This window comes from Cheilinus undulatus, linkage group 21, assembly GCF_018320785.1.
Source record: "Cheilinus undulatus linkage group 21, ASM1832078v1, whole genome shotgun sequence".
Lineage (NCBI taxonomy): Eukaryota > Metazoa > Chordata > Actinopteri > Labriformes > Labridae > Cheilinus > Cheilinus undulatus.
The window spans coordinates 10,536,349-10,653,028 of NC_054885.1; the positions used below are offsets into that span (position 1 = coordinate 10,536,349).

At 39.3% G+C, this 116,680-nt stretch overlaps 3 protein-coding genes across 3 annotated transcripts; all 3 read left to right on the forward strand.

Moving 5' to 3' along the window:
- Positions 1-27,090: 27,090 nt before the first annotated feature.
- On the forward strand, positions 27,091-39,658 carry arl6ip1 (ADP-ribosylation factor-like 6 interacting protein 1). The gene is made up of 6 exons (XM_041777955.1): positions 27,091-27,247; positions 29,149-29,282; positions 29,880-29,999; positions 33,707-33,824; positions 34,256-34,340; positions 38,673-39,658. The coding sequence occupies exons 1-6, from the start codon at positions 27,212-27,214 to the stop codon at positions 38,789-38,791; spliced, it is 612 nt and encodes a 203-aa protein (XP_041633889.1). The 5' UTR covers positions 27,091-27,211; the 3' UTR covers positions 38,792-39,658.
- Positions 39,659-56,084: 16,426 nt separating this feature from the next.
- LOC121504006 (transmembrane protease serine 9-like) lies at positions 56,085-84,138 on the forward strand. The gene is made up of 25 exons (XM_041778630.1): positions 56,085-56,141; positions 58,186-58,206; positions 61,266-61,428; positions 61,717-61,985; positions 62,131-62,279; positions 62,364-62,613; positions 62,937-62,957; positions 65,562-65,733; positions 66,196-66,464; positions 66,990-67,138; positions 67,223-67,475; positions 67,841-67,861; positions 69,184-69,355; positions 69,595-69,863; positions 70,325-70,473; positions 70,558-70,810; positions 71,349-71,369; positions 74,108-74,279; positions 74,681-74,949; positions 76,428-76,576; positions 76,660-76,930; positions 79,102-79,273; positions 80,998-81,251; positions 81,391-81,488; positions 82,958-84,138. Exons 1-25 carry the CDS (start codon positions 56,087-56,089, stop codon positions 83,297-83,299), a joined length of 4,383 nt encoding a protein of 1,460 aa, XP_041634564.1. The 5' UTR covers positions 56,085-56,086; the 3' UTR covers positions 83,300-84,138.
- A 3,429-nt stretch (positions 84,139-87,567) lies between these two features.
- On the forward strand, positions 87,568-109,443 carry LOC121529561 (transmembrane protease serine 9-like). The gene is made up of 20 exons (XM_041817499.1): positions 87,568-87,623; positions 89,831-89,851; positions 91,278-91,449; positions 92,893-93,161; positions 94,528-94,676; positions 94,761-95,013; positions 95,973-95,993; positions 97,899-98,070; positions 98,512-98,780; positions 99,540-99,688; positions 99,773-100,025; positions 100,746-100,766; positions 101,384-101,555; positions 101,997-102,265; positions 102,884-103,032; positions 103,116-103,386; positions 105,947-106,118; positions 106,893-107,146; positions 107,288-107,385; positions 109,099-109,443. The coding sequence occupies exons 1-20, from the start codon at positions 87,569-87,571 to the stop codon at positions 109,441-109,443; spliced, it is 3,534 nt and encodes a 1,177-aa protein (XP_041673433.1). The 5' UTR covers position 87,568.
- Positions 109,444-116,680: the final 7,237 nt, after the last annotated feature.

The following is a 116,680-nucleotide window of genomic DNA, read 5'->3' on the forward strand; positions in this document are numbered from 1 at the left end:
AAATAACAAAGCAGCATAATCCTTGGACTGACAGTTTTATTAACTGACACAAAGTTCGCCCTGATTTCATGCTGAATTAGAGATGGGGGAAACTGAAAGCCAAATCACCCCTGAAAGTCAAATGAAAAACAACATTTGGATGACTTTGTTGTAGTGAAGAGCAATCTGCTGGTGTAATTGCTTGAAGAAAGGAGCTAAGTGTTACATAAGATAGCCCTGACTGCTGTTTCCCTGGCTGTGACCACATGCTTTTGAACCACACAGCCAGAGAATCTCCTGGGAATGTCTTCGTCACAACAAACATGACAGCAGCAGCATGTACAGTCGGAGATTGAGCCAGCAGTAAGACACATGTACCGCAGAAATCCTCTGTTCCAGCTAACAACAAACAGTGGTTATGAAAGTGACATTTTTATATCTGCCTGCAGTGATCCGAACACGCTCACTGTCACAGCAATATGTGGCTCCAGGTTATCAAACATGGCAGGTAAACAAAATACTGCTGTACAGCCAAGAGATAATTGAGAAATGTTACCATAGAGGTGCTTCTTTCAGCAAAAAAGCGAGACCTCACAGTGCTCAGAAAAAACTATTCAAAGTGAAATTATGTTTTAGTGCTGCAGCCTGGGGGAGTAAGGGAATTAAATTCTGCACGTATCTAGTGCTCAAATAAGGCAGATCATGTAATGAATTTTTATCGCCGCACAGGCAATGAGTAGTGAATAGATAGAAGATAGGAGCAGTTTAAATTTAATGGGTGCTTTCTAAATGCGTAATAGCAGTGGGAAAGGTGAAAGGGGGGCGAGTCCAGCTCAACTGATCAGAGGCTGAAGAGATCATGAAAGGATCTCAGCCATCAAATAACAGCAGTTTGGCCCGGTCAAGTGATGAAACTTTGTACAAAATTAAATCATAACTTAACGCCCCAAATATGACCTTAAAATATTCACTTAACAAGAAATTGCCATCTTAAAAAATGGCAACATTGGGAAAGAGAGTTTAAGCAAATGCCAAGGTGCCAAAAACTACAGCCCCTTGGAGGCCACTGCAACAAAATGTATCTGAATTCTGCATCCAGGGGGACGCTCAATCAAAATAATAATAAAAATAATGTGGAGTGGGGCGCAGGTGGCCAATTGGTTAAGGCGCGCCCCATGTACGCGGACGGTCCGGGTTTGAATCTGGCCTGAGGCCCTTTACCACATGTCTATCCCCCACTCTCATCCCTGTTTCTGACTCTATCCACTATCCTCCTCTATCAAATAAAGGCACAAAAATGCTCAAAATAAACCTTAAAAAATAAATAAATAAATAAATAAATAAATAATGTGGAGTGAGGCCAATCAACTTCTTCCATACTGAAATCATCAAATCATGTCTTTATATAGTCCTAACTTTGTGCACTGGGTACGTTCATATTAGAATAGACTGTCTTAGTAATAGGTTTGTTTCCTTTAGTTGTCGGTGCAAGATGTTTCTAGATCTGGGGGGACCGTTAAACCAGCTGCACCACTAACGTTATGTTAGCAGACGGATTTTTTTCTTTCCCTCATCAAACTCATCAAATACACAACCCAACAACTCCATTTTGGAGTTGTTGGGTTGTTGGGTCCAAATCTCGTGGACAAGTTGTGCCCTGTACATTCACAACGCTATGAAACAATCATGAAACATTACAAGACGGAGATGTTTTAAAGTTAAATGCAAAGCCGGAACTACACTCCAGACATGGCTGCTGCACTGTGTCACTCCGCCCAGTGGTTTTCTCTTGAAATAGTTTCGAGTATTTGCTTCATGAGTCATAATGTTACATAATTATACATTATTATTTCATAGCGGAACATGTTTCCATTCCTCCAAAGTCCAGTGTCGTGTGTTTTACACCACTTTGTGTGATGCTTGGCATTGAACTTGGTGAGGTGAGGCTTGCATGCAGCTGCAATAATGACCTCAAAAGCAAGGATGAATATGAGGCCCAATGAAGTGGAATTTTGATTCATGTGCTCCAAACTCTAACCATTTTATCCTTGGGTCAGGGTAAACATTGGTGAAAAGTTTGATGAAAATCAGCTAAAATGTTCTTGAGATATTCTTTTTACAAGAGTGGCAAATGATGATGGATGAAACCCCCAAAAAATAATGCTTATGGCCACTATCCCTGGCAAAGAAGCCATTTTATTCTTAGTAAGGTTGAACATTTGGGATTAAAAATCCATCAAGTCCCTCTAAAGATGTTGTGTTCACAAGAATTGCCTGCAAAGCAAGGGGGTGAACATGAGGCCTAATGACCTTGACCTCTGACCTATTATCTTAAAATCTAATCAATTCATCTTTAAGTGAGATTTATACAAAACCATCAAAGCCTTCTTGGGGTATTCTGTTCACAAGCCAGGGTTGCAAACAAGCCCTAAGACCCTGACATTTGACTTTTGCTCACCAAAATCTGATTAGTTCATTCTTTAGTGAGGACAAATAACTTTTTCAAGGTTAGGAGAAAATCCCCAACACTGTTTGTTTTAATGTCCTATTCACAGGCAAGGGGTGTAAACAGGGCAAAAGACATGACCTTTGCTTTACCTTAAATAACTTGATCCCTTAGTAAGGCTGAACATTTTTGCAAAGTTTGAAGAAAATCAGTCAAAGTGTCCATGAGATATTTTGTTTACAAGAATGGCCAGAGAAGGAAGGGGTGAACATGAGGCCCAATGATCCCAACCCTTGCCCTATTATCTCAAAAATGTAATCAGTTACCCTCAGGCAAGAGGGAATATTTGTACAAAGTGCGAGGAAAATCTAACAAAGCATTCTTAAGGTATTCTGTTCACAAGTTAAGGAGTACATGAGCCCAAAGGCCTTGACCCTTGACTGACAAAATCAAATAAGTTCATCACTGAGTCTTTAAAGATATTTGTGCAACGTTTGAAGAAAATCCCTAAAAGAATTCTTGACCTTGAACCAAAATGCCATTACTGTATCCTTAAGTCAGAGTGGACTTTTGTGCAAAATTTGAAGGAAATACCTTCAAGTATAGATATCTAGTTCACAAGAATGGCCTGGAAAGCAAGGAATGAACATGAGGCCCATGACCTATAACATCCAAAATCTTATCACTCCATCCTTTTGTCATTGCCATAATATGTGCACGCTTTGAAGACAATTCCTCCAAACACTTCTGTGATATCAATTTAAAAGCAAGTGATAAAAATAAGGCCCAGTTGCCTCTAAACCCTACTCTGTTCATCCTTAAGTCTTGGCGTACAAATGTGCAAGGTTTGAACAAAATCCCTCAAAGAGTTGTGATGCCACATTCACAAGTAAGGTAAGAACATCAGGCCCTGTGACCTTGATCCATGACCTATGACTTCTGGAATGCACTGATGTTATCAATGAGTAAGGACTAATATTTTTACAACGTTTGATGGAAATCCATCAATGCATTCATGAGATATTCTGTCCAAAAGAACAGCCTGGAATGCAAGAGAGGAGTAAGAGCCCAACGACTTTGGCCTATAAAAATAATAATAATAATGATATCTTTATTTGTATAGCACCTTTAAAACAGAGGTTTACAAAGTGCTTTCATAACAGGCAGAATCACAAACAAGACAAAGCATCATAACACAAGCAAAAAAACACAACAAGAAAGTGAAAATCCCAACAACAGAACAACCCATGAAAAATTCAGCCAGCATTGTAACCCCAACATCATAATAACCCAGGGCGGGCATTGTAAAAACAAGAAAGATATTAGAAAACCCCAGTAACCAAAAACCTGGACTGAAAATAAAAAGTAAACAAAACCCCAGACCTAGACGAATCCAGGCAACACAGTTACCCAACTGAATAAAAGGAACTTTGACCTATGACCTCCAAACTCTAATCTATTCATCCTTTGGTTGGGGTGAATATTTGTGCAAAGTTTTATTCAAATCCATCAAAGTTTTTTTGATATATTGTGTTCAAAAGGATGGCCTAGAAAGCAAGGGATGAACATCCTTTGGTTAGGGTGAATGTTGGTGCAAAAAGTGATGAAAATCGGAGTGTTCTTAAGATATTACGTTCAAAAGAAAGACCTGGACTGACAGATGCAACCTGGAGAGTTCTCTTAGCCACGTGTCTTCAGTTAGCCCCCCCATTAACAGAATCCTATTGTCTAAGAAACTCATTAATTAGCCATCCAATGAATTAGCCTAAGGCCCAGACTGTAAAGCTTTGATAGCGTGCCCTACACCAGCCCCTCCCTCAACTCCTACTCAACCTTTAGTTCAAATATAGTTACTTCTGGCATCATGGAAGCCAACCTGGCAAATGCCTGAGTGTTCAATCAAAAGCTTAAAAAGGCTTTCCAAAAACCAGTGGGTGCTATTGGGGTGGTTCCCTCAGTTATTTACCCTGTCTGTGATTTTAACGCTAATTACGTCGTCCTCTAATTAGTGTGATATACCAAACCCTTTCCTTGGCTCAGGTTCAAGGCCTGAGAATCTTCAGTCACACGCTTCCCTCCTGAATAATGCCGTCTCAGCCTGGAACCTTTGATCCGACGTGTTTGATCCGGACATGCTGACTCCTTGATTGCAGATGACTCAGTGATTTATGTGATCACATAGACGCTAACGGTGGATCAAAGCGCCATCAACTAATGACACTGTATGATGTCAATAGTCCTTTTATAAGACATGGTACACTATACGAACCAGCCTGTACTTATTATAGAGACCCTGGAGCTTCATGTAAAACACAATTATCATTTTAATGGCATGTTGTCAAACTTTACAGGGGCAGTGAAAAAACTCAATCAGCTCTACAAAAGCACGGACATTTTTAAGGTCATCCTCTCATCATCCACTCACTCCCAGTGTCTCCTTCTTTCTCTCCTGCATGTTAAATAATGCAACATATCTGTTTTCCCCTCATAAGGGTATCAGGGCAGTCTTTCCTCAGTCTTGGTGTTAAGACAATATCAATCATGTTTAATATTCTCACAGGTCTGTCGTCTAGTCTTATGCAAGTTGTGTTTTCAAGGACGTTTTCCACAACCAATGGGAGCGCCCTCCATCAGCACCAAACAGGAAGCTGCACTAGTTTTAACCAACATGGCCTTTCAGGGAAAGAGTGCATAGTTCTCATGGATGGTGGAAAGGCAGGAGAAACTGTTGAACCTCTACAACGTTACATCCAATTTGTCCCACAAGAGAGTGGAGAAGGAAAGGAAGCGGACATAAATTGCTGCAGTTTTCTCAACAAATCACCACATGCACAAAGCCAGCTGTGGCTTCTGTTTCTGCTCCATTGTTCTCTGCCCAAAAGTTGTAAATTTCCACCAGGTGCATGATGAGAAATCCTCCCAAAAGGAATCTAATTCTAGTCTTGCAATTAGTGACCCTGTAAGATCCTCAGTCTTTGCACAATCTTAGTCTGTGCCAGGATAAATTGCCTCTGCATTCCTCTTCATCCCTGCTAAAATTTTCCGTTTCCACCCCATGTAAATGATTTAAAAACATCAGATTATGAGAGATGTTAACACGTGCAGTCTCCAACTCGTTCTCTGCCTCACTCAGCCATTTTTATTTTCGTGCAACAAGGGTATTTGCTAGCACAAATTATGTAAAAAAGATCAGAGTAAAGGGTTGATGTGGTGAGTGAGCACAGCCTAGGGTACCATCCAGGTGGGTATAAGGTTACCACGAGCCCTTAGTTGTGCCATGGATGATCCAAGGGCCTGAAAACCACCAGCTTGCTAAGCGGCATCCTTGTATGTCGACAGGTGTCGAGCCTGAATCTGAGGTCCTGAGCACTGTGGAAAAGATTATCACTGAGGATATCTCTGTACTTTGCTCTATTTAGCTTTCCTTTAACCCAAACAGTCCCCCGGTCCCTGCTTTTGGAAAACACCCCCACAGCATGATGCTGCCACCACCATGCCTCACTGTTGTGACGGTATTGAGCAGGTGATAAGCAGTGCCTGGTTGACTCCAGACATTCAAAATTAAGGCCAAACAGTTCAATCTTGGTTCCACCGGAGCAGAGAATCTTGTTTCTCACAGTCCTTAAAGGGCTTTCTGCAAACTCCAAGCGGGCTTTCATGTGTTTTGCGTGGAGAGGCTTCTGTCAAGTCAATCTGCCATGAGTCCAGATTGATCGAGGGCTGCAGTGATGGTTGCCCTGGAAGTTTGTCCCATCTCCACACAGGATCTCTGGAGCTCCATCAGAGTGACCACCGTGTTCTTGGTCGCCTCTCTTACTAAGTCTCTTCTTCCCTGATTGCTCCGTTTGGCCAAGCCACCAGATCTTGGAAGAGACCTGGTTGTGCCAAACTTCTTCTTTTTGAGATTCATGGAGGCCGCTGTCTTCTTGGGAACCTTCAGTACAGCAGACATGTTTTTGTAGCCATGCCCAGATGTGTGCATTGTAATAATCCTGTCTCCGAGCTCTGCAGGTAGTTCCTTTGACCTCATGGCTTGGTTTTTGCTCTGATATGCATTGTCAACAGTAAGGACTTCTATAGAGAGGCATGTGCCTTTCCAAATCATGGCCGATCTATTCAGTTTAGCACAGGTGGACTCCAATCAAGTCGTAAAAACATCTTAGCAATGATCAAGAGAAATTAATGACAACAGGTGATACAGTCTCTTACTGAATCAAGAGTGAGATTCCCTAGATCAGGGGTGACCCCGGGGGCCAAATCTCTCATCTTGGTACAATTATACCCGGCCTGGAAGATCATATCACATTTTAAGTATAACTGGCTTACCAGCACTCCAGTACAAAAATATAAATTAAACCTTGATGATTAAAAATATCATTAAGTCATCAAATTTAGAGTCAAGAGTAAAAATAATTAGATAAAATTAATTTGTTTTCAAATTTAATTTTCAATTTTGCATCTTTCAATTCCAACTTAAACTTATGATTTAGAAGTTTTATTTCATATTTTGGCCTTTATCTCATACTGTGACCTTTTAAGACATGATATTGATTTCTTTCCTTCATATTTTGGCCTTTGAACTCACTATTTTTTATTTCTTGTCATATTTTACATTTGAAATTTACAATTATTATTCTACCCTCATATTTTCACCTTTTAAACTCATGATTCTCAATTTTATCTCATATTTAGCCTTTAAAGTTGTGACTTTAAACTTTACCTCACATTTTGCCTTTAAAAAACTCATGATTTTTTTTTAATCATATATCTGACCTTTAAAACTCGTGATTTTGAATTTTCCTCATATTTTGACGTTTAAACTTACAACTTATCAACTAATTATTTCATATTCTCATATTCAATCCTTTAAATTCACAGTTGTGAATTTTGTCTCATATTTTGTGCTTTTAGATTCATGATTTTGATTTCCGTCTCCTATGTCTGCCTTATATATTATTTTTTCTATTATATTTTTCTTATAATTTTGTGTTTTGACCTTTTGAACCAATAAGTTTGCCTTTTTACTTCCAATTTGGGCCTTTTAACTTATCATTTTGACTTTTTTAAATCCAAAAATCCTTTATCATCAAAGCTAAGTTGTCTTTTATGCTGCGTTCGATTGTCTGACTTCCAAGGTAAATGCGTTTCATTGCATAAGCTCGGAAAACATGGCCGGCCACAGTAAGCTGATGTTTGTTTGATGTTTTTCAAGTATCAAAAATTACTGTTGGGGAAATATATTAACTACTTGAGGGAGAGAGGGAAAGAGAAACGTACGTATGACTTGGACGCACCAGCGAGGGGAATCCTGCATGCATCACTGAACTTAAACGGGCATCAAAGTGAGCTGTGCAGAGGCCTGTACTGTAGTTACACAAACGCACAGACGACACATAAAAGTAAAATTTGAGGAGAAAATGACTCCCACGGTGTGAGACGCCATATTGCTACGTCATTCCAACCAACTCGGGCTGCTTGGATCCTACCTGAATTCCCGAGTCCCGAGCTCATGAGCCGTTCTATTGCACTTTTCCAGTTCAGAGGTCAGATTTTTCTGAGTTTCGAGTACAATCGAATGCAGCATTACTTCCCATAATTCATCACTGGTGAAAAAGAGGTTGACAGTTTATGGTTAAATGTTGACTCTGGTCAGCCCTCAGGTTAGATCTGTCCAGATTCTGGCCCCCACTAGGATTGAGTTTGACATCCCTGCACTAGATGCTTTTTTTCTTATATTGATCCTTAATTACATTTCCCAGAACCTCCCAGACTTTGTACACGCATCAAGTCTTGTAAGATAATATGATTCTCTGTGGATCCTGCAAACAAATCTGGCAGTATAGCTCCACAGTGTCATTCTTTTCCTGCTATTGCATTTCACTGTCCAGAAGGGACATCTGTTATCTACCGTCCATTTAAATTAGTGAGAATACTAAGATTTAAATGCATGATATTAAATCCTCTCCTATTGTCATGCCAGTCATGCTGCCTCGTTATGTGGCTCTGTTGCAACATTTGCAAAGTTATGACTAAAATAAATAGCAAATTAAGAAAAGTAGTTTAAAAGTAATTTAAAAATACACCGGAAAAAAATAGTAAGTACAACAGATTGCACTAGACTAAATGAACTTTTCAAAGTGAGCTTGCTCATGAATAAAACATGAGGCAGTGGTAACTAAAATCTTAAGAGAGAACGTTTACAGTACCTGGCCTCTCCTCTCAGCCTTCTAAAATATTTAAAACATTATCACATTTGCAAGCCAGAAGTCATAAAACACTTCTTGTCTTTGTGCATAATAGATGAGAGCAGCCATTTCTGCTTCCAACATAATACTTCTACTGTTATACAACTGTTCAGACGGCACACCGGGAATAAGACAAACAACAACAGATGCAAAACTCTGCAGGGTGCCTTGTTTGATCACATGACATGGGTCCAAGTATACACACAAGAGCGTTTTCCCGACATATGGTGGCTGCGACATACACACACATTAAAACGGTGTCTAATGTAAGGAGAGGAGGCCAGGTGGATTAGAGCAGGAAGAACGAAAGTACTGTGCAGGATCTCGCTCTTGTTCACTGATTGTGACATCATAAAAGTCTAAAAATATCCGAGCCTTCAGGTGTTTTAGTGAAGGAAAACAGGACAACTGGAAAGACAGGAGACACGACAAAAAATGTGCATTGCCAAAAAACTTCTTGTGGTATTTACAAGGTCACCCTGCTCATTTCTGTGCAATAAGAGAACTTAAAAGGCCAGTGAAATCAGTGATAGCATCATCAAACTGCATGTGATCTGCATATAAATCCCCCTTAATATAATAATATAGATGTCACACTTCCAGGCAACAGGTTCCTGCAATAGACATCAATTTGAGATTTTTTCTGTTTTAAGAGTTGAAGATATTTTCAATCATATTAGGTTTATTCCTCGTCCTGAGAAAGGCATCGTCACTCACTGGAAATCAAATAAACCCACAAGCATGTCATTCATCAAAGAAGCCGCCTGGAGTTTGGACTTCTGTCGAGTTTCTCCCAGCAGGAAACTGTCCAAAAATATTCATCTGCAGATTTCATAACAGAGCAGTCATCATCATGCCTGTGTTTTCTATGTGCTCCCTGAATCATAATACCTTGTGATGATGTTTTCTTTTCCTGCTGCTTTCTGAGTCAACACTCAAAATATGGCATCCTTTTTTGTTTTGCTGCTAAGACAATGCTGAGGATTGTTGTTTAATATAGGGGTGCTTTCAGTAATATGGTAACTTGACACGCCACGTTACATATTCATGGGATATGTCTCACATTCATCTGATAAACCTCCCATACAAATCATTTGGAAAGGGACGGTAGTTTTAAAACATTCTATGGAGGTGACTGGGCAAACATTTCCTCCATCACATTCATTATAAACCAATCAGAGTGACAAGACAAAATTAGATCATAGGCATGTGCAGCTCTGCTGGGTATTGTGGGCTCAGCAGGCGGGTACTGTTTTGGTTTACAGACATTGGAGCTTGTTGGTGGATCAAACTCATCAGAAATGCAAAAACATCATCTCCACCAAGAAAAGCTTCCAGTGTGGTTATTTGCTCCTCTATCAACAAAGAAATGTAGTCCAGATCCAATTTTATTTCAAACCGTTGCTAAAGCTAAATCTGAGATGATAGCTAACAGTCACTGCTACCGGTTTGCAGTAGAACCAAACTCCGCCAGTAACTACCCCGTATTCATGACAAAGCAAGTTGGGATAAGAGTGGAGACACCATGTAAATCTTCCCATGCTGTTCTCTGGACTTTTGTTGCTCTTGTTGGCCAAGTTTGGATAAATCTAAAAGCTCATCGCTTTACCAGCAGCCATATACCGACCAACAGTCCAGCCAGACCCCTTAAATTATGCTGATTGGTTCAGTCCGTTTTCAGACAGGCACAAAAGTTTCAGACTGGAGTTTAACAAGATGGAGTTGCCTAATGACAGACATGGAAACTGAGAGAGAATTTACTTTTCAAGGTTAGTGTTAGATACCTTTTTGCTATGGAGTTTGAAAAAAGGCTGACTTTTCATGACTTTGGAGAGGTATGAGGTTCCAATAATCATCAGAATCACCATGATTGAATGGATGGATGCATGGATGGATGCATGGATGGATGAATGCATGGAAGGTTATTTGGTGTGTAAGTAAGCAAGGCAAGTCTTAAAGCACAGCACACTTAGCTTGGCATCACAGGATGCTGATTTTTATCAAATTTTCTAAATTTTTGTATACATGCAGCTAAATATTTGGAAAGACACCAAATGAAACAATACAACAAAACCATACAGTAACGGTTTAGTAAATGCAACACCAACATATTTAAATAATCAAAAGTAGTCCCATGAACAAGCATGCATTTTAGTCTTTTGAGATAATACGCAGAGAATTTTATGCACAGATGGAATAAAAGCTCTCAGTATGAAGCCTTAGCACAGCCACGTTTCCATCCCACTGCTTTTTAGCAGTTTACTTTTTTCCCAGTAAGGCCATTTCCATAACCAGTAGATTTTCACTTAAAAAAAAACTTCCTTTTACACTTGAAATTCATTGCATTGTCTATTGTGTCAGTACTAAAGTACTAATGATGCTCAGAACAAAAGACTTACAGTGTATTTCAGCACGAGTAGGATGTGGTGATGCCAAAGCAAGTGGCACAAATTGGCTCTCACACATTACCGCTTTCATCCTCGCAGGACTGTGTGTCTTCACGCAACAAGTCTGTAATAGGCTTAACAGATCTCAGCTGAAAAGATCCTTGGTCCAGAGCCTAAGCCAGTCTTGGAGGCAATTACAACCACAATGCCTTCACAGCACCCAACAGGCGGACAGACAGAGAGGAGACGAGCCTTCATCGCTGTCACACATTTCCAGTGGCTCTCTGTGGCTGTCTGGCTGCAGTGTCAGAGGAGATTGTTCATTTCAATATCCAAACACGGAATAGCGAGTGCGGCTAACGCAGCGGCCCATAGTTATTTTGGCCCTGACAGGTGACGACTGTCCCTCAGGCTTGTACAATAGGCAGAGCTGTCAAACTCCATATCTCATCTCTGCCGCCTGTCGAAGCTATTTTAACAAAATGCCTGATGGGAAAGTCTAAAACGTTTTCTACATGAATCCAGCACAAACCTGTCCCTGTAGTTTGTTAAAAACTGTCATACAGACAGCAGGTAAAAGTTGTGGGATTCAGTACATCCCTGAGGAACATATTCACACACATTCAGTTTTCCTTAGGTGAATTTATGGCCACAGCAGTGAGTTTTCATAAAGAATACAGTATTTCCTGGATCTGAACAGATACCAGGCAGATTGTCAAGTTAAGGTTACAAACTTAGCTGCCTTCCCATGTTTGAGATCTTTGTGCTAAGCTAAGGTAACACAAAAATTAGTTATATCCTTACAAAAATGGGTATAACAATAGCCATCTTTTACTTTGCATTTGCTATTTGTAAGGATGCTATCTTTGAAGGATGCTTGTGGGAAAATAATGAGCATGTCCCAACTCGCATACTTCTGTACTACACACTAAATATTTTGAATGCATAAGTTTTTACTGTTAACTTGCTAGCATGCTAGCTAACATTAGCATCCACTAGCTAGCTAATGTGTTAGAAACAGCAGCGCATTTCAACCAGGAAAAAGGTATTTAAGGCAAAATAACTAAATTTTCTGCAAATTAGTATTACTAACATAGGATACAAGTTACCTGATCAAATTTAGATTATAATCGCTGTTTCTAACTCTCGGTTGGAAAAGAAATAGTAGAAAACAGGAAGCTTACACTGTTGTCACTTCCTGTTAGTGCAAAACGGCAGTTCGTGATTTGGGACAATAAGCCCAACGTGACTAAGTGCTCTGTACTGCATTTAAGAGTACTGTAATACAGAATACTAACACAAGTATGCAGTTTGGACTCTAAATGTTAGTAAAGCAAGCCAGCAGTGCCCAAATTTAGCTAAGGCCAGGCTAACTGTAAAATGTCTGTGTCCTTATTTTAAACGACAGGATTATCTATAATTACTTATTGGCCGATAATATTTCCCTGCATTGACAGAAATGGGTCAACTTTAAAGAAGGGATATTATACTTTCCGATTTTAAAACATAAATATAAAGTCATAACGTTGGGTGTCCATACTCCATGTATGCAAATTTTCAAACCGCAAGATAAAGGTATGTGGCAGTTATCTTGGAATTAGAGCGTAAAATGATGTAAACGATTCGCTGGGAATCCCTCCGAGATCTTCTTAAGACGAGATTTCGATGGAGCCAACTGATGAGGTCATTGCAATGGGATCTCCTGACTGGTTCGTCCATGCTGCCGGCAAAGCAGAACAGACCGCCCCCACAAGGCCTTTTAGCCATTTAGTAACACAGTAATTAAACACTTGCCAAACAGATACGTCCTTCTCTATCCTTCACTGCTGCTGGTTTTCTTCCCCCTCGCTCTCCAAACTATCAGGGTCAGACTCCGGGTCTAACACATACGGACGTATATCAAAATTCGCCATATTTTACTCAATCAGACTGGTTCATTCAAAGTTTACAAGTACTAGCAGAGCAATATCCACCTTGGAGGGGGCGGGCACAAAACCGTGAGTCCTGCCGCCGGCTAGCCTCTGGAAAATTGGCCAATCGGAGGAAAGCAGGTCCAAGGAGGGGTGGGGGTGTTAAAGAGACAGCAGCGAAAACGAAGCATTTCAGACGGAGGTTAAAATAAGGGGTTTTTCAGGCCCCAGTGTGAGAAACATGAGGAGTTTTCTGAGCTGTAAACCATGTGAAGCTACAACGTGGGTATCAGAGAGATGGTGTAAAGCTTTGAGAAAAGGCATAATACCCCCACTTTAAGGTCATGGTTCAGCTAAGCTAAGCAAGCCAGTAAATTGTTGCAGGCCTACCCTTACATTATCTGATAGATATGACTGTATCTGTATCTAATAATTTATTTTTAACCATAGTTATTTGTTAATAATTTATCTTTGAAGTATGCAAAGAGCTAACAAGGAAAATTGCTCCACGAGAAGCTGACACAGGAAGTGGCTTTGAAAGTCGCTAGTAGGTGGATTTGTCCTCTTTTGTTAGAGTTAGGCTGCTGTGTCTGTGTGTTTCAGGTGTTTGGCTAAGCTAACTGGTAAAATACTATAGGCTATCCTTATATTTATAAGCAGGGAAAAACAATGCTTTCCTCGTTAGCTTCAGCATTAAGAAGGGAGTTTTTGCTCATGCTAGTAGTTGGATTATATCTTATTTTGGCTGAGCTAGGCTAGCTCTTTCCTCATGTTGAAGAGTGCTGTACTAAGCTAGCCGGTAAAATGATACTTTTCTTTTATCTGAGCCTGTAGTCTTGTTATTTACCTTTTAATACAGTCATTTGGTACCGAACTGTCTTCGAAAAATCATAGTTGGTGCCCCCTTTTGGACGACTTTGTTAGCTATGTCCATGCAATTTAGGTCTTTGTGCTAAGCTAACAACAGAAAGGCTGTATCCTTATCTGAACAGACATTAACTCTGTCAGTTTGCCAAAGGGTTGCTTTAACTCGTGATTCAAACTGCAACAAATCTGGCCAAACCTTAATCTTCACTCAGCCAAACCAGGTGTAAAATTGTACATTTCCAGCCATGTTTCTTTTCTACATCACTGACCCCACAGCATGTTTGCAACAGAATCCTTCAGATACCTTCATAACTCGCTCCACACATATTTACAGCTGCAATGTGTGCCAGCTTGGACCATTCCCCCCCCATGGCTTTAATGTTCTGTAATCTGATTCAAAATGATAATGAACCTACTGTCTCCGGAGAATAGAGATGTCCTTTTATGGTGCTAACAGTTTATTTTAATTTAAACAGCGCAGTGAAGCAGGTAGTTCAAACAAGGCGAGAAGACTAGGAGGCTACAAACACACTGAGTGGTGATGTGCCAGCTTGCATCTAGGGATCACTTATGGGCCTGGCTTTCAGTAACTACCTCATAATGTGAGAGATTCAAAAGAGAGAGGAGGACACTGGTGCCAGGAAACATTTTCCACACAACAGTTTGGCCACGTTTCATGTGCTCTTGTTCTCTGCTTTACTGCATCTGCAAAGGGCTGGGAAACAACAAGAAAGAGGCTCACACCGGACTTATTCTCATAGCATTCATGGATGTGTGCTGTAAAGGAAAGTATTTTTAAGAATTAGAAACTCATAGAAAACATTGGAAAAATATCCTTCAAAACTGTGGGGGAAAAACTGAAAGTTATAGCTAAAAAATTAACTTTTGGGTGGGTATATTCTAGAAAAGACCTCCGATATTTTGTTTTCTTTTTTAATTAAAGCAAACAGGGCATACATCGCAGTAAAAATAAGTCAGTATTTACCTCATATTCATACCTCTTCTATTATCTCCCCTCTAAACTCATATACTTCCTCTCAACCCATTTTGGTTTACCTTTAAAAAACTGGAAACCCTACTTATCGTTAATAAAGCTTTTTTTAGGGAATTTATCATTTCTAAACACAACTATACAATACAAACTAATTTACACTGATGCATTTCTAAAGAATCAGTTATTACAAAACTCCCCTTTATAAAGCCAATCACCTGATTTATATGTTATTCATAAATATGATTATATAGGCTTTATTGAAACATTAGTAAAGCATTAGTGACAGGATGTGATTAGGGTTAAGCCAGCTCGACACACATCCAAACAATCACCCTAATTCTATGTGAAAAACCGACACTGACGGAGGCCTGAAAAAACACGACAATTTACGCAGCTCTGTTCCCAGCATAACTTGCAGCAGTGTTTTCCTGAGAGAATAGCTGTTTTGTACGTCTTGGCTGCCAAAAAGCAGCTCTGTTTGAGGGCACAGAAGAAGAAATTTAGCACTATCTTTCATTTGAACTGGAGGTGGAAGGCTTGGCCGCTAGTGAAATATCACTTCTCTTACTGTTTTTCACTCACCCAGGAGGAGCAGCTCTGGAAACTGGTATTTGGCCCAAAAGTTGCTGGTGGGAAATGTGATTGCTGCAGCTGGTGTGGGCTAAAGGCAGCAATTGTGGTGCTTCATCTGATGACGTGACGTGATGTGAGGTAACGTGAGGTGACGTGATGCAACTTAACGTGGCGTGGCGTGACGTGACGTGATGTAATGACATGCATGATGTGAAGTGGCGTGGCGTGGCGTGGCGTGACGTGATGTAATGACATGCATGATGTGAAGTGGCGTGGCATGGCGTGGCGTGACATGACGTGATGTAACATGACATGATGTGAAGTGACATGCATGACTTGACATGATTTGACGTGATGTGACATGGACATGCATGAATGACATGGCGTGGCATAGCGTGGCGTGATGTGGCGTGACATGCATGACTTGACGTGATGTGACGTGACGTGATGTGATGTTGTCTTTGTAGAAATCCCCTCCTGCCCCTCATCTGGAGATCTTATAGTGAATCAAAATCCTTTGTATTTAACAGCTGATCAGCAATAAAGTGGAGGAAAACATAGCCTTTTAGAAATCTATCCTTCCATCTTTTTCCACTTACCGGAGGCCAGGTAGTGGTGGTCTCCTTCTGGAGGATCAAGAGGTGTTCCCAGACCACCAGGATATATAATTCCTCCAGTGTATTCTAGGTCTTCCCCCAGCTAGGCATGCCTGGAAGACCTCCAAAGGGAGGTGCCCAGGATAAGCTCAAACTAACTGAACTTGCTCCTGTCAATGTGAAGAAGCAGCATGTTCTCTCTGGATGCCCTATCTCTAAAGCCAATCTCATCCTTTCAGTGATTACCCAGAGTTCATCACCATAGGTGAGCACTGGGAGTTAGATCGTCCATTAGACTGAAAACTTTTCTTTTTGACACAACTCTGTCTTCATGACAAGGGACAAGCACAACTCCCGCAGTGCTGCTGATGCTGCAGCAATCCTCCTGTCAATCTCAGGCTCCCTTTCACCTTCACTTGTGAACAAAACCCTGAGATAATTGAAGTCCTTCAGTTGAGACAGTTTTGTACTACTGATGAATGTATTTGTTTTGTAAGGACCCCCTTGAAAATGAGATGATGCATCTCAAGGGGCTATCCTTGAAATAAACAAACAAACAAACAAACAAACAAACTCACTCCCCACCCAGAAATCCACCATTCAACGCTTCCAAATCGTTCTGTAATCCTACATCCAAGTCAACGTTGATTTTTGGCCCATTTTAACCTAACATTTGCTGAAGTACATGGAGCAAAGGGAGTGCACAATGAAACCTGTTGTTGCCAATATAATTTTTTTTTACCAAGTTTCTTTTTCAACCCATCTTCAAAATGCCGAATTATCCCTTCACTTCTATTTTAAGGTGTTCTTCCCGATCTGTTGCTCTTATGTATAATTTATTATCATCTCTGTGTCACTGCGATTTATTTATGCTGCCCATGGGGGATTGATAGAGTCGTATGAATTGAGCATCTATAACTGACATGACAAAGTCTGCATTTGACAAGCTGGGAATATAAATGGGTTGGCACATGACATCTCAATGATAAATGCCAGCCTGTAAGACATTATTTAACATTTTGTACATGATGGTTGAAACTCTCCTGACTCCTGAATCCTGTTAGATTGTCCAACACACAGATCAATTGGTAAATCTGTTGATTTTGTCCAAATCAGCCATGGATAAAATGTGTTCAGACAGTAACATTTAAAGAGAGCAGGCCAATACTGACCTGCACGGTTCAGTGCCCGTTTAGAGCGAGAGGAAATGGAAATGTCAACCAAAGAAAACACCAGAGAAATCAAAGCATGTCTGATGTTCTTAAAGCGATGAAAACAACACATGACTAAGCCGAGCCCTGACAGTTCACTGTAAATGAGGGCAGTGCTCAGAAATTGGCCTAAATTGAAGCTAGATTGATGCTCTCTCTTGACGCAGAGAAAATCAATGATAGTAGATATGAGGGATTGTATGTAGCATCTGAGATAAACAGATATGACTGTCTATTTGTTTGTGGACATATTAATTTTCAGCCAAGCCCATATGAGATTAGTTAAATAGACAGGTCCACAACTCAGTGGCATTGAAGGTTTACTGGTGTTCATAGTAGGCATGATTCAAGCAGCACAAAACACTGTGGCACAAAGTTTCTTCCCCAGCGTGTCGGGCCTCCTTAAAATTATTTAGTGCACACTAATCCACAGCTCTCATTTTTAATTAGCGGGAAGGTCAGGGTTGTCAGAAGGAAGCAAATGAAACACAAGCTTTGGTTTTAATGAGGATCTCCACTGCAGTGTGAGGCACGACAACCTTACGTTTGAGAAGATTTTCTCACCGTGATAAGACCAAGTCAGGGAAAAAGGCCACTCACATGCAGGATTATAAAGGATAACTCCAAACACAAAGTTTGGCTCTGATCCTTTGTATTTTAGGTGCTATTATCCTTCAACCTCAGCATCTGAGAAATAGTCCCTGTGGCCAGTTCTTTCAAGTTTATTCAAAGGAGTTTGCTGACAAGGTGAAGTGATGCATGAGTCATTATTTTTGAAAAGTACAACCTCACTGGCTTTGCCATTTATGAGATGTAAATACAAAAGAAGGAACACACCCAAAATCAGCCCCACATGGAGTATCCCCATGCCTACCTTTCTGAAAGAATGATTCATCTAGTACATATTCACAGTAAAGGAGTTTTTATATCTGTTTGAGTCACTGGTAAACTTAAGGGAGGGGGCAAATGAAATGAAAAAAACCTGGGTAGAAGTGCCCTCTTGAGTGTTTTACTATGTGTAAAATTTAGTGAAGTGCCCCCCAGGGTGCCCTTCTTGTGTAAAATGTAAAACAAAGTGCCCTCCAGGATGTCCTTCCATTTGGCATTACATGATTAACTTTCCTCCAGGGTGGCCTCCCAGGGGACAATACATGAAAAAGGGGCACCTTCAAATGCTTACTGTATCTTCTGACCTTCTAGGTGCACCCTAAGGTAAAAGGCCCATCGTGGTAACCCTCGAGCGGAAAACATGATAAAGGGTCCTCCATGGTGGCCTGCCAATTGACATACTGCCCCCCGTGGTGCCCTTCAAGTGGTCTAAGGTGACAGACTGCCTTCAGGGTGGTGGGAAAACATTAAAAGGGCCCTCCATGGTGACCTTTCCAGTGTACAGAACATGACAAAGTGCCCCCTAGGGTGGCCTTTAAGTGGACAAAACATGATAAAGTGGCCTCCTGGGTGGCCTTCCAATTGGCAAAACATGACCACCCTCCAGGGCAAACCTCCAGTGGACAAAATGTGATAAAATATAGTAAAGTACCCCCTAGGGTGCCCCTCAGCATGGCAAAATGTCCTCCAGGGTGGCCTTCCAGTGGAAAAACATGGCAAAATAGCCCCATTGGGCAGTAGTGCATGACAAAGTGCCTTCAGGGTGACTTTCAAATGGAAAAAACATGATAAACCGGCTCTAGTCCCGGCCAGTGCACAAACTGTGATACAATGTGCCCTTAAGGTTGATCTGCCAGTGAGCAATAACTGCATGATAGAGTGACCTTTCATGTAACCTTCCAACAGACAAAACGTAACAAAGTGCCCTAAAGGTGACCTTCCAGTTGGCAAACATGGCAAAGTGCCACAAGAATGACAATCTAGTTGACAAACTGTGGTACAAAGTGCCCTCCAGGTTGACCTGCTAATGAGCAATAATTGCATGATAGACTGTCCTTCCATGTGGCCTTCCAATGGACAAAACATCACCAATTGCCCTAAAGGTGACCTTCCTGTGGACAAACATGACAAAGTGCCCCCAGGATTTTACATTCGTGTCGACAAACTGTGGCACAAAGAGCCCACAAAGGTTGGCCTTCCAAAGAGCAATTATCACATGATTGGTTGCCCTTCCTGGTGACCTTCCAACGAACAAAATGTGACAAAGTGCCTTCCAGGGTGCCCTTCACATAGGCAAATTGTGAAAATTACCCTTAGGGAGAGCCTTTAAAGCATATAATATGATAAAGGGTGTCCTTCACATGGTCAAAATGTGAGAAAATGCCCTCCAGGGTGATATTCCATTGGGCAGTATTTGCATGATAAAGTGCCCTGCTTAGTGACCTTCCAGTGGACCAAATGTAATACAGTGCCCTCAAATTAACATGCCTGTAGACAAATTGGATAAAGTTCCCTTTGCCCTCCAATAGCCATGACATGATAAACCAGCCCTAGACTGCTCTTCCAGTGGACAAACATGACAAAGTGCCCTAATGATGACATTACGGTGGGAAAACTATGGTGCTAAGTGCCCTCCATGTTGGCCTACCAATGGGCAATAACTGCATGATAGAGTGCCCTTCCATGTGGCCTTCCAATGGACAAAACTTCACAAAGTGCCATAACGGTGACCTTCCAGTGGACAAACATGACAAAGTGCCCCCAGGATTAATTTCCATTTCATTTGGGATCTTCCATTGGACAAAACGTAATAGAGTGCCTTTAAATTAACATGCCAGTGGACAAATTGATGATGACCTTTCAATGGCCAGGTCGGGATAAATAGTCCCTAGGTAGCCCTTCCAGTAGTGGACAGTAATTTTAATGAGGTGCCCTTCCTGATGACATTCAGATGGACACAACAAGACAAAGTGCCCTGAGAATGACCTTCCAAGGGTCAAAACATGATAGCGGGCCCCCTAGTGGACAAACATTACTATTACTTGACTTGTTATCCTTAGACAATAAACAGAAGCTCGTGTCATATTGTCTGCACATGCAGTCAGAGATACAACACTAGACCCAACCAATTGATTCATACAAGCAGCAAAGGTCAACGTTAATCAATCCTCTCCTCATTAGAGCATTGATACATAAATGGTAGGAGGGGTGAAGATGTTGCTTGCTTGTTGCTTTAGAGATTTTTCTACAACATCTTGTAGTTGTGATCTCTTCAAGGCTCTGATTAACAGAATAGTAAGGGAACTAAGACGTCTGAATGCTGCTCATGCCAGAGGAGAAATTAATATCTCTTTTCCTGTGAGATTTCATGATGAATGGATGTTCTAATGGGAGTGTAAGTCATGATTCGAGATGGAAGTAATTTAGTTTCATTGAGATAAACTCATCACAAGTTTAGTGTTTTAACTTAGAGGAAATGTAATCCACATCACACAACAAAATGAGAAAAATGGAAATGGAAATCTAAACATAATTAACCTTGATAAAAGGGGCCTTTATAAGTAACAACATAGACTTCAGACTATTGATATTTCCTAATGATCCTTTATGTCTATTACTGCTACAGTTTTTTGACTGTTTTTTAAATTACTCTAATATTTCAGTTTGACATCTAAACCCTTGGTCTGTGAAGGTCACCCACTACTCTTATTGGGTTAGTTTGGAAGGTCAGAGAAATAAGCAAAACAATTATAATGGGTACTTTTTGAAGCATGTCAATTCACTAATCAGTTTACTATTATAGTAAATGCATTCTTCCTTAAAGCCTGTGTTGGTCTGTAAAATAATGTATCCATTAAACAAGTCCAAACCCAGTTTGGATTAGCTGTCTAATCTGGGATTCGATTATCTATAGACCTGTTTTAGAGATGGTTACATTAATAGTGGCACACTTCAGCTTTGTTAGCTTTAGCTAAAGCTAACATGCCTACACTAGCTACATAACTAAGCCAATGTAGCAAAGTTAGCTTTAGCAAAGTGAGTTTGAGCAAACATAGCTAAAGCTAATGTAGCTACTTAGATAACATATTCATGTAGCTTACATAGCTGCTTTGTGAGCTAAGCTTTAGCTATGTACCTCTGTTATCTATAGCTTAGCTTGCGTAATCAACGTGAGCCTCAGTAAATGTCACTAAAGCTAACTTAGCGGTAGAAAATGTAAATACATAGCTGCTTTGTGAGCTTAGTTTTAGCTACATTAGCTACATAGTTATGCTAGCTACATAACTCCATTACCAATAGCTAAATTAGCTTAAGCAACATGAGATTAAGCAAACATAGCTAAAGCTTACTTAGCTATAGATAATGAAAATACATAGCTGCTTTGTTAGCTTAGTTTTAGCTACATTAGCTACATACTTATGCTAGCTACATAACTCCATTACCAATAGTTAAATTAGCTTTAGCAACATGAGATAAAGCAAACACAGCTAAATCTTACTTAGCTATAGATAATGAAAATACATAGCTGCTTTATGAGTTTAGTTTAAGTTATATCAGCTACATAGTTATGTTAGCTACATAATTCCATTACCAAAAGCTAAATTAGCTTTAGCAACATGAGATTTAGCAAATGTAGCTAAAGTTTACTTAGCTATAGGTAATGTAAATACATAGCTGCTTTGTTAGCTTAGTTTTAGCTATGTTATCTAAAGCTTGGCAAGCTTAAGTAACGTGAGCTTAAGCAATCGTTGCTTAAGCTAACTTAGCTATAGATTATGTTAATGTGTTGCTGCTTTGTGAGCTTAGCTTTAACTTGGTGAGCTACATAGCTCCTTTAGCTTTAGCAACATGAGCTTTAGCAAACATAGTTAATGCTAATGCAAGCTACTTTGATCAAATTTCTACGTAACTTACATAGCTGCTTTGTGAGCTTCGCTTTTGCTAGGTTAGCAAGGTTAGCTATGTAGCTCAGGTACTTCAATCTTAGGTAGCTTTAGCAACATGAGCTTTAGCAAACATACCTAAAGCTAATTTGGCTAAAGATAATGTTAACAAATATTTGCTTCATGAGCTTAGTATTAGCTTCGTTAGCTTACAGAATTGTGAATGCTGACCTGCAAAAAACACCAGAGGCTGCTGGTGCTAGCATCCATTACATGAGCCACACTCTGTATTTTTCTGATTTCCTGAATTCCGGGCTGAAGTCAATCCAAAATCAAGGGCAGTTTTAGTCATTTGGAAGCCTCAGGCAAAGACCAATATAAGGCCCTTCTTCATTTAGCTTAGAGCAGTCATGACTAGTGACATGTTAAAGATACACTTCTTATCACTGAAAGTAATCCTAGATATGTACCACATATTTAATGCATAATCTATACTATAGCTCAAAGCCCCATTTAACTTGAGACCAGGCATTTGCCTACCTTTCCCTAGCTTTTCCTAAACCGCCTATGCCCACAACGCACTACTTTTTGGTTAACTTCACTTGTTAAGTGTCAAAGCCTACTGCAGAGCAAAATTTTGTGCACTTGGAAGCAAATTTTTCATGGTTAGAGATATTTGGAATGACATGAAGGAAAGGAGCCACAGGCTGGATTTGACTAAGGACATCTAGACAAGAGCCTCTGTTGGGGCCTACAGACATAACAGGTAGGCTTCTTGGTCTGCAGTAGAGTTCATTAGAGCTTTCGTGTCACCCCAAGCCAAACAAACTACCCAGCAAAGTGCCCCTGAGTATGTTTGAAAAGGACCAAACAACACAAATATGCTGTGTCAGAAGCAAATCCTGCCTTTTGGAGATGGCTGGGATATTAAATAAGAGACTTACAACTCTGACATGTCAGCAAAATATCACCACCTTGTTCAATCAACACCTCAGAAAAGTCGGCTAAAGTGGCATTGTATTGTGTCAGGACAAACAGCTTTATGGCACAAGTTTGCAAACCAAGAAAGAAAATCACACAGAAAATGCAATTAATTTTTAGCTGGAAGCATCTGATAAGTTTATGGAAATTAAAGTTTTATGTAAATCAGTTGTCTGCCTGGCCTCGTGCCAGATCACAAGGGGGCTACACTATATTGCATTCAAATGAGCTGGCTCCACAAACTCAGCAGATATGCCTAACAAGCCCCCAAAACAAAATAACCTAAAATCTAGAGTGTGCTGCATATTTGGAAAGCAATTTTAAATTATCTGCTGTAAATGCTGTAAGAATAATAAACAAACCAGTCTCCGCAGTTCTAGCCACAGCTGTTCAACTGCTGGTTCGGAAGACTCAGTGCACTGCTTTTCCCGGGTGGTGCAAGATCAGATTTAATGTTTTAGAATACTTCTTTGCTCAAACAATCCTCCTTTTGGTTTTTCTGCAGCCTGGACTGAATCTGTTGGTTCCAACATGTATGTTAGTGCAGTATGCTGCAGAGCTCAAAGCTGCTCAAGTAACGGAGTACACTGACATCTTGTGGATGATTAAAGTAAATGCAAGACACAGACAGATATTTTGACTGTGTTTCTTCTGTTGTCATGTGTTTGAGGCGTTTCCATTCAAATTTAGTGGTCCAACACAGCAATTTTGCAGTTTTTACACGGGTACTAAAACTACAATCAGTTACATATAGTCTGTTTAACATGTCTTGCATTTGTCACTCTCAAAGTTGCAATAAGTCATACAAAAATAGGGACAGTGCTTCTGCAAACATGCACAGAAAACTGATATTTTACATGTTTTTTCTTCATGAAACATTGAAGTGCACAAAGGATAAGTGGGGAAATGCAGTAATGAAAGCATAACAGAAAAATGATTACATTTTTAAAATGCAAAAACACAGGGGGTTCAAGGACATGGAGGTCAGACCAAACTGATTTATTCATTACACCAAATAAAGAGTAAACAAACAGTTTCATAACTATTATGTTGGAGGTTATGAAGGGATAAAGAGGCAAACCGTAAATCATTATTTTGGTCAACTGTAAGATCGAACAGTAAAAGGTTGCTGAGTTGTGTTAACTTCAATATCCAAACAGTTATGTCAGTTTTATTTTTCTGAGTTAATACAACGCATTTCTAATTTTAACTAGTAAACTGTACTCTTTCACTTTAAGTATCATTTGTTTTTGTACTCAAATTATTTGACAGTCATCCTTTTCCCAGAATACCTTTAGACACGGTTGCACCATGAATGAAGTTCCCCACTCAGTTAGAAGTCCAGCATTTGAGAAGCAACTTCAGTACAGCTTACTGAACTCCATGGAAGAGCTCTTCAACCTTTAGTCAGTGTTTCTTATGATCACTTGAATGGCATAAAAGTTCAAAACTGAGATGTGTGTAGGACATAAGAAAGCATGTGGTGGACGAGAAACATGTACCACTAAGAAAAGTTGTAATAAGTTGCTTTAGAATTATTTAATTTCCACAGCCTAGTTAAACGTCAAACAGTTAGGTTAAACTAACATCAAGGTAAAAGTAAATTTGAGATAATCTAAACTTCAAATGAACAAACAAATACTATTTTTTCAGTGAGTTTTGCTGAAACTTTTAGGTATTCCGTTTTTTGTAATATTTTGGGTGTAAATTCTTACAATGAAACAGTACCAGTAAGTCACAGGAATCTTTGAATTGATTGATTCTCCATGGATCTGATCATATAAAATTTTTAGTGTAAACTTCATGAGATAATCTGACAGACATCCTGATCAAATAGCATTGGAACGTTCAGATAGGATAGTGATATTCAATATTTTAGACTGAGCAATTTGTGTTGAGTGACAGGAAACTTTCAGTGGAGTCTAAATGTTGATAGCACTCAGCCTGCAAATTGTGCATGATTTTTCTGTGTACCAGGGAGAATCAACTGGCAGCCCAGGGACCACATCAGAAGCCCCAAATCTTCCCACCCGGCCCCCGGAACATTATCAAATTCAAAACATGCAGAGGAAACATTCTGTTTCTAATACTCCCTACAGCTATTAAAACAACTCCAAAACAACTGAGACTGAAACAACTTAATCAGGAAATTTTCAGAAATTCACCTGTTAGCCTTTATTAGCAAATATATTGCATGTTAAACACGTATTTATCAATCCATTCTTTCTTGATAAAATTTGTCATTTTCACTGGAAACAGGCGTTTTGAGAGATCAATTTTCCTATTTGGGTTTTTTCATTTACCGGCACGCAGCATATTATCATCAAACCCAGCGACAGACAACATGACAGCCACAGAAATATTCAACTAAAAAACCTCAATTGCCCCCTTGTGGATGGCTGTGATATAGGGACTGATCTCAATGTTAAAGCCTGAAAATTACATGCATTTGAAAGAAAAAATAAACATTTAAATACAAATATTTAAACTAGACCATTCAAAAAATTTCTTTAGTGTATTTGAGAGTGTCGGATTAGGACAAAACTGGAGAAAGCGAAAAAAGGAGCACCCTCCAAACAGTAAACTCCTTAAGGTGCACGACAAAAAGACTTTTTTGATAAAGAGGCGTCAGCACTCAAAAAATGTCTTTTAGGTCTTTTTATTAAGGCAATATATAAATAAAATGACCTAAAGGGACCATTTTTGAGTGCTGATGCCTCCTTTTCTTTTAGGAAAAAAATGGCCCTTGTACAAATGTTGTTGATGACCCTTGCTGTATACCTTTTTTGTTTCAGAAAATGAAAGGGAAATCCTGTTAAAATGAATTGCTATTGTAATTGTATTGCACTACTATTGGCTATTTCAATGCTGTAGCAGTATTGGTAGTTTCAATGCTGTGCTACTATTGGCTGTTTCAAAGCTGTGCTCATTCTGGCTTCTCCCTGAAGTTGTTGTTTTTTAATTGTTTACACTTGTAATATTCAACTTTTCGACACAGTGATACGGGAAAGAGTAAAATCAGAATTGTGCTGTGTGGTAGGAAACCAGAAGAGAGTTTGTAATTGAACCTTTCCGTATAAAATATTCATCCATACAAGGGAGAAGTATGCTGAAAAACACTGCTCCTTCTGGCTGTGTCACAGCTGCACTCCCATTGGCTGTGTGTAGTTGTGCTCCCATAAGCTTCATGAAAGCTGTGTTCCTATTAGCTGGTTCAAAGCTACGCTCTGATTGGCTGATTCAAGCTTTCTCCTAATTGCACTGAAATCTCAGAAGGGAGTATTAGCCCACTTTGAGTTTTAGACCTTGTACACTTTGGGTGAGAGTTGGTCCTGCTACCTTTGCACCACACTGCCCTATTTATGTAAATTACTCCTCACGTGCGTTTATAGATTCATCAGCTCATCACCTAAACTTTAATGATGATGATCTTAGTGCACTATATTCCATATAAATTGTAGGCTTTACAATATTGGTTGAAATCAAAAATAAAGTTGATCTCTGTATCTATTTATTTTTTGCAATCAAAATGGACAAGAAATGTAATCAAATTAGCAAGATGGGTTCCTTGGCATGGCGAAGTTTTGAAACCCCGGGTATTGCCTGAGTCATAGCAGTTCAGGTCAATTCAGAGCTTTATTGTCCCCACAGGGGGGTAGCATAGGCCTATCTAAAACAGAGAAGAAAAGTGAATCGGTCAGATTAAAACAAACATATCCCTACTTAAATTAATTTGAAGAAAAAATGATTAATCAAAATCATGAAAAGTGTGTGCCCTTCACAAAATGACCCCCTAATCCATTCTTTGAGGCTTTGCTCAGTCACACCTGTCTCCAATCACATCAAATCAGTCATCATGGCCTACAAATCATCCTATATATATATTTTCCTCAAGTATCCCGTGTAACAAAGTATCCCGTGTAACAAATCTTTGGCATGAGGTTTATCATATTTCACATTTAATTCTTTAGTCTTCGTATTGTTTAGTTTAATGGGAAAGTAGCGCAAAATAACTAAATAGAGCTAAATTGGTCCCACCCGCGTATCTGGTGGGAAAAACAGCATTTCCCAGAATGCCCTTGGTCAATATTCGACGCAAAATTTCGAATAAAGACGTCCTGTCAGAATTCAACGGTTAGTGACGCCGAGGCCAGCATAGGAGGCGTGTGTGCAGCTGCTCTGCAGGTCGTTTCCCTACACAAATACTTCCTAATTAACAAAAGAGACCTAACCGACGGGGTTAAGCAACGATGGCCGACTGTGACAACAAAAGCGCGAATTTACTAGTGAGTATTAACTGTTTCTCTCCAATAAATTGAAATTATTCTTTCCGTCGTGGGTGTGTTTGTTACTGTAGCATTAGCATAAGCTGTTGTTGATTATCTTCAGGCTGGCAGATGCCTGCGCTTGGACAGATATTTAACTAGCATGTACTTTGAACTGTCAGGTAATGAGTTGGCTTTAATCGCTTATCCGTCTGTTCTGCAAACTGCAGTCTCTAAACTGCGGAGGCAACCGAAGCTAGCATTAGCTAGCTGGTTAGCTAGTCAGCTAGCTGATATAAGACGCCTTTGGCTGCAACACAAAAGTATCTCTTTGTAACCTTGCCAGTGGGCGCTAATGCTAACTTTTAACCCATCTTACCTAAGTTAACTCCATGAAACGGAGCTTTGTTTTGTTCGACGTTGCGTTATTAAATTTGGCAACAGCAATGCTCATATGCCTGTTCTAGCATGAAGACGTAATGCACAGTCATATTGATAGCGAAAGGCACCGTTATCGTTGTATTGCTTATGGCTAATGGCGTACACACCCAATACTTAAAACTTGGCTTGAATTTAGAGGATGCATTGCTTTGTCATGAACAGAGACGACTCAGTTATATGGGACCGGTAAACAACGTGTACAGGTGAAATTTTAAAAAGGTTGTGGATTTTATCAAGATAATGTGATTATGCTGCACTTTAGTTATGTTGAAAAAGGGGTGAAATATTTTAGTGCGTTATTATTGATGTTTGAAGCGGATATATCTCTGAAATACCTCAACATTCACACCAAAGGTTACTGTCATCTTTGGAGATACCAAGGCCCATTGCCAAATGGGGTAGTCAAGAAAGCACAATTATTAATTTTGATATAATAGTAGAAAAAATATATATATTTACTTGTCTTGGTTCCAAAACAACAAAAAAGAAGTCTCAGGTGTCTATATTTTCAATATTATTAAATGTATAGTTGCAGGTTTCCTCAAATGCAAGAAATCCTGGCACATTGTTACAACTGGTCCAATTTAAACATTATGTAGAGTTAAATCGCATTTTTTGATGATTCATTCCCTCCAAACTATTGCTGTTAACTGATTTTTAAAAATTAAGTTAATCACACACATATCCTGTAAGTAATTATACATTTAGAATACTGACAACTTGTATTTTGGTTTCAGATAAAATAAGTACAAATATGGTAAACTGTAGTTGTAAATTTTAACATCTCAGCTCAGTTTTAATGCTTTGTAAATTACAATCTTGATTTGGTAAGCAATAATATCCATAAACTGTCAACTTAATCAGCAGACAAACACATCAGTTATTGCATTAGTTGGCTTAGTTTCTGTCGTTTTGTTGACTAATCCAGGTTGTCTGCACTCTGCCAGTGTTGCTTGACGGCAATGGCTTGATCATCTGCTGATGTTAGCTTATTTACTAACACAGCTTTATCTAAACTTGCATTTAAATTGAAATTTGCTGTCAAGCAGACCAGGGTCGGTCTCCTCACTCACCACTTTCACCTCTTCACCCCCAGCCATGTAAACATCTGCAGTGGAGGACTGCAGGAGGAAGTTGTGGTCAAACTTGGTCATATGATTAATTTGCGTAGATTTTTTTTTTTTAGCACATTGTGGTTTCCTGATTAATCAGGAGCCGTATCAAGGTTACATTAACAGCCATACTCTGAACACATCAGTCTTATGAAATGTCATTTTTTTAAAAAGCTTCAGCACTTTTAAACTCCATTGTCCATGAAATAACAGAATCTATTGTTTGAAGACATTTGATCTCTCAGCATTTGACATTCTGACAATCTTGCTCCCTAAGTGTGCTTGTATAATAAATCAAAGTAGTGAAAAACTTACTAATCACATCTCTAATGGTGGCTGTTAATTGACTGTATACAATGTTGTGTTCAGGCGCAGGAAACAGCCCAGCTGGAGGAGCAGCTGCAGGGCTGGGGTGAAGTGATCCTGGCTGGAGATCGCGTCCTGCGCTGGGAGAAGCCTTGGTTCCCTGGAGCCCTGATTGGTGCAACCACCGTGCTCTTCATGTAAATATAGCTGACTGAGCGTCATCTCAGGCTCGCACACAGCTGGACACATAGTTGGCATAGCACGCATTTCCTTCCTTCCAGCATGGAGACATATTTGTTACAAGATAGTAATATCTGCACTCACAAAGCTTCATCACATTTGTTCAAAATGTAATTCACACATAAATAAAGCAGTCAGAAAAAGTGTTTCAGCAGCTTAAAGTCTTGCATGTCTGTGGCACTAAGCCTGAATAAGGACTGTTGTCGATTATACAAGATTAGGTTTTTCAAATGGGCTCAGACTGCAACAATATTTCAATGACCTGAGCTAACACGCATCACAATGCTTGCCTCTTAGATTTACAAACGTTTACTCTCCCTCTTCATCTTGAGTTGCATGCAGTCTTTGTTCTGTGCCTTCTTTTGTCTTTGTGAAAGTTCACAAAATTACAGCTTTACTGTGCATGCAGGGCTCTGACAATCACAGCAGCAGAAAGTGAACATGCCTCCTTAATCAGTGCATGCACTGTATAACATGCTTCTAGTCACTCTACGAGCACTTGAGACAAATATGGATTATATCCCAATCTGACTGGCCATGTCTTCCTCCCCCAGGTTGATTTACTACTTGGATCCTTCAGTGCTGACCGGGCTGTCCTGCACAGTCATGCTGCTCTGCCTGGCTGACTACCTTGTGCCCACCCTGGCACCCAGAGTCTTTGGCTCCAATAAGTGGTGAGCAATGAGGACTGAAGCCACATTGAAAGGGAAATAAACTGGTTTCACAGAAGACAGCAAAAACATGTGAACTTGTTCAATTTGAAATCATGCTACAGGACTGTTAAGCTAGTGTGCAAACATAGTATATGTGCATATGTGTATATAATTGTGCGTTAGGGCTGGCCGTGCACTTGACGATTTTAAAATCTTGAACGACTGTAGAAACCCGGCACACCACAGACATAAGGATGGTTTCAATTTAATATTTTTTGAACTAGTACATCTCTAATGCTGACACTAGATGACTTAGACAGACTGAGACTGTCTGTAGTAACAATTCCATAGTGAAGATGTCACACACAAGATTTTACAGGAACTTGTGTGATTAAATGTGACTTAAAGAAAAAACAAACCTGGAGGACAAATGATATCCTTGGCTTTCTGTCCTGGAAAGCTTCACAGTTGCAGGGAAAAAAATTAAATGACTGTATAATTGTGTTGTTTGCTTGTCGTAAACATACGTAATGTGGTTGGTTGGAGAGTTGCTCAGTTCTTGGACTGATATGAACCATTTTAGTGACTCTAGGGAAATTAAGTTCCCCCCTCAATTGTGGCTGCTTCCTTTTGCTTTATCTAATACGACTGTTTGAGCTTTTGTTATCTAAGACCTGTCCAGCATATCCTACCACTCCATAGAGCCTTGACATTTACCGAACAGCCACCTGACAGCTCTGTGTGTGAGTGATGGTGATAATCTGACACCAAGGGCAGAATAGAGCAACTTGTTGGGTCTGCAAAGCAAGCAGCAGCAGCTAGAGTTTAGGTTTTCACACTTTGCATTCAGTGGTGTGAGAAGGTCAGAGCCCCCAGCCTTGAAATGAATGAACTGTGGTTATGTTTACTGATGCACATGCCTGAACCTGCAAGGCAGCTTTTTCTGCTTTGTATAGGGCAGGAAAGTCTAATTGGGCTTTTTTATATTCAGCGTAGCCACAGCTGCTGCTCACTCACTGAGCCTGCAGCAGAGTCGGACACAGCAGGGTTGTGTCTATGAGCTCTGGTTAAATGTGAGCTATCAAAGTCCAGTCACGGTCTCTATTTGGCTCTCTGACAAGGACAGAAATAGGAAAGATTGCTAAGCAGAAAGTGAAGGCCACTTTCCCCCAGCTGCTCTCTTCCAGTCAAGTTTTTTTGCCCCTGCTAGTCTGGTATCCCTATGGTCTTTTTGTGCTGTTACGCAAACTGACACTCTTTGGTTGACAAGCGGGCATGAAGAAGTTACAAAGTGCCACTTGAAAACGGTTCATTGTTTCATTTAACAGCAAAAAAATAATTTTTCATGAGCACACGTTGGCCTCTTAAAGTTGCCTGTTTATCAGATCAGGAGCCAAACACACAAAATAAGTTTACAAAAATAAAAGCTTTGAAGAGCCACACCAAAATAAGGCAGTTTGAGACCAATTTTCTCATACACCTCAGTTGGCCCGAATGTGGCCTAAGCACTGTGAGCATGCTCCAATGTTTAGGGAAGGGAAGTTTCCCTGCATAAATGCTTTGCATAGTATATAATTAGCCTCATAGCATAATTGGCCAAGTCATATTTTAAGGTTTTCAGGAGGGACAAAAAAAATTCATATTTTGGTAGACACATAGGGTTTTTAGGCAAATATCACAATTTGACCAAAAATGACTTGGGCAGTTATGCTATGAGGCTATAGCATGATATAAGTTGCACTGTCATATGCCTTTGGATGTCCCCATAAAAAGTGGTATAAATTTTTCTTAGTTAAGGTCTTAAAGTCTCTAATTTGATTTTTATGAGTGTAGGAGCCCTGATGCCCTCCTTGCGATTTTCCATGTAGTGCATGTTTTGTTCAAGGAAAGTTTGAAATGTCAGTTCTGCACACCTGAAAATTATTTTGAAGCATTTTCCAAAGAAACGGCTCATTTTCAACAGAAGCATTGAATGGGAGTACTTTTGTTGACAAATGTATGTATTACAGTTTAAAACCTGGCCCTGTTTATTGGGGATTTTTGACCAAATGAGATGTTAAACAGTTAACAATGGAATTCTTTAGACTAATTATGGAGACAATAAGCGTTTTATGATTACTGCCTGTTTACATAAGCTGTTTGTACACAGAGATTCCACAATAAAGGCAAAAGGGAATGCCCGTCTCTGTTCCGCAACGAGCAATTCACACCAAGGTGTAACAGAGCCGTGCATGCCCAAGCTTACATACACACACCCCAGCATCCTGTAATCAGATGGCAGCTGCTGCCGGAGTTGCTGCTTTCAATGAAACTCAAAACTCTGGATTCCTCTGTTCAAAACTTTGTATTTTCTAAATGAAATATGGGGAAAATAACATGAACATTCATTTTGATCAATTAGATCCAATAGACTTTTTTTCCTCCATGTTTTTGAGTTGGAGGTCTGACTTTAAGCAGTGTCACAGTGCACGTATTTATGTCAGAGGTCAGAAACTTCAGAGTACCGAGCTCTCTTGAACACATCGTGCAACTTTTCAGACGCTGCTGTGAACAGAGATGTGTCAGCTCTCTAACCTCGCAGTCTCTCCAGTTAATCCACATTATTCTCCGATGAAATCCCACATGATTAACCTGGTCTTTAAATCTCCTGTTTATGGAGACGACAGCGCATACTTGCTGTTGCGGAACCCCATGACATCCTTTCACACTCGTTGCGGAAAAGTCTGTTACGGCTCTGAGATCGACCCCCCCCCATTGAGGAATGGTATCTTTCATACAGAACGGCATTGTGGAACGAAGGTGTAACAGACACGGAAAAGAGAGGCAGTGTGAAAGTAGCTATAGAAACACCTCTTCAAGTCAGCTCTTCACTAGTTCCTCTGTTGGCATCCTTGAGTTAGTAATTCACCTCCAAGGAGGTCAATTTGTTTTAATAGGCTGATTCTATTCTAGCCTAATGTCAACATAATGACAGCCACTGTGGAGAATGATGTCATAATGATGTGTCTGCAAAAGACCTATAGCAAGTATACGAGGAGAGTAGCTTGATTAAATCACCTAATTGTGCTGTAACTTTAGCTCAGCTGTGTATGTAAACTCAATGACTTCGTTATATGCTTTACAGGTGTCATTGAGATAACTTTTAACATTAATTACAGTATTTCTAAGGCCCAGCTGTGCATACTTGAAGGCATATTTGGTCAAAATTAATTGGAATTTCTTGACCCTCCAACCATGAAAGTATTTGCTGAGACTTTTAATCTCAGCAGCCAAATCAACTACTTAGAAGTATGCCCCCTAAGAGGGCTTTTTGCTACTGAAAGACTCAGAGTGGAAATCTTAGTGTCTCACTTTACTGAAATGATCCTACAAAAACCAAAGCTTTTTGTTAAATAGAAAGATGCTTGGATATAAAGCATAAAAGCCAGCAGAGCCCATCAGAAAACTGTAATTTTCTTTGTGTGATTGGGTTTTATTTGTATTGTGCTGGATCCACTGTACCATGAAGAAAAACGAAGGACCTCCAAAAGTGTATCTGAGTGTTTGACTTGTTTTCAATTTTCTACCAAGTGTAGTACTTTTTCCTCAAGATGCCTATCTTGATCTGACAAATGGCAGGCAGCGTTCAGCTTCCTCTTGATAAGTGGTTTGTTTTAACTGCAAAAGCCCCACTAGCGGAATTTTTTTTTTTTTTTTTTTTTTTTTAATTTTTAACTTCTCATGTTCAGGACCACCGAGCAGCAGCAGCGTTTCCATGAGATTTGCAGCAACCTGGTGAAGACCCAGCGCCGCACCGTTGGCTGGTGGAAGCGTCTCTGCGCCCTCAAGGAGGAGAAGCCCAAAATGGTAAAAGAAAGCAAAAACTTGATCCAGTCGGCTTTAACTTTGGAGCTAAACCTTGGTGCAGTGCTGTAAAAGGAGCCCTCCGGCCTGTTTATTACAATGGGGAGCTTTCTATGAGCTCCAGATATAAATATCCTCAGCTGATATGGCTTTGCTGCTCCACTTAGCATGCCTTAAACTGGGTTACATGCTGCGATAACCTGGTTTTTAACAGCAGGCATTAACACTTAGAGACACTGAAACATCACGCTCTTGAAGTCAAAGACGGCTTTGTTGGTGACTTCAAAGTGATGGTGTATGTTCTGCTGATAAAAATAAACTGAGTTATGTTGAAGTACATCATAGGGAATGCATTTTGTGGTGTCAATTAATGATGGTCAGTGTGTCTGAGTAGCAGTGGGTTGAATGTAATATGACCTCCATCCTCTTTACAGTACTTTGCCTCAGTGATCAGCAGCCTGCTGGCTGTGGCCTGGATCGGACAGCAGGTGCACAACTTGTTCCTCACCTACTTGATCGGTGAGTACATTACAACTGTAGTTTCAGTATTTCAATATCTAAATCATCAGTTTTCAAAAAGCCTGTTTTTCAAATTTTCTTCAATAACGTATGGGTTTTTTTGTTTGTTTTTACAATTCTAAAAATGTAAGTGCTTTAAATCTACAATTAACTGGCCTTACTGTGTTTGTAAAGAGAAGGTGTTGTTGCTTTTACTGTAATGGATACAATCTAAATTGCTGCTTGGAGATGTAGTAATTCATCTCAATACAGTCTGTTAAGTTAAAACATCTGTTAAAACGTAAATCATTGTTTGGTCAACTCGTCTCAGTTTAAGAGAACTCTCAAAATAGTCCAAATTGAGCACTATTTTTGTAAGAAATAATGTGACAGATGTTAGCAGTGCTGGAACTGCTGTTAACATCCACCTGCTTGCTCTGAATGTCACTCAGTGCTTCAGTTATGGGAGCATAACCTGACCCAGCCTTTGTACAACTTTATCACTTTTCTGGATCAAAATAGTGCTAAACTGTGCTGGTTCAATGAGAGCAAGAGCCACAGATTACAACATGTGATGGTGTCTCAAGAATGTAAGATGGCACAAGTTGGGAAAATTTGGTTTTGTTAAAGAATTCATTGCCTAAGATGCATGTAGTAACTCTGACTTAAATATATTTTTCAATTTGGGTTTCAAATATACTTATTTCAGGTCTTTTTATTGAAACTATTTTGTAAGATATCAGTGTCATTTTAACAAAGAAACTTCATTTTTTTGGTAATACATTGAATTAAAATGCATTTTTAAATAAAGAAATTAAGGAAAGTGGTATTCTTGATCAGAAAACTTCAATCTGTAAATTCATAATTTCACTTCAGTCTCATGTCTTTATCAAAGTTAAACAATCTTGATAAAATGTCATTGCCATCCTAGCATCATGATGTCTATCATAGTGAGTCAAATGCAACATTGACACGCCCTGTGCTGCCATTTCAAGATGTCATCTAGTCTTCAGGAGATGTGATGGCTTGATTTGAGTAGATTTCCTGGTCTAGTTTTGCAGTAGTGACTAGCATATTTGTGCATATCTAATGAAAATCTGAGAAAAACGAGCAGAACTCAAAGCTTCCCTCACAACATGCTGCTTGAGTTTTGAACTCATGTTCCAAGAAGAGACACTCCCAGTGTAATAATTTAGTATGAGCTATCAAATCCCTCTAATATGCAGACTTGTTTGATCAGGATCCTGCTCTTCAGCTTCATCACTTAGTCTTTGTTTGTGAGTTTGGCTGCTGTAGTGAACTACAGATCTTCATGTATTCACACTTCACACTTCAAAAACAGGAAGTGATTTTCTGTGTCAGGAGTTACAGCTTGTCGTGTGGTTTTACTTCTCTGATTCTTAAAGACAACTCTGTCAGAGGCAGCAGTTTAGTTTGTATGTTGTCACTATGTTTTGTTTTGTTTTTTTCCATTCGATTACGTTAGCCCTGCCCATCAGTACCATCAGCTTTCCAGCACTCTGACTCAGAAGTGCAGCAGTAAAGTGGATCAATACTTGAATCACTGAGGCAGATGAAATTAACCCTTATTCTCTTCATTATCAACGAGGAGGTTTAGTAGTCCTTCACTCAGAGTTGTGATCATGAGGAAGTAAGAGTCTAGGAAACCATGACGGTGTTTCTCAGCAGTCTTGAATGTTTAAGTGAGCAGATGCAAACGGTGGTGTCAGCCTTAAAGCTGCTCAGAGGAGCCCCAGGCAGAGTGACAGTTGGTGATTCAGCAGGTTTTCTTGCTGTGTGTGTATGTGAGCCAATCATCAGTTATACAAGCTCAGAGATGTCAAGTATCCAGAAGACCGTAAAGTAGAGATGACTTCAGAGGGCGCATGACTCTGACACAACAGTGTTCTTTATGATAATGACAGATGACGTTTCATTTGTTGTTTCATGTTTTAAAAGCTTAACACCATGATCCTGATAATGCTTCTTGTGTTAGAGTATGCTGTCTGGTCAAAATCCATCCTGCACGTACACAGGTAGGCTGATTGTGAACAGGAATGAGGCCCTGTGAGGTCAAATGAACCAGTCCCTGTGTGGTTTGTTTGAAGAGCTTTCTGAATGTCATACTTCATAAATCCCTGTCTTTAAATGCTTGTTCATCAGGCAGAGGGAAAGCTTTAGAGATGGAAATGTTGACTGCTCTACTCCCTTCCTGATCACTGCTGGAATGTGAAACATCCTATATGATAAGAAATCAGGCAGCTCTGTTAATGATGTAACTTTTTCCACTTCCAGAGCTGTAGTTCTTTCCCTCATTAAGCACTTCATGTCCTGAGCAGAGAGATTCAGCATTTGGCTGATTGCCTGTATCAGCTTGTAGCTTTTTATTGCACTGATTGCAGATCAAATTAAATGAAAACTACTACTTTGGCTCTCCTGCGAGTTGTCTTTCTCTCTGGCTCTGTTCTTACTCTTCATTATCTCCCTAATATCCTACCTACAACACTATGTGATTGACTAGATGCCATGTAAGAAATGGGCATATTTATCTTAAGTAATTATAGTCAATGTTGTTGTTGTGACTCATTTAAACCTTAGAACATTTTAAGAAAACACTGAAATTGTTGTCACTTTGGCTCATTTTTAATGTAAATACATTTTCATTCCATGTATGGATTATCACTCTCATGAACTAATAATTGCCATCTGTATTGGTCCTGAGAATTTTGAATTTAAAGGGTCTCATGGCTAGAGATGCTGGAAAAGAACTAATTCACGTCAAGAACACAGATCCTGTTGAAAACAGAACACATGGCTGTCTGACATACTGACACACTGTCTGTAATGTCTGTGGAGCACTAAGACATGCAGTTTGTCCTGTTCCCACAGTTCTACTGGGGTTAGAAGTCTGATCCAAAGTGTCTAACTCATTTTTGAGTATTTCACTTTTATTTAGCAAAGTATGAGCTTGCATCATTATCCTACCAGGAGTTAAAATAAGCAGAATGGCAACTACTGCTGACAATCATAGCCAGACAATTCTGAACTGACAAAAATAAAAGAATCCTTATCAGTTCTATTTTCAAAACCTTGGTTCCTACAGTGTAGGGGGTGGGTAGCGTGGTGAATGTACAGGTCACAACTTGTCCACGAGAGCGTTTTGGAGTTGTTGGATTGTGTATTTGTTGAGTTTGATGAAGGAAAGCATAAATTCCGTCTGCTAACATAAGTTAGCGGTGCAGCTGGTTTAACGGTCCCCCCAGATCTAGAAATAGCTTGCACCGACAACTAAAGGAAACAAACCTATTACTAAGACTATAGGATTTATGGCAATGGGCGAATTTGCCGAAATGTTGAAGTATCCCTTTAACAAGGAAGAGGTCGAACTCGTGGTAATTGTTAAATGCGCCGCAAGATGACTCAGAGTTAACAGTGGCAGTAATGCAACACGTCACTAAAGATATGAGCCCTGTTTTGTTGAAAAGCCAGGCTTCAATAATCTCATAAAGACACTCAACCCAGAATATGTGATTTGCCTGGGCGCGAGCATTAGTTGAAAACTTCCTACCAAAATCGTACATGTCAGAGAAGACGGCCCGGCAGCGGACAAATGTGGTCCACGTCTACACAACTACAGAGACTTATCTCAGCCTAACAGTTCAAAACACAGACAACAAGGAGTTAAAATGTACCTGTCTCCAAACGAGCCCCCCTAATGGCCAGTGTTTGTAAACAAGGCTGATATCAGTAAATGCCGACGTTGGCGTGCATCAGTGCACCCCTACTTATTTTGAATTCTTTTCAGCCTCAAACGATACATGATCACTGATTCAAAATTCAAAGAAATTCGTATCTGGGTAAAAGGTCAGGCTGCTTAAGGGCTTTGGTTTTTGCTGAAATGGCAAATAAAGTGTGATTAAACCAAGGCTATGTTGGTGGTTGGGTTGCCTTTGACCTAGTGGTAATGTCCACATGACACATTTCCTGGAAGAGAGTGACTCTGATGACTCATGTCATTCCCCACTTCTCTCTCCTGTTTCTGATTCTAGCCATTGTCTCAGCTGAACAAGTGCACAAGTCTAGGAATAAATCTCAACCCACCTCAAAAAACTTTGTATGAACTTCAGTTTGTTTCAGATTATTCTTACCTCATCTTTTGTTTCCCAGAATACAAGCTTTAGTGCATTGTCATTCCAATCTGAACAGTATTCACCCTGTTGTGCCCCTTATATTGCTGGTGTTTTATGTGTAAAAAGATGACTGCATGAGAGATGCATAGGGTAACTTGGGCTCTTTGAATAAATAATATGGCTACACTTGCAGGCTTCTCAAACTTTTTCTTTTTCTCTTCAGTGAGCTTCCTGCTGCTGCTGCCCGGCCTGAACCAGCACGGCATCATCACCAAGTACGCCGGCATGGCCAAGAGGGAGATCAACAAACTGCTCAAACAGAAGGAGAAGAAGAACGAGTAGATGGATGTGCAACAAATCTCTGAAAGACGAACGACAACAAGAAACGGAAGGTGGAAAGTTTGTTTGACGAAAAGAGGAGAGCAGAAAGTTCTTTAAAAAAAGCCTCCTGGTTCCCTGGTCTCTGCCACAGAGGAAGACACACTTGGGTTTTTTTTTTTTTTCCACATTGGATACGTTCAGATTCTCCCTCACACATTTGGCATCAAAACCTCTTCACCAACTTTTTTCTTTATGAATTCAAAGGCCATGCATGAAGCCATCACATGAAGTTTATCTGCGTCACATGCAACACCAAAAAGCTTGGACACAAATGCCCACCCCTTGACATGTACACACAGCTGAGCCCTTCCCTTTTTGTTTCTTAGTTAAAGTGCGCTTCAATTTCAGATGTCAGTAATGCTTTTAAAGCCTCCCTGGACAAAGTGACTACTGAGCAGTTCTTGTAGCATTACTGCATCATTTTAACCTCTCAGATTCCTCACTTGTTTTTATCACATCAGAACAGGTCAATTTTTTTTCTTCTTCTGCTTTTGTATTTAACACTAGCGCTTAAAACTGGAATTAAAGCAGAGCACTTCAGGAGTGAAACTGTTGAAATACAAGCCTACTGCTGTACCGCTGCTAGCTGGACTCTGTGGTCTATTAGCTCTTATCTAAAGCCCCACTGTCTGTTACTGATGTGGGCTGTTTGTAAATAGGCCTATCCCTCTTTCTCTCTCAGTCATCCTTTTTCTCTCCATGATATTTATCTGTTCCTTCCTCCTCAGCCTCTACTATTCTGGTCTGATCACTGTCTTTTAATTCATTTCATTATTTGTCTGTGTTTGAGATCTTTATGAAACAAATAAAGTTTGGTTTAAAAAGAAATGCTCATGGTATTTCAGGAGTAAGTTTTTGTCTTTGGTTAAAGAAAAAACGGGGAGATTAATCGCTATAAACTACAGAAATCTGCAATAAATCATGATTAAAAATTCTGATGATTTGATCATCCCCCATTTGGTAGTTCTATTCAGAACTTAAGAAAATAAATGAATGTGATGTAAATTTGTAAACAGTTTAGTATTTATCCATTTGAAAAGTAAAAATTGGAACGCTATATGCAGCCAAAACTATTGCAAAATAAAAGTGGGCAAAAATGCTTCTAGGTTTACAAAAAGGCCAACAAAATTTAACACATTAATGCAGAAAGCATTATCTATTCTGGTAAACGGCATTACCGAATGTATATTTTGCTCCCAAGATGAGTGTTAACAGTCTTCTGTTGGTCTGGATAAACTGTATGCATGCAGCGGTATTTATATGTGCATAACTTGCACATCTCTGTGGTTTCCCCCAAGGCTGTTTGCAGATTCCACATCATACTCTTAGATGGAAACATCAGAAATGCCATTTCCAAGTACTGCTTACAGCAGTGGTACACAATGTTGTATGTCAGAGGACATCAGCTACTCAGATGATTGTGAATTTTGACATCCTAGTCCAGAATCTTACTGACATTCCAGTGATCAGACAACGCTGGAGTCATAGAGCCAGGTTAATATGTTTAATAATGTCACTCAGTGTGTAATCACTGTGTTGTATGTCAGTAGCGTCTGAGTGCAGAGTAGTCCGTGTCCCAGCGCCTCGCTGCCCAAAGCAGCTTATCTCTGGAGCGTCTGTGGAGATTCCCTGGACCAGCTGTCTGCCCTGTTTCACCTGCACACAGGTTTGGTGTGTCATTGACTTTTGATCAAGCTAACCTTATGCATTAGCAAAACACTATACTCTGTCTACTATTGTGAAATAAAACAGAAGTAAAATGTTTAAAATCAGAATTGTATGCTTCCTCGTAAACAGCCCTGCAACATGTGATGCCAAAACTGGCAGAAATGTTAGCCTTTATAAACAAGAATTATAAACCTTGATATGATACTAGTTAAAATCAAATGATGCCTGCTTAAATGCTATGGCAATAAAAATAAAAGTCCTAGTCATTATATCCTGTGAAATCATGATCTCATTTACACATCCCCATCCCAAAAATGTTTGGATGTTTCCTTTTAGTTTATGAGACCATGTGCCCTTAGGCCTTCACCTGAACCCTCTATTACAACAAGAATCTGCCCCCCGACCCCTAGATAGGGATGTAAAAAATGTAGAAGTAGGGCTAAGTTTTAAGGGTAAGGGGTGAATTGTAACTAAGCCTGTATAGGGGTTGTAGTTCATCCGTTTGACCACAAGAGAGCAGTAGACATTCATGATTTGAAATACTTCCCTGGCATACAGTATGTCCCACAAAATACCACACAAGCACCTCTTAAAAGAACCAAAATATACAAATAAATAAAAGAAATGCTCTCTACAGCCTGCTAGCAATGTATTTGGTAGTGGCAGACAATGAAGTTGTATTATTGCAGACCTGGTTATTTGAATAAATCCCATTCACACACACATTACTTTCAAAATAAAGCCAATAAGCTCAAAATATGTCTGAAAAATCCTATAACTAATCCCTTCTAATTACTGAGGAATGCATGGTAAAAGCTATTTAGCCTACCTGTCAGTATATTGTACTGGTGCCACAGTGTTGGCATGCCGCTGGCCGGCAGTGTTGAGCCGTCAGTCACAGGGGGTGTGTGCTCTGTCCTGTAGGTGGTCCTGTATTCAGATTGACCCGATGGGTGGGTGATCTCTCTGACCGCCTGTCCACCTCGATGCCGAGCCCAGTTTTCCATCTTAAGGTCAGTCCTCTGGTGCAAGATTGAGGTATGGAAGAGTGAGGGTGTGAAATATGTCAAAGTACCACAAAGTAGTCACAGTAGTCTTCGCCCATCCTGCCACATCACCCAGACTTTATAAATTGCCCACTTATGTTCACACAGGCAACCCACCCCAAAAGTTTGGACATTTTTTATTAGTTAAGTGAATTTGTGAAGACAACCTATGGGGAAGTACAACCCAAATTCCAAAAAACTTGGTCCGCTATGTAAAATGTAAATAAATGCAATAATTTTTGAATCTCATACACCCATCATTTTTCACAAAAAAAACATATCAGGTGTTGAAACTGAGACATTTTACCTTTTATAAAAAATATAAGCTCTTTTTGATTTCGATGGAAGCAGCGCTTATCAAAATGGTAAGGACAGGGCAACAAAAGGCTGGAAAAGTAAGTGGTACTAATGAAATACAGCTGGAGGTCAATATTGGATTCTCGAGGTCTTAACGGCCTTACGAGTTTATTTAGAATGGACTGAGGCAAATTGGAAAACTGTTCTGTGGTCAAATTAATCAAAATTTGAAACTCTTTGGAAACCAGGGATGCGGACTAAAGAAGAGAGGGACCATCAGTGTCATCAGTGCACAGTTTAAAAGTCTGAATCTCTGATGATATGGAGTTGCATTAGTGACTACTGCGTGGGCAGCTTACACATCTGGACAGGCACTATCAATGCTGAAAAGTATATAGAGGTTTTAGAGCAACATATGCTTCCATCCAGACGTCAACCCAGCGAAGATGACCCAGGACTGTTGAGTAGCTAGCATCCTACATCAGACAAGAATGGGACAACATTCTCCAAAACTCCGGCAACTGGTCTCACTTCCCAGACATTTACAGACTTGTTAAAAGAAGACGGGATGCTACAGAATGGTAAACATAACCTTGTCCCAACTTTTTTGGATTAGGGGTTGTACTTTGATCAGGCTTATCTGCCTCCTTTGTATCATTCTGCAGCCATTATGACTCTTCTGTAACAACAGATGTATTGCATATTTGACTGGACAGAAGGATGCATGTAGTGATATAGATGTTCTTTACCAGAGTGACGTGTTTAGACCCGTGCACTTCCTGATTATGTGTCTGCAGCTGACTCTGTGGCTGCACGGTGTCGCTGAGATCCAGCCTGGTGTGATGCTGTGAGGGGAAGCTGGGTTCTCTCCGGTGGAAGCCAAGAGGACGTCCATCATCAGACCTTCCAGAGTAACACTACATGACAAGAAAAACTTGTGATGAAACCAGACTGAGTAGCGTGGTAAAATCAGGTGATGACAGCGGTCTCACCTGCTGGTGAGTGGTGGTGTAGCTGATAGCTGTGTCACCAAAGTGAATGGTGCTCTCATGCAGATGCCTCGGTCTTAGTTTCTTTGCTCCACTGTGATGCTGTCGAGCATGATGGCCCAACTTCTGGTCCCCCTCCATTTGAACGTTCATGTCGACAGCTGTAACTGCAAATGCTGAGGATGCAGAAATTTGAGCCAAAATTTGAAAACATTTATTGATGTTAGACTAGTGATCTATCCACAGAAGCAAAGTTTTATAAAACTTTAATTTTCTCTTTTATAAGTGGAAATATTTCACAGTTTTAGAATGCAAATTGACATTTTCCTTAATCTATAAGACCTTTTAACTTTCAAAAAAGTTGGGACATTATATAAAACGAAATAAACAATGATTTACATATCATTTTCTACATATGCTGAACTGAAAACAGCAAAAACACAAGATATTTGACATTCAATCTGTTAAAATTCATTGACTTACATCCTCATTCTGAATTTGATGCCTGCAACATTTCAAAAAAGCTGGGACAGGAGCTTGTTTACCACTGTGTAATGTCACTTTTTTTTCTAACACTGTGTAAGCATCTGATTACTCAGTGGAACTTTCTTTGTCCATTTTAATCCAAGCACATCTGATGTTGCTCAACAGCGCATGACTTTCAATGTTGTAATCTTGCCCATTACCACACCCATTGTTTTTCAGTGGAAGACAGGTTGGGACTGATTGAATGCCAGTTTAGTCCTGTTAAATAACTTTTCTCATACTCACTCGACCCATATCTGAGTGCCTTGCCACTCCTGCTTGAGTCATAGCCCAGGCGTTAACTATGCCTACCAGAAAACAACTAGAACCTGAATGTGGGCTTGAATGTGACCTTTCCTCATGCCTTGGCTTTGATTCTTTCTAATGTAACACATCATTGTTTACTTTGTTAGACTGCCATTTCATTGACCCTGTTCATGTAAATAATGAAGGACTTGATCGACATTTAAAGAACCTCATATGTAAATTATTTTCACTTTATTATAACGTGCTTGAATTTATCTATAAAGATCTGTTATATAATTTTTTTTTGTCCGTGTTTTGGATACAGAAAAACAACCTTCACAGTCTTTCACTGTGAAGCCATGCTGTTGTAACTTGTGAAGAATGTGGCTCAGCATTGCCTTGCAAAAATAAGCAGGGACGTCCCAGAAAAACAGGTCGTCTGGTTGGAAGCAAACCTTACTCCAAAACCAGCCACAGCAAAAACAGGAGTGTTATTTCAGTGCTTAACATTTCAAAGTTAATTTAGTTAGTAGTTACTTGACAGCGTAAATGCAATCAGCGCTAATCCAACTCCATATAGAGTCAATTGTTTTAGATGTATTTATATATTTGGATGTTGTCTGTTGTACAGGGATCACTGATGGGAGTCCTCTTCCCTTGTCTCTGGTGGATTGTTGTTGCTTTTGATGGTAGATGCTTCCGCACCATGAGTGAAGTTATCCACTGAGTTACTGGCTTCTTGCCTGTGCCAATTGAGAGTCTACAGGAAAGAGTGGTGAGTTGTTTCTCATCAAGAGGTCATTTCCCACTATGCATTTGTCTCTTTTTTTCCATCCTTACCAGAGAACTCCTGACTTTGCCATGTGTCCAATACAAAATGGCATTTTTGATCAGTCATGAAAAGTACATTGTAATTTGTCAGTGATTGAAACTGTAAAAACCTTAAATTTACACCCGAAGTGAAAGGCAGTAACACATTGTTGTGTTAAAACCTTTATTTCAGCAATATTCTAATTTCACTAGAAATTAATTACATAAATATTTACACCTTACAGTGTTAATATGAGGGTACAACTTTAAAAGTTGAAAGTGATCCACTGCGAGAATAAATTCTTAACATGATAAAGAAGTGTTGAACTGAAGTAACACTGGTTAGTGCTAAGAAGACTGACAGTGTTCATTTGACTGCACAGATTTTGCTGTTAAACAGTATTAATGGTGCCTTCGCAGATGTGCAAGTGACCCGGCCATGGGCACAAATACACCTCCACACCGTCCCAGATGCTGGCTTTTGAACTTTTCATTGATAACAATCTGGATGGTCCTTTTCCCCTTTCGTCCACAGAACTCAACAGCCTTTACTAAAAAAAAATTTGAATGTGGACTCTCTGGACCAGAGAACACTTTTCCACTTTAGATCAGTCCATTGTAGCCTCAAGTCAGCCTAAGCTTAACTTAAATTTAAAAACATTGTTACTGCAGTTTTATCTCGCTGTGAAAAAGGAAGATTTTTTCTGGAGTCTTAAATCATTCATAAAGCCATGAAACTTAGGGCAAAACTGTTGAATGTGAAAAGAAAAGGACTGATGCTAGTTTTGGAAAATTCTGCTAAATCCAAGGGCTTCTTCTTGAATTCATACAAATCTAAGTAATTTTCCAGTACCTAGAGAGCTGACAAAAACAGCTTTTTCTGCATATGGAAAAAAAAACCTCACAGTCTAAGGTTGTGCTGGCTCTCCCTATTAAAGCAAGTAATCGTATCTTAGGCTGTTTTTAAAGACAATTGGAGCAGCGGCATGGCGTGCAAATCAACACAGACATACATTTAGAGTAGCAAGATTTGTGGGATTATTATGTTAAAAACTTTGTGTTTTGTATTACGTTTGTGGTTTATTACGTTCATGGGCAGTTACATTTACAATCACAGTTGTGAGAGGAACATATAGGCTTTTCAGGTGTGCTTTTTTTCATACCAAATCATGGTACAATCCCCTGTTACAAATTAACCCCTTAACGCCTGTTGTATCATATTTGATACATACTTTTATGATACCTCTATATAATCAATAAATCACTCAAAAAAACTAATGAATACAATCTGATAGATAAAAAAAACACCCTCAAGTGGATTATCAGTCACCAAAAACACCTAATGAATAAAATGAGATACTTAAAATATATTTGTTAAATTTTATGGAAATTTGGATTTTTTTTTAAATTTCAGGAGAAAATGAAATAAACATTTCAGTTACAAAAAATGAGAATTTTCTGGCTATAATTTGTGTTTTCAGGCTTTAAGGGGTTAACATTCTTACCTGTGAAGATTTCCAGGTGTTTTTTGAGCTACCCACTTTTCTAGTCTTTTTTTGTCCTTCCCTGTCCTAACTTTTTTGAAACGTGGCATTGGCATCAAAATTAGAAAGTACTGTAATAACCCCCCAATCACTATATTCTGTATTATTCACATTTACACAGCGTCCCAACTTCTTTGGATTTAGGGTTTGTATTTTATATATCAAAAGTTCAGATGTCAAATGTTGATGAGCTTTCATTTCAGCATATGTGACGACTCAGACGAGAAAGTAAAGGTCTAATTTGGCAGTTGAATTATTCTGCCTGTGTGACAGCTTAAATCATATATCATATATTTGCAGTTTTCCACTATTATATTGCAGTGAAGCAACATCAGTGTACAGAAACATATCAAAGGTTTCTATTTTCTAAGAGTTAGCCGTAGATATAATCCTAAACAGAAAGGCTGTGCTCCATTAGTAAGATTATATGGTAATATTCATGAATAATCAGTAGATAAGTATGTAGCTGTCTGTAAGTGAGACACATAAGAGTGATGACAGCAAATATTGACCCACATCAGCACTGATTTCTTCTCTTGTCCTGTTTTTACTCACCTGGAAAACGTCAAGCTGCCTGTGTGAGACTTTGCTGTCGTGGTGACAAGAAAACAAAAACACAGCAGAGTGAATTTCATACATAAACATGAAAAGTTTATTTTTGAATTGTTCCAATCCATCTGCCTCCAAAGTACATCAGAAGTTGTACATTTTAGATTCTGGTTTAGTGAATGCTGTCAGACTGATATAAACACGAGCTAATGATAATCAGAAGTGAGAAGTCCTTAGTGTCTACTTCTGCTCCCCTAAGGTCCAAAGAGAAAAGTTGTATTTTTCTCAACTTCTTTGACTGTGTTCAAACACATAACTTTCTACCACTGTATTAACTTAAACTGTCTTTGTGATGCCTTTATTAGGCTAATAGAACAGATCCAGAGCATGGGTTTGCATTTTCCACACCTGCACCACCAGGTAACACGGGATCTCCAGCTCAAAACTTTCAAATGATATTTCTCTGCTCTCTCTTTCAGCCCGCTGACCTTCCATCTGTTTAACTTCTTCGGTGGACTCAGGTTCATACAAATATCTTCTCGTATCCACAGTGAATGGCACATCATCAACACTCAAGTTAGGATTACTAAGAATAAAAAATAATCCATGAAATTAAAACATGAAACAGTTTCAGTTTACAAGTAAACTGTGTGTTACGGTTCATTGATGATGAGGTAGCATGTCGCCGAACATGCTAGAGCGCAGGGATGATATTCGCCAGATAATATCGTTCAAATCTTACAAAACTTCATTCTTTACGAGACTTGGCACCTGAATTGGTACTGAGTGTACGTGCTAGTTGTGTCTCACACAAATCACAACAGATTTCACAACGTCATTGACGTATTGTTGAAGCTATGAAGTGAAAACTGGTAAGGTCAGTTTGTTTTTCTCAGGTTGCACAAAGGTCTTAGTTTGTTATGTTAATTTTTAATTTTTTTTTAGTGCCGGGGGGTTTAAATTAGAGCATTACTAATCAAGTTGATTGAGGGACAACATTTAAGGTTTCATGGGTAACCCAAGTTTTTTTTTTGGTTGATTACAAGCTCCCTTTTTTCTTTTTTTTTTTTCTTTTTTTTTTTTTAAGATTTATTGTTGGGCCTTTTCTAGATAGAGGAAGAACAGTGGATAGACTCAGAAACAGAGTGGAGAGAGACATGCAGTAAAGGGCCACAGGCCGGGTTCAAACCTGCCCACGTACATGGGTGGTGCCTTAAACCACTCAACACTGCGCACCCTTTTTCAAATATTTTTGACTATTTTTAACCAGCTGTACTTCTTAACTGATAGCTGCACATTTATGGTTGATTTTTTTTGTTTCCAAAACAATGACTATCTGATGGATGGGCAATGGCGTGTGACTCATCAAAAGTGCGAATGAAGTTTTACTGGTTTGTTTCTGAGCCTGTTTCTTCTTCTCATTGTATCCTTTCAGGAGTGAAAAAGTATCAGTTGCTCCACATCGCTTCAAATATTTAGATCTGATATGGTGTACACCTCTGAACTTTCTAATGAGGACAATCTGTTATTTAATGTTGAGCTTTGGTGCTAGCCTTTATTTGTATGGAAACAGAGGTACAACATGCTTCACATGCAGGAGAGACAGAGATAGAAAAAGAAAGTGTATTATCCATGTTGGGATGAAGGAAGTTTTATGAGGCCCAATAAGAAACTAAGGCAATCAGTTGTGAAATGAAACGTGCTAAAACTGTAGAGATTATTTGGTTTGGAAGAAAAATACAGCTGCGTATCATCGGCATAGCAGTGGTACGGTGTATTACAAAAGGACTGAGTAAATTACCTAGAGGTAACATACAGACAGAAAAGGATCGGGCAAAGAATAGACCCTTGTGCAACCCCACATAACAATGGAGTAGAGGAAGACATGTCTGTATGAACATTACAATGTTAGTCAGAGAGGTTGGAGATGACCATTTAAGTGCAGTTGTCGCTAATTTTAAGATATTTTCCTACTTTATTTTGGTGAACCTTCTCCAAACCTACCAGTTATACTTCTGTCTAAAACAGCAGTAAAGGCTATTTCTGTGTACCTTTAATCTATATCGAGTGATTTTGTAAATGAGCCGTTTGACATTACCTGTTGTAGCATAATTAATGGGATGCACGCAGGTACATGCATGAGGAGGCTGGCTATTCCCAGCAAGAGGGACAGCTTCGTTGTTTTAAGCTATCAAGTATAAAGTTTGCTGAACCTGTTTTAAAACGCACAAAATACAGCATGAGTGTATTGCATGTGTATGACTGTTACAGTTGGTTTAGCTGACACCGGGACAATAAAACATGCATTTAATAAAAAAAAAAAAAAGCACACTAAATTGGAACCTTCAATAATCACAATCAACCAAATTACTCTTAATGGCCCTAATTATAGATTGACAGGCACCAATCCGCCTATCCCTTTCACCCTCACTCATGAACCCATCCGGAGGGTGAAACAATGATTACACAGTCAGTACTAGGTTCTGCACCGTCTTAATGTCGTTAAGAATGAAGGCTTCTGTAATATGATAAAAACACTGTGGCCTGTCATGGCATGCCCTCCCCACAACACAGTCCCTAAAGCTGGGAAGGAGGATCAGCTCCTCTCTCACGAATCCCTTCACAAACACCTCAACCTTAAGTAATGATATTCAAACTGATAGAACTTGAAATATAAAAGATTAGAGTACATAAATTCTATATTTATTTTTTTCCCCCTTTAAAAAAAAATCCTTCAAGCATTTTGATGCTAGATGATGCAGGACTATACATTTTATTATAATAACTACATTCTGTTCTGTTATATTCTATATTAACTTAAAATTACATAGTAGTTATAACTGGCATATACTATATATATTTTTTGATAAATATACAGTACTTAACAAATTTATTAGACCACCTGTCATATTTGTCACAGAGACCATCCAGCATCATGAAGTGCTTTAATGCAGACTCTTCCATTTTCAGTGAGCTCTCCACGTTTTACCATTTTGAACAGGAATGAGGAATTTCAAACTGAATTCACCTTTTTATACCCAAATCTGAGCCGGCTCACTTTGCTTCTCTGAGAAGTCAGAAATGAATCGAGCACAATATTCAACCACTAAAACTCATTTTCTGTTCAGGAATGCAAGTAAATAACTATAATTTGACATATTAATCAAGAAATATGAATGTGCTTTACTATTTTTTTTCAGTTTTTTTGTAAATCAGTAAATTAGAAAATTCATGGATAACAATAATAATGATATTTTAGCATTAAAAATATTATTTGGGTTAAAGAGCTTCTACATATTGGTGTATTAACCATTGCAGAAACATAAAAAAGGATTTTGGTAATTACCAATGCTGTTAATTTAGGGCAGCGGTGGCATTAACCTTACTTTGGGTGGTGGTCTAATAAATTTGTTAAGCACTGTATAGTGCTTATAGTGCTTATCTATAAATTTTCAAATTTACTGATTTACAAAAAAACTGAAAAAAAAAAATAGTACAGCACGTTATCGTTTCTTGATTAATATGTCAAATTATAGTTATTTACTTGCATTCCTGAACAGAAAAATGAGTTTTAGTGGTTGAATGTTATACTTCATTAATTTCTGACTTCTCAGAGAAGGAAAGTGAACCGGCTCAAATTTGGGTATAAAAAGGTGAATTCAGTTTGAAATTCCTCATTCCTGTTCAAAATGGTAAAAATGTGGAGAGATCACTGAAAATAAAAGAGTCTGCATTAAAGCACTTCATGACACTGGATGGTCTCTGAGACAAATATGACAGGAGGTCTAATAAATTTGTTAAGCACTGTATATATATATATAAAACATTGCTATTAATTTATAATATTGCTCACAGTATTGCAATATATCCATATTGGCACCTCTGTATCACAGTACATATCATATCACCACTGTGCTGTTCCTATGAGATGTTATCAATGCTTTTAATTGATGGTTGTCTACATCAGACTAAAGAGCATTGTGGCAGCATGGCAGTAGTCATTAAAAACAGCCACAGGGGCTACTACAGTTAAGATGAAGTCTTTGACTGGGATGAGTTGTTATTCTGGTGCTGGACTACTGAGGGATCTTAATTTAATGGTTTGTCCACCTAATTGCACACATTCCTCATTTAGTGGTAGAACTTCAGTCCTTTAAAAAGACTTTAAGTGTCAGGAATGAGGGTGAACACAGAAAAAGACTTTAGCTGAAACTGGAGATGAAAAAGAGAGAACAATTTATGAACACTTGATTTTTTCCAAAATAACATCATCTCCATTGCTCAACATTTGAAGGATTTAATACCATGCTACTGTATGATGAGACAGAGTTATACCGTGTTCAGTGATGAACTGGTGAGCAATTCCAGCTGAAGTGTTGAACCAATTGTCCATTGAGGTTCTCTATATTATCCTGTCCTTCCTTTTAGTTGTCTTTCGTGGACAGTGGTGGTGGATTTGAATGACTTTGTGACTTTCTACAGATGTAATATTCTTGAAATCACAGATTTGGAATGGCCAACTTCTCTTGCTCTGGCTGACAGGATCATCTTTTTAGCCTTCATCTGGATATCCTGCTGCCGGAGGGTTTCAGTCACCTTAGAATTGCTCACTATCTTGTAAAGTCATGTTCTCTAATTTTGATCAGTGTTCTTTTTAAATATATCATTTAAGTTTTTTTTATACTGTGCTTCACAATATATGTAACACATGCAATATGCTTAAATTTCTGCTCTTTTACTAGTATGTGCGTCATTTTAAAACAGGGCAATGCAGAGAACTTTAAATGTAAGTAATTGTGGCTTGCTCTCTAATTTTGATCTCCAGTGTAGGTCTGTTGGTACTGCCTAAAACTTCACCAACTTGTTTGAACATATGGTCAGTATTTACAGCTGATATATCTGGTGCTGTTATCAGAAATGTTCATACCTGCCAAAACTGAAAACTAACTTTTTAAGCTAATATCTGCTGCTACTGCTGAGACTATAGATGTCCTTCTGGGGGCATGAGTTCACTGATAAGACTGAAGCTGTGTTTCCATTACCCTTAGAAAATGTGCGTCATTCACAGCGCGCTGAGGTGGATAGCTGGTTGTTACTGTAGCCGTACCTCCTTGCAGTGTTGTCAACTTAGCGACTTTGTCTCTATATTAGCGAGTTTTCAGACCCCTCTAGCGACTCTTTTTCAAAAAAGCGACAAATTTAGCGACTTTTTCTGGTGTTACTGGAGACCCCTCCCCGTCCCAAAGCACTGAAAGGCAGTCCACTCCTCACACAGCAGTCCCTCTTAGCTGCGGGTAGAGCAGGAAATGCTCATGCCTTCATGTCTGGTGCTGTGAAGGCACCTAGACAGTTTTTTTCTATTGTCTCTTTTTGGTCCATTTAGATTGTTAATGAAGTCTGTGCACAAAAAAAATAAATTGATTTGTTGTGGGCTCTTAAGTAAACCATAAGGTTTAAAACTAAACCAAACATAAGAAAACTAAACTTCTAAGAAAAATAGAACTATAAATAAATGATAAACCAAAAATAAAATTTAAAGTAACTGCCAGAGTATCTCTTGAGTCATTTTGCTTAGCCCAGATAAAGGAGGGTTGGAATTGAGACATTATAAAAACAAGAATCGACAGAAGCAAGTTCATTTCTTGTTCTACACATAATAAGGGTCTTTTTACTCACTTTTTGTCTCTTTTAGCATATATTATTGCTAGTATTAGTGCATACTATTTAAATATTGATTGAGAATCGCAAACAGGACTCAGAATAAATGTTAAATAATACTGATAGCAAATTACAACACTTAAATAATACTGATAGCAAATTACAACACTTAAATAATACTGATAGCAAATTACAACACTTAAAAGCAATTTTTATTGGGTTGGCTGGTAAAATACACTGCCTGGCCAAAAAAAAAGTCGCCACCTGGATTTAACTAAGGAAATAGGTACGAGCCTCCTATTGGATAATCACTGCAACGAAATATTAGATGTGTGACCTTTTTTTGGTGGTGACTTTTTCTTTTTTGGCCAGGCAGTGTATCTGCCTGGCTGGTAAAAAAAAAAAATTTCACTTACCAGCCAGCGTGGCTGGTAAGTGAAAAAGTTAGTTTTGGACCCTGCTCCCATATCTGACCTGACTGTGACACTCTGGCCAGTCTCTCCTTAAAGGGGCCATGCTAACCAGCATCTCCCATAGCTGATATGCTCACTATTGGCAAGCGCCTCATACAACACTAATCTAAAAGTATAGAACTATCACTTCAAATCTTTAAATTACAAGAATTATTCTAACCCACTCCTCCCTTTAGTCTAAAAAGAATATTTTTGTCAAACATGTTTGTGCTCATCGAAATTTTGGCATTATTTCCATTACAATTGAGCCAAAATTTCATAAAACGGTTCATGGAGCAGGGTGCCAGATTTTAAAGGGATTACTAAATTGCATCAAATTTTAAAGACAAACTAAAATATTTTAAAGCTCCCACACCAAGAATTTTTGAAACATAAGAGGAGTTGGAACAGACTGTAAGAGTTTTAATTTCGGTAGACTTGACTGATGCAAGAATGTGACAAGGTGAGACTTGATGCCAGTCGGTCAAATATCTATAAAGGGAAGGGCTGGTATAGGGACAAACCTGTTTGTGATTAAACCTGGAACATTTGTCTTCAGGGGAAAACCATAAGCATTGTCAATCAATTACATGTCATGAGTCTTTCATGACTTGTTATCCAGTTGATCTACTTTGTGTGTTTGTTACAACACAGAGAAGCTGACCCTGGAGTCACTTACACAAGAAATAATTACAATGACGTCTGAGAAAAAAAGACTGGCTTTTTCTTTCTTTGTCTTACTTGGCTAGCAGTTAGCTCGGATCATTGTGTGAAAACCAAAATCAGTCACTCTAAAGTTATATTATAACAGTAATGATGTTTGATTGTACAAAACCAGTGTAACAAAGTGTTTCAAAAAACATCAAAGTCTAGCAATAAACCACAAACAGAAGAAATCAGAAATCATTTCAAAGGAAAAGACAACCATGTTTTAGTAACGATAACTAGACAAAAGATTAAAACTTAAAATAACTGATGAATGAAATAGTTTAAATATGGCATCATGGATAATACTCAATTCACAAGAAGGCTTTCAGATAAAGGTACATCTTTAAAAGAGTATTTTTAAACCAATGCATGTTGTCTGGGATCAACCCTGAACAGCAAATTTAACTACCACGGCCAATTCTTAAAACTTCTATTTTTTCAGGGTTTATTAAAAAAAATTTAAAAAAGAATTGCTGACTTCTATTTTGATATATCTGTGAGACAGTAAGGTATGAGAGTTTACAGGGAAATATAACTGTGTCATCAGCATAACAGTGGAATTGTTTCTAATAACCCGACCAGGCAGTAATATATATACAGAGAAAACACAAATGGACTTAACACTGAGCCCTGTGGGACGCAAAAATTGACTCACAAAAGAGGGGAAACATGCTCACAATATTCACAAACATTTTTATATGTGATATGAAAGAGTAAAACCAATTCAGAGCTGTCCCTGATGTACCAACCCTTATCGCTGTGGCGTTTGAATCATAATTTCATGGTCAAAAGTATATGCTGCACTTAAATCTAACAGAACAAAAATAGAGCACTGTCTGGTCCAGTTCCTGGTTACACCAGCCATCAGTATCAGCTTTGGTTAACAAATGTCCCTTCAGATCGGCCACTATGTCATCAAATATTTGAGAGGTATCGCACTGCAGACCTCTTCACTGGGGTGGGAAGTACTAACCCTCTTTGGGTTTTCTTTAGTTGGTTTTGTGTTAAATTAAAATTTATCTCCCTCAGGAAATTTTCAATTTTTATTCATAGAATTCTGCTGTTTTGAAAGATAGCCACTTGCTGTAACCCCTGAAAGTGAGCGGTAAACATATACCATTCAGTACGTCCCTCTGGTTCCGGCTTAAGTCACGTACGTCACTTCTGGTCTGTACGTAGGTAGCTGCACCCATTACACTAAACAGCATGGCAACTTGCTCATCTTCGTGAGGCAGCAGCTATAAACCTGGAAAAAGCAAGAAAAAGGTTTACAGGAATCGATTTTTCTTTCACATGTGTCAGTGGTCCCATCTGTTCTTGATCTTGATTGGCCAGTGGGGGCAGAGAGACCTCAACAAACGTGGCTATCCACCAAAAATTTAACTGTTTTCAACTGAGAGTGGTGACAAAAACAGCTGACACTTTAAAACGCTGGACTGCATTGCATCAAGCAAGTTTACAAAGTCCACACATCCCTGTTAGAGTGCCAAATTTTTGTGATGAGGCAAAAAAGAAAAAAAAACTTTTTTTCCAACTTGAATGTGACCTAGAATGGTTCTAAAGTGGTCGGACATCAGGACCCACCACCCTGTCCTTATGAGAAACCGAGACCCATATTTAAAACCCCCCCCCCCCCCCCCCCACACACACACACACACACACACACACAAATTTATGAAAAATATTTGTTTGGATAGATTTAACAATATGTGATTAAACAGAGACAGGACAAAAAACATGTTTTAGAAATGCAACATTGCAGAAGGCCATGCAGACATTTAATTTGTTCTCAATATTTTCCTGCAATAGCGTGGAACATTTAGTAATTTCTTGAGAAATAACTTCTATATCTTTGGAAAAGCAGCTTTTTATCCCTAGAACCTACAATTTTCACATACAACTGCTGCACGGCGCTCTGCAACACCGTGATTGTGCTCCAAACAAAGGCGAGCGACCTCGAACACATAAAGCACCTCCAGAACGCCGCATAACGAAGCTCAGCCCTGATCAGCACGAGACAAGAGGGTAGAGATCATGGGACTGCGAGTTCACGGAGGAAAACTATGTCAACAGCGTTTTATTTTGTATTTTTGGGGTTGATTTTCGTTCATTTCAGCATGATTTCATTGCTTTGGCTATCAGTTAGTATATTATGATGTTGAAAGTTAATGTTTCTTACAAAGAATTTGTGGTTTTATGTATAATTCTGTCTTTTTACCTCAAATTCTAACTTTTCCTTGTCAGCTGAAGTAGCTCGGTGACTCACTGACCTCCCGATGACCTCTTGCCATGCTGCAGAACAAGATGAAATGTTGATATAATGATGCTTCATGATTTGGAGTCCATGCATTGTGTTATATTTAGAATTTCACCTGATGTTTTGCACGTTTTTGCTGCTGTTCGGATCGATCTGCTCGACGTGGATTGATGTTGAAAATAAACCTGCTTTATATCCAACTAACACTGGCATGCTGACTGATTCAAGGCCGGAATCTGGTTGGGCCAGTCTTAAACATATAGTGGCATTGTTTTGCAGGTTTGGTTTTTATGTTTGGATTGTTGTCACGTCAAGTTAATCTTCTATATTATCAGCAGTCTAGTTGATACTGGAGGGTTCTGTGACAAAACTTGACTGGTATTTAGAGAGCTTGTGCATAATTCCCTCCCAATGTGACCTGACAGGTGTGTTTGTGTTGGAGGCGGAGAAGGAGGAGAGATGAAGCATATTTAAACCTGAGCTTACCCAGCAACATAGAGTTTAGATATGGCTCTGCACAAGGTGATCTGCACAGCGACCCTGCTGGCTCTTCTCACACAAGGTAAGGATCCCTACTCTCACTGTTCACCTGAACCAATCATGTTTGAGACTGTTGTATGCTGGAGAAACTCTCAGGAGGAAGAAAATAAAAGAAGCTTAGTGTTAAGAATTTCAGGGATTTATAGTACAAAACAAAAAAAATAGTGTTACCTGCAACTTTGAATTTAAATATGCATGGATCTGATGTTTGAAAAGAATCAAGCTAAAATGATTTGACTGATAAATTTGAAACATGTAGTGCTACTCTCATCGCTGATAGAATAGCAAACATCTCAAGTTAACAGTTATCAGGTTGAAATTCCGGTCAGAGCAGATTCATATTTTATCATTATTATTATATAATTGTAAATATTGAGGAAAAAGCATGCTTTAAGTGCCAAAGCAGGTCACAGACTGCTGAATGTAGGGTTGCCACCTCCCAGATATACAGGTATGTCTCAAAAAATTAGAATATCATGAAAAACGTCAATATTTTTTGTCACTCTTTTCTGAAAGTGAAACCCATATATTATATAGACTCATTACACATAGAGTGAAATATTTCAAGCCTTTATTTCTTGAAATGTTGATGATTATGGCTCACAGATAAGAAAACCCAAAATTCGGTGTCTCAACAAATTAGAATATTACATAAGATCAATAAAAAAAGGATATTTTGAACAGAAATGTCAGGCTTCTGAAAAGTATGTTCATTTCCATGCCTTCAATACTCGTTGGACTTCCTTTTGCATGAATTACTGCATCAATGCGGCGTGGCATGGAGGTGATCAGCCTGTGGCACTGCTCAGGTGTAATGGAAGCCCAGGTTGCTTTGATAGCAGCCTTCAGGTCATCTGCATTGTTGGGTCTGGTTTCTCTCATCTTCCTTTTGACAATACTTCATAGATTCTCTATGGCAGGTTGCCCAAATTCTTTTCAGTGAAGGGCCAAAAATGAATCAGGGTGGAGGGTCGCGGGCCAAAACTAAACATTCATTTTGCAGTGCATGAAATTAAATGTGCCTATAGCATAACTGTGCAAAATAATAACTCATACAAAGTAATTTTGAAAATGAATAACACTATTCTTTATTGTGTTTCACAGCATGAAATTACTTAACAGCCATATGGCACAAATACTAATAGGGCATACCGCCTTCAAATCAATTTCAGTAAAAAAAAAAAGTACTCATGTTCCCAACTATTTTTAAACTTTCTTTTATCAGTGTGCCACTGCCTCACACGCTCCATCTCTGCCATGACCCCAGCATCTTCTCACTGACTCACTCTCTGGGCATGGGCTTCCAGATCTGAGCTGATGGGAGCTCAACAGCGCCACCCTACCCCTGATGTAACACAATGTTAATTTGTGGTCAGGAGAGGAAGTGCAACAATAAATAAATAGAGAATAAATACTTAGACTGCTGGCAGTGGGAAAATAATAATAATTAAAAAAAATTCGAACATGGGCAGTGGGCCAAAAATAATAGCTCGTGGGCCAAATTTGGCCCGTGGGCCCTAAATTGTTCAGCCCTGCTCTATGGGGTTCAGGTCAGGCCAGTTTGTTGGCCAATCAAGAACAGGAACACCATGGTGATTGAACCAGCTTTTGGTACCTTTGGCAGTATGGGCAGGTGCCAAGTCCTGCTGGAAAATGAAATCAGCATCTCCATAAAGCTTGTTAGCAGAAGGAAGCATGAAGTGCTCTAAAATGTCCTGGTAGACGGCTGCGTTGACTGTGGACTTCAGAAAACTGACTGTGGAAACTTCACACTGGACTTCAAGCAATGTGGATTCTGTGCCTCTCCACTCTGGATAGCCTTGACAACAGCAGAATGCCTTAAAAAATATAGATTTCTATTTACCATTTTCTGAGTTTTTTTGACTGACGGCATTGTTGTTTCTGTCAAATGTGATGTGTTCAGGGCACATGAAAACAAATCATAAAAGTCAAATGTTCTCATCACTCTCACTGAAACACCTTGTACACACTTCTGACAATTTCAGTGTTTATGACAAATATCAATCTGATGCTGTAATTTAAAATGTCCTTTTTTGCCTTTTCAGATTGTCACTCACAGCTTAATGGTAAGTTCCTAAATATTTCTTCCTCTCATTTGTGGCCTTTTAAACATGCTCTGTGGTTCAAGTTTTTCTCATCATAGCCATTAGTAAGAAAATCCAAAGCCATAAAACATTTCAGCAACATACTGGAACATGTTGCACCGAGGCGTCTACAGATCAAGTAGAGAGCAGACCGGCTGCTCAGCACACCTAACTCCACAACTGGGTCCTGTGCAGTTTATTGTTATGGTTTCATGGAGAAATTACACATAAAAAGGGGCTTTATGCCGTGTTTAATCCTTGAATCCTCGCAACACTAACAGCCACTTTTAACAGCTTTTCTCCCCCATTATGTGAATTTTATCCATGAACCCAAAACATCTGTTTAGTTAATGCCTCATATTGAGTGTTGTTTTGGTTCAGCAGAGTCCTCTATTCAAACAGGAAGTAAACAGCAGAGGTGGGTGGAGCTTAGCAGGATGTCTTTCATCATCATTTTGTGTTTTTGTTTTGTTTGAGTGCCCCCTGGTAGTGGAATTAACATACTAGCATTTAAGGCCATTACAGACAAAAATGTTCACTTCCAAAATTTTCTGAAAAATATTACATATGAACAACTATTACCAACTTTCTTTGGATGAAATATTTCAATCAACTTTAGTCCTGATCAAAACAGCCAAATATTTTAAAAAATTCAAGAATTTAATTCTGTAAAAGCAAGACTGAATATATGATGTTTGTTCTTTTGATTTTTTTTAAGTTAGTTTGCGTATTACTATACAAGCTTGAGTATATACAAGTCCATGTGCATGAAAAGTATGGTTGCAAGATGTGCAAACAGTGATGCTGACTAGACATAATCAGAGGTATAAAGTATGCAAGGATGTGGGCTGAATTACAGCATGTAGATTGGATAAACGTCACCCATGACGATCACAAACTCATGCCAAAGCAGGTCGGTGTTGTTTTTATTTCCTACAGAAACATTGTTCAGTTCTGGTAAAACTGATGCTTTGCTAAAGCTACATCCAAGCTAATCACCACACTGTAGGCAGCCATTGTTCACCCATTGCTACCGCCTCGTTCTCCTCAGATAACCCTGATTGGAAAAGCCCCGACAAAAATCTCCTCATGTCCACCACTAGGTGTCACAAAAGCACAACTTTGGTTACTACTAAAGGCTAGGGGTGTAAAGGTACGTGTATTCGTACCGTACCTATTCGATATGGGCCTCTCAGTACGGTGCAGCTATGTACCGAACATATACATGTGGAGCGAAGCTCAAACAGAGGGACTGCCAGAGAACAACTCACTGTCACACTGTCCTGGCAACCACACAACAACAGTAAATGACAGCAACAGCCTGAATATTCCCAGATAAAAGTGTCCTGTTTTGGAAACACTTTGTTTCCCATTAAAATACAACAGTGGACAAAGACGACAACAGTAGCTCTGACATTATTCAGCAGGTGTGTCGCTGACAGGTTTTTTTGGTTTTGTGAATCAAATTAATTCTAAACACGGTACCTTCAACCGTCAGCCTCGGAGGAGGCGGAGAGGGGACTCGATCATGTCCACAGCTGCATCATGGGTAAAGTTATCCACAGATTTCGCGTGACTCTTACTGCTTTATCCACCAAGATGGGCTGTGAAAACTTCTCCCGAACTTTGAAGTAGGTCCCATTGGTTAAAAAAGTAATCCAGCGCTGAAGTCGGTGTTGAAATCAGCAGGATAGACGTTGTTTAGCATACTTAACAAGTTAACTTATGGTTGTATGATGATGTGTTCAAGTTGTCTGGGAAATTTTAGAGTTTAAAGAATGGGTATTAGTATGCCAATATATCAGTTAAAATAAACTAGAAATTCAAAAATGAATTTATATAGTTATTTATTTATTTTACTGATATTTTTATTCATTAAAGACCTTTTGGAAGGAGGTTGCAACATTACTAGTAATTTAAATGTTATTTAATCAGGCCTATTAATGTAATTTGAATACAATTTAATGAAATAAAATATAAATAAATTCTGTTGTTTATTGGCTTTAATTACCGTACCTACAATGTACAACGTACAATGTCATGATGAAGACTACCTCATATTTTTAAAAAAAGCAAAGTTTGATGACATTTGAAACAAGGTTAAAATAGTTTTGGATTTTTTATTAGTTTTTGTTTTATTTTGTTTTTACTCTCTGTTCAATTTCAGTTTAGTTTCAATTAGTTTTCACTACTGGTTTGTTAGTTTAGTTTAGTTTATATTTCGCAAAAATGCTTCGTTTTAGTAGGGGGGGGTTTTCAGATACATGTCAGGGCTGCGTGAACATCCTACATTTTTTAAAAATATATTTAAACAGGCTTCTCTTCACTTTTAATTTTTATCTGTTTAAAGATGATGTTTAAATACAACTCCAGACATAAAACTATCACTGTGTGAAGTCTTAACCAATCAAATCAGGCAATTTTGCACTCCTCAGCCTTGGGTGTAGGTGCCAGTAAGTATGGTTGTGTCAAAGACTAAAACTAAGGATATTTTTTCTTTTTTTTTAAATTTTATTTTAGTTAGTTTTGTAAGTGCATTATACAGTTTCAGTTAGTTTTCGTTTTTCGGTAAATCTTAGTTTTTATTTAGTTTCAGTTAACTAAAAGTATTTTCACATTTAATTTTAGTTAGGTTTAGTTAACTATAGCAACCTTTGAAACAAATTTCTTTATTAAGGGTTCAGCATGTTCAATATGTAAGGGTTTATTGGTAACCTGTATAGGTGGGGTAAATGACTGTCTTTTTTTGTTTTGTTTTGTTGCTTGTTTTTTGTTTAATGCTTTTTGTTTGTTTGTTTCTGTCATATTTCTGTTGTTTCTCCTATCATTACTTTGAGCACAGATCAGAAAATCACCGCAAAATATTTTTAGTTTAACTGATACAAAATCAATAAAAACTTGGATTAAAATCACAAAAAAAAATATTTTAATATATGTATTTTACTAAATGTTTTTTGGGGAGGGTTTTTTGTCCTCAGTGGCCAAAGCATGAGAAAATTTACCAGAGGGTTGATCACTGTTCGTCTCCTGTGTGTCTTTAGTGTGCGGGAAGGCTCCTCTGAACACTCGCATCGTTGGAGGAAATGAAGCGCCTGAAGGCAACTGGCCATGGATGGCCAGTCTGCACAGATTTGGCTTTCACTCGTGTGGAGGGTCACTCATTAACAATGAGTGGGTGATTTCTGCTGCTCACTGCTTCCAAGAGTAAGTGGAAAAATTGAAGACAGAGTCTTATTAACCCTCATACATGATTGCTACAGAGCATGACGTGTTTTCTTCCAAGAATTTAGCAGCTCTTGAGAAAAACTCACTTTTAACAGGCAGAAACCTCAAGCAGGACTAGACTCATAATGAACCTCCATCTGTTGTGACTGTATGGGGGGAGAAATGAAATCAGGGCTTCCTTTTCTTAGAAAGTTGACTTGCTGAGATGCTGTACATGAGTGTTTCCCATGTCTGAGCTCTGATTTCTTCTGCTCTCCTATCCTTTAGCATCAGTGCCAGAGATTTGACCGTGTATCTTGGTCGACAGAGGCAAGAGGGATCACACCCCAACCAAGAGGCTCGACTTGTCTCGCAGATCATCAATCATCCAAACTACAACGAATCAACTTTCAACAATGATATTGCCCTCCTGAAGCTGTCCTCACCTGTGAATTTTACCAGCTACATCATGCCCGTCTGTCTTGCTGCCCCAGACAGCACCTTCTTCACCGGCACCGATACCTGGGTCACCGGCTGGGGCGACATCGCAGAGTCTGGTGGGTGTGAAAGCAGCTGAATTCTGTTTGTACTCAGGAAAGACAGACCAAAATGTTTGCTAAATTCAACCTTTGGAATACCTTGGGACTGCCACAAATTTCTGTCACATTTTGAGGCAATTCAACATTATTTGTGTGTCAACAGTGTTCCCTCCTTCCCCACAAGACCTCATGGAGGTGGAGGTGCCGATTGTGGGGAACAACGAGTGCAGCTGTTACTATGACTCCTTTAACTCGATCACAGACAACATGATCTGTGCTGGGTTAAAAGCTGGAGGGAAGGACGCCTGCCAGGTGAGCATTTTGAACATCAGTATTTATGTCAGATTTGACAATCTATGAAGAGAACTTCTCCAAAATACTTGTTTCATCACACAGGGGGATTCAGGAGGTCCAATGGTGGGCAAGCAGAATGACACCTGGGTCCTGATAGGGCTCACAAGTTTTGGAGAAGGATGTGCTAGGCCTAATTTTCCAGGAGTCTACACCCGTGTGTCTCAGTACCAGGTGTGGATCAACAGCCAAATCGCCACCAACCAGCCAGGCTACATCACCTTCACATCCACTGGGAATGACACCGACCAAAGCTTCAACTGTACTGAGCAGTCACAAACATCCACACCTGCGCGTGAGTACTGCTATGAGTTTATATGTGCTGGTTTTAATCCTAAAATCATGAACTGAGAACTTCTGTTCTGATGTTTTGTGGTCACTTGGCAGCAGGCTTTATCATTCCATCAGTCTCGGTGTTCCAGATACTTTAATGCAAAATATTAAAATCCAAAGCATTTTTATTTTGACTAAAAATAAGGACAATGTGCGCTAGATTGTCACACTTATGAAAAATAAATCAAACTCCTCACTTGGACATATAAGCCAACAATTTTTTGCATTTATGATAAAGACTGATCTGGAACTGTTATTAAAACACGCATTTGTCCTTTTTTTCAGTGAATTTCTCATTGGCAGATGGTAAGTCATTTATTTATTTATTTATTACTTTATTTCTTTTGTGGCATTTCAAATATGCTGAATGGACAATCATTGTGTTGCTAAAGTTTTTATCATTACAACCATCAACATGAAAATTGAATCACCCTCTGGATCCTTCATGGACATTTTTGTCCAAATGTGTTTCCACTTTTTATTTTGTAATCTTTTTCACTGCAAATGGAAGCCATTTTTGTGAGAGAGCATTTAAATGGATACATTTTAAAATTCCAATTTCATTTTTAAAAGGTCTATAATTCACTGTGTACAAATTTGCTTTCCTGCAGTAGATAACATTTTTGCGGGGATATGTTTGCAGTCGAAAAACGTAATATATATTTGGGTCAAGCTCTGGCATTATGCAAAATAATTCCAACAGTTTTTAAAACCAGGGAAATTCTTCGTTTTTGTAGTTGTAATAGAATGTGCCTTGCAGCAGTGGCTGCCAGGCTTTGATTTAAAAATTATGTTTATATATACAGTCATGGTCGAAAGTATTGGCACCCCTGGATTTTTTTCCAGAAAAAACACCATTTCTCCTAGAAATTGTTGCAATTACAAATGTTTTTGGTATACAAATGTTTATTTAATTTATGTGCATTGGAACAACACAAAAATGTTGAAGAAAAAAGCCAAAATTTACATAGTTTTACATAGAACTCAAAAAATGGACCGGAAAAAATTATTGGCACCCTCAACTTAACATTTGGTTGCACACCCCTGGACAAAAAAAAAACAAACTGAAACCAATAGCTTCCTATAAACATCAACAAGCTTCTTACACCTCTCAACTGGAATTTTGGACCACTCTTCCTCTGCAAACTGCTCCAGGTCTCTCAGATTTGAAGGGTGTCTTCTTGCAACAGCAATTTTGAAATCTCTTCATAGGTGTTCAATGGGATTTAGATCCGGACTCATTGCTGGTCACTTCAGAACTCTCCAGTACTTTGTCTCCAACCATTTCTTGGTGCTTTTTGAGGTATGTTTGGGGTCATTGTCCTGCTTGAACACCCATGACCTCTGACGCAGACCCAGCTTTCTGACACTAGGCCCTACATTGCGGCCCAAAATCTTTTGATCGTCTCCAGATTTCATGATTCCTTGCACACAGTCAAGGCACCCAGTGCCAGAAAATCCAGTGCAAAATAACCCCAAAACATCTTTGAACCTCCACCATGTTTGACTGTAGGTACTGTGTTCTTTTCTTTGTAGGCCTCATTCTATTTTCTGTAAACAGTAGAATGGCGTGCTTTTCTAAAAAGCTCTACCTTAGTCTCATCTGTCCACAAAATGTTCTCCCAGAAGGACTGAGGCTTACTCAGGTACATTTTTGCAGACTCCAGTCTGACTTTGTTATGTCTCTTTGCCAGCAGTGGGGTTCTCCTGGGTCTCCTGCCATAGCGCTTCATCTCATTCAGACGATGACGTATGGTCCATGCTGACACTTTTGCAACCCTGAGTCTGCAGGACAGCCTGAATTTGTGTGGAAGTTGACTGAGGATGTTTATCCACCATTCCAACTACCCTGTGTTGCATTCTTTTGTCAATTTTTCTCTTCTGTCCACATCCAGGGAGGTTAGCCACAGTTCCATGAGTTATAAACTTCCTGATTATATTACGCATAGTAGACAAAGGAATTTCAAGATCTCTGGAGATGGTCTTGTTACCTTGAGATTGTTCATATTTTTCCACAGTTTTGCTTCCGAAGTCCTCAGACAGTTCTCAGCTCTTTATTTTCTTCTTCATGCTTGGTGTGACACACACAGGCACACAACACAAAGGTTGAGTCAACTTTTATACGTTCTAACTGGCTTGAGGTGTGATTTCTAGATTTCCAGCACCTGTTACTGCCACAGGTGAGTTTAAATGAGCATCACATGCTTGAAATGAAATGATTTACCCACAGTTTTAATACGGCGCCAATAATTTTGTGCGGCCCATTTTAGTTAGGACATTGACCTGACCATGCGTAAAGGAACTTGTCATGGATTGAAAAGAAAAACAAGAGAACTGTTAAAAGAAAAAGTAACTATCTGATAACAGGGTGCAAATGACTTCTGACTCGTCCACTGTGATGTTAGTGAGTTATTTTGTAAAATGATATGAGTGGTTAACCAGCAGTGGTGGACTTATTAGACATCACTGTGGCTGCTGGGAGACACTGACAGGGCTTAACCAGAATGTACTGAAAGGTATATGGTAAGATATATTTTTGGGCTTTTTAGTGCCTTTATTGGACAGAGGATAGAGTAACAAATGGGATGAGAGTGGGGCACATGCAGCACAGGACCACTGGCCGGATTTGAACCCTGGCCACCCACGTACATGGAAAGCGCATTAGACTGCCAGGCTATCTGCGCACCCTGGGCATTTTGTCTTTGATGACATTAACATCAGGAAACTGAAGTGATCCCAGAAGGCTCATCTTTATTAATCAGATCAGTCAGTGGAAATAACCTGGCACACTCCCAGACTGTTATCCAAAACAGGTTTAATATCAAATTCCTGCAGGACTGCAAATATGTGACGCTAAATGTCCATGAACAGAGGAGGCTTACTCCCTCTTTGTCTCCTTTGTGTCTTTAGTGTGCGGGAAGGCTCCACTCAACACCATCAGCAACCGCATCGTTGGAGGAGAGGTGGCCTCTAATGGCAGCTGGCCATGGATGGCCAGTCTGACCATATTCGACTCCCACTTCTGTGGCGGGACTCTCATTACAGATGAGTGGGTGCTTACTGCTGCTCACTGCATCGACGGGTAAGAGGAAAAATGGAGGAAAGAGTCTTTCATCATCCCTTACACATAAATTTCAATTCAGCAAAATTCTAGCTTAAGCTAACACTTCAGATCACCAGGAAGGTATTTCAGTGGCCATAAAGCTCCCTTGTGTTCAAACATGGAAATACCCTTCTGAAATCTGCTTCAGTATTTGAAAAGGTGGCAGCGTCTAGGCCATGCTTATTTTCCACATTTTAAACAGGGAATAAACGCAAGTCCACTATGAGCAAAAACTCAGCGGCTCTTAAGAAAAATGAACTTTGAACAGGCAGAATCTTCAAGCAGGACCAGAATCGAGCTGAACCTGCATCTGTTGTGACTGTATGCATGTAGAAATGAAATCAGAGCTTCTTGTTTTTTAGAAAGTTGACTTTCTGAGATGCTGCACATGACTGTTTTCCATGTCTGAGCTCTGTTTTCTTCTGCTTTCCAACCCTCTAGAACCCCCCTAAGCAGTGTGGTCGTGCATCTTGGTCGGCAGAGCCAAGAGGGACCCAACCCCAACGAAGTGTCTCGAACAATCTTGCAGAGCTTTATTCATCCTAACTACAGCATTTTTAATATTGACAATGACATTGCCCTCCTGAAGCTGTTTTCACCTGTGACTTTTACTGACTTCATCTGGCCAGTGTGCTTGGCAGCCTCAGACAGCACCATCTTTAGCGGCACCAACACCTGGGTCACCGGCTGGGGCGACGTCAATTTTGCAGGTGGGTCAGAAAGCAGCTGGATTCTGTTTGTTCCCCATGGAGGCATGTCCCTATATATGTTTAGGAGTACAAATTTTGGTTCATTCTTATTAATATTATTATGGATATATTTTAAACAAAGCAGACTCCTGAACACAACATCGAAAATTAAAAAGCTAAACATCCTGTCCTGAATTTTCCAGTGTTAGTGGAGTGACCTGATGAGTTTTAAGACAGTCTTGTTTTCCTGAGCTGAACATGACAATGAATAATAAAAGTAAGAAAAGATCATTGCATTTAAAAAAATTTAGAGACTTTGATATTTATAAAGTTTGTCATGTCACATCTTTTTAAATTGACTTTTGAATGTGAGAGTGTAATCTAATGTAACACCCAAGTATTTAAACCAGTTTGAATTCTTAATAATGAGAGAGAATTTCATTACTTTCTTCAAATTCAGATAAGTTCAACCTTTGGCATACCTTGGGACTGCCACAAATTTCTGTCACATTTTGAGGCAACTCACCATTATTTGTGTGTCAACAGTGTCCCTTCCTTCCCCAAAAAATCTCATGGAGGTGGAGGTGCCGATTGTGGGGAACAACGAGTGCAGCTGTTACTACGACTCCTTTAACCCGATCACAGACAACATGATCTGTGCAGGCTTTGAAGATGGAGGGAAGGGCGCCTGCCAGGTGAGCATTTTTAACATCAGTATTTGTGTCAGATTTGACAACCTGTGAGGACAACTTCTCCAAAACACTTGTTTCTTCACACAGGGGGATTCAGGAGGTCCAATGGTGGTCATGCAGAATGGGACCTTTGTCCAGAAGGGGATCGTAAGTTATGGAGTAGGATGTGCTGAGCCTACGTTTCCAGGAGTCTTCACCCGTGTGTCCCAGTACCAGTCATGGATCAACAGTCTCATCACTGTCAACCAGCCAGGCTACGTCCTCTTCACATCCACAGGGAACGACACTGACCAAAGCTTCAACTGTAGTGACGCATTTCTACCACCAACAACACCTGCACGTGAGTACTGCTGTGAGATTATACATGCTGATTTTAAGCCTAAAATCTGAACCGAAAACTTCTGTTCTGGAGGCTCATTTGGCAGCAGCTGTCAAGAGCTTGTCACCTAAAAATCAGAGCAGCACTGAAACCACTGGCTGTTTCTGTGGCTGCACCATTCCATCAGTCTTGGTGTTCAGATGCTTTAATGCAAAATAATATAATCAAAATCATTTTTTATCATGACACTATGTGCTTCACTGTCACATTCCTTTAAAAAAAACAGTCAAACTCCTCACTTGGACATACAGCACAACAATGTTTGCATTTATGATAAATGATGATCTGAAACTGTTATTAAAACATGCATTTGTCCTTTTTTTCAGAGAATATCTCATTGTCAGATGGTAAGTCATTTATTTATTTATTACATCTATTCTTTTGTGGTACTGAATGGGCAATCGTGTTGCGAGAAGCCCCTGAGACAGTGCAGCACATCACAGTAGGGTGTAAGATGCTGGCAGGCAAGGCATAACCAGGTAGCTGGCATAGTGTGCAGGAACATCTGGGCAGAGTATGGACTGGAGGTCCCATGGTCAAGATGGAAGGCGCCTCCTGAAGTGGTTGAGAACAGCCAAGCAAAGATCCTGTGGGATTTCCAGATCCAGACTAACAAGATGGTGATAGCTAATCAGCCTGACAATACCAGTCGCTAAACATCAGAAGACAGCGGTAGTGATAGATGTAGCAATACCGAGCGATAGCAACATCAGAAAGAAGGAACACGAGAAGCTTGAGAAATACCAAGGGCTGAAGGAAGAGCTAGAGAGGATGTGGGATTTGAGGGCAACAGTGGTGCCTAGTAGTGATTGGGACATGGGAGCTGTAACAGGAAAGCTGGCTGGATGGCTCCAGCAGATATTGGGAACATCATCTTTCACCCAGAAGTGCGCTGTCCTAGACCCTTAGGCTCCCAGGCCTTTTATCAGAGCTGGACTACATTTCTCGTTGCTCAGAGGGCAACACTGAAAGCTTTTCACGATAGATGAGATGTTTTTGCTCTACTACCAGTCTGTTTTGGCATGGCTCTGTGATCGGTACGGGGGGTGGGGGGGGGGTGGGGGGGGGGTTCCAGTGTATCCAGGGACTGCTTCAGCAGTAGCTGTTAGCTCAGATGTAGCTGTAGGAAAGCAGCAGTTTAATTGGAACAGGACCACATTTCTTTTTAAAACCAGAGCAGAGAGTAATGCTGAAAGCTTGTCTTGGCAGACAAGATGTTTTTGCACTGGCCTTGGCATCAGTTTTAGATGAAGCTCTGCAATTAACAATCAAAGACAGCAGTAGCCTGCACGAGAGTGGCACATGCGCACAATGCAATTTGTCACTCTAATTGGCCTCTCGTGAATGCGACAGACAGAGAATTCCTCCAATCACCTTCTGAAAATTTTCTGAAAAGTCCTCCCCTTACCAGACGCTTTCTATGGGAGCTTTCCCAGATGATGATATAATATATTCAGGCAATGGGTAAATGAGTTGATATAGGACTGAAGTGATACCAGAAGGCTCATCTTTATTAATCAGATCAGTCAGTGGAAATAACCTGGCACACTCCTAGACTGTTATCCAAAACAGGTTTAAGATAAATTTCCTGCAGGACTGAAAACATGTGACGCTAAATGTCCATGAACGGCGGAGGCTTACTTGCTCTTTGTCTCCTGTGTGTCTTTAGTGTGCGGGAAGCCTCCACTTAACACCGTCACCACCCGCATCGTTGGAGGAGAGGTGGCCTCTGATGGCGCTTGGCCATGGATGGCCAGTCTGACCATATTCGGCTTTCACTTCTGTGGCGGGACTCTCATTACAAATGAGTGGGTGCTTACTGCTGCTCACTGCGTCATAGGGTAAGAGGAAAGATAGAGGAAAGAGTCTTTTATCAATCCTTATACATGATTTTCAATTCAACAAATTTCTAACTTAAGCTAGACCAGACTCATGCTGAACTTCCATCTGTTGTGACTGTATGGGTGGAGAAATTAAATCAGAGCTTCCTGTTTTTTCCAGAAAGTTGACTTGCTGAGATGCTGCACATGACTGTTTCCCATGTCTTAGCTCTGTTTTTTTTTCTTCTCTTACCTTTTAGCTTCAATCCGAGGCTTTTGGCCGTGCATCTTGGTCGACAGAGACAAGAGGGACAAAACCCCAATGAAGAGACCCGAAGAGTGTGGCAGATATTTGTTCATCCTGACTACAACAGTAGTACTTTTGACAGTGACATTGCCCTCCTGAGGCTGATTTCACCTGTAAATTTTACTGACTTCATCCAGCCAGTGTGCCTTGCTGCCCCAAACAGCACCTTCTTCAGCGGTACCAACACCTGGGCCACCGGCTGGGGCGACGTCAATTTTAGAGGTAGGTCAGAATGCAATTGGATTCCATTTTTCACTAGAGAGGCACGTTATAATATGTGCTTTAGTGTGAAGATGTTTTTATTTCTTCATGAGATAGGGCAAAATAGTTTCATCGTTTTATATCAATCTGTTAAAAAAGGAAGCTTCATGTTTTGTTTCTTTTTGTAGTTAGCACTTTGTTGTGTGCTGCTCAAAATTTACAAAATACCCAGATTTTTTAGCACCTACAAAACATGGTTTTTATAAATGATATTCCTCAAAGAGAGTATAAATTAAGAAAATAAAATTGGTCCTTAGATGGGCCTGTGAGACATACCATACTTTACATCAAAGAATACAGACTGTGTAACTGTATATATACTGTAATGTACTGTGTGTGTCTGGAACTGGAACCTGCAACTAATTTCACATTTCACTAATATCACATTTTGAGGCAATTCAATGTTATTTGTGTGTCCACAGTGTCCCTTCCCTCCCCACGAGACCTCATGGAGGTTGAGTTGCCAGTTGTGGGGAACAACGAGTGCAGCTGTTACTACGACTACTTTGTCTCAATCACAGACAACATGATCTGTGCAGGCTTTGAAGATGGAGGAAAGGGCCCCTGCCAGGTGAGCATTTTAAACATCAGTATTTATGTTAGATTTGACAACCTGTGAGGACAACATCTCCAAAACACTTGTTTCTTCACGCAGGGGGATTCAGGAGGTCCAATGGTGGTCTTGCATAATGGCACCTTTGTCCAGGAGGGGGTCACAAGTTTTGGAGTAGGATGTGCTGAGCCTACGTTTCCAGGAGTCTTCGCGCGTGTGTCCAAGTTCCAGTCATGGATCAACAGCCACATCACCTTCAACCAGCCAGGCTACGTCCTCTTCACATCCACAGGGAACGACACTGACCAAAGCTTCAACTGTAGTGACGCATTTCTACCACCAACAACACCTGCACGTGAGTACTGCTATGAGTTTGTATGTGCTGGTTTTAAGCTTAAAATCCTAAACCAAAATTTGTTTCTGTTTTGTGGTCATTTGGCAGCAGATATTAAAATGATGGAGGCACTGAAACCACTGGCTCTTTCTGTGGCTGCACTATTCTGTCAGACTTTGTGTCCTATTGATGCAAAATATTACCATCAAAAGCATATTTATTTAGAGTTAAAATCAGGATAAATATATGGGAATTACCATGATATTACTGTTTTAGGCCAAACAGTTTTGTTATTTCAGGAGACGTCTGAAAAATCAAAGGTGAATAGAGAAACAAATAATCTCCTGATGACTGTTATATGTGGTAAAATTAAAGTGGTTCTTTAATCAAACTATGAATCAAACAACTGGAAAGTCATGGAAAAAGCTGGAAAACTGTGTGCTAGTCTCTAATACTTCTGAAAAACAAGTCAAACCCCTACCCTGGACATATATCACATTACTTTCTGCATTTATAATCTGAAACTGTTATCTAAACATGCATTTTTCCTTTTTTTCAGAGAATATCTCAGTGATAGATGGTAAGTCATTTATTTATTTATTTACTACGTCATTTCTTTTGTGGCATTTCAAACATGCTGAGTGGGCAATTATTGTACTGCTTAAAGTTTTTATCATTACAACTAGGACTGGGCAAGTAATTGAAAATTAGATTAAATCGTAATATGCCTGCTGCAGTTTACAAATTACAGAAATTGCAACTTTCTTTGACTTGAAATTTGTCAAAATAGCAGTTTAATACATTCTTTTTTTTTCTACAGCAGAGATTTTATGCACATTATGCAATAATCAAAATCAATTTTTAAAATCGTTTTCAAGAATCCGCCTTTTTGTGCTTTGTGTATGTTTTGTTTCAGTCAAAATTAGTGACATAAAAATGATAATCTCCTTCAATAAAGCAATGGGTGTCAAATTTGCAACACGAGCAGATATAACTAGGTCATTCCATCTAATATTGATGAAGCTTAGCATTAGTTCATATCCCCAGCTGCAGTGAGCTTAAGCCAGCTTCATGGTCCCCACCCCAGCCGCCTCCTTTATAGCTTAAAGCTTATTGCATCCTCATATTCACATTCATGCTACAATGGATTTATTGCTTCAATTTTTTTTTCATTGCACATTGTCATTTATGTATCTATTTAGATAGTGGTTTCTAGCCATGCACTCCCAGGGAGCATCTTTACAGCAGAACCTTCCCCGCCAAGTTAAAGGGGACATATAATGCAACAATCACTTTTTCAGGCTTTTCTAATAAAAATATGTGCCACTGGCCTGTCCACAGTCCCCTCAAATACCAGAAAAATCCATTCCCTTCCAACCTGTCTTTCTCCACCTTTCAGAAAATGTGTGCTAAAACAAGCCATTCTCAGATTTTACCCTCATGATGTCACATGGGGGAGTGAGCCCCCGCCCCCAGGTTCGGTTGGCCCTCCCCGCTTGGAAGAAAGTTCCACACGCTTCTCCTGATCCTATCAGCTGCCAGCTGAGATGCAAGATATCTCAGTGGGTTACCCTGCTGACTTTGGTCTGGGAGATTGATGGTTTAAATCCCAGTCAAATCCTTAACTTTGGATAAAAGTGTCCGTAACATTGTAACATCAGAAGTGCCACTTCCATTTCCTGAGAGGGGTGTGGTCAGGGGCGGAGTCAGACAGCTCATTACCATTTGAAGCCACAGACAGAAACGGCTGAAACAGGGGGGTTTTCAGACATACAAAAATCCAATTCTAGAGTATTTTTTCAGCAACAAACTTCACAGGCTTGTTTTGGGGACCACTGAGGCCGATATAAAATTGTCACACCGTCCTGCTCTACTTCTAGGATTGTTTTTTAGCCCAGCTCCTTGTGAATGACCCAGCAGTTGGTACTTGGTAATTAGTTATTATGAAGTCAAATGGATGGCAATGATGAGACATCTCCCATCTTGCTGGTTTTTATTGTTGGCATTTTCATATATATATATATATATATATATATATATATATATATATATATATATATATATATATCTGTATACGTTAGGTGCTTTGCCTTAAACACTGCATGGCAGCACTTATGTCCAATTGGACCTGAAACACTTTGTGGCACTTACTGATGTTTCTTCTCGTCTAGATCTTGCTTGTATTGTTCTTGCTCTCGAATGTATGTCACTTTGGATAAAAACGTCTGCTAAATGACATTGTAACATTGTAACATTGTCATAAAAAGGTAAAATATGTCCCTTTTAAAATGCATATCCATTTTGCAATAAAATGGTTAAACGTATGATGAGTCTTCCTGACTGATTTAAGTTATGATTTAGAAAGATTTATTGCTTGAATTTTTTGAAAAATGCCTAAGTTGAGAAACCTAATAAGAATCGCAAATTAAATTGCAATGGCAATATTGGGAAAAAATATTGCAGTTAGATTATTTTTGCAAATCATTCAGCCCTAATTACAACCATCAACATGAAAAACTTATCACTACTAGTTGTGAAATACTGTAATTTAACCCCCTGAAATGTTTATGGACTTTTTTCTCCAAATCAGTCATTTTTACCAGAACTTGACATTTCTTTAGTAAAACAAGCTCAGAGGGCAACACTGAAAGCTTTTCATGATAGGAAAAGATGTTTTTGCTCCACCACCAGTCTGTTTCAGCATGGCTTTGTGATCGGTGGGGGGGGGTTTCCAGTGTATCCAGGGACTGCTTCAGCAGTAGCCGTTAGCTTGGATGTAGCTGTAAGAAAGCAGCAGTTTAATTGAAACAGGACCACATTTCTTTTGAAAACCAGAGCAGAGATCCACGCCGAAAACTTGTCTTGGCAGACAAGATGTTTTTGCACTGGCCTTGGCATCAGTTTTAGATGAAGCTCTGCAATTAACAAAGACAGCAGTGGCCTGCACAAGAGTGGCGCATGCGCACAACGCAATATGTTGCTCTAAATGGCCTTTCGTGAATGTGACAGACAGAGAATTCCTCCAATCACCTTCTGAAAATTTTCTGAAAAGTCCTCCCCTTACCAGACGCTTTCTGTGGGAGCTTTCCCAGATGATTATGTAATATATTCATGCAATGGATATATGAGCTGATATATGACTGAAGTGATACCAAAGGCCCAACATTATTAATCAGATCGGTCAGTGAAAATAACCTGACACACTCCCAGACTGTTATCAAAACAGGTTTAAGATTGAATTCCTGCAAGACTGCAGGAACACTAAATGTCCATGAACGGAGGAGGCTTACTTGCTCTTTGTCTCCTGTGTGTCTTTAGAGTGCGGGAAGGCTCCACTCAACACCATCACCACCCGCATCGTTGGAGGAGAGGTGGCCTCTGATGGCGCTTGGCCATGGATGGCCAGTCTGACCTTATTCGGCTCTCACTTCTGTGGCGGGACTCTCATTACAGATGAGTGGGTGCTTACTGCTGCTCACTGCGTCATAGGGTAAGAGGAAAAATGGAGGAAAGAGTCTTTCATCAACCCTTACACATGATTTTAAATTCGACAAATTTCTAACTTAAGCTAACACTTCAGATCATCAGGAAGGTATTTCAGTGGCCATAAAGCTCCCTTGTGTTCAAACATGGACATATCCTTCTGAAATCTGCTTCAGTATTTGAAAAATTAGCAAACACAAGCCCACTGTAAGCAAGAATTTAGCAGCTCTGAAGACAAATGAACTTTTAACAAGCATGACCAGACTCATGCTGAACCTCCATCTGTTGTGACTGTATGGGTGGAGAAATTAAATAAGCTTCCTGTTTTTAGAAAGTTGACTTGCTGAGATGCTGCACATGACTGTTTCCCATGTCTGAGCTCTTTTTTCTTCCTCTCTAACCCTTTAGCCTTCATCCCAGGCTTGTGGCCGTGCATCTTGGTCGACAGAGACAAGAGGGACAAAACTCCAACGAAGAGACCCGAAGAGTGTGGCAGATCATTCTTCATCCTGACTACGACGTTATTCCTTTTGACAGTGACATTGCCCTTCTAAGGCTAACCTCATCTGTGAATTTTACTGACTACATCCGGCCATTATGCCTCGCAGCCTCGAACAGCACCTTCTTCCATGGAACTGACACCTGGGCCACTGGCTGGGGTGACATCCAATATCTTGGTAGGTCAGAAAGCAACTGGATTCCATTTTTTCACTGGAGAGAGGTGTCGTAATATATGCTTAAATGTAAAAACTTGTGCTGTCAAATGATTAGAATTTTTAATCAGATTAATCACAGGGTTGCTTTGGATTAATTTTGATTTATGATGATTAATTATCATTCATTTTAATCTATATTAATCGCGTTTCATTTTGCATAAGCAAGCAGACTCAAGAAAGAAGGGAATATATATGCCGGGGCTATTCAATTACAAATTCAACTGGGCCAAATTTTTAAATCAAGAAATGTAGCCGGGCCAGACATGTTTGGCACTCAGTAAGTAGCTGGTAATGTCAAACTTCAAAACAATACAGATCAATTTGATGAAAAATATTCACTTTTGTTCATAGTCTCCCTTTTAAATTTGGCAACATGACAAAAGCACATCAAAGAGTGCACAAAAACACAACAACAGAGCTGTATTTGAACATAACCTGAGGCAGTAGAATTTTTTTTCACCTGAATATAAATAAAATAAACAGAATGAAATGAATGGCGACACATTAGCCAACGTGCTAGCAGATTCCCCGACGAACGTTTGCTTCACGTTAATGTGGTATTTTAAGCTGGAAGTGCTTAGGGGAAAAGAAAACTCCTTCCTGAAGAATGTGCATAATACTTAATGTCTGTTGACTGTTCTGTCTTGTTTTTTTTTGGTTCTCAAATTTCCCATTGAGAGGGCCAACATGCTGTTTAGCATGTTCCATATCGAGTTGGTTGGTCACTACAAGATCAACGGCCCATTTGCGCATTCGTGACGGCAATCTCGACGGTAATCTCGATGGTAACCCTACTTGGACAAACTGCCAGAAATGCGTTGCCAGAGACGTTTCGGGGATGTTGAGTCATTCTGCGCTGTAGATGGGTTAATTGTGTTAAAAAATTTTTAATAAGATTAATCATGATGATGGATTAATCCATGTGTTTATAAGTGATGTTCCTTTAAGAGGAATATGTATAAAGAAAATAAAACTGGTTTATTTTCTTTACTTTTAATGTGACAAATTGTCATGGAACAGCTCTGAACTTTTATATTGTGTTGTATAAACTGTTATAGACTATATATATCTGCATATTAACCTACCGTTATGACTCAAAATGAACGATAGAAGGCCTCTACCATATGTGATACTGTCTTATAAGTTCAACTAAAGTAACTGGATAAAACTGATAAAAGAGGTGAAAACAGTCATGGAGCAAAAGAGAATAAGAGCAGTTTAAATCTGAGTGGTTGAGGCTCTGATTGACCTCACTTCATCAGTAACTCACAATAGAAACAGTTTTGCTGACTGATGAACAGTTTGAAATAATATTCTTGGTTGTGTTGATGAATGGACACAGTTCTGAGAAAAATATGTTGCATTCATAACCATTGAGTTGTATTAGGAGCCACAAAACTACATTTGAAGGAAATTTAACATTATTTGTCTGTCAACAGTGCCCCTTCCCTCCCCACAAGAGCTCATGGAGGTGAAGGTGCCTGTTGTGGGGAACAACAGGTGCAGCTGTGACTACGACTCCTTTGTCTCAATCACCGACAACATGATCTGTGCAGGCTTTGAAATTGGAGGGAAGGGCACCTGCCAGGTGAGCATGTTAAACTCCATTGTTTCTGTCAGACTTGACAGCCTGTGACTACAGTTCTCGTAAACACTCCTCTTTTCACACAGGGGGATTCAGGAGGTCCACTGCAGAGCACGCAGAATAACCGCTGGTTCCAGATGGGGGTCACAAGTTTCGGACTAGGATGTGCTGAGCCTCGTTTTCCAGGAGTCTTCACCAGTGTGTCCCAGTTCCAGTCATGGATCAACGGCCACATCGCTGTCAACCAGCCAGGCTACATCCTCTTCACATCCACAGGGAACGACACTGACCAAAGCTTCATCTGTGATACAGTGTCTCCAACACCAAGCAGCACCCCTGAGTCAACGTCCCCTGCACGTGAGCACCTGCTATATATCTATATGTGCTGATTTTAACCCTAACATCTTCAACAGGAAAACAACAGTTTTTACAGTAATCTGGCTGCAGCTTGGTAACTCTAAAATGAGGGAGGCACTGAAACTATGGGCTGTTTTTGTAGATGCACAACTCTATCACTATCTTACTTCTCAAGTTTTTAAAGTGAAAAAAATTCCAAATGCAAATAAGATTTATGATAGAGATGTGTTGTGCACATCTTTACTTTTCCACTAGGTAGTGCCCTGGGTTCATAAATTAAGCTCCCATATATGAGTTAGGTAACATTCTATTCATTTATCCATGTACTATTTTGACTTTGTCACACTGCTTCTTTAAACTAAATATTATAGGATTACTGTGTACCTTCAGTGTTGACTCTACTAAAATGAAATTCCTCATTCCTGTTCAAAATGGCAAAACATGGAGAGCTCACTGAAAATAAGAGAGGCCGCATTAAAGCACTTCATGATGCTGGATGGTCTTTGAGACATATATGACAGGTGGTCTAATAAGCACTGTAGATACACGCATGCACACATGTATCCATACATACTTGCACATAAGCATTCACACACAACCACACAGATGCTTCGCATTGAACAAAGTTGTTCTGATTTGTATTACAACTTTTTCATATAATTTTGAGCCAAGAATGGACCAAGACTGGGTTATGTCTCGTGGGTGAGTCATAGAGCGGCTAGCAGTGGCCCACAGAACCCCATCGATGTGGTGGCAGAGCCCTCTCAAGGCCCAGTTGGAATATTTGTCCAACCAGCTCACTCCCAGAGAGCCATTGAATTTCTTATTATTTGAAAAGGGCTTGGCTGCCCCTGACCCAGTTTTCTCTTTAGATAGACAACCCCCAGACCCTTGAGGAGGAGGTCTGCCCTTGTTGTAGGAGTTGCCTGTTGGTCAAGGTCCTATTTGCATAGGACAGGGGGGCAAACAGGGGCTGCTGTCCTGCTGCCGGCAGGCCAAGAACCATCAAGTGGCCACCGTCAAAACCCCCCAAACCAACACACCCACCGCAAAATCCAGTCAAGACTGCCAACTAGTATGGTGGGTAGTGTTAAAATGAAAAGAGAAAAAAACAAAAGAAGCTTAAAATAAGATAATGCTAGCGATGACATGTGTGTAGTTGTGTTGTTTGCATGTTAATTGTTAATTGGCCAGTTGTTTTAAGTTAAAAAAAGAAATTTATAATAATTATTATACAAATGAAGATGTTTGGTAATAATGATAGCAGCAACAACAAAAACAAAAAGTCAGAATTCTGAAATAAGAATTATGAGAAGAGGTTACAATACTGAGTCTGAAATCAGAATCCTGAGAAAAATATCAAAACTCTAGAAAAAAAATTCAGAGAAAATTCAGAATTCTGATATTAAATATGGAATTCTGAGGAACAAAGTTTGAAACCTGGGGGTAAAAAAGTCAGAGCTTTGAAGAAAAAAAGGCTGAACTCTAAGATAAAACTCCTATTTCTGAGATAAAAGTCGGAATTCTGAGATTGAAGAGAGATTTTTTTAGGAACAATAGGCAGAACTCTGAGACAAACTTGTATTCTAAGTAAAAAGTCAGAATTTTGAGATAATAGTCAGAAGAAAACTGCATCACAATTCTCTTTCTTTCAGTTTCCCTTATTCCTCTTTATCTAGCACTCTCCCTGTTACATGCACTTCAAAAATCATTTTACAACTACATCCTTATTAATAAATTCAAAATTCAGTGTCCTTTAATGTTGCTTTATTAATTTAAGATTAGTTTTTACACAGGAATAAGGACAATGGCGGTTAGCTAAAGGGGTTAGGACCTGACCTTATATACTTAAAATAAGATGTTGAGCTGGATCAGAGCTTTAACATTTATCTCTTTGGTTTGTTGAAATAAGTATTTTACCAACTAGTCCTTCTTTAAATGTGTGAACTGATCTAAAGAAAATGAAGCAGTACTTACTAATTAAGATTTAATTCCCTTCAAAACAACTGCCATTGGTGCCAAGTCACTCTAGTTTGCCACCAGGAGAAACTTCAACACACATTAGTAGCTTTATGTGAAAAAAATGTTTTATGATTATCATCTGCTGCATCTGGTGAGAATTACAAGATCTTACACTCAAAAGAAGGCTCTTTCTCTTCTTTTCTTTCCAGCTGTGGTCTGTGGTCAAGCCAGACTGAATTCACGTATAAGCGGAGGAAGCTCAGTCGCAGCAGCTGGCGAGTGGCCGTGGATGGTGAGTCTGCAAAAGAATGGGATCCATGTGTGTGGTGGGACTCTGGTGGCCGAAAAATTTGTGTTGAGCAGCGCCAGCTGCTTCCCAAGGTGAGTTACCAAGAGTGATGTCACTTGTGCTATAATGCAGGGCTGGAGTGGGACTCATTTTCAGCACACTTTCACAGTTCCATGGCACAGCCTGGCCCACTTTCGTTCACCTGAACCTAACCTGATAGTTCACTTTTTCTTCCTGTGATTAATTCAAAAAAGAAGCTTCCATATATTCTAGCTTTGGAACATGGAAAAAAAAAACTTTCTTTTTGCTTAAATCTTAAATTACAGGTATATTCTTAACACCAATCAAAAAATGTGTACAAAAATGTCATCATTCTGGGAAACTGTGTTCATTTTTGCACTGAGGGGTCCTATTGCATTAATTGCTGCATCATTGCGACATGGCATGGTGCTAATCAGTCTGAGGCTCAGGATCCAAGTCCTAATAAAAAAAGGAAATCATTATCCTTATAAAGTTTCTCTTATCAAACTTTTTTTCTTCCAGTCAACTTCCCATGAATATGCTTTAATACAGCATTCTTAGAACAGCCCTCTCAGCAGTGGCCTTCTGTGGCTTACCCTCCTTATGGAGGGCGTCAATGTTTGTCCACTGGAGTCAGCAGTCTTCCCCATGCTTATGGTAGTGTCCACGAACCCAGAGAAACAGAACAAAGACTTGGGAAACCTTTGCAGGTGTTTTGGGCTAATTGGCTGATATTTCAAGGCAGTAATAACTGACAACAGGTAGTGTTTTTTTGTATTTTTTTCTTGAGCTTTAAGCTGTAATCAACAAGATTACATTAAGAAAAAGTCCTGGCATATTTCACTTTGTGTGTTTGATCTAGAATACATATTGAAGTTTGACTTTTTAAATTGAATTAAAAAAATGAACTTTTTTATGATATTCTGTTTCAGACTAACCTGTGTATCATTTTAGCCTTAAATAATCCTATTTCGACCTGACCAAATTACTACAAATATTTATTTTAAAATTTATGAAAATTTTCTTTTGAAAAATAAAATAAATGAATGTAGCAAACAAGCTTTTGGGTCCTGGCACTGCTTCTTGTTTTAAAATGATGGCAGTCAAAGGTGACTTTAGACCCTTTGTGACATACTGAAGCACCCCCAGCTTTTAATCCAGCTCCCTGACAAAATAACATGCGCTTTGCCAAACCACATTTTAAAAATTTAACAGGTATATCATCAATATCTTTTGGATTGTCAGCAATTATCTTGAAAAATAGCATAAGATTAGGCAGTACTTTGCCAAACTTATGCCCTGTATCATGCCTGAGAAAGGTGACCCCACCTAATCATCTCCCTAACATTGGTTTAATCCAAAAGCCATGCTTGGACCAGCAGGTAAACCAACACAGACACAAAGGAAGGAAATTGCCAACATTTTTATTACGCCATTGGCTCATTATAGCATGTAGAATGACATTTTACAAGACTGACACCAGCTAAAGATATTAGCTGTCCCTTATAGGGGTGGTGGTTTAGCGTTTTGTGTGGATGTGCACGTCTACCTCACCCATCTTGGGTTTCTGGTGAATATCATAACAATGGCATCTTTTTCCACATTGAGGCAGGCTGTACAGATATTTTCTAGAAATATTCAAGGGTTTATATGCGGAAAAATCTTCTGCAGTTTGTCAAGGGTTGACTTGAAAAGGGACCATCTTTGAGAACAGTGTTAAAGGGTGAATCTGTAAAGGTTCAACCCTTGGATTAATGATCAGTCAGTCCTAATGACTTATTTCTACCTCCAACAGTTCCCCCATACCATCTGAATGGACCGTCATTTTGGGTCGTTTGAAACAGAACGGATCAAACCCATTTGAGGTGATGCTGCATGTGACAAACATCACTCTAAGCAGCTTCACTGGGGAAAATGTAGCAGTGCTGGAGCTGTCATCTAAACCCACCCTGTCAAACTACATCCAGCCCATCTGCCTAGACGATGGACGGACCTTCGCTGAGGGCTCAACCTGCTGGGTTGCTGGCTGGAGCCCTGAACAAGGAGGAGGTGAGTCTTAATTCCATTATCAGTTCGTTTAGATAAGACATAAAGACAGAAAAATCATTGTGTTTTTATGTACTCTTGTGTGAGGCAGTTACTGGGGTTTGATTCACTTCTAATAGTCTTTTTGTTTCTACATTGTTAGAGGAACAAGTTCTGCAGGAATTACAGACTTCAATTGTAAATTGTGGAGACGCTTCATCAAGTGATGCAATTTGTACAGGACCATTCACTCTAGAAACGGTGAGTAACAAAGGCAGTAAATCATTAATCTCTCCTATTACATCCTATTCTATCAAGATGTTGGTTATCACTGGGTTTTGGCTTATCAAAGGAGGAAAATCTGAAACCTTACTGTACCAAAGAATACCATACGACCTTTGATACAGTATGCTGCAGATCTCACAGTACATACAGTACCATACATTATGAAACCACGATACAATGTGATATAGCATAGAGCAATTGCATGTGAAAGCTATGCTACATGTAATATGATACAAACATCAACATTCTTACAATATGATATGACACAATACAAAAGGACATCATACGACACGATTCGAAACCATAAGTTCAAAGGATACAGTCAGTAAGACAAAATACAACATCATCTGGCACAATGTGACACAATACAACATATGATATAATACATCACAGTACAATATGATTTTATAAATAAAACGAGATACAGTACAACACAATATGATTGCCATAGGGTTGCAAGAAAGACGACCTAAGTGCAGAAAAACTAATATTGATTTAAAGGTCACATATTTTACCTTTTAAAGTCAAGTTTATATTGATCTCAGAGGTCCCCAAAACATGTCTGTTAAGTTTGTTGCTTAATAAACACTCCAGTTTTGGATTTAGTACATAAAAACCCCACTAAGACCAAAAGACAAGCAAACAAAAATTTACTACAGAAACACCAGAGAATCCACAAGGAGATACACAGAGAAGACATATGACAATCTACAAAAGAACAGGGAGAAAATACAGAACCAAGACTGATTACAGTCAGGGAATCAGGTGTGGCAAACAAGACATGGGTGAAGCAGGTGAGCACAATCAAAGTGGAGGCAGGAAGAAAAATTTTCCACACAAGGGAAGGCAACTACAAAAAACAGAAAACTCAATAACAGAACAAGGATACAAACACGGGGAGGGACAAGGATTAAGAAAATGCCACATGAGAAACTATACAAGAAATAATGAAACACAAAAGGGTAGTCCACAAAACACTGGAAATATGATACACACATCTATAACACACAATACACAGAAACACAAGGGCTTCAGGAAACACCAAAGAAGATGATAAAGACAAAATTTGGATCATGACAATGATAGGATAAGTGAGACAAGATTTATTACTGTACGACACAATAGGATACGACACAATACAGCATGATTAGTAAGACAAGATACAGTATGATACAATGCTATAGGACAAGAAATGACACGAACTGTAAGACGAAATACAAAACAATGTTACAAGATACAATAGGATACTATACGATAAAATACCATTTCTGGGTATATGTCTTTGGCTCAGAAGCTGTACACTCTTAGCTCAGTCTATCTCTTTATATTCAGCATTTTTTCCAGTGCCATCTCATGAGGACCTGCTGAACAATAGCATTCAATGTGAACTTAGTACTCAGTCTTGATGTTGAACATGCACATGTCCATCTTTCCTTTATGTTAAGGGGGATTCTGGTAGTCCACTGATGTGTACAGTGGATGGATCTTGGTTCCAGTCGGCTGTGCTAGTGTTTCAAGATGACTCCAGCAGACTGGGGCGAGAAGCTTCAATGATGGTCCTAACCAAGTTGAGCGCCTATCGGGAGTTCTTGACCGGTATCATTGGGCCCTTCTTATCTCCAGCCACCTCCTCCCCCAACACCACCACCACCGCCCCTACCAACACCACCACCAACACCACAGCCAGCGCTACCACCAGCAGCAGCGTGGATGGCCCTGCTCACTCCTCTTTCTTCATCTTCTTCCATCTTCTTGTCTTCTCACTGTGTCTTCAGCTCCTCCAATAGAAACCTCTTACTTTTAACAGTGATTTACATGATGTGACCAACACAAATTAATGTAAAAAACCTTTGATTTGAGGACATTTGTTGGTTTAGAACTGCATGTATACGTTTGTGATTGGTGCACAGTATGCAAAAGTAGCAAACTGAGGAAGATGAACATGTGCTGTATAAAATTCATAGACTATCAGGAAAATCCCTTTTATGTGTTCAGGGAGATTTAGTTATTTAAAAATAATTTCAAAATCAACATTTACCATTTACAATATAAGAAGTGGGCATTTTCTAAGCCTCAGATTTTCTTTCAGGTTATTATTTTAGAGTGACAATATTTGGAAAAACAGTTTAAATATGAGAGTAATCAGTGGTTAGCAAATGCCAAGCTATCAGTTCATGCTATCTTTGAAAACTGGATTAAAGAAAAAGATATGTCACAGATATTGCCGTCTTTACCGCAGCCCTAGTAGTGCTGAATGAATCTGGCTTGGGATTGTTTCCTTGCCAGCTTCAAAAAGAGAGCAGGTTTATAGTGCAGATAAAAAGATTCTACTTTGATGTTTAGACCAAGACTTAAAAGCTCACTTCTTATATACAATAGGTGATATTTACTTTAAGCATAATTATTCAGGCTGCTTTAATTTCTGTAGTGTCAAAAGCATGATTCTGCTTGTTTGTCTTTGACATGACACAAATGTATGGTCAGTGATTTGAGAAACTATGGATGCTGGCTGCTTTGAGTCTGATTTGTCAGTTTTAATTAAAATGAAGAACCCTCGAAGCTGCACTTGAAACTTGCTTTTATATTGAGCTTGTCCTGCGACTTATTGAAGCTGTATATATCATAAGAATATAATGGAAAATTTCTGTATATTTTTATAATGAATAAAAATATTTTGTCCATAAAAGAAGAGAATGATTTTGCCATTTCCTAGTGTGCTTTTACAATTGTGTCCTCCTGGGGGTTTAATCCATCCAGCTAATTTTTTAGACAGCTCAATAAAAATGAAACATTTCACATGAAATGAATAAGTTAATCTATCTTGATTCAGGTAACAGGTGAGCTGCATGTGACAGTTCATTTTATTTTGTAGTACTTTTTTATATTAAGAATCAAGGTCAAACATTGATTACATACAGTACTGAACCATGTTTCTCACATGTCAAGTTATTAAACAAAAATCAACAACATTATGAGGATAACAGACAGAGAGGAGCCGCTATACTTTAAGGGAGTGTCATCAATTTACTAAGTCAATGCAGTATGCATTTCAATTGACAGGGTTCACACAGAGGGAGAGTCATGTAAAAAATGTCTACCTTTTAAAAGATTGATAGTCTAATTTTTTTATTAATTCTTCAAAAGTATCAGGATCAGTATCAGTAAAAATTACATCGAAAAGTATTCTTACCATACCGAATTCAAAACATTTGGTATCACTCGTCCCTACTGTGACTCTATGAACCTTTTACAATAGGTGGGTACTCGACCAAACTCTAAATTTTCAGAAAATGCTGAACCTTTGGTTTAAAAAAAAAACAAAAAAAAACCTTAAGTTGATTGGACGAATGTTCTGTCTTTCTCATACCATTTTCAAATGCTTTTTTTGGTCAGAATCAAATGTTTTTTTATTTCTGAGTATTCAGATAGCTGGTAAGCTTGGTTCATTTATAAAAAGTGTAGAAGGATTTTGAAAAATGTCGATGGGGGGTTTGAATGGAGAAATTTACTTGCAGAAACAGAGATGCCAAAAAAAGTGGGCAGGCACAGTTGAGCTCTTCAAGTTTCCAGTCTGCAGGAAAAGTCGAGTGAGCACAGAGGAAGTTTCGTACGTGCATACACAGAAAAGTCAGAGAATCACAATTTCGCAGCGAGCAGAAGCAACATGAATGAGGGAATGGTTTGAGCAAGCAACTAAAGATTTGAGAGCAGAAAGATATTTGGAACACAAACAGAAAAAAAATCTACGCACAGAGTGGCAGTTTAAGGCACAAAGGCTGGTTTTAATGAAAAGTCTGGAGAAAATCTGAGCTGAAACTCAATAAGTCATGCTCTCAAAATGTTAACATTTTTGTATCTTTGCAACATTGACTGCAAATTTTTATTGTCAAGGTTTTTTCCTGGTTAAGTAAAGGCTGATTAAGAATAAAACATCCATGAAATGAAAATATGAAACACTCCCAGGTTACAAGTAAGCAATGAAGGTTCATTCTTGATGAGGTAGCATGTCAACGAACATCCTAGAGTGCAGGGGTGACATTTGCAGCAAGACGCCAGAGAATATTGTTGAAATGCTTACAAAACTTCATTTTTTATGAGATTTAGCACCTGAATTGGGGCATCTTCTGAGTGTGCGTGCTAGTTGTCTCTAACACGAATCACAGTGAAGGATCTCACAACGTCATCAGTGTATTGTAGAAGCTATGACGCAAAAACTGGTAAGGTGAATTGATGTTTTGTTTTTCTCAGGTTGCACAAAGGTCTCAGGTTGCTACGTTTATTTTAAGGTGTTATTAGTGCCAAGAGGGTGAAATTAGTACATTACAAATTAAGTTGAATAAGGGACAACATTCAAGAGAAAACCCAGTTTTCTTTAGTTGATTACAAGCACAATTTTTTCTAATATTTTTGACTATTTTCAGCCAGCTGTACTTCTTAACTGATAGGTGCACAGACATTTATGGTTGAAATTTTTTTTTTGTTTCCAAAACAATGACTATCTGATGAGTGGGCGATGGCGTGTGACTCATCTAAAGTACAAATGAAGTTTTACTGGTTTGTTTCTCTGCAGAAATCTGGCCTGTTCCTTCCCATTTTGTCCGTTCAGGAATGAAGAAATAAAGATAAAATGCCAGTTCGTATCAATCAGCTGCTCTTTCTAATGAGGACAATCTGTTATGAAATGGTGAGTTTTGGTGCTGGTCATGTCTGAAGGTTTTGCCAAAATGCTGACTTTTTTCTCTACTATTAACTAAAAAACAATCATAATAATAGCCTTTATTTGTATGGTAACAGAGGTACAACGTGCTCCACATGCAGGAGAGAAAGAGAGAGAAAAAGAATGTGTATTATCCATGCTGGGATGAAGGAAGTTTTATGAGGCCCAAAAGAAACTGAGGCTAATCAGCCGGGAAATGAATTGAAAGAAAAATACAGCTGCGTATCATCGGCATAGTAGTGGTACGGTGTATTACGAACGGACTGAGTAAATTACGTAGAGGTAACATACAGACAGAAAAGAATCAGGCCAAGAATAGACCCTTGTGCAACCCCACATAACGGGAGCAGAGGAAGACACATCTGTATGAACATTGAAATGTCCGTCAGAAAGGTAGGAGAAAAACTTTTAAGCGCAGTTATCACAGATTATATTTTAAGATATTTTGCAATTTTGTTTTGGTGAATCTTCTCAAAACAAAATAGCAAAATTCTCTGTCTAATACAGTCATAAGCGCTATTCCTGTGCACTTTTAACCTACATTGAGAGTGGTTTTGTGTACGAGTAGTTCTGCATTAATTGTTGTTGCATAATTAATAAGACTGCGAGTTAACGCAGGAAAAGTATGTCAACAGCATTTTTTTTAAGGGGGGGGGGCATTTTTGGGGTTGATTTTTCATTCATGTCAGCATGATTCCATGATTTTATTGCTTCAGCTGTCAGTTAATATATTATGAAGTTAAAGGGTTAATGTTTGCTACAAAGGATTTGTGGTTTCATGTAAAATTCTGTCTTTTTACCTCAAAATATAATTTTTCCTTGTCAGTTCGGCTGAAGTAGCTCTGTGACTCTGACATCTGGATGACCTCTTGCCAGTGCCACAGAACGAGATGAAACATTGATATAATGATGATTCACAATTGGGGGTCTGTGCGTTGTGTTATATTTAGAATTTCACTTGATGTTTTGCATGTTTTTGCTGCGGTTGGGATCGATCTGCTCTACGTGGATTGATGTTGACAATAAACCTGCAGCCTATCGAATGAATGCTGGCGTGCTGACTGATTCAGGGCCGGTATCTGGTGGGGCCAGTCTGAAACTGGTGGCATTGTTTTGCAGGTTTGGTTTTATGTTTGGATTGTTGTCACACAAAGTTAATCTTTATTATCAGCAGTCTAGTTGATACTGGAGGGTTCTGTGACAAAACTTGACTGGTATTTAGAGCTGCACAACACCCCCTCCAATGTGACCAGACAGGTGTGTTTGTGTTGGAGGCAGAGAAGGAGGAGAGAGAAAGCATATTTAAACCTAAGCTGACCTGGCGATATAGAGTTCAGTTATGGCTCTGCACAAGGTGATCTGCACAGCGACCCTGCTGGCTCTTCTCACACAAGGTAAGGACCCCTACCCTCACTGTTCACCTTAACTAATCATGTTTGAGACTGCTGTATGCTGGAGAAACTCTCAGGAGGAAGAAAATAAGAGAAGCTTAGTGTTAAGAATTTCAGGGATTTAAAATACAAAACAAGAAAATCAGTGTTACCTGCAACTTTGAATTTAAATATGCATGGATCTGATGTTTGAAAAGAATCAAGCTAAATTGATTTGACTGATAAATTTGAAACATGTAGTGCTACTCTCATCCCTGATACAATAAACATCTTAAGTTGGCATTAATCAGGTTGAAATTCCAGTCAGAGCAGATTCATGTTTTATTATTATTATATAATTGTAAATTATGAATGTAGGGTTGCCTCCCAGATATAAAAATAAGGAACAGGGCACTGATGGGCATGCATTATTGTCAGATGGATAACATTAGCATTATCAGAATTTTATTTAAGCTGTAAAAATAGCACTTTTAACATACATGCATAACTTGTATGTTGTGCAAAGTAACAACATAATATATATAAAGTGAAAGATTTCATTAAATTACTTTTGGAATGAAAATCATAATTGCAAAAAAATTTAAAGATTGTAAATAAAAACACGGTGCGTCCTTCTCTTCTTGGCTACCATGGAGCGGTCTCCTTGTCAGCCATGTTTTTCAAAAGTTGCGTCTCTGCAGTATCTTAGCAATCATGGGGCAGCAACAATAAAAAGTTTTTTTTATCAGTCAGTGAGAATAGGCACAGTGGAAACTTGATGCTTCTAATTGGAAAAGAGAAAGCAGCAGCTGTGATATGATTTCATTACAATAAAAACAGTAAAGATAATGAGTTTCAAAAAGGTCAAAAATAAGGAACAAAAGACGTTTTTCATCAATTCAGTAAGGAACATGCACTTTAGCTTCAAAATCAATAGTATGGATGCTCAGCATCCTCATTAATAAGGATTGATTTCTTATCTTAAGGAACGGTTGGCAACCCTATCTGAATCCAACCAAAGTTTTCCATAGACATTGTCTTTGACCTGTCTGATTATCATGAGCAGTCGGCGTATGTTAGAAGCTGCTCTTTATGACTCAGCATCAGTCCATTCAAAGACTCCAGTCTGCACACTTGTAGAAATGTACAGTGTTGGATTTGTGCTTATATCTGATATGCAGATGTGACAGATTTTTCTCCAACTCCTTGCCAGTTTGGAGTTTGGCAATAACATTTTTTTTTAATTCAAGTTATGTTTAGTGGAACATTTGCGACTAGAGAGACTGGTATATGTTAAATTTTAGTTAGAATTTTTTTAAAGCAATGAATAATTTCTGATTGCAGCAAATAACCACACTAGTCAAAAATGACCCAGCCTGGTTTGCCTCATCTCTACAATTTATCAGTCACATCTGTGTTTAGCTAAAAATCATCAAAGTCATAAGTTCTTCTTTAATACTTCATAGTTCAACAGGTTCATTTCAAGATTTTGTCAGGATTTTCTTTTGAAAATATTTATTTCCAATGACAGAACTTGCTTGCAGCTCTTGTCCTCAAAGGCCAAAAAGGACCCCGTCAACTTATAAAGCATGAAAAATATCATCTAGTTTTATACTCATTTAAAAGCTGACGCTATTTGCCTTTACTTGCCAAGGTTTTCGCACTTTTAACCCAGTTCAATACTTTTCGCCCATTTTTGCTACTTTTCTTTGCCACTTTAACCTATTTTGGCTGATTTTTTGACGTCTTATTTCCAAATTCAACCCATTTTTGAGACTTCTTTTTACTACTTGTAACCCATTTTTGACACTTTTTAAACACTTTGAAATTTTTAAACTTCTTTCATCCTCTTTGCCACTTTTGACTGATTTTTTTTCTGCTTTTCACCAAGAGTGAAAATTTTTTCCCAGTTTTTTTGGCTCTTTTCACAGTTACTCAAAGTGTTTGAAGTCTGACATTGCTTTCCTAATGGTTTTTATCAGTGTGTCCATCCACATTGATAAAATGAACAATAAAGAAGAATTAGGAATCTCTGTATATATATAAACTCCCCTTATTTACCATTTACCATTTCCTGAGTTCTTTTGACTTATGGCTTTGAATCATAAAGTCTTATGTTTTCATCACTCTCACTTAAATGCCTTTCTTGTACACATTTCTGACAATTTCGGCGTTTATGACTAATATTATTCTGATGCTGTTATTTAAAATGTCCTTTTTTGTCTTTTCAGATTGTCACTCACAGCTTGATGGTAAGTTGCTGAATATTTCTTCCTCTCATTTGTGGTCATTTAAACATGCTCTGTGGTTTAAGTTTACTTATCATAGCCATCAATAAGACATTTCAAAGCCATAAAACATTTCAGCGACATACTGGAACATGTTGCACCAAGGCGTCTACAGATCAAGTACAGAGCAGACCAGCTGCTCAGCAAACCTAACTCCACAATTTGTGGACTCTGTCCAATAAAACCAAAGCCTGTGCAGTTTATTGTTATGGTTTCATGAAGAAACTACACATAAAAAGGGTTTTTACACTGTGTGTGATCCTTGAATCCTCTCAGCACTTACAGCCACTTTTAACAGCTTTTCTCCCTCATTATGTGAAAATTTATCCATGAACCCAAAACATCTGTTTAGTAAATGCACCATATGGAGCAGTGGCGTGCACAGACTTTTTCAAGGGCAGGAGCGAAAATTTAAAAAAAGGGCACATACAGTGCGTTCTCGCCACTGAAGAGGGCACTAAGTTTGGCGTGTTTTTGAGGGTACTTCAGACATGTTTATATGTTCTACAAATGGCACATTATATAGCCTTAACTAGACAGACTACTCAAGTTTGTTTGTAGTTAGGATCAGCATCCACAAGAACTGTGTAGATTCAATGTGAGACTGTGAAGAACACACAGAAATAAATGAATACATCCCTAGGGGGTCTGGGGGTCTTTCCCCAGAACATTTTCAATTCAGTAGATGCCATTTCCTGTATTCTAGTGCATTTTAACACCATATTAGCACCAGATAATCCAAACTGGTTCGGTGAGATATAGTTCTGGCTCAATATAGATCAAAAAAGGGCCCAATTACCGCAGCACACTAGTCACCGCAGTATGTACACACAACTTTTGTTTTATCCAGACTTCCATTAGACAGCTTTTTAAATTGAAACTTGCCATGAAGCAGACCTGGGTCTGTCTCCTCACTCATCACTGCTGGCTGCATTTGACCCGCCTTTAACTTTTTCACCCCTGACATGTAAACATCTGCGCAGAGGAAGTTGTGGACAAACTAAGTCATATGATTAAATTGCGTTATTATTTTTTTTTATGCGTTAAGCTTTCCAGATTAATCGTGAACGTTAACGCGTTACCTTAACAGGCCAAAAAAAAAATAATTAACACTCTGAATGTGAACCTTAATTCATCCAGAATCATTCATATACATTGTATCAATGTATATGAATGATTCTGGATGTGGACATTTTGTCTTTGATCATATTAACATCAGGAAACTGAAGTGAAACCAGAAGGCTCATCTTTAATAGTCTGATCAGTCAGTGGAAATAACCTGGCAAACTCCCAGACCTTTATCCAAAACAGGTTTAAGATTAAATTCCTGCAGGACTGCAATCATGTGATGCTAAAACTTACCCCCTCTTTGTCTCCTGTGTGTCTTTAGTGTGCGGGAAGGCTCCACTCAACACCCTCACCACCCGCATTGTTGGAGGACAGGTGGCTTCTAATGGCAGCTGGCCATGGATGGCCAGTCTGACCATAGCCAGCTTTCACTTCTGTGGTGGGACTCTCATTACAAATGAGTGGGTGCTTACTGCTGCTCACTGCATCGAAGGGTAAGAGGATAAACTGAAGAAGGAGTCTTTCATCAACCCTCATACATGATTTTCAGTTCAACACAACTATTTCTAGTTTAAGCTAACATTTCAGATCACTAAGGAGTTTTTTCAGGGGATCCTTTGTGTTCAAACATGGATATATCCTTTAGAGATCTGCTTCAGTATTGGAAAAGTTAGCAAAGTCTTGACCAGTGGTTTCTAAATGGTGTGCCATGGCACACTAGTGTGCCTTAAGGCAAGTCTAGGTGTGCCATGGGAATTTGTACCATATGTTATTACTACAACTTTATGGTGAGTACTGTAATCAGGCCTGACCACAGATCTGGCTGGTCCCCTGAAAAACCCCAGAGTATGGAACCTCCCCACTTGGGATTTATTGATGATATCAGTGTGTGTTGGATCATTAGCATTGGTGTTAGCATCCTGGCTAGCAGGATGCTAGAGCTGAAAAGCATGGCAAGCTATTATTGGGTTGAAATTGGTGTTAAAGTTATGAATTCATGCTATTTTTGACCAAGTTAAAATACATTTTTACCCATTTTTGCCACTGCTTATTACTACTTTTGACCCATTTTTGCAACTTTTTGGGGGAACTTTTTGCCACATATAACCCATTTTTGCTACCTTTTTGCCCCTTTTCACATAATTTTGCTATTGTTTGGCCATTTTTTTGCCATTTTCTCCCATCACTTTTAACCCCTTTTACCACCTTATAGTAACTTTACCCCTATTTGCCACTTTTCTGCCACTTGTGATCTATTTATGCCACCTTTTTGCCACTTTTTGCCCACTTTTGCCCTTTTTTCTTATCACTTTTATCCCATTTTACCACCTTTTCACACGGTTAATCCTTTTAGGCCAATTATAACCCATTTCTGCCACTATTTTGACACTTTCAACAAGTTTTGGCCAATTTCAACCCATGGGTTGGCCACTTTTTACCAATTTTTGCCCATTTCTGACTTTGTTTAGCCACTTTTAACCCAATTTTTGCCACCCTTTGCCCATTGTTGCCAGTTCCATGATCCCCCAGTTGGCTGGGCCCCAGAAAGCTCTCCCCTTTATCTCCCCTTATAGGCCACCTTGACTGTAACATTATTTGAAAAGTCTGTTTTGTATTGATTTAAATATGGTGTGCCTTGGGTGAAAAAAGTTTGAAAACCACTGGTCTAGACCATGGCCTTTTCCCACATTTTAAACAGGGAATAAATACAAGTCCACTATGAGCAAGAATTTAGCAGCTCCTAAGAAAAATGAACTTTGAACAAGTAGAATCTTCAAGCATGACCAGACTAATGCTGAACCTCCATCTGTTGTGACTGTTTGGGTGGAGAAATGATACCAGAGCTTCCTTTCTTTCCAGAAAGTTGACTTGCTGAGATGCTGCACATGAATGTTTCCCATGTCTGAGCTGTTTTCTTCTGTTCTGCGACCCTCTAGAACCCCCCTAAGCAGTGTGGTCGTGCATCTTGGTCGGCAGAGCCAAGAGGGACCCAACCCCAACGAATTGTCTCGAACAATCTTGCAGAGCTTTATTCATCCTAACTTCAGCATTTTTTCAGCGGATAATGATATTGCCCTCCTGAGGCTGGTTTCACCTGTGACTTTTACTGACTACATCCGGCCCGTGTGCCTGGCAGCCCCAGACAGCACCTTGTTCAGCGGCACCGACACCTGGGTCACCGGCTGGGGTGACATCAATTTTGCAGGTGGGTCAGAAAGCAGCTGGATTCTGTTTGTTCTCCATGGAGGCATGTCCCTATATATGTTTAGGGGTACAAATTTTGGCTCATTCTTATTAATATTATTATGGATATATTTTAACCATAGCAAACTTCTGAACACAACATTAAAAATTAAAAAGCTAAGCATTCTGTCCTGAATTTTTCAGTGTTAGTGGACTGACCTGATGAGTTTTAAGACAGTCTTGTTTTCCTGAGCTGAACATGACAATAAATAACAAAAGTAAGAAAAGATCATTGCATTTAAAACATTCTAGAGACTTTGACTGTAAATGAGTTCCTGATATTTATAAAGTTTGTCATGTCACATTTTTTAAATTGACTTTTGAATGTAAGAGTGTAATCTAATGTAACACAGGTATTTAAACCAGTTTCAATTCTTAATACTGAGAGAATTTCATTACTTTCTTCAAATTCAGAAGTCTACATCCATTCCCTTAGTATTTAGGCATTGTCTTTAAACTGTGTGACTTGGGTCAAACGTTTTGGGTATCCTTCTACAAGCGTCTCACAAGAGTTTGCATGAATTTTGGCCCATTCCTCCAGACAGAACTGGTGTTCTGTCCGGTTTGTAGGCCGCCTTGCTTGCACACACCTCTTCAGCTCTAGCCACAAACCTTCTTTAAGACTGAGATCAGGGTTTTGTGATGGCCTCTCCAAAATATTGACTTTGTTGTCCTTGAGCAGCTAATTTGGCAGTATGCTTAGGGTCATTGTCCATTTGGAAGACCTATATGGACAAAGTCGACCTGTTATTTGCTGAGGCATGGTATTCCACTCTTCTTGACAAGCTGTCCCCAGGTCATTGAGGTTCTTGGGTACGGGATTACGCCCCTCTACATGGCGACTCAGCTGATCCCATAGGTTTTCTATTAGATTCAGGTCTGGAAAAAGTGCAGGCCACTCCATTTGAGGTATCCCAGCCTCCAGCAGCCATTTCCTGATGGTGGGACCTCGATGAGCTGGAGCACTGTTACCCATGAAGATGAAATCCAACCTGTGTTGCTCTTGCAGAGGCACAATGACTGGATTAATGATGTTATTCAGGTAGTATCAGCTTGTCACACTACCATTCAAAAAGTGTAGGGCAGTTCTGTATTAACTAGACACACATGCCAAGACTAACACCACCACGTCTAAAGGCCTGTCTGGTTACAACAGTGGCTAATGCATAGCAATCTCCTTGGCGTCTCAAGCAGCATTAACAGCCATCAATTCTGCTCAGTGCAGACTGAATAAAATGTTTGATAAATTCAACCTTTGGAATACCTTGGGACTGCCACAAATTTATGTAAAATTTTGAGGCAATTCAACATTATTTGTGTGTCAACAGTGTCCCTTCCTTCCCCACAAAATCTCATGGAGGTGAAGGTGCCGGTCGTGGGAAACAATAGGTGCAGCTGTTACTACGACTCCTTTAACCCGATCACAGACAACATGATCTGTGCAGGCTTAGAAGATGGAGGGAAAGGCCCCTGCCAGGTGAGCATTTTAAACATAAGTATTTGTGTCAGATTAGACAACCTGTGAGGACACCTTCTCCAAAACACTTGTTTCTTCACACAGGGGGATTCAGGAGGTCCAATGGTGATCATGCAGAATGGGACTTTTATCCAGGAGGGGGTCGTAAGTTTTGGAGTAGGATGCGCTGAGCCTACGTTTCCAGGAGTCTTCACCCGTGTGTCCCGGTACCAGTCATGGATCAACAGTCACATCACCTTCAACCAGCCAGGCTACGTCCTCTTCACATCCACAGGGAACGACACCGACCAAAGCTTCAATTGTGGTGATGCATTTCTACCACCAGCAACACCTGCACGTGAGTACTGCTATGAGTTTATACGTGGTGATTATAAGCCTAAAATCTGAACCAAAAACTTCTGTTCTTGATGTTCTGTGGTCATTTGGCAGCAGCTGTCAAGATTTTGTCACCTAAAAATCAGGGAGGCACTGAAACCAGTGGCTGTTTCTGTGGCTGCACCATTCCATCAGTCTTGGTGTTCAGATGCTTTAATGCAAAATTTCAAAATTAAAAGCATTTTTATCAGAGCTGTCAAAGTTAACACGTTAATATCGTGTTAACTAAAAATTCTTTTAAAGCCACAGAATTTTTTGTTGCACTATTAACGCATGTGCATTCTGTGTGACCCTTGACCCATCCCGTTTGCGAGATCAGGAAGCAGCGCCGTCGGGATGCAGTACAAGTGAGTAGAAATGGATAAAGGACAGAGACCTCTGCATGGCAGGTTCAGCTTATAGTTCAGCTTAAGTTATTTGCTCCTACTGTCAACATGAACTGAGTTTGAAGGAGTTTGTAGAGTGTTAAATAGCTCTACGAGCACGCCGCCCCCCTTAGCCATGCTGGATTGTTTACAACAAAGATGCTCAGACAACTCTGCAAGCTGGGATGGACTCACTATCTGGCATACCGGGCATTTCCCAGTGGGTCTGCGCACTTTTGGGCCAGCTTGATTTATTCATTTATTTATAACTGCTATAAACCGGCACTACTATTTCTTGAGAAATAGTTCTGTATGGTACATTTAGAACAGATAAAAAAAGTGTGATTAATTTGCGATTAATCCGAGTCAACTATGAAATTTGTGAGATTCATCGCAATTAAAAATTTTAATCTATTGACAGCCCTAATTTTTATCTTCACACTGTGTGCTTTACAAACATATCAAACTCCTCACTTGGACACAAAACAATTTTTGCATTTGTAATAAATAATTATCTGGAACTGTTATTAAAACATACATTTGTCCTTTTTTTCAGTGAATATCTCATTGACAGATGGTAAGTCTTTTATTTATTTATTACTTTATTTCTTTTGTGGCATTGCAAACATGCTGAGTGGGCAATCACTGTGTTTCTACAATTTTTTTATCATGACAACCATCAACATGAAAGTTGTATCACTACTTGTGAAATACTGTAATTCAACCCTCTGGTATCTTTATTGACATTTTTTGTCCATGAGTCAATTTCATTTTTTTTTTTTTTTTTTGTAATCATTTTGACTATGTCACTGCAAATGGCAGCCACTTTTGTAGGAGGGCATTTAAATTGATATGTTCTAAAATTCCAATTAAATTTTTTTAAACGGGTCTATAATTCACTGTGTACACATTTGCTTTCTTAAAATATATTTTTTTTTTTTGCTGTGAAATGTTTAAATTTAAAAATAAAATGATTACACCGAATAATATCAACAGTTTTTAAGACCAGTTAAATAATTATTAAACATATATTGTCAAAAGTATTCACTCACCCATCTAAATTATTGAAACCAGGTGTTCCAATCACTTCCATGGCCACAGGTGTATAAAATCAAACACCTAGGCATGCAGACTGTTTCTACAAACATTTGTGAAAGAATGGGTCACTCTCAGGAGCTCAGCGAATTCCAGCGTGGTACTGTGATAGGACGCCACCTGTGCATCAAGTCCAATGGTGAAATTTCATCGCTCCTAAATATACCACGGTCAACTGTCAGTGGTATTATAACAGCAACAGCAACTCAGCCACGAATTGGTAGGCCACATAAAATGACAGAGCAGGGTCAGTGGATGCTGGGGCACACAGTGTGCAGAGGTCGCCAACTTTCTGCAGAGTCAATCAATACAGACCTCCAAACTTCATGTGGCCTTCAGATTAGCTCAAGAACAGTGCGTAGAGAGCTTCATGGAATGGGTTTCCATGGCCGAGCAGCTGCATCTAAGCCATACATCACCAAGTGCAATGCAAAGCGTTGGATGGAGTGTTGTAAAACATACCGCCACTGGACTCCAGACACGTTCTCTGGAGTGATGGATCGCGCATCTACATCTGGCAATCTGATAGGCAAGTCAGGGTTTGGAGGTTGCCAGGAGAACGGTACTTGTCTGACTGCATTGTGCCAAGTGTAAGTTTGGTGGAGGGGGGAATATGGTGTGGGGTTGTTTTTCAGGAGCTTGGCTTGGCCCCTTAGTTCCAGTGAAAGGAACTCTGAATGCTTCAGCATACCAAGGAGTTTTGGACTATTCCATGCTCCCAACTTTGTGGGAACAGTTTGGGGATGGCCCCTTCCTGTTCCAACATGACTGTGCACCAGTGCACAAAGCAAGGTCCATAAAGACATGGATGAGAGAGTTTGGTGTGGACGAACTTGACTGGCCTGTACAGAGTCCTGACTTCAACCAGATAGAACACCTTTGGGATGAATTAGAGAGGAGTTCTGCATAGGCTTGAACCCCCTCAGCAAGATTGTCACCGAGAGTGGCTACGGATACTAGTTCCAAAGTGGGACAACCATCAGCCACATTTCTCCAATCACCTTCTGAAGATTTTCTGAGAAGTCCTCCTCTTTCTAGGGAAGCTTTTCCAGATGATTGTGAAATATATTCATGCAATAGATAAATGAGCTGATCTGACATTAGGCTTGCTGTGTCCTGCCAACAGGGCTTTATGTTTTGAACATAAGAGTCCTTCGTTCCTCAACCCACAGACAAAAGGGAGGGCACAATTACACATCCCAAACACTAACCACTCTGCCAGAACACACAATTAAGTTGGGCATTTCAACAGGTATCCCAGATAGTTGGAGTCAGCCATTTAATAAGTTTTAACCTAGTCTTGTTTCAAGTGAAAAGAGTCACTATGGATCAGAATCTCCATGAACAGAGGAGGTTTACTCCCTCTTTGTCTCCTGTGTGTCTTTAGTGTGTGGGAAGCCTCCACTCAACACCATCACCACCCGCATTGTTGGAGGACAGGTGGCTTCTGATGGCGCTTGGCCATGGATGGCCAGCCTGACCATATTCGGCTTTCACTTCTGTGGCGGGACTCTCATTACAAATGAGTGGGTGCTTACTGCTGCTCACTGCGTCATAGGGTAAGAGGAAAGATTGAGGAACAAGTCTTTCATCAACCCTTAACACATGATTTTCAATTCAACAAATTTCTAGCTTAAGCTAACACTTCAGATCATCAGGAAGGTATTTCAGTGGCCATGAAGCTCCCTTGTTTTTAAACATGGACATATCCTTCTGAAATCTGCTTCAGAAAGTTAGCAAAGTCTGGACCATGCATTTTTCCACATTTTAAACAGGGAACAAACACAACTTCACTATGAGCAAGAATTTGGCAGCTCTGAAGAAAAATGAACTTTTAACAAGCAAGACCAGACTAATGCTGAACCTCCATCTGTTGTGACTGTATGGGTGTAGAAATTAAATTAGAGCTTCCTTTTTTTCCAGAAAGTTGACTTTCTGAGATGCTGCACATGACTGTTTCCCATGTCTGAGCTCTGTTTTCTTCCTCTCTAACCCTTTAGCCTCAATCCCAGGCTTGTGGCCGTGCATCTTGGTCGACAGAGCCAAGAGGGACCCAACCCCAACGAGGTGACCCGGAGAGTCTGGCAGATCATTCTTCATCCTGACTACGACATTATTCCTTTTGACAGTGACATTGCCCTCCTGAGGCTGGTTTCACCTCTGAATTTTACTGACTACATCCAGCCCATCTGCCTTGCTGCCCCAAACAGCACCTTCTTCAGCGGCACAGACACCTGGGTCACCGGCTGGGGCGACATCAATTTTGCAGGTGGGTCAGAAAGCAGCTGGATTCCATTTTTTCATCTGAGAAACCCTTCATGATATATATTTTGGTGTAAAAATGTTTTTATTCCTTCATGAGATAGGGTCAGATAGATTGGTAATTTTTTTTTATCAATCCATAAAATAAAGGGAGCTGCATGTTTTGTTTCTTTTTGCAGTAAGCACTTTGTTGTGTGCTGCTCAAAACACCAGATTTTTTTAGCAGCTACAAAACATTGTTTTTATGAATGATATTCTTTAAGGGAAGTATGAACTAAGAAAATAAAATTGGCCCTTAGATGGGCCCCTGAGGTGCACCATACTTTACATCAAAGAATACAGACTGTATAACTGTATTATATAATTTATGTATAAATGCATAGATGGACGTGTTTAAAGTCATATTTACGACCTAAAGAAAAGCTGTTAAAGAGGCACTTGTAGCATTTTAGCTATAGGCTAATTCATCCCTATTCATTTGTGTTGCAAGAGACTTCACAGCACTCTGTATGGAACAGTTTAAGCTGATGTTTTATCATTACTGCCTTTATTGAGTATTGTGTGCTACAGGAGTTTGAGTTTTCTAGTTGTTGAAACAGTTATGATGCCATCCTTGGTCAGGTTTCCCTGAAAAGTAGATCTCTGATCTCAATGTGACTTACTCATGAATAAAATGTTTAATAAATTCAACCTTTGGAATACCTTGGGACTGCCACAAATTTATGTAAAATTTTGAGGCAATTCAACATTATTTGTGTGTCAACAGTGTCCCTTCCTTCCCCACAAAATCTCATGGAGGTGAAGGTGCCGGTTGTGGGGAACAACGAGTGCAGCTGTTACTACGACTCCTTTGTCTCACTCACAGACAACATGATCTGTGCAGGCTTAGAAGATGGAGGGAAGGGCCCCTGCCAGGTGAGCATTTTAAACATCAGTATTTATGTTAGATTAGACAACCTGTGAGGACAACGTCTTCAAAACTCTTGTTTCTTCACACAGGGGGATTCAGGGGGTCCAATGGTGATTATGCAGAATGGGACCTTTATCCAGGAGGGGGTCGTAAGTTTTGGAGTAGGATGTGCTGAGCCTACATTTCCAGGAGTCTTCGCCCGTGTGTCCCAGTTCCAGACGTGGATCAACAGCCACATCGCTGTCAACCAGCCAGGCTACTTGACCTTCACATCCACAGGGGACGACACTGACCAAAGCTTCAACTGCAGTGACGCATTTCTACCACCAACAACACCTGCACGTGAGTACTGCTATGAGTTAATACTGTATGTGCTGATTTTTTCTTTTTCAAAGATTTAGTTTCGGTCTTTTCAGGCCTGTATTATATAGAGGAAGACAGTGGATAGAGTCAGAAACAGGAGAGAGAATGGGGAGAGGCATGCAGTAAAGGGCCACAGTCTGTCTTCAAACCAAGGCCCCCCACATACATGGGTAGTGACTTAGACTGCTAGGCCATCTGTGCATCCCCATATGTGCTGATTTTAAGCTTAAAATCTTGAACTGAAAACTTTTGTTCTGGATGTTTTGTGGTCATTTGGCAGCAGATATTAAAATGATGGAGGTGCTGAAACCAGTGGCTCTTCCTGTGGCTGCACCATTCCATCAGTCTTGGTGTTCAGATGCTTAATGCAAAATATTATCAGCAAAAGCATTTTTATCTTGAGTTAAAATCATGATAAATATATGGGTCAGGAGACATTTGAAAATGAAAGGTGAAAGGAGTAACAAATAATCTCATGATGACTGTTATACGTGGTAAAATTAAAGTGTCTCTTTAATCAAACTATGAATCAAACAACTGGACAGTCATGGAAAGAGCTGGAAAAAGATTTTCACCGTGTACTGGACTGTAACATTTCTAAGAAACAAATCAAATTCCTACCCTGGACATATATCATAGCAATTTTTGCATTTATGATCCGAAACTGTTATTAAAACATGCATTTTCCTTTTTTTTCAGAGAATATCTCAGTGATAGATGGTAAGTCATTTATTTATTTATTACTTCATTTTTTTGTGGTGTTTCAAACATGCTGAGTGGGCAATTATTTCGGATGTAGCTGTAGGAAAGCGGCAGTTTTAACAGAAAAGGACCATATTTCTATTTAAAATCAGAGCAGAGAGCCATGCTGAAAGGCTTGTCTTGGCAGAAAAGATGTTTTTGCTCTGGCCTTGGCATCAGTTTTAGATGAAGCTCCACCATTAACAATCTAAGGCAGTGGTGGCCTGCACAAAAATAGTGCATGCACACAACGCAATTTGTCGCTCTGGTTGGCCTGTTGTGAATGTAACAGACAGAGCATTCCTCCAGTGACCTTCTGAAGATTTTCAAAAAAGTCCTGCTCATCCCATTTTCTATGGGAACTTTCCCAGATGATTATGAAATATATTCATGCGATAGATACATGTGTTGATATATGACTGAAGTGAAGCTCATCTTTATTAATCAGATCAGTCAGTGGAAATAACCTGGCACACTCCCAGACTGTTATCCAAAACAAGTTTAAGATAAAATTCCTGCAGGACTGCAAACATGTGATGCTAAATCTCCATGAACAGAGGAGGCTTACTCAATCCTTGTCTCCTGTGTGTCTTTAGTGTGCGGGAAGCCTCCACTCAACACCATCACCACCCGCATTGTTGGAGGACAGGTGGCCTCTGATGGCGCTTGGCCATGGATGGCCAGCCTGAGCATATTCGGCTTTCACTTCTGTGGCGGGACTCTCATTACAAATGAGTGGGTGCTTACTGCTGCTCACTGCGTCATAGGGTAAGAGGATAGATTGAGGAACAAGTCTTTCATCAACCCTTAACACATGATTTTCAATTCAACAAATTTCTAGCTTAAGCTAACACTTCAGATCATCAGGAAGGTATTTCAGTGGCCATGAAGCTCCCTTGTGTTCGAACATGGACATATCCTTCTGAAATTTGCTTCAGAAAGTTAGCAAAGTCTGGACCATGCCTTTTTCTACATTTTAAACAGGGAACAAACACATGTTCACTGTGAGTAAGAATTTGGCAGCTCTGAGGAGAAACTAATTTTTAAGACGCAAGACCAAAATCATGCTGAACCTCCATCTGTTGTGACTGTATGGGTGTAGAAATTAAATTAGAGCTTCCTTTTTTTCCAGAAAGTTGACTTGCTGAGATGCTGTACATGACTGTTTCCCATGTCTGAGCTCTGTTTTTTTCCTCTCTAACCGTTTAGCCTCAATCCCAGGCTTGTGGCCGTGCATCTTGGTCGACAGAGTCAAGAGGGACAAAACCCCAACGAGGTGACCCAGAGAGTCCTGCAGATCATTCTTCATCCTGACTACGACATTATTCCTTTTGACAGTGACATTGCCCTCCTGAGGCTGGTTTTACCTGTGAATTTTACTGACTACATCCAGCCAGTGTGCCTTGCTGCCCCGAACAGCACCTTCTTCAACGGCACTGACACTTGGGTCACCGGCTGGGGCGATGTTCAATTTGGAGGTGGGTCAGAAAGCAGCTGGATTCCATTTTTTCACCAGACAGATGCATCGTTATATATGCTTTAATGTTAAAATGTTTTTATTTCTTCATGAAATGGAGCAAAATAGTTTGTTTTTATCAATCCATTCAAAAAAGAGATCATTTGTTTTTGCACTCAAAATTTAAATTACTGTCAAACCACCCAGATTTTTAGCAGCTACTAAACATTGTGTTTTTAAGTGATATTCCTCAAGGGGAATATGTATGAAGAAAATAAAAGTGGTTTATTTTTATTTATTTTTAATGTGAAAAATTTTCATTGTACAGTTAAAACAATGAAAACAGTCGTGGAGGGAAAGGGAATAAGAGCAGTGTAATTTGAGTAGTTGAGGCTCTGATTGACTTCACTTCATTAGTAAGTGACGAGAGAAACTTGTAACAGTCAGAACCCCTGTAAACTGGAGCACAGAAAGCAGCTGGATTTTGCTGACCGATGAACAGTTTGAAACAAAATTATTGGTTGTGTTGATGAATGGACACGGTTCTGAGAAAAATATGTCACATTCATAACCACTGAGTTTTATTGGGAGCCACAAAACTATATTTAAGGCAGTTCAACATTATTTTTTATGTCAACAGTGTCCCTTCCTTCCCCACAAGACCTCATGGAGGTGGAGGTGCCGGTTGTGGGGAACAGCAGGTGCAACTGTTACTACGACTCGATTGTCTCGATCACAGACAACATGATCTGTGCAGGCTTTGAAAATGGAGGGAAGGGCCCCTGCCAGGTGGGCATGTTAAACTCCATTGTTTCTGTCAGATTTGACAACCTTTGACTACAGTTCTCGTAAACAGTCCTCTTTTCACACAGGGGGATTCAGGAGGTCCAATGGTGAGCATGCAAAATGGCCGCTGGATCCAGGAGGGAGTCACAAATTTCGGAGTAGGATGTGCTGAGCCTTTGTTTCCAGGAGTCTTCGCCCGTGTGTCCCAGTTCCAGACGTGGATCAACGGCCACATCGCTGTCAACCAACCAGGCTACTTGACCTTCACATCAGCAGGGAACGACACTGACCAAAGCTTCAACTGTAATAGCCCGTCTCCAACACCAAACCCAACCCCTGAGTCAACGCCCCCTGCACGTGAGCGCCTGCCATATAATTATATGTGCTGATTTTAATCCTAACATCTTCAACAGGAAAACAACCGTTTTTACGGTAATCTGGCTGCAGCTTGGTAACTCTAAAATGAGGGAGGCACTGAAACTATGGGCTGTTTTTGTAGATGCACAACTCCATCACTATCTTACTGCTCAAGTTTTTAAAGTGAAAAAAGCCAAGATTTATGATAGAGATGTGTTGTGCAGTTTCTTTACTTTTCCACTAGGTAGCACCCTGGGTTCATAAATTAAGCTCCCATATATGAGTTAGGTAACATTCTATTCGTTTATGCATGTACTCTTTTGACCATGTCACACTGCCTCTTTAAATGAAATATTATAGGATTACTGTGTACCTTCAGTGTTGACTCTACTAAAGAAGATTAGGGCAACTAGAAAAAAAACTAGATTTCCTTTTTCCTATTCTGAGATAAAGGTCAAATTCTGAACTAAAAGTCAGAATTCTAGAAAAAGTCAGAATGCTGAGCTAAAGGTCAGAATTATAGAAAAGATTGGAATTCTAGAAAAAGTCAGAATTCTGAATTAAAACTCTGAATTCTAAGATAAAAGTCAGGATTCTAAGAAAAATAGATTCCTGCATAAAAGTCAGAATTCTGAGATAAAGGTCAGAATTCAAGAAGAAGTCAGAGTTCTGAGAAAAAAGTCAGAATTGCAGTTAAAGTCAGAATTCGAGGTAAAGTCAGAATTAAGAGATTTTAAAAAGTCACTTTTACAGTAAAAGTCCAAATTGCAGACAAATTCAGAATTCAGAGACAAAAGTCAGAATATCAGAAAAAGTCAGAATTCCGAGGTAGAAGTCAGAGTTATAGAAAAAGAAGTCAGAATGGTTTTGAGAAGGCAGAGGTATAGAAAAAGTCAGAATAGCAAGATAAAAGTCAGAGTTCTTAAAAGAGTCAGAATTCTAGAAAAAGTCAGAATTCTCAGATAAATGTCAGAATTTTGAGAAAAGATTAAAATTTTGAGACTGGAAGACAGAGTTCTGAGAAAAAAGTCAAAATTCTGTGGGGAAAAGTCATTTTCTGGCTTCAATCTCAAATTCTGACTTTTGTCCAAATTGCATCACAATTCTTTTTTCAGTTGCCCTTATTTCTCTTTCCTAGTACAATGGTGTTTAGCTAAAGGTGCCCTCCTTGTTGGCAAAACACACTAAACTGCCCTCTTGGCTGGTTAAAACATGATAAACTGCCCACTTGGGTGGCAAAAAGGCATGTTTAAGTACCCTCCTCATTGGCAAAACACACTGAACTGCCCTCTCAGGTGAAAAAAAAACACCTACTTGCCCCCTTGGCTGGTTAAAACATGATAAACTGCCCTCTTGGGTGGTAAAAGCGTGTGCTTAAGTGCCCTCCCGGTTGGCAAAACACTACCGCTCTCTTGGGTGGAAAAACACACTAATCTCCAGAAGACCATTAGGACCAAGAAATACTATGAAACATTACTGTTGCAATGACTTCTATGTTGGGCCCTTTTTTGATCTATATTGAGCCAGAACTATACCTCGCCGAACCAGTTTGGATTATCTGTTGCTAATATGGTGTTAAAATGCACTAGAATACAGGAAATGGCATCTACTTAATTGAAAATGTTCTGGGAAAGACCCCCAGACCCCTAGGGATTTATTTATTTATTTCTGTGTGTTCTTCACAGTCCAATGTTGAATCTACACAGTTCTTGTGGATGCTGATCCTAACTACAAACTAACTTAAGTAGTCTGTCTAGTTAGTCTGTTTTAAGGCTATATAATGTGCCATTTGTATAACATAAATATGGCTAAAGTGCCCTCGAAAATAAGCAAAACATAGTGCCTTTCTTCGGTGGCGAGAACGTGCTCTATGTGCCCTTTTTTTTTTCTTTTTGCCCCTGCCCTTGAAAAAGTCTGTGCACGCCACTGTTCCTGGATCAGAGCTTTAACATTCATCTCTTTAGTCTGTGGGTTTGTTTAAATAAGTATTCACCAACTAGTCCTTCTTAAATGTGTGATCTTTAACTATGATTTACTTGGTGAACTCTTACATTCAGTAAATCTCAAATTTTGTATTAAGAATTAGTTAATATTAAAAGAAACACATCCCTGATGCTTTCAGAGTGTGAATGACATGTTCACAACACTCTTGTCAGACAAAGATTCAACTTTGTCCAGTCAGCACCACAGAGTCAGAGCTATCAGACATTTCAGAAAATATAACCGGACTTGAAAATATAACATATAGCTTAGAATAACATTTAGCTGAGCTTTGATCTAAAGAAAATGAAGCAGTAATTCTCAATTAAGTATTTATTTCTTACAAAACAACTGCCATTGGTGCCAAGTCACTCTAGTACGCCACTGGTACAGTACATTTACACTTTTACATTGGGAGAAACTTACGTTATTGTACCAGAAGTTAAACCCACATTAGTGGCTACTGTAAACCTTGCAGGAATAGGGTAGAAAAGTTGTATGATAATTTATCTGCTGCATCTGGTCAGAATTACAAGCTCTAACACTTAAAAGAAGGCTCTTATACTTCTTTTCTTTCCAGCTGTGGTCTGTGGTCAAGCCACACTGAATTCACGTATAAGCGGAGGAAGCTCAGTCGCAGCAGCTGGCGAGTGGCCATGGATGGTGAGTCTGCAAAAGAATGGGACCCATGTGTGTGGTGGGACTTTGGTGGCCGAAGAATTTGTGTTGAGCAACGCCAACTGCTTCTCAAGGTGAGACACCCAGAGTGATGTCACTTGTGCTATAATGCAGGGCTGGAGTGTGACTCATTTTCAGCACTTTCAGTTTCATTGCACAGACCAGCCTACTTTAGTTCACCTGAACCTTAACCTAAAGTCTCCTTTTTCTTGTGATTAATTCAAAAGTGAAGCTTCCATATATTCTAGATTTATCACAGCATGAAAAAATGTTTTTTTTCTTAACTTATTGGTATATTCTAAACAAGAATCAAAGGATTTACAGAAATGTCATCATTCTGGGAAACTGGGAGCTTCTTTTGCATGAATTCCTGCATCAATGCAACATGGCATGGTGCCAGTCTGAGGCACTGCTTGGGTGTTATGAAGCCCAGGTTGCCCTGATGGCAGCCACTGGCTCGTTTGTATTGCCAAATCTGGTTCCTCTTGAAAAAAAGCATAAGTTAAGCAGTACTTTGCCAAACTTATGCCATGTATCATGCCTGAGAAAGGCATCATCTCCCTAACGTTGGTTTAATCCAAAAGCCATGCTTGGACCAGCAGGTAAACCAACACAGACACAAAGGCAGGAAATTGCCAACCACTTCTTGTTCCACATTGGGACAGGCTGTACAGATATTTTCCACAAATATTCAGGAGTGTATATGTGGAAAAAGCTTCGGCAGTTTGTCAAGGATTGACATGAAAAGGGACCATCTTTGAGAACAGTGTTAAAGGGTGAATCTGTAAAGGTTCAACCCTTGGATTAATGATCAGTCAGTCCTAATGACTTATTTCTACCTCCAACAGTTCCCCCATACTATCTGAATGGACCGTTGTTTTGGGTCGTTTGAAACAGAACGGATCAAACCCGTTTGAGGTGATACTGAATGTGATAAACATCACTCTAAGCAACTTCACTGGGCCAAATGTAGCAGTGCTGCAGCTGTCACCTAAACCCACCCTGTCAAACTACATCCAGCCCATCTGCCTAGACGATGGACGGACCTTCGCTGAGGGCTCAACCTGCTGGGGTGCTGGCTGGAGCCCTGGACGAGGAGGAGGTAAGTCTTTATTTTTATATCAGTTTATTTAGAGAAGACATTAAGACATAAAAAAATCATTACGTTTTTACATACTCTTGTGTGAGGTAGTTACTGGGGTTTGATTCACTTCTAATAGTCTTTTTGTTTCAACATTTTTAGAGGAACAAGTTCTGCAGGAATTCCAGACCTCAATTGTAAACTGTGGAGACAGTTCATCAAGTGATGCGATTTGTACAGGACTGTTCACTCTAGAAACGGTGAGTAACAAAGGCAGTAAATCATCAGTCTCTCATATTACATCCTATTCTATCAAGATGCTGGTCATCACTGGGTTTTGGCTTATCAAAGGAGGAAAATCTGAAACCTTACTGTACCAAAGAATACCATACAACCTTTGATAGAGTATGCTGCATTATGAAACTACAATATAATGTGATATAGCATGAAGTGATTGCATACGAAAGCTATGCTACATGTGATATGGTATTAAAATTAACTTCAAGATTCCCGCATATACCCTGTGACATGTTTCAACTTGATCTGACACAATGTGACATGATTCAACATGATACAGTATATATCACAGTACAATATGATACGACAAAATATGATACTATAAACAAGACATGATACAATACAACACAGTATGATGTCATTGGGTTGCAAAAAACTCAAAAGAGGACCCTAGTGCAAAATAACTAATATTGATTTAAAGGTCACATATTTTTCCCCATATATTTGGAAGGATGCATCTCTGCTCCATCACAGCTGTGCTGCAGTTTGACTGCATGCCCCGCCGTTCATCAACTTCCACTGACTGCGTTTGAGTGCAGCATGGAGCAGCACCACTGGAGTGCTAGACTCACGAGACAGAGGAGTTTTGTGGTACTTAAAGAATAACACCTGGCCATGCAAGTAGAAACTATTAAGTGCCATAAAAAAATACAAACACATGTCAAGCTATTGTTCTGAACTGCAGGAGTAGGATTAACTTGATTTGTCTCTGTTTTGTTCTTTCATGTAGAATTTTCTGCTTCTACTATGGGTCAGTAAGGCTTTATAAATAAATACACTTCCTCCTGCTCCTCTAACCTGCTGATTACGGGCTCTGCTATGCCCCATTAGGACTTTCTGTCGATGTAGTGAAAGGAAATACAGTCTGGCACAAGTGTGGCAACACGGAGTATTTTATTCTGAAGTTTAACCGGATATTTTAATTTGGTTTCGGCAACACTTCCTACCCGTTTCGATCTACTCTGTGCTGAAGTTATGCGCAGGACTCCGGCGTCCGGCAGAAATAGAAGTCCAGCATATCTGCTGTGGAGGGCTCCAGACTGCTGGAGCTCTGCCAGAGAAGAGCTGCAGTGGTGAAAGCCTTCTCACTGACTAAAACTGAAACCTATCTGCTCCGTTACCATGCTGGACGGACCAAACACACTTCTGGTGTATTTTAGGGGTAAGGCAGGAAGAAAAACTGGAACTGCACACAAGGGAAGGCAACTACAAAAAAAACCAACAACAACAAAAAAAAAACAGGAAACTCAATGAGAGAACAAGTACACAAACACAGGAAGGGACAATGATTAACAAAATACCACACGAGAAACTATAAAAGAAATAATGAAACACAAAAAGGTAGTCCACAAAACTCTAGAAATATGATACACACAGCTATAACACAATACACAGAAACACAAGGGCTTCAGGAAACAGCAAAGAAACTAAAGACGAAATCTGGATCATGATAATGATAGGATGAGACAAAACACATTACTGTAAGACACAATAGAACACGATTATATGTCTTTGGCTCAGAAGCTGTACACTCTTAGCTCCGTCATTCTCTTTCAATTCAGCATTTTTTTCCAGTGCCATCTCATGAGGACCTGCTAAACACTAGCAATCAATGTGAACTTAGTACTCAATCTTGATGTTGAACATGAACATGTCCATCTTTCCTTTATGTTAAGGGGGATTCTGGCGGTCCTCTGATGTGTAAGGTGGTTGGATCTTGGTTCCAGTCATCCGTGCTGTTGTTTCAAGATGACTCCAGCAGACAAGTGCGAGAAGCTTCAATGATGGTCCTACCCAAGCTGAGCACCTATCAGGATTTCTTAACCAGGGTTGTAGGGCGCTTCATATCTCCAGCCGCATCCTCCCCCACCAACACCCCCGCCAACACCCCCACCAACACCCCGACCAACACCACAGCCAGCGCTACCACCAGCAGCAGTGTGGATGGCCCTGCTCACTCCTCTTTCTTCATCTTTTTCCATCTTCTTGTCTTCTCAGTGTGTCTTCAGCTCCTCCTGTAGAAACCTCTTACTTTTAACAGTGATTTACATGATGTGACCGACACAAATTAATGTAAAAAAAACTTTGATTTGACGACATGTGTTGGCTTAAAACTGCTTGTATAGGTATGTGATTGGTACACAGCTCAGGTTTACGTCAAGGTGCAAAAGTAGCAAACTGAGGAAGATGAACATGTGCTGTATAAAATTCATAGACTATCAGGAAAATCCCTTTTCTGCATTGAGGGAGATTTAGTTATTTAAATATTTCAAAATCAACATTTAACAATGGCAATATATGAAGTGTGCACTTTTTAAGACTTAGATTTTTTTTCAGGCCATTTTTCTAAGAGTGATAATATTTGGAAAAATGGTTTGAATCTTGGAGTAATAAGTGGTAAGCAAATACCAAGCTATCAGTTCATGCTAGCTTTGAAAACTGGGTTGAAGGAAAAGATATGTCACAGATATTGCTGTCTTTACCACAGCCCTAGTAGTGCTGAATGAATCTGGCTTGGGATTGCTTCCTCGCCAGGTTCAAAAGAGTGCAGGTTTATAGTGCAGATAAAAAGATTCTACTTTAATATTCAGACCATGACTTAAAAGCTCACGTCTTATATACAATAGATGATATTTACTTTAAGCATAATTATCCAGGCTGCTTTATTTCTGTAGCATCAAGAACAAGATTCTGCTTGTTTGTCTTTGACATGACACAAATGTATGGTCAATGATTTTGTCTAAAGAGAAACTATGGATGCTGGCTGCTTTGAGTCTGATTTGTCAGATTTAAAATGAAGAATTCTTGAAGCTGCCCTTCAAAAATGCTTTCATATGGAACTTATCACTGGACTTATTGAAGCTGTATATATCAAAAGAATATAACATTAAACTTCTCTATATTTTTAAACTGGAAAAATGTGTCTAGAAGAAGAAAATGATTGTGAAGTAGTTTTATTCAGCAATTAAGGGAAAAACACATTTGGAAGCACTTAGGAGCACAGCATCTACCTCATTGGCTACGTTCACACAGCAGTTAACAGTGACCTCAACCTGATTCTTTTTTGCTCACATGCGATTCTTATCTGATTCCTTTCTGACAGTGTGAACAGCGCAAGTCACATTGAATTTGTCCTTTTCAAATCAGATTCAGGCTACTTCCGTATGTGGTTCTAAATCAGATACATATCTGATCTTTTGGAAGTTGACTGCAGTGTGAACAGTCAGCCAAAAAAATCAGATCAGAGAAAAGATCAGAATTGAGCATTAAGGCCTGCAGTGTGAACGTAGCCATTGTGTCTGCAAGCTGCTGTACCATGATATTGTCTCTATCAGAAATGACTCAGTACTTATAATAAGCACAGTATGAAGCTGCTCATTACATAAGTCATAGTGATCTGGTTTGAAATTAAAAATTCTCATCTTTCCAAGCTTTGTCATGAAAACAGCTGTAACACAGATGTAGCCATACTGGACACATTAAAATAATAAACTGCTCATAAATAAAGTGAACATTATTTCATTTTTTTTGCTTTTTTCAATTATGTAAAGCCTGAATCAAACTTGGTAGCAATGTAACTAAAAGGAAATAGATCAAATATATTTTTCACTTGCTATAACTGCTTTAAAGAAAATGAAGTTAAAACTCCTTTTGGTCTTTTTTGGGTCTCTTTTCTCCAAGATTTTATAAGTTAAACATCCCAAAACCCAATAAATGTGGCAGGTACATCAGGCATGGTGAAAAATGTAATATTTTATGGGTCTCCAATGGAGGTGGGGAGAATTGGCTCACAACAGCTTTCGAACTGCCAGCCTGCAAAGCAAGTATGACCCAGAAAAATGAAATTTGGTAGGCATTTATGGCATCCTGAGACCTAAAAAAAAGTCGGGTCATCACTGTGAATCCCCCATAGGGAGAGCACCATTTTGGAAAAACTGACTAAATTTGGAAGGGTTTTTTTCCCATTTCCCATGAAATGAATATGTCAGGTTATTTTGTTTCAGGTAACAGGCGAGCTGCATGTGACGGTTTATTTTACTATTTTCCTTTGACTTTCTAAATCAACAATCAAGGCCAGCCATTGATTACATACAGTATTGGACCTTCCTTAACAGAAATGGCCCTTTCTAAAGAGGAGGTGGTGGTTGAATACCATTCTTAAAACCTCAGTGATGAATAACTCATTACTCACTTTAATGTATCTGCAGACGGTTGTCCGGTAAGAGCAGGAATATGAAGGAATGACTCCATTCACACACACACTCTCTTTGACTTGCCACTCATTTATTGTAGATTTGCTCAGATGAAGCCAGATGATTGTGTACATGGATGTTTGTATGTGTGGTTTCTACAAATGAAAGAATAAAATACAGATTACATCTCAAGAATGCGCATGCATGGGCAGTTTTAGTGATTTGGAGGCCTCAGGCAAAGATTGGAACAGATTTTCTGCCTCACTCCGCAGTCACACTTCTATTTTTGCCTTCAAAAGAGATCTTAAACAAACGCTTTTAACTGCATATAGCAATTTTTAAGTGCATTGTACTACGGCACAAAAATTGTTTTCCTGTAAACTGTATTATGTTCCTGCTTTAACTTTGAGAATATGAATTTGTGGATATTTTTTCCCTGACAGGATATAGCAGATGTTTGTGTTTAATATTGTGTGGGACCCTTAAGGGTTTCTTTTGCCCCACCTGTGCATTTAATATGTTTCACGTATTCTTTTGTACTATTTTAATCTTCTTTCTTTTGCACAAATAAATAAATGATAAATGATAAAAATGATTAATGTGAGCCCCCCCCCCAATATCACTCACCTTAACTTCTTCTCTGCACAGTATGCAGTGGCCACTAATAATACATTCAACTCCATTCAGTGTAAGATAATCTGCATTATAACCAACATCTGTTAGGTTAAGTATTAGTGAATACTTGGTTACATCAAGCCGGACAAAATGTATCCACCTCAGACAGAGAACAAAAAAAAACAAACGTAAACCTGACGTCTCCTCCAAAAAGATATGAGAATAAAGACCCTCTGTACTTAAATGATTATTATGCACAAACTTGTGGCTTTTCTTCATCATTTTCTGAAGTTCATGTACTCTCCTGTTCTAAGGGTTCATGTTTTCAGATACAATATCTTAGTAATTGTATCTGGCCCGAGGTCTCATCAACAACTTAATGCACTGAATTTGTATTTCTACATCAAATCAGCTGCATTACATGAGTTTTTTATTATGTTATTAAAAGAAACATACAAAAGGCTCTATTTTCAGTATTTTTTTCATTAGAATCATACTGTACTGCAGCAAAACAGGGATGCCAAGCTCATTTTGGGTCGGGGGCCAGATTTGCTTCAATTTTTTAGCAACATCAATACCACCAAAGCTGATCTATAGGCGGCTGTAATGTTTATAAAGAGAAATGATTCAGTCTTAGATGCAGGTACCATTTAATGAGTGCTACATGTCTGCACACTAAAGGGTTAACTAGCTACTTTTGAGACTTGCAGGTAATCTAAACAGGTCAGGCAAAAATATGCTGTCCTTGTAACATGACAATTTCTACAGATTTTGACGTTTTTATGACCTACTGATGATGAATTTAGAAGACTGGAATATTCATTATAAATATACATTCAGTGTGACTGTTTATGGATTTAAAACAGCAACCTGTCGTTCACAATATCTGATCTGACCCTGAGATTATTTCACCTGACCTGGGATCGGTGCAGAGCCAAGAGAGGTCCCTCTGACATGATGAACTGGCGCATCTCGGTGCATATTTTGGCTGCATTATAGCGCATTGCCAAGATCAAACATGCCAACCTCTCATGTCATTGGACAGCCTGTGTCCAGATTAGGATTGAATGTTCAGTTATTAAGTCATTTAAACGTGAAGATCAGAATTTCTACCATTTAATGAGAGCTGGAGTAAAATATGCCACAGGATTTATAAACCACGTCCTGTTTAAACTTAAGTGATCAAGACCATCATTTCACTTTTTGTTGACATAAAATTAAACCATATGTAAATAGAGTTAGTTGATATTAGTTTGGCATTGCAGATTTATTATAATGTGGGATTAAAACAGGCCCACTGTTTTAATTTTTTTTTTTTCGGCTGTACTTCTAAACTGATTGGTGCACAGACATTTATGGTTGAATTAATTGTTTTCCAAAACAACAGATATCTGATGAAGCTGGCTGTGGCTTGTGACTCATCTGAAATAAGAGTGTTGTTCTTCTGTTTTTTTTTTTTTTTTTTTCTGGTTTTCTTTATTTCCAGGAAGCTGGCCTATTCTTAGATACTTCTCGTCATTTCTTTCAGGAATAAAAACACAAAATGAAATGCCAATCTGTCTTATTCAGACGCTCTGCATCACTTCAAATATTTACATCTGATGTAACGTACACCTTCAAAACTTTGTTATAGGTACAATCTGTGATGTATGAGTCATGTCTGAAAGTTTTTTCCAAAACGTAGACATTTTTTCCTCCATTTATATCTAAAAAAAAGGCTTTTCATGGCTGATGAACCTTTAGGTTTGGTTTCAAAGTACACTGAAGTTATTACCTTGTATTATAAGATGTTAAGTAAATATGAACGAGATACAGCTTTCTATCTTCATGAAAAGATCAGCTAAAGTTGCTTACATGCCTCTTTAATGGTACGTGGTATGGCTTTTAAATAATGAGACTAACTTATGTGGACAACACCACATGGTTCACAGTCACACAGAGTGTTAAACATTAAAGTGTAAGTGAACCCCCAGCTCAAAGCTAACTCCGCCCACTTAAGGATTTCAAAAAATGCACAGAAAGTGGGCAGTTTGGTACTGAGAGGAGGAAAGAGAAATTGAGTTTTTTTGTCGTTTTTTTTAAGGACGGGGTTTCCCAGATGAAGCGGGAATGATATGACATTGCAAAGCAGATGGATAAGCCCGTCTCCATGCTTCTCACTGGTGAACAAATCCATTTGGCGTGTCAGGTTAGGAGTGACAGTGACTTCCCCTTGCCAGGAACTGACACAGAGTCCCGCAGCACTGCTGCCTCAGAGCGATCTTTAGAGGTGGAGGATTTTTTCCCTCCAGAGTCCCCTGAAGCAGGCTGTGGACTGGTGGTGGACCGGAGGCCAGAGCAGTACATGACCAAGAGTGATGCAATGAAGTTCTGAATTGGCATATGCTTCCATGCCTGACCTGACCTGACTGTGCCTCTCTGGTCGGTCTCTCCTCAAAGGGGCCATGCTACCCAGTCTCTCCTATAGTTAATATTCTTTCTACTGTCAAGCATCTTATACAACACCAAGTATTGAACTATCACTTCAAATCTTCACATTGAAAGGATTATCCTAAACCTTCCCTCCTTTTAGACTTGTTTGTGGTAATTAAATTTTTTACCTTATTTTCTCTAGAATTTAGCTGAATTCTCATAAAACTGTTCATGCATCCACATTTCAAAGACAAGCTGAAAATATGTTAAAGCTCACGTAGATTTTTTGAAACACGAGAATAGGTAGAACAGACTGTAATTTAAGGAGACGCGAGTGCAATGTGCAGGAATGTGACCAGGTGAGACAGCCAGTCAGTTAAAGATCTGTAAAGGTTGGTGGGGGCACACTTCTTGTGGTTAAACCCGGAACTTTTATCTTTAGAGATAAACCAAGAGCGTCACCCATGAATGACACGTCACAACTCCTACTTTACTTTTTGTCTTGAATACATTTGCCGTGTAAATCTAACCAGTACTCCACAAAGTTTATTTGCTAAATAGTACTGTCCCTTAAAAGCATGTTTATGACAACACAGAGGAGAAAGCTGTGAGGTGCACAGATAACTCAGTTCACATCAATCGTGAGTGTAAATAACTTTGTCCTTTATCCACTTCTGTTCACTTGTACATCATCAATAGCACCGCTTCCTGACCTCGCAAACTGGGGGATGGGTCAAGGGCCATAAAAAATGCGCGTGCATTGCTAGTGCAACAATAAAGATAATGGCTTTAAAATGAATTAAAGTTAATGCGTTATTTTATAACTTTGACAGCCTGATTTCTACAACAATAGAAATAAAAGAATGAATGATTAGGAATTGTAAACTAAAATATAAACTGAAACAGAGGCTAATTGTCAGATAAACTTTTAAGTAAATGCTGTATTGCAACCCTAAAAAAGTTATGCTAGTGTTCGCTCAGATTGCAGTTAGCTCAGGTCATAGTGTGGAAAACAACACTTTTGGGTTCTTTTCATTCAATCTATCAAACCAAAGTGTCTCACAAAATATCAAAGTCCAGCATGAAAAACCCCAATTAATCAATTAATTAGGGATTTCAAAGGGAAAGACACCAAATGTACTGGTTACAAATACAAAAATAACTACATGAACATCGAAAGGCAAAAGCATAAATTAGAGGTTGAATAAAACAGTCATGTGAAAGAAGCCAACATGGATAGAAAAATTCTGTTTATGGTCAGAAATATGGACAGAACTTAGCCTCATCCTTTTAGCAATATTACGTTTTTGCCATAAAGATTGTTAAATGTGCCTCATTTAAATCATTTAATGCATGTTAACCTTCTCCTTTTTGTTAAATGCAAATAATGAATTAAAGATGGGCGAAAATGTGTACTAAAGATATTTTAATTTGTAAATAATGCAAATTAGTACTTTCCAGAATTATTTATTTTCCACACATCTCTCTCGGTACGTCACATTCCCGCACTCATGTTCCTTCATTTGCATTAGTGCTGTGCTTTGGCCCACCTCGCCCTTCCATGCCAGCTCTAGGGAAGCACGCCACACCCAAGTGCAGAAGGACGCACGCACACTGGTCAAAAGAACTGGACTTCAGGCTCCAGTGCACCCAGGCATGGTACGGATCGCCAAGTGTGAGTGCCCCGTTAAATGTACTGCTCCTGTCAGACATGGCAAACAGAAAAATCTAATGTGCAATATGTCGTGATGGAGACGAGGAGTGTTTTTGTCTTTTATGGTAATTTTTCCACTTATCCTGTTTTTGGGACTGAGGTGGCTTTCACACTAGGCGGCCCGGTCCCACATCCGAGTACGCTTGTCTCTTTCTGTCAGTGTGAATGCAAATGAACCCCTACTTGGGGGGATGGTCTCGGTGATTGCCTACCTTTGCCTGAAAGTGAAGTCCACCTCTAGGTGTGGTGGCATAATCTCTATCATTAAAGGCCCTAAAAGCTCCCCAAAAATAATTTAAAAATAAATAGATAATGCAAACCTGG

What these genes read in the sequence shown, in the direction of transcription:
- arl6ip1 (XM_041777955.1), top strand. Translation starts at nt 27,212, where the DNA reads ATGGCCGACTGTGACAACAAAAGCGCGAATTTACTA. An exon ending in GCAACCACCGTGCTCTTCAT is followed by an intron (nt 29,283 to 29,879) that starts GTAAATATAGCT and finishes TTCCTCCCCCAG; the next exon opens with GTTGATTTACTACTTGGATC. An exon ending in GTTCCTCACCTACTTGATCG is followed by an intron (nt 34,341 to 38,672) that starts GTGAGTACATTA and finishes TTTTCTCTTCAG; the next exon opens with TGAGCTTCCTGCTGCTGCTG.
- LOC121504006 (XM_041778630.1), top strand. Translation starts at nt 56,087, where the DNA reads ATGGCTCTGCACAAGGTGATCTGCACAGCGACCCTGCTGGCTCTTCTC. An exon ending in GCTGGCTCTTCTCACACAAG is followed by an intron (nt 56,142 to 58,185) that starts GTAAGGATCCCT and finishes TTGCCTTTTCAG; the next exon opens with ATTGTCACTCACAGCTTAAT. An exon ending in ACCACCAACAACACCTGCAC is followed by an intron (nt 70,811 to 71,348) that starts GTGAGTACTGCT and finishes CCTTTTTTTCAG; the next exon opens with AGAATATCTCAGTGATAGAT.
- LOC121529561 (XM_041817499.1), top strand. Translation starts at nt 87,569, where the DNA reads ATGGCTCTGCACAAGGTGATCTGCACAGCGACCCTGCTGGCTCTTCTC. An exon ending in GCTGCTCACTGCGTCATAGG is followed by an intron (nt 98,071 to 98,511) that starts GTAAGAGGAAAG and finishes CTAACCCTTTAG; the next exon opens with CCTCAATCCCAGGCTTGTGG. An exon ending in GAATATCTCAGTGATAGATG is followed by an intron (nt 100,767 to 101,383) that starts GTAAGTCATTTA and finishes GTGTGTCTTTAG; the next exon opens with TGTGCGGGAAGCCTCCACTC.